This window comes from Cryptomeria japonica, chromosome 3, assembly GCF_030272615.1.
Source record: "Cryptomeria japonica chromosome 3, Sugi_1.0, whole genome shotgun sequence".
In the NCBI taxonomy this organism is placed as follows: Eukaryota; Viridiplantae; Streptophyta; class Pinopsida; order Cupressales; family Cupressaceae; genus Cryptomeria; species Cryptomeria japonica.
Window position 1 is genome coordinate 272,704,701 of NC_081407.1, and position 144,179 is coordinate 272,848,879.

General features: G+C 36.8%; 2 protein-coding genes across 2 annotated transcripts; one reads left to right on the forward strand and one right to left on the reverse strand.

The window, feature by feature from the left end:
* The first annotated feature begins 4,445 nt into the window (after positions 1 to 4,445).
* On the forward strand, positions 4,446 to 5,834 carry LOC131874087 (uncharacterized). Its single transcript, XM_059217324.1, has 2 exons — positions 4,446 to 5,075; positions 5,157 to 5,834. The coding sequence occupies exons 1-2, from the start codon at positions 4,446 to 4,448 to the stop codon at positions 5,832 to 5,834; spliced, it is 1,308 nt and encodes a 435-aa protein (XP_059073307.1).
* Positions 5,835 to 22,082: 16,248 nt separating this feature from the next.
* LOC131063892 (uncharacterized) lies at positions 22,083 to 111,561 on the reverse strand. The gene is made up of 18 exons (XM_057997842.2): positions 109,026 to 111,561; positions 108,553 to 108,864; positions 108,125 to 108,379; positions 107,568 to 107,936; positions 106,730 to 107,363; positions 106,374 to 106,438; positions 106,189 to 106,290; positions 105,892 to 106,034; positions 72,465 to 72,520; positions 52,085 to 52,809; positions 51,772 to 51,971; positions 51,189 to 51,498; positions 43,756 to 44,046; positions 43,403 to 43,512; positions 42,762 to 43,086; positions 23,113 to 23,520; positions 22,726 to 22,957; positions 22,083 to 22,643 (listed from the first exon to the last, which is right to left on the reverse strand). The coding sequence occupies exons 1-18, from the start codon at positions 110,793 to 110,795 to the stop codon at positions 22,618 to 22,620; spliced, it is 6,333 nt and encodes a 2,110-aa protein (XP_057853825.2). The 5' UTR covers positions 110,796 to 111,561; the 3' UTR covers positions 22,083 to 22,617.
* Between the last annotated feature and the right edge of the window lie 32,618 nt (positions 111,562 to 144,179).

Consider the following 144,179-nt stretch of genomic DNA (forward strand, 5'->3'; position numbering starts at 1 on the left):
GGTTCAAATCCCCGATGGGCTGCTATGCTCGCAGGCTTGATACTTTCGTTGGGCTAGTGTGCTCACGGATTTGAATAAAAATAGTGTTTGGCACCTTAAAAAGTGCCCATTATTGATCAAAAAAAAAGAGGAGAAATAATTTTACCAAAATAACTCCCTCTCTCTGGGAGTAGCCTTTAGACACTAGCCTAGCCTTGTACCACTCTAACTGACTATTTGCTTGTTTTAAAATACCGACTTGCAACCAATGAGATTTCTTCCTTTGGAAAAACTAACAAGATCTCAAATATCACAACTCTTCAAAGTCACCATTTCCTCATGCATGACCTACATCCAAGATTCATTGTCCTCTAGAGAGAGCCTCCTTGAGAGATATAGGTTTATTATAAGTACTTAAAAAAGCAAATATATAAAATAAAATATGGTGGGTTATACCTATTGACTAAATTTCGTTATTTTGTGAACCTTCTCAAGGTAAGACTAATGGTCTCTACATGCTCTTCTATATGCACATATTGCACATCATATAAACTCTTTGAACCCTCTTCTTCTCCATCATTTGATCCATCTGATTATTCTTCCACATGTGCATCTTCCTACTCTTCTATTTTTATCTTGAAGTGCACTATTTTAGTCTTTTTTCTCTTTTGGTTGTTCTTCACCTAAATGAGCTTTAGACTCCCTAAAAATCATATCTCTAAAATAAATCATCTTTTGGGATAGAGGATTCCAAAGCTTATAAGCTTTTACACTCTCACTATAACCCACAAAAAATGCATTTCTAGTCTTTTGGACTCAATTTAGATCATTTTTCTTAAGACACGTGAACATAGTAAAAAATAATAAATTATCACATGGCCTTCACATGGTTGTCTAATCCACAACCAAACATATTTGATCAATTACCCTTTGATGGTTTTGACAACTAACATGCACGACATGCAAACCTAGGTGTCCCACTTAAAATAACATGCAAATGACATATATCAACAAGTACAAACATGCACTTCCAACTATACCCCTCCCAAAGTAGACATTAAAAAAGAGTGTCCTCACAAGATGCTTTATAACCACCACCAATGAATAGATCCACCTCTATGAATGCAATTACAATTTTCTATAGGTAAATAAATATTAAATGTTTTTTGTCTCGCATGTCCCTGGGGCTTCAAGTACAAATTCCAAAGATCATGGAGACACATGAAAATGGTGTAGGATTGTGAAGTTAATGTCACCTTATCCTAGCATGAACCCAATACCACATTAGGTGAATCTATTGATTAGACAATCTTTATCATCAAAGCCTTAACATTGGGTTGGCATCATACTATATTTGTCTCTCTTTGCTAAATCACAATATCAGCTTCACTTTGAACCCTATTACCTACAATTAAATATTCATCACGCAATTTCACAAATCAAAGATTGGTCCAGAGTTAATAAAAAATATAACCAAGGAGTTAAATTTAATGTATAACACCAATAATAGTTATCTTATTAATGGTAGTAATTAACAATATAACACACACATTGATGAGGCTAGGATGTGTTATTTCTTTTACCCTTAATTTGCCACTATTTGTCATTCCTATGGTATCCATGTCATTCCTGTCACCATTTGGTAAGGAAGGAAAGAGGGAATTCAATAAATATGAAAGAAAAGTCAAAAACAAAATTATGAGCGAAAACCGTGGTTATTTACTGACTCAATTTTTTAATTGCCATAACAGGGGATCTATAGGTGGACAGGTACTTGGAAGAAAGGATTGTTTGGCGCATGGATCATGTGAATGAGAGAACGACATGAAAGTGATCTATTTTTGACAGATAGTTTCGGTATAATCTTGAAATGGCATAGACTTGTTGAAGTTGTTATATTGTTTTGATTCGATGGCCTGTGGCCCTAGATCAGTTGATGGCTATCATTTTGTTTTGTATAAAACAAGTTTCATGATTACAATCTCGTAATCAGTTAGAGACAATATTAGTAAGAAGTGTTATATAAATATGTATGGGATTGTTCAAAAGGATAACCAGATAATATATGAAAAACATTGTTGTTCCAATTATTATTCTCTAATTGTGAATGCATGGTTTGAAGTAACAAGCGTTGATAATTTCAGCACTTGGTGACCGATAAGGCAGGGCCCCTTGCTCGCGTTATCAGGTGACTTCGTTATAAGTGTGAAGTGAGTAATTTTATGTTTTGTTCATGTGATTTGTGTTTATTGTTTATAATAATAATTGTGTGATTCTGTAAACAACTTAGTTTAGATTCAACGTAATATTGTTTGAAGGAATTGTGAGTTTGCAGAATATTTAATAATCCACACAACAGGACATCTTTTTGTTTGATTTGTAATTCACAAGTCTAATCGGAAATTGTAGGATAAGGAAAATATCTCAGTTCAGAAATCAAGTTATATCCATCCACACTTATGTTTGATCTGATTGAATGAGTTGTGATTTAGAATTCTGATACTCGGACAAATACACATTTAAATCAACAGGTTGTGACTCATAATTATGGTATTCTTACATACTTTCCACTTCCTGTCACTACTGTGACAGGAAGCAAAACCATTTTATTTTCACTCCTAGATTGCTAAGCAAAACACAGTTGAATGTTCTAAGTTGGTGTTTAAGTAAGGAGACTTGATTGAAAGTGTGTGACTTAAGTTTAAATATTTTAAGTGTGAGATTTAATTTGTTAGTGATTGAGCCTTAGATTTGTTCTTGGAATAAGCGTGTAAATTAGAAATGCATTCATAATCACTTAACATACTATCTTCATCCCTTGAGCAAATAGCCGCTATACCTCTCATCAGTTTACGAATCCCGGATTGACACTTTTAGGTGTAACTGAGGGTGTTTGCATCAAATTAGTCCTAAGTTAATCCAAAGAATCAAACCACAGTTTTACCCTACATTTTTGGCGTCGTTGCCGGGGAGAGGTATTAAAGGCGTGAAGTCGTAGTAAGTTAAGATAGGAACAGTGCGCCTTAGTGAAAGCTTGAACAATTGTCGACCTTGCTTGAGCTAGTACCTTAGGTTTGCATTGTAGTAATTCATCTAGGTGCATGAATAGAGCTAGAGATAGTAAAGGTAGATTTGTTAAGAAGCAAGAGTCAACTTCAGAAAAATCAAAAAGGAAGTCCAAAATTTTGAGTCCTCAAACATCTTTCAAAGGGAAACAAATACAAAAAGAGAACTTGCAACAGGAAATACAACCGAAAGGGGAAGTCAAAGACAATAAAGAAGTTGATGGTCCATTGAAAGACACGTCTAGTGAACCAGATCTAGAAAAATGCACCATTGAGTCTACTCTTGTAGAGGCTCCAGTGGAGCAATCTCTAGAGTCCCTAGAGGAAGCATATCAAAGGGTTGCCAAACAGTTCAACGAGTCCTACGACTTAAGAGAAGGTTCATCTTTGGTAAATAACAAGCCAACTATAGTTGTTTATACTCCTTGGGCAATAGACATCATGGGTGATGCTAATAATAATGGGGAAAACTTGGGTGGACACTTGAGAGGTCAAAACCAAGGTAATAATAATGAAAGGGCATTAGTAAACAATGAACCTATTGCTTTCAAGTTCCCCATTGAACACCTGGATAAGGACACCCCCATGAAAAACATTCCTCATTCTGCATTACCTATTTTCCATGGTTTATCTATTGAAGATCCTGATATATTTTTGTTTGAATTTGAAGTCCTCTGTAACAGCTATGATTACATGCATGATGCTCAAAAGCTTAAACTATTTCCAGCTACACTCAAGGATGCAACATTGCGATGGTTTATGAGCCTGCGAAACATCCGAACTTGGGATGAGATGAAACAGTTGTTTATGGACAAATATCAAGATTACTGCAAAACCAAAGACATGTGGGATGAAGTCTTTCGCATGAACCAAAAGGAGGATGAATCCATGGAAGATTACCTGGAATGTTTCATATTCAGTCTTCAATGATCAAGACAGCCAGGACTCACTCCTGACACTACTAAAATGTTATTTCTTAGAGGAATAAGGGATGAGACTATGGATGCTTTAAATTTAATGGGTAAAGGAAATATTTCAAAATTGAGTTTTGATGATATTATTGAAATTTGCAGGAATTACTCCAGGTCTCAACGTCCCCTAAGGAGTCACTCTAGTAGGTTGCCTACTTCAGGAGGAGTATCAGGTATTTCAAAATGCGAAATAGGTAATCTACTTGAGGATCTTAAAACCGATTTATTAAATCATATGGGAAAACAGATAGACACTTTGTATACCCGCAAGAAATAGGAAGAAGTAGAAAAAGCTTTAGCAGTATATTGTCCTACATGTCGTAAAAAGCACGGTCCTAAGGATTGTCCATATAATAGAACAAATATTTCATCCCTAGAGGAGGCAAGTAAGAATTCTACCTTAAGACCTTTTCCAGAAGGACTAGCTAGTATGGAATATGCTGAGGAACCTGTATATTTTATGGCCCCACGACGTCCTTTTCCGCCAAGAGCAATGCAGCCAGGTTTCCCTAATGAGTATTTTCCTAGTCCAAGGCAAACCTTCCCCAATTCAAATACATGGTATGGGGGCTGGCAACAACCTTCATCCTATCCTCAGTGGTCCCAAAATTACCAATTCGGAACACAACTGTGGCAACAGGCATGGAGGCCAAATGTGCCACAACCTCCATCATACCCACAATCGTATCCCCAACCTTATCTACCCCAAACTCAATTTCCACCTCCACCTTTAATAAATCCTTATCAACAACCACAACAATTCCTTCCACCTATTCCATCATCCTCCTCTAATCCAATACCTAACCCACCACAACCACCAAAGCCAACATCAATGCCCACTCAACCAAATCCCAATCCTAATAATAAGCCATCCCAACCCGTGTATAATAATGAGGTGGCAAGTTATCCCACTTATTCGGTTAATACAGTAGAACTGGAAGGAGTACAATTGAGGTCGGGAAAAGCCCTCCAAGGTCCCACAATCATAGAAATAAATGAAGAACCTAAAGCAGAGTCTGAAAAAGAACCTCTATTTCCTGACCGGTTGCTTTCTAAACCTGTACAAAAGTAACCTACGCAAACTGAATTCGATCTCATTAATGAACTCCGCAATGTTAACATTAAGATTCCTTTGTTACAGGCTATCAAGGATATTCTGGTGTATAATAAAACAGTTCGAGAGTTATGTACACGAAGGCAAAAGAAGAAAGAAGATCCAAAAACTATTCAAGTTATTGGGCAATTGGCGGATCTTATGCTTGGCAATTTGACAATTCCCAAATATGCAGATCTCGGAAGCCCAGTCATCCAGGTAAGAATTGGTAAGATTACTATACCTAATACACTTGTGGATTTGGGTGCTGCAATTAATGTGATGACTAATGAGACCAAAACAAAATTATCTCTTGAAGGACTTAGGCCCACACCTACAGTTCTCCAAATGGCTGATCGTTCACTGGTCAAGCCTGAAGGGGTTATTGAAGATGTGGTCCTTTCTATTGATTCATGGGATTTTCCAACTGACTTTATGATCTTGCAGCCGAAAGTTAAGCTGGGGGGATATCCCTTAATCTTAGGAGGACCTTGGCTAGCTGCTGCTAATGCTTTTATCAACTGTCGGTCATGTAATATGGTTATCTCTAATGGAGAACAAACTAAGCAAATAACACTATATCCACCTGCTCAACCCCTGTTAGAAACAGAAGATCCTATTTGGGTTGATAGTGACTTGGAAGATTCCTTACCGGTCCTAACTATTGAACAAGCATATGATTTTGAAGAACCCACAGAGGATAACCTTCTTGTTAATTTTCTTTAGAATAGGTACGGGTCGAATGACATTTTAGACAACTTGGTTTTTCCCTCGCATATAACTACTAGTTGTCCCTTTGGAAGTTTTCCTCTAGTAGGTAGTTCTTGGTCCATTCAATACTTTTTCATATTACATCAATTGTTACCTCACTAGTGTTTGTACAGTCCATTACTATCTTTAGAAAGTCATGGTTCATCACAAGTGTTAGCTCTGGATTCCCCTATACAGTCACAACCTATGGAGATTTTACCAGGTCGTACCCTTAATATTAATCCACAGTTAAGTCCATAACAGATTAAGGACCTTATTACCATGCTTAGGGACAATAAAGCCGCATTTGCTTGGGAGTACTAAGATATGCGTGGTATCCATCCCGACACTTGCACACATCACATCTACATTGAGGAAGAGATTCATCCTATCAGACAACCACAACGAAGACTTAACCCTGTGTTGCGGGACATACTCAAGGAGGAGCTACAGAAATTGTTAAATGTTGGTTTCATCTATCCTATTTCGGATAGCAGGTGGGTATCTCCTCTAGTAGTGGTACTAAATAAAAATGGTAAGTGGCGTATTTGTGTCGATTACAGAGCTTTAAATAAAGCAACTAAAAAGGACCATTTTCCATTACCATTTATTGATCAAGTTTTGGACACTCTTGTAGGGAAACAATTCTTCTCATTCTTGGATGGATTTAGTGGATATAATTAGATCCGCATAGCACCTGAAGACCAGGATAAGACAACCTTCACTTGTCCCTGGGGGACATTTGCCTACAATGTGTTGCCATTTGGATTATGTAATGCCCCAGCTACCTTTCAGCGGGTTGTGCTAAGTATTTTTTCTGACCTTGTGAATGATTGTGTAGAAGTTTATATGGATGACTTTACAGTTCATGGCAATACTTATGAAGAGGCAAAAGCAAACTTAGAGAAAGTGCTTAAAAGATGTATAGATACTAATCTATCTTTAAGTCATGAAAAGTGTCACATTCTTATGACTGAGGGCATTGTGTTAGGACATTTCATTTCTTCTAAAGGTATTCAACCTGATCCTGAAAAGATCCAGACAATTCAAGACCTACCTACACCATCCAGTCCAAAAGATGTTAGGAGCTTTCTTGGCCATGCTGGGTATTACCGACGATTTATTCAAAATTTTAGCAAGATTGCCTCTCCTTTGTTTGCTCTTTTAGCTAAAGATGTTGTCTTTTCTTGGACGCCTGAGTGTCAGGAGGCTTTCGAGACTATTAAAACCAAGCTTGTGACCACCCCAGTCCTTAGAGGTCCAAATTGGGAATTGCCATTCCACATCCATACCGATGCCTCTGACTCTTCTATGGGCGCAGTGCTTGGACAAAAAGAAGACAATCTCTTTTATTCTATTTACTACATCAGCAAGAATTTCACCAGTGCAGAGGTAAATTATACGGTAACTGAAAAGGAATGTTTAGCTGTTGTTTATGCTATTAATAAATTTCATCATTATATTACTGGATATAAAGTGTTTGTTCATACAGATCATTCGACAATTCGCTTTCTAATGAATAAACCAGTAGTCACTGGCAGAGTCATTAGGTGGTTGCTTTTATTACAAGAATTTGATGTCACTATACTTGATAAGCCTGGTTGAGAAAATGTGGTTGCAGATTTCCTATCCAAGTTGCAGCTACCAGACAATGAGCCCACTCCAGTTGATGACACCTTTCCAGATGAACACCTCTTTGCGATCTCCGCACAAAGCCCCTGGTTTTCTGATATTGCCAACTACTTGGTCACATGCAAGTTCCCTCCTCACTTTTCTCCTTGTGAACGTCGAAATTTGGTGGGTCTTAGTAGACAGTATACTTGGACCACTTTTCTCCTCGTGAACGTCGAAATTTGGTGGGTCTTAGTAGACAGTATACTTGGATTAATGGTTTACTATTCCGTATTGGCATAGACAACATCATGCGACGTTGTGTACCTGAGGAGGATGTCTTTGATATACTTCGAGCTTGCCATACTAAACCATGTGGAGGACACTTTGCTACTCAAAGGACTGCTCAGAAGATTCTCACTACTAGATATTATTGGCCTACGATCCATAAGGATTGTAAGCGATATGTTCATCATTGCGATCAATGCCAACGGTTGGGTCGTCCTACACGCTCCAATGAGATGCCGCTACACCCTCAACTATCCATAGAACCCTTCGAGAAGTGGGGTCTTGATTTTGTGGGTCCTATCAATCCACCTTCAAGGAACAAGGAATACATTCTCGTTTGCACCAATTATGTCACCAAGTGGGTTGAAGTTGTCGCCCTGCAACATGCATGAGATACCAAGGTGGTTGATTTCCTATACTCGGAGATCTTCACTAGGTTCGGTGTGCCTCGGGAGATAACCACAGACCAAGGACCACAGTTTACTTCAGAACTGATTGCTGCTCTAGTCAAAGAATATGAGATCCATCACCGAAAGTCCACTCCTTACCATCCCCAAGCTAATGGACAAGTTGAAGTCACCAGCAAAGAGCTAGAGAACATTCTTACCAAGACGGTTGCTCTTCATAAGCGTGATTGGGCTATGCGGCTTCCTGAAGCTGTATGGGCCTACCGCACGACGTGGAAGACCACTACTAGTCTGACCCCTTACGAACTTGTTTATGGTAAGAAGGCAGTTCTTCCGATCGAGTTTGAAATTAAGACTCTACGAACTGTGTCGCAACTCGGCCTAAGTCTCTCTAATGCTCAGAAGGACCGCATTGCCCAACTACACTCTTTAGATGAGCTCTGTCAGGATGCGCTCTTTCACACAGAGGTCATCCAGAATCAGCGGGCTCTGTGGCGTGATCGACATATTCGCCAACGATCCTTTCAACCTGGGGGTTGGGCGCACTTGTATGACTCCCAATTTCAGGATTTCAAAGGCAAGTTTCATACAAGATGGTTGGGACCTTACGAAGTTGAGCATGTATATGATAACGGTGCTATTCAACTCTGCACTGTGGATTTTGAACGGCGCAAGCTCCTCGTTAATGGTCACCGCTTGAAGCTGTATCGAAAACCTCTTTCAAAGGAAGCTTTCGTTCTTGATGTGGCTAAGGAACTCACCATGGTTCCCTTTGGCCTCCTTCAAAATTGAATATGGAAAAAAAAAAAAAAAAAAAGAGCAATAAAAGATCCAATAGTGAAAACCTATGGGCGCTATTGGCCGGTTGCCAGCTGAAAACCGGTTTCCCAGAGGCTATCCACCGCTAAATAATCTTAGGCTATCCACCGCGATAGACTGAAAATCGGGTCTCTGGCGGTTTATTGTCAAAGAACAAAAGAAAAATATTAAAAAAATAAAAATAAAATAAAATAAAGGAAAAAAAAAAGAAAATAAATAAAAATAAAAAAGAGAAAAAATAAAATAAAATAATAATAATAATAAAATAATCCCACTAAATCAAACAATAAAAAATCCCATCACCACATGGCAAACACAGCAACCCTGTCTGCTCAGACTTGGACTCCTACGCCTTCCTGTCATTTTTCGGCCAAGAACGTCCTCTCTTCTTCCTCTCATTTTTCTGGCAGGAAGTCCTTCTTGCCCTATCCACGTCCGTGTCACGCTGGCCTAGTGTCTTCCTTGGGCACGTTTCCCATCCTCCACATGCTAGGTCGTGCCTCTCTTTATTTCGCCTATGGATGCAATCTTTCTTTATGATTTGTGGCTACTTGCTCTCATGTGACGTTCGATCTGCTGGCTCCACTTCAGCTTCTGGTCACATCCTCCGTACTTGGCGCTCCTTGCCATCTCCTGTCATCAATGGCCTCGGTATTTGGTAATGGTTTTGTTTTGTTTTTCTTTCGTTTATTTATTTAATTTCCTATTTTATTTTCCTCTACCCTATGGTGACATGCCCCGTGGACGGGTCTACTGCTTAGCTAGGGGGACGCTGTGTTGTCTATGTGTCTCGATCGTCATAATCTCTCCGTCATCCCTTAAAAGCCTTTCCTTGTCATCATTGCCTTGTTCGTTCCTCATGATTGTAACTTTCCGTCACTATTTCTCACACAGTGGTTTTGGTAAAGTTTTGAAAAAACTCTGTTACAGCCCCGTCACCATTTTCCTACATAGTTAGCGGTTTGGGCGAAGGCGGTTTCCACAGGACTCTATGTTACAATCATGGCAGGAGAACGGCGTCCTCGGTATGAGCCTTCGACGATGGATGAATTAAGGGACCCAAAAAATGCAGAGGCGTATAAGGTCTTTAAGCAAGCTAGATGGGATGTGTATTTTAAACGGCTACGGGGTTATGATGAACACACTGCTCAGGAATTCGCAGAAAATTTTTCCAAAGGTCAAGCCGTTGTCCGTGGGTTAACTATTTCTATCACAGTGGATTCTATAGCCGAAGTTTAAGGGTTACCCATCAGTGGTGAAAATTATTTTCCTGAAATCTTAAAGAAAGTAGTGGCTCTTAAGCCGCTTCGAAAAAGGTTTTTAGACAAAGGGGAATTCGTTGTCATTGTCTCAGGCCAGGGCACTAAATTGCTTTCGCTTCCATCTCATTGGAAACATGTGGCCAGATTCATCATCCAATATATCACATGCTAAGGCAAGTATGTTTATGTGTATGCCCACCATTTCCGCTTACTGTTACATTTGCGGAGAAGAATGCTTGTTAATGTTCCCTATTTTCTTTACTCATCTCTGCAACCTATGAGTCAAAATGTTCAAGAAGGTCGTGGTCATGCCCTAGCACATCATGGGCTCATCAGGTTACTAGTTATTAGGGAATTGCAAAAACTCTCTCTCCCTGGTAATTGGGACTCCTTTGTTAGTTATGATTCAGACCAGGAACCTTCTAATAGGGAAAATTTTGTTGAAGAACAGAGGGGTGATAGCTCTGTGAATGAAGAAGAAAGTAGTCCCGTGAGTAAGGAGGAATATAGTCCTGTTGAGGAAGAACATACTTCCGAGAATGAGGAAGAACAAGTAGAGCCAGAACAAAACCCTAGTGTTTCCCCTAGTGTTTCAAAATGAAGGGTCTCTGAAAAACGTGCCAAGCATTCTTCTGAAAAACGGGCTAAGAAATACTCTGAGACTATTAGTACACCAAGCCCCTATCAAACTCGTAGCTTAGCTGCTAAGGCTAAGGCGGCTTCTGAAAAATCCTCTGGCTTTGGTCACAAGAGGAAGCTGACCTTGGAGAATCAAGATGATCCCTCCAGTCCTCACGGTGACATGAATGAAGCTCTGCAATCAGAGCTTGAAAATCGGCTCCAGAATCTGGCTCATATAGCCTCCACTCACGAGGATTTGCAGGTTTAGTCAGAAGTAATTAAGAAACAGGGTAAGATGCAACGAGAATTGAGACATAGCAATCGACGGCGGAAAAAGGAGAAACAATCTAAACAGTTTGAACCCCTTAGTCCTGCTCTGGTAGATACCCAAGAAGGAGAAATTCCTCCTGATGGTGGTGAAGACATATTTAGTGAAAATTTGTTTGAAGAAAATGTGATCAATGAACCCATGGGGGAAGAAACAATTCTCGGAGATGCTGGAATTAATACATCCACAGAAGGGTGTACTGAAATACTTATGGAAAATCCAATAAATAATGATAATCCTTTACTAGTTAAACCCTTGTCCATAAGCAAGGACCAAGGAAATTCAAGTGATACCGGAGGACAAGAAGGGTTAACTGAAGAACAAGAAGAAAATGTTCACCAAATCATACAGAGTGTACAGAAAGATCCCAGTCATGAGAACTTTGATCACCAAGATCTGGAGGATTCAACTAATGTTACTCTCATGACCTATGTTGACAAGCATACAAATAAAGAGGGACTGTTGATAAAACAGGGAGAAGAGATTTGGGCATTGAGGGATTCTATTGCTCAGCTAAAAACAGAGAATCAGTCACTTCAGAAACAGCTACAGGATGCACAAGCTTTTGTTAAATTACAGGCAGAAGAGTTGAGTAAACTCAAGGCAGAGGCAAAACAGACAGTTGCTACTTCAGAACCTTGTCTGACGGTCAAAGAACATGAAAATCTTGTAAAGGAACTGAAAAAACATTGGGTTCAGGAGGTTACTAGCAATCTACAAAAACTACTTCCTTCATCTGGTTTGTATTTATATTCTTTCTTTTGCATGAGGACATGCAAAACCCTCAGCTGGGGGGAATGATGAGGCTAGGATGTGTTATTTCTTTTGCCCTTAATTTGCCACTATTTGTCATTCCTATGGTATCCATGTCATTCCTGTCACCATTTGGTAAGTAAGGAAAGAGGGAATTCAATAAATATGAAAGAAAAGTCAAAACCAAAATTATGAGCGAAAACCGTGGTTATTACTGACTCAATTGTTTAATTGCCATAACAGGGGATCTATAGGTGGACAGGTACTTGGAAGAAAGGATTGCTTGGCGCATGGATCATGTGAATGAGAGAACGACATGAAAGTGGTCTATTTTTGACAGATAGTTTCAGTATAATCTTGAAATGGCATAGACTTGTTGAAGTTGTTATATTATTTTGATTTGGTGGCCTGCAACCCTAGATTAGTTGATGGCTATCATTTTGTTTTGTATAAAACAAGTTTCATGGTTACAATCCCGTAATCAGTTAGAGACAATATTAGAAGCAGTGTTATATAAATATGTATGGGATTGTTCAAAAGGATAACCAGATAATATATGAAAAACATTGTTGTTCCAATTATTATTCTCTGATTGTGAATGCATGGTTTGAAGTAACAAGCGTTGATAATTTCAGCACTTGGTGATTGAGAAGGCAGGGCCCCCTTGCTCGCGTTATCAGGTGACTTCGTTATAAGTGTGAAGTGAGTAATTTTATGTTTTGTTCGCGTGATTTGTGTTTATTGTTTATAATAATAATTGTGTGATTCTATAAACAGCTTAGTTTAGATTCAATGTAATATTGTTTGAAGGAATTGTGAGTTTGCAGAATATTTAATAATCCACATAGCAGGACATCTTTTTGTTTGATTTGTAATTCACAAGTCTAATCGGAAATTGTAGGATAAGGAAAATATCTCAGTTCAGAAATCAAGTTATATCCATCCGAACTTATGTTTGATCTGATTGAATGAGTTGTGATTTAGAATTCTGATACTCAGACAAATACACATTTAAATCAATAGGTTGTGACTCATAATTCTGGTATTCTTACATACTGTTCCACTTCCTATCACTACCGTGACAGGAAGCAAAACCATCTTATTTTCACTCCTAGATTGCTAAGCAAAACACAGTTGAATGTTCTAAGTTGGTGTTTATAAGGTAGGTGTTTAAGTAAAGAGACTTGATTGAAAGTGTGTGACTTAAGTTTAAATATTTTAAGTGTGAGATTTAATTTGTTAGTGAATGAGCCTTAGATTTGTTCTTGGAATAAGCGTGTAAATTAGAAATGCATTCATAATCACTTAACATACTATCTTCATCCCTTGAGCAAATAGCCGCTATACCTCTCATCAGTTTACGAATCCCGGATTGACACTTTTAGGTGTAACTAAGGGTGTTTGCATCAAATTAGTCCTAAGTTAATCCAAAGAATCATACCATAGTTTTACCCTACACACGTGTGTGCACACACACACAAATCCAATAACAAATTACGAATACAAGTTCCCACCCCTAGTCCAAATTACAATAGGGTTTGGGGGTCTTAGAAAAAAGAAGAGGGTTTCACACAGGAATGTGATAAGTGGGCTCATACACAAGTCTCAATGACATCCAAAACTGAAATTGAGATAAATACTTAGATTCAACAAAAAAAATGGATATTTAATAAATAATAATATTTTGGCAAAGCCACTTGAAGCTTTTCAAGAACTCGAATGATGATTCTTGTAACAAAAATACCCCATTTCTCATTGTCCTCCAATGGGCTCAATAAATTTATGGTAAGACATAAGTTATATTAACAGATTTATGCACTTGGGCTTTGCCAATAGCTTAAATCTACATTATACAAGCCCTTAAAGGATTACACTCAATGATACCTAATTCTATGTTAAAAACATAAATTATCTTATTTAAATGGTTAAGGAATTCCAAGAGATGTTTATTGTTCTGTGATTAGTGGAAAACTAGGGAGCATTTAATTTTGAATTTTTGAGGTCGTCTTTTTAAGGAGGTCTGGGAGGAGTAAAACCTTGGGCCTACAAACAATTTTTTTTTTTTTTACTTTTAGAAGATATCTCCCAAGCCTTTGAACATTGATATTCTTTTTAATTTTGTATGACACTGACAAAACAAAATCTTTAAATGAGCTACTTTAGTATTCGGACATATTTTCAAAATTTGTGTTGATGACATTCATCAAACTAAAAAACCGAGGTAACAGAAGCAATTGATAAGAACAATGATTTTTTCAACTATAGTAACTCCTACAAAGATAATAAAAATGAAAAAATTCATGATTACAATATCTATAACCTATGTTATTCAATGATAGAGTACTTGAGTTATTCAAAAGTTGCTAGTTTAGCTCTAGACAAAAACATTTAGCTATAAACGAACAATATTTGGTATATCGATACTTAAGGTTGTCTCTCCAATGGACAAAAAGAGATAATAAAATAAAAAAATTAACTAGTTTCAGATTTCATTTTCTTGTCATCTTACATGTAATGCAAATTTTTAATTCTTTTTTTCCCAAAAAACGGTAAAAAATTCTAAAACAAAAAGAGACTTACAAAGCATGAAGGGCCAACAACCTAGCAAAGTTACATAGTTTTATCCACAATAACTAATTGTTCCAACATGTGAGATAAATCACTAGGTAAATGTTGCCTATCTACAATATCCAAGCCCTCTCTTCAATCTGACGCCCATTTGGCTAGACAATCCACAACTCTATTCCACTCTCTAGGAATATGAGAAAAGGAAACATATTCAAAAGAAGTACTCAAGCTTAGAATTTGTCGTATAACCAGAGCTAAGCGCCAACTAACATCATCAAATCTCCATCCAATCAACAATTCACTAACACTTGTGAATCAGATTCAAAAATAATCCTTCTCAGACTAAGAAGACAACCTCTCTCCAGACCACTCAAAAGGGAAAGATCCTCCATATAATTATTCATATGAAATCTTTTATAAATGGAAATGCAAAATTGAATGGCCCTAGAACTATCACGACCAATACCCCAATACCAGCATGACTGGGAAACCCCCTAGAAGAACCATCAATATTTATATTCAAAATGCCTTGAGGTGGAGGAAACTATCAATCCAATCGATCAATCTTCCTCAAAGAGTGTCTACATCTATTCTCATTAACTTGCTTATAGCCCACACCAAAAGAAGTATCAGCCCCATGGATAGCAAAGTTGAACCTCCCAAAAATCCCCACCTCACTAGAATCCACAACAACAGAAAGGTCACACTTTGTAGAAATAGTCCCCTGAAGAGTATGAACAATTTTTCACCACAATTGTTGAACAACCAATTTAGCATCTTGGAAGATTCATCTATGTCTTCTAACCAAATATGCCAAATAATGAAAGTAAGCTCGGGAGCCCAGACAACCTAGAGAAAAGGGATCGTAACTGAAGCGTCAATCTCAAAACTTAGCCAATGATGAGGCATGCCAACAAGCCTAATTTAAACTCCCCACCCGATATGCCAAATCTCCCTTGAGAAAGAGCACTAAAAGAAAAGAAAAAATGGAACACACTCTTCACTACTGCAACACAACATACAAATAGAAGGGCCTTGGAAACCTCTCTTGCATAGATTATCCCAAGTAAGACATCTATTTTGAACCACCAACCAAATGAAAAAATATTGCATTTGAGCCAAGAAAATTTGTTCCACGCCTATTTCCACCATGGAACCCCGATGCTCCCAAATAGCTACCCATCAAGCTCCAAGTACCCCAAAGCCACAAAATACCTACCAGTCGAATTTGAACCCCAAACCAAGATATCCTACCCTGGAAGAGAATTGCACTCCCTACTAACAAGAATCTGAGCTAACTCATGCTAGCCCCTTCAATTCCTCCCAGTGGGCATTCATGAGGAGCTTTCCATTTGCAAACAACAACTGCCTTATAATAAACCACCTTGCTCCAACCGGCTACAAGAAAACTGTCATAAAGAGGTGGTAAATGCGAATACATTGAAGGGTTGGAGGGTGACCATCCTAAGAATCAAGATAAAAAAGTGCTTCTGAGCCCTTATTAGAGATCCAAAAAACCCCAGTCTAATTAACCTTGCCCCTATCTTCAAAGTATGCCAAATCATAGATCCCTCAAAATTTGACAACCCCTCCTAAATTTTTTTGAGTAAGAATCCTAGCCCAAACCCTATCTCGACTGGTACACCAACGTCAATATAATTTGGTTGTGATAACTTGCACATTCATAGCTGCAAAATAAAGACCAAGCCTCTTCCTTCTTCAATCAACACACATACTCTCACTTAACTAAGCTCCACTTAGAAGCACGCAAATTCCCACTCCAAAGGAATTGACGTGAAAGACCATCAAATTCCTTAATGAAATACAAAGGAGCCACCTAAGCAAAACACTTGTAAATAGGGAAAGCCAAGATCACTAACTGTAGAAGAGTCCCCCTGCCAACCATAGAAAGCCATCAACGAATCTAGTGATCAACTCTCCTACGTAGCTTATCCAACAGCTCTAGCTAGTATTCCCTAAGTTGTTGGCCAACAACCAAAGGAATGCTTGGATACACTAAAGGAAGGGATTCAATTTGGAATCTCAAAACATGAGCAATCCGTTGTTGAATAGGCTCGGGAATGTTAAAGAAATAGATAGAAGATTTGTGCTCATTGACTCTCTGTCTTGAACCAGCTAAATAAATATCCAAGGTTTGTCTAAAAGTCTCTGCTTCATTTATTCGAGCAACCGCCATTAAAACATAATTGTCCACAAATTGCAAATGTGAATGAGTTGGCAGCCCATTACTCCAATTTCACCCTTGAATCAAACCTTGGGATACCTGAGACTTAATGAATCTACTCAAGTCATCTGTCATAATAATAAACAAATAAGGAGATAAAGGATCCCTTTGGTGAAGGACCCTAGAAGCCTCAAATAACTCAGAAGGCTCGCTATTGATAATGACAAAGGAAGAAGAAGAAAAAGTAACATAGCTTATTGTCCAACTTACCCGATCATTCCTAAAGCCAAACGCTAGAAGAATTTTATGCAAAAATTGTCACTTAACTCTATCATGGCCTTTAGCCATGTCAAGCTTAATGAACATGGATTTTTCCTTAGACCCTGTCATATAATGAATAACATCAGTAGCAACCACCACCCCATCCAAAATTTCTCTCCCAACAACAAATCCTCGTTGCTCATCTAAAATCAAAAAGAGAAAGCCTCTACTTGAGTTTCTCAACAATCAATTTGGTAATAATCTTATAGACCACATTACAAAGAGCAGTGTTCCTAAAGTTATCCAAATGATCAACCCCTTCCTTTTTCAGAACAAGAACAAGAAAAGTGGAGTTCAAGGCACAAAGCATTTCCTGGACTACCTCCAAAAGATCAAATTTAATAATATCCCAAAACTCCTGCAAAAAAACTCCACCAGGAATTCATCAGGACCAAGAGCTTCCCTTTATTCATCCCGAAAATGATGGCTTCCAATTTTGAAAGAGTGATTGGTTGAATGAAAGCATCATTCATCACATTGGTAACTAGAGATGGAATACAATCCAAAATCAAAGTCTCCTCAGTTGCAGCAGAAGGCGAATCTTCAGTAAACAAAGTAGAATAGAAGTGTTTAACTTCCCAAGACATCTCCTGCAGAGATGTCAGATGAATTCTTGTCAAGTTTACCAAAGAAGAAATTAAGAGAAAAAAAAACCATGCCTACGCGCTTTAACCAAATTGTGTAAGAAAGTTGTGTTTCAATCACCATAATGGAGCCACTCATTCCACGCCTCTTACTTCCAAAAAAATTCCTTGCAAAGCTCCCACTCCTCCAATTCCTTCACAACCAAAGACTCAACTCTTATTAAATCCTTAGTTAAACCATTATCCCAGATTTGGCAAGTGATATCATCTATGCAGGCTTGAATTATCCTCTTATTGCCATGAAGGTTACCAAAGCACTGCCTATTCCACCTTTTAAGCTTATATTTCACAAACTGTAATTTCTTAACAAAAGAATGCATTGTTGTACTATAGGCAAGACCACCCTACCACCACCATCAATCCATTAGATTCTAGAGCAAGGAATCCCGAAGCCACATGAGGTTAAACTTAAATGAAGGGTTGCGAGGAGCAATAAAAGAGGTTGCCAAAAAATTAATTGGCATGTGATTTGAACCTCTCCAGTCAAGAATATCAGAATTGGTGGTCCAGCTATCCCCCACTCGAAAACATGAAACAAGAAATCTACCCAACTGCTCAAAAATAGCATAATTCCCACATTGATGATTTTTCCAAGTGTAAAAACCACTAGACGATTTCACATCAATTAAACAGAGCACCTCCATTTGCTCCTGAAGAAGTCGAGAAGAGGGATCCAACCTAGCAAGCATGCCCCTTTTTTCCTGCAAATTTAACACTGTATTAAAGTCACCAACTTAAATCCAAGAAAAGGGGCTAGAAACCGAACATACCTTACATGATTCCAAAGGAGAGATTTGCCATGAAGATCAGTTGGAGCATAAAAATTAGTGATCAAAATAGTTTTGCCAGAATCCAAGCGAATGGCTATCAAAGAAATAGAGGAATGACTAGAAATCCACCCTAGTGGAACACCCTTTCTAAGATCCGAAAAACAAGTCAACCCCACAAAAGAACCACTACCCCCAATACATTGACACTGACCAAGCCACCAAATACTAGGGGCATATAGCAACATACCATCCACTGATAACTTAGTCTCCTAAATACAAACAAGATATGGAGAATGAGCCACAACCAAATCATGAATAGCCTTCTGTCGAGGGATTCTATTCAACCCCCCTAAATTCCAAGATAGAATAATCATTGTTGAGATTGAAAGAAATGAGAGTCAATGGGTTGCACAGACCCAAATTCCACCATCTCTCCAATTGATTTGACTTTCTTCTCGTCCCTCTTCCGGCCAACCTTAGCAACTTTCTCAGGAATAACCTTTTTGAGGGAGTGTTGTTGCACCCCTAGAGCCTAAGAAGAATTTTTGCATTTACCTAAATTCAACACCTCCTTAGCTAGATCAACCAAAACAATATCCTCATTCATATCTAAGGAATCACTCTGCATCGATGTATTAGGACCCATAGAAGACAACTTAGGATCAGACATCCCATCAAAAGGTAACTTGTCATGAGTAGGCTCTTGCTCTTGCAAAACAGCCACTTGCATGTCGGAAGCCCCAGAATGCAAATCAATTGGACTCACCTCCTTGAAAGACAGAGCCTCCAATATCTCAAAGCGGTTGAGGCCCTCCTCAATCAACTTGTCCTTAGAAGTTCTTTTATGATCTCTCCCCTTACGCTGAGGCTTAACCAATGTAAAATTGTCCTTGTCCACAACTTTGTCAAACATAGGGACTTTTTATTTATCCTCATAACAAATGCAATGAAAAGGAAGAGTTCCATAGTCCAACTGTTGAATCAAGAACCGAGGCAAATTTTGGGCGAATCTAGCAAGGGATTATTCAAATTAATTTCCATACAAATTTGAGTATAGGTAATCGCCCTTCTATCCAATAATAGTTGAGTGGTACCAACCGGCTTCCCAAGCATAAACAATCAATTGCAAGATATCACTCTGCCAAAACTCTAATGGAAGTCGAGGAAGACGCACCCAAACAGGGAGAAGCTCCTCAACCGAGTTGAAACCCACATGTCAAGCTTTGATGAACAAACCCACTTGAGTGTAAAAATATGGACCACCTTCAAAAACCCTATTCCTATTAGCTAGACATGAAAAATCAACCACAAAATAATTATTGACAACCAACATTATCTCCATATCACCTTCAACTTGCCAAGTTTGACGGATCCAAGATTCTAGCATCATCAAAGAAATGTGAATTTCCATGAATTAGAGCGTGATTATTGAAATAAGAAACATCCTCCTAGACTGATTTGCGCGAGATGACCAAAACCGAACAATCTTGGCTCCACGCCAAACAACCATAACTTTCTTAACTTTTGTAGCACCACCCACATAGAATGACACTGGTCGTTGTGCATGCACACCCGTGGAAGAATCATCCTGCTCCATAGCCTCCAAAATCACCATACTTGAAGAAGCTTGATGCCCCCCCATGAAAACCCAAAGCCAGATCCCAAAAACCCAACCAACTCTGCCCACAGAACCCACTCCAATCTCCAACTCCGCAATAACATAGCACTTACACGTCTAATCGTAGAAGAACTCATGTCACAAACCGACACACACACTCCCACATAGAAAAGTCAACCAAATACCCAAAATTATAACAAAATTTGCACCTGAAATTCAATCGCCACCACCTGGCAACGACAGAAAGAACCCCACACATGACCCGCAATCGCAGCAGTAAAAAGCAAAAAAAGAACGCTGGTAGGGAAGGTCCTACACAGCGCGGTAGCAAAAAAGCACCGCTTCAATCATTTGATTCTCCATTCCAACAACTTTTCGTCTTCTTCTACATTCATAAGATGATTTAGCTTTGAGCTTTTCCTCTCATTGCTTTGTAGGTTGCTCCAACCACCGATTAGAAGCACTCCTATTTACTACATTTCCCAAATAATTAGTGTCGTCTACTTTATCGATGTGTGGGATGTCGCCTCATCTTCTAAATGTGTGTTAGGAAGATTATATCAATAACGACTTTCAATCCAGGCTCTACAGGTTTGAAACAGTAGATCACTCCAATATTTGAGTTATTTCAATGTTAACTAATCTCCGTAAGATCATACTATTTAATGAAACATATTTAAAATGGTTATGTACATGAAGCTTATAAAATGGTTCATTTTCTGCGAGAAAGATCTTCATCTGAGCCTCACATCCCATGGACTAAACTAGACAGAAATTTGCATATAAATCACAATAATTTTTCTTGGATTAAGAGTAAAAGGTGGGTTTTTGAAAGGGGTTCAAACTCTTCTAAATTTCTATATTAATCACACATTAAAAACAACTTAGTGTTTAACTGAAAACTAGACTTTTGTCATGTGTAAGGAAAAAAAATTCTGAACAAATTTACTCACATAAAAAGTACAATCATTTATTTAAGTTTTGTGGAAAAGTGAATTTCATGTTAGTCTGTCATGATATTTAATGAAGCAATTTTTCAAACAAGTCAATATAAGTGAATCCAGACATTACAGATTTAATTGCTACTATGAGAGTCACTCAGATCTTAGCCTTCAAATTCCAACAACACACTTAATCCAAATTTACACTAACCTCCAAAATCACACTCAAATTCTACACACACACTACATTTTCATCATTTACATTACTATTTTTCATTATACCTTTGACAATTCAACTCCTAACACAATCTAAACTACCAGCACACCATTAGGAACTGAAAACAATGTATCCCTTGTAATAGATTTGAGCTGATCTCAGCAGTCAAAAGCAAATCAAATTAAAAAACCTTGTGCAATGCAATGTCTACAAAATATAGATTATTGGACACACATAAATTATGAAGGCCCCAAATCTAGTCCACTCGGGAAGAAACTATACTTGATTTATAGTGCACCCTCTCAAGGCCCTAACTGTTGGTCCAAAGTTTGTTGTTGCACCAAAAGATCAACCTATTCATGCCCAATACAAACAACAGAGATAAACAAACCACAGGAGGCGGTTAAGTCATGTCACAAATCCCCGAGAGCAGCATGGAACAACCAAGAGGACAAGGCACCAACCTTCCAACACTAAAGTTATCTTGATGCACTCTTCTCGGTAGATCTAGCTGATAAAAAAGATGTACACTAGATGTTATGATTGCATCCTGAAATGACTATATATTGATATCTGCATCGATTCACATTTTAGAAACAGACATCATAACCCCATCAAACACCTTTGCAATGTTATGAGTAAAAGAAAAAATTAGTAAACACATCGATTGTGAAGCACTTAAATTTACAATGCACCCTCTTGGGGCCCTCATATTATCTCAAAGCACTCTTATAAATAAATCCAGCTGATAAGACAGATGCACATTGGATGTCTATTTGCATTCCAAAAATGACATACTTTGATATCTATATCGATTCATTTTTTAGATACAACCATTCATCATACTTCTTGGAGGCATCAAAATCAATAGTGGACCACTTTGTAAACATAATGAAGGTGTATTCATATTTCACTTCAGGTATGTACAGAATGTTTAGCACGTGTTTGTCATGCTTATTCCCAACAAACTCAATTTTTTCACCTCAAAAAGAGACAAGCCTGTCTAGCCAAGAAAAAGGAAACCTGAGACCTGATGCCTTTTCAAAGAACACACCTCTCTTAGGCCAAGAAAACTTAAAACCACATGGAGCTAATTTGGTCCTCACTTTGAGTTATTGAAACTAGGTTATAAGAATTTCAAAGGTAGAAATGAACATGATATCTACTCATAGAAATACACATTGCCTCTGCTAATGTATCAATGGAAAATGGTTTACAAGGGCTTTATGCTCAAGCGCCTGCCCACAACATCCATTGATGCCCGAAAAACTAAATTGCCTTGAGAATTTGTAGATAGAAAGAATAAAAAGTGTTTTAGTTTTGTGCAACAGGTTATGTCCATGTACAGTTCTCTGCAACTTAGCTCCAACTGCATTGAGTTATCCATTAACATTAAAGTATGCATGTTAATGCTTCCTGTTTTTATCATTACCTGCAAAAGAAAAACACTTTTAACAGATAATTATCTTGATTTGCAAAAGAAACACATAAATGTTGACGTTTACCATACTTACCAAAAATGCTTGATTTCAAAGGAAATTGGAATGGTGAAGAACTTTTTGTTCTTTGTGCTCTTATAAGGTGTACATTCTTCAGTTTTTCATTGCTGGCCTCCTCTTTGCTAGCTGGGCTGGTGCTGTGAGCCTTGCGATCATGATACACTAAAGGTGGTGCTAACCTCAAATTGGGTAGCAGACCTAAATCAAGTGAATTTTGGCCTTTTTGTAGATTGTTCAACAGCTCAAACTGCAAAAGCTAAGAAACAAATTAGGATCTCCTTCAGAGGATAATTGAAGAATTCATCTAAATAAAAAATTAACACTTGAATAAGAAAATTTATATTAATAGTACATATCAGGGTACACACAAAAATATATAGCCAAGGGATAAGAAATATTTACCCGTGATTGGGGATGAAGCCCATAGGGCCTTTCTGTCAGTGCATTTTCATATAAAGATTTGGAACTAGAAGCTTGGCCTTGTACACCGTTACTAGCTTCTTCTATAATTTCTTTCTGTGCTTCAATCATCTTCTTTCTAACTGAAGACGATCTTTTCTTTGGCAAACAAATAGGACATCCTCCCATAGAATCCTTTGTAATTGCTACTGAATCCTGAGTTTCACATTGGAAATGGGCCACATGACCACAATGAAAAATATAAATGCTTGAGCCAAAAGACTCTCTATCCAATGTCCGACCACAAATACAGCAGCAGGAGCTTGCCGGTGCATATGCATGTGATGCACCCTTCCTGAGCATATGTATATTATAGTATGCATCATCTTCTAATAGATTTTTTGCAGTGTCCTGTTGATGGATAAACAAATTATGCCCAAGTAAAAGTTTCTTACTCCATCAGCATAACAAATGGAATAATATTTAATCAGAACTTATGTTTAAAAGGTTTAACTACTAGTTTATTACAATTAAAGAAGACAGGTTACTATGCAAAAATAACTAGAGAAGGCCTTGATAATCTACTAGTATTAGACCACAGAGAGCAGTGTAACCCAAAAAGGATGGTTTTAGCTGTAAATGGGGATGCAATATGGCATACCTCCACAGAAACTTGATCAAAATGATCACAAGAGCCACATTTAGAGCAATTATTGAAAATTCTTTCAGTTTTTCTGACATTCAAGTGGAGCTGGGAAGGATGCTTATTTACAAGCAATTGCATTAAGATTGTGTTTAGTTTCAAATGGCACTTGGAATGTGACAGAGTTTATGGGCATTTCCCTTGTCCAAAGAACAAATGACCAACATTATGGATTTAGCAGGAAAGTCTTACCAGCAGAGAGGTACTTTCAGGGAGGACCTTATGGGATAAAAAGCAAAGCGACAAGAACAATTGGGAAACATTGATGTATGGCAAAGAATCAGATGGAGTTTCGCAATTAATATTCCTTAGAAGTTCCTTTATAAGTTCTCAATGTAGGTTACTAGAGCTGTTGAGAGATTAAAAATGGACTGCTGCAAAGTCCTGTCATGCAGCTAATATCTTACATCTTACTGAGAAAATCGAGACCAAGTGTCATCTTTTCCTTTTGACAGTAAAAAGTGGGGAAACATCACCTGCCAAAGCATTTAGAAGACTAAATCTGTTTTATAACAGAATGCTAATCAACAGAGCATGACAGTCAAGGCAAGATTGAGAAAGAACAGATTCTATGAGCAAACATATTAGGCCCATTGCGACACGGAGGTCGAACATAATGAACACCCCGCTTCATATGGCAGCCTATGCAGTGAATCCTATATGGTATGCACAAAGGGATGGAAGGGTGCCTCCATGTGATGATGATGAGGTTTTAGATGGGTCCACGCAAGCCATTGATAAGATATATAGAAGAGGAGGCTTCCATACTTCGTGCACAATTCCTTGAATTCACAAATCTTCGTGATCCTAAATTGAGTAAACCATAGGCAAGGTTAGACATAGCTATATTAACCCAAAGAGAATCTATTGGATGGTGGACATGGCATGGGAGGGATACATCACAATTGAAGTTGCTTGCCACTCGCCTACTTTCATAGGTTGCTAGTTCCTCTACTGCAAAGATGAATTGGTCCACATATGGCTTTATCCACTCTATCAAGTGGAATAGACTTACCTCTAGACGAGCGAAGAAGCTAGTGGTGGTGCATAGTGCTCTTCGACTTCAAGATCGTCAAACTCCAGAGTATCGACAAACTCCAACTTGACCATGAGATGTTGATCCTGAAGATGTGGCCCAAGTTCATGAGAAGGAGGCACCAGAGGGATTGGTTGGGATTCCGTTGGATGAGATGGACGTAGACCATGACAGTGGGAGAGACTCAGAGGACTCTGATTTTGATGCAATGTTAGGAGATGTAGATTAGGCGCAGCATTGTACTTTTAATTTTGTATTTTGATTTCCATATCATAATTGACAATGAAGCTATATGGCAGCAGTGTAGCCTTTGGGCATTTTGTATGTTATTTCTTTAATATCTATTATCATGTGCATATTGACAATGTGAATGAATTGAAATTATAAATTATGAATGCATATTGAGTATTGACAATGTTGTATGTTCAAAATTTACACTCTAAAATGTTTTCATAGTATCATACACATGCTATATCCATGTTTTCATTTGAATATAACATATATATGCATGCTTTATCCATGTTTTCATATGAACATTTAAAATTTTCCTATGTATTTTAAATTTTTCGTATATTTTATATAGCCGTCCCCAAATTTGGCAAAAATATTCACCGTCCCCTTCTCGGAAACTCCGGGTAACGTAGTTGTAGATAAGTCTGCCTCTACGAGCAAGTCTCATGAAGAAATAAATTTAGTTCTTATGTGCATAGATATTTCGAATTTTGAACCAGAAACAATGAAGCAAGCTCTTATGTCACCACCTTAGGAATTTGATGATCTTCCACCAAGGAAGAAGGCTATTGAATGCAAATGGGTTTTCAAGACCAAATAGAAGGCCGGTTGGCTGGGTGATTAAAACTTGAAGATATATACAGCGATGTATGAAATAATATATAGCTCTGCACATATAGCTTGAAGACCCATTTAATAATGCAATGAAAATCAACCAGAACATTCACACAAAATCTGTTTTACTAGTTTTCCCTTAGGATGTCGTGTCCCCCATTTATAACAGAAATAATTAATATAAATTTTGCCATATAATATGTAAAAATGAAAAAATCATATTAAAATTATTATATTACATTGTTATTTAAAATGATATCTTGTTATCAATTTACATCTAGGTTACCGGGTTCGCCTTTGGGCCCCCCTAGTACGGGTCCGGGTTCGCCTTTGGGCCCCCCTAGTACGGGTCCGGTTTGACCTGGGTTCGACCAGGGTTCGAAAAACCCAGAGTGGGGTCGAACCCAGTCGAACCCGGGCGGACCCAGTCGAACCCAGGCGGCTGGGCGGCCCGTAAAGTCAAAAAACAATGCAAATTTAATTTTTTTTTCAATTCCGCCTTGTAAAAAGTGAAAGTTATAACCTAAAATTCACTTCTAAAACATTTTATTGACTCATTTCACCTCATTTGTGTTGCAAACAAAAGTTTTATGAGAGCAGGTTGAAGAAAGGGTGAACAAAATTATGTTTGTTTTGTTGTTTATATGATGCTATGTGAAATGCAAATTTTAATTCATGCTTATAGGCTTCACAAATATCAAAATATATATATATATATATATATATAAAATTTACATGTTTTTGTACTAACGAACCCAAACAAACCCAAACCCCTTTTCAAAATTTTGCCGTACCGACGTACCGGGTTCTCCGAACCCGAACCCGTGCCCGAACCCGAACCGGTAACTTAGATTTACATGTTGAATTTATATTTACAATGTACATTAATTTACATTTTATACATTGAATGATGTCTTTATATTAACAATATATATTATATACATTATATTTTATACCTTAACAATGCTGAACGATGCCATTGTTAAAGCATTTATTAGCCGATTTTCCTAGAGACCCGATAACCTTTATTAAGCGGTGGGTTGAAGAAGGGTAGCGACTCTTCATAGAAGAAGCACTACCAAACCATCGTGGCTTTCCACCACATTGGGAGGTAGGATAGATACCCCCTGTGCAAATGGGAATAAGGAGAATACACGGGGGGAACAAGAAAGTCAGATCTGCCAGCAAGGATAGAGAAATATACAGAAACTGCCAGCAAGGATAATAAAAAGAGAAGGAGGCCTGTGACAGGTACATATAGGAATTCTAATTTAATAATGTAATATAATAGCTGGTATTATATATATAAAATTTTATATGGTCTTAATTAAATTAATGGAATAATTAATATTAAGTTCAGAAACAAATAATGTATAATTATTAATATAGCATTAAAATGATTATACATGACAACACTATTAGACATAAGACACACACACACACACACACACACACACATATATATGTTAACGAATTCAGAAGGAATAAGGCAATCAAATTCAGTTTGTATAAATTGCTATAATACTGTACCAGGCTAATAATATAAGATGCAGCAATAACAATTAATGAATAATTCTGATTTAAAGTGATACTAACAGAGAGAACTGTTAACAATCTGATATAAGCCACTAAGGCAATATAATATAATGGAAGTATGATAACTATGTCAAGTACAAACTGATTATCATAAATTAGTTGAACTGAATAACAAATACAACTTCATTGGAATATCACAGAAGGTTAATTGTAAATGAGGGACTCTCTCTTAAGTATGCCACTCCATAGTGGATGCCTAACACCTGCCACATGGAGCCAAGAGGGGTGAAGCATCTGTTCTTGGGCTTAAGGGAGAAGGTGCTTGTGATGAGGGGGAACGGCGATAGAACACCTCACTGGGTACACCACTCCATGATGGATGCCTAACACCTGCCATATGGAGCCAAGGGGGATATGGTATTCTGCCCTTGGGCCTAGGAGGGATGGTTTCTTGGACACCCTATCCAACTAATGGACTAAAGGAATTGATTAGTAACTGACTTACAAACTGACTTTATATAATAATCTGATTATATCCCAAAATTATAATTCTAACAGTCATTAATATAGCAGATTTGATATCATTTAATATAATTCATATTTCAGTTTTAAGTATTATAACAAATTGCCAAAAATTGTAGGGTTGTTAGGTTATTCGTTGAGGAGTGTTATTCACACATTTTTCAAACTTGTGTTGTCCACTCCCTCAACCTAATGCTACAAAAAAGTAGCACCAGAATTGATTGGATCAAACAAGTGTATGTTGAGGCCAAAGTGATCCAAATGTTTGTCACCAACCTCCATATGCCACAAGGCATATTTAGAACATTCTCGAAATTGGAGCTGCTGAAAGTTAAATAATAAATAAATTTCACTTTTATAAACTTTTGAATTTTATTTTAATTAAAATTTCTATAAATTTAATATTTTGATTTTGATTTTCAAACAAGCTGCTAAGACCTGTTTTGCCTCCAACACAATTGTGTTGAGACGACTAGTAAAGGTTCGTGAGGTACTTTCTAACATGGTCATTAACCCAAATTGGTCCCATATGGAGGCAATCTAGCACTACAAGGGCAGCAAAGGTTAAGCAAATGATCCTACATGACATTTGCTAGGATGATGTTGAGTATTGCCAGAAATATTCTTGTCATTGATGTCAAAGTAGAAAAAGACTTTAATCGTTGTCAAAGAAAGAATTCATTAAGACCCAATGAAGACTGACCCTTATCTAGAATAGAGCTGGAATCATTAGAAAGATTCACTTTATGCAGGTCGACAATGATATAATTATCAATATATCTATTGCATTTCAATTTTACTGGAGACAGACCCCCTCATACTGTAGCGCCACTTTGCTAAATAATGTTAATTTGTGGCGCCTCTATTAAAAAGGCTGGCCCTCCCTTTGTAGAGATGCCCCCCTCCATGAAGTCACCTCTCTCCATGTAATGGCATTAAGGTATATAATTGGAATATGATTTGTGAATGGGACGAAATGCGAAAATGTAATATCATTCAGCACAGCAGATTTATTAGCAGATCTAATAAAGGCAACAGAATTTGTGAGGAGCAGAAATGAAACAATCAGTCTAATTAAAGGCAGATTTCTGCGTATATAGCAGCAGATTTATGGATGTATTGAAAATGTTATAATCATATTTCTGAAGGGGAGTATATGCACAATTGAGAAGGAAGTATATGAAAATGGTTGTATCAAATTTGTGAAGACGTATCATCTACAAGATCTTTATGAAGACAAATAAAAAAAGCATCATTCATTGAAGAGGCAATATTTAAGAAGACAAAAACTGGGTTCATTTGGAAGTTAGTGCTTCCTAAAGAAGAGACCGTTATCTCTTGCTGAGTTGGTGCTTAGTTGTGGGGATTGGGGTCTCTAGTGAGTTGGTGCCTGAAAAACGTTTAGTGGGGCTCGGTGTCTCCAGTAGGTTGATGCCTACAAAGTTTGTAAGAGACATTTTACATAAGCATACTGCCATGGTTTTCTTCCAAATGGGTTTCCATGAAGATCTTGTGTTCTTCTTGTGTTCTTTATTGTTACTGTTGTATAATTGATGTTATTGTAATTATTAATTTGGAAAAGTAAAAGAAGTATCTTATACTGATTCACCCTCCCCCCTCTCAATATAAGTGTGTGCTCATCAAGTATCTTCTCAATTTTATGGATCCCATATTAAGTATGATCCGTATATGGACATGGATAGGCCTTGTTTAGGTAAGGTATATGATGGCATCGACTCAATAATTGAGAAGATGAAAGTCATCATAAATGCAAAAGAGCAAGATCCTAAAGAAAAATTCTTCGAAGAACTACACAAAATCATTGTAGAGAGATGGAACAAAGCGACCACTCCGTGGCATCTTCTTGCCTTTGCATCGAATCCCAAATATTATAGTTCTCAGCTCCTTTCTATGACATCAAGAGTCGCCCCATATATAGATCCTCAAGTCGCTCAAGGGTACAAGGCAGCACTTCGCAAACTCTTCATGATCATGACATGCAAGATACAATGAAGGCTCTATTCATAGGTGTTGCATTCTCCCACAACTGTGATCTTGATGTTCTTTGAAACAAGCATATGGTTGATGCTCATAGTTGGTGGTACTTCCATGGTGAAACATACATGCACCTACAACCTCTTGCAATCAAAATTTTATCGCAAATAAGTTTAATAAAAAAATCTTTTAAGATTTATTTATATTTGATTTTATAATTTAAATTTTAGAATCTTGTAACTCTTAATTCTCTAATTTTGTCTTTATAGGTTGCTAGTTCATCTGCATTTGCGAAGAATCGGGGCACATATTCTTCCATCTACTCAATAAAGAACAATAGACTACACTCAAAACAAGCAACGAACTTGGTGTATGTGCATTCAAACTTGCAGCTCCTTACAAACAAACGAAGTGACTACCAAAGAGGAGAGACAAGGAAATGGGATATCAATCCAGAGCGTATTAACTTGGATGCTTCTACTACCCACTTTGTTGGACTTGATGTTGACGATGACGATGAGCCAACTAGCGAGCATGAAAGTGCTAGTGTCAATGTTAGTGGTACTGGTAGTGGTAGTGTCAGTGGCACTATTTGTGGTTCTTCTAAGTTACAATTACATACATCATCTAATATGGATGGTGATGATAATATTTTTGACAGCCCATATGATATTTGATCAATGATGGTTGATTGTTGACACAACATTATATTTTTAACTTTAATATATATCATAACATTCAAGTTTGACTAATATTTGACTATTAATATGGTGATGTATTTTTAAGTTAATTATTGCTACAAATATGCATATATTTCTGATTTTTATATGTTTTTGTATGAACAAACCCAAAATGAACCCAACCCCAATAAATGTTTTGACCAAACCTGCAAACCAACCCCTCAAACCCAAACAGATAACATAGCACAAAATACATAGATCTGAAAGGTCCACATAAAATAAACAGCTCTAAACATATGGACTGGCTGCAACAAAGCATTTCATTCAAATGATTACATAAATCTGCAGCTACAAGTATTTGCTGCTAATTGGGGCAGCAATGAGTACAAAGATATTATGAAAATTACCAAGGCTGAAATACTCAAATGCTGTTGTAGACCTCTCGGTTGAAATACTAATGCAACATCTCTATGAAGTTGCCCTCAAAAAGCCAAAGGGTTTTTGTCCTTTGATTTCCAAATCCAAGGGTTTTCATCTTTGGGTTCAATAGCTGAACACGTGTTTGAATTGGGTTTGGGGATTGTTGATGTGATGATAAAGGATGATCCAAATTGATGAAATTTTGTTGGGGCCAAAGTGTAAGTCATTTGAGAGTTCCCTACCATTTTAAAAATTCAACTATGCGCCTGTCAATGGCACCCTTTGGACAACCTTGAAGAGTGGTGAATTCCTTTGTTCAAACAATGAGGTTCCATGAAGTGCATGCTACTCTAATATTATCATAGTTCAATTTCCATTTTGCAACTCTAATATAATCACAAGTTTCAAAATTTGAACCTATATATGTTTTTTCCTTCAATTCAAAGAGCGGGTTAACCCAATAGACAATTCTCTCTATTTACATTTCAAAAAGTGGGTTATATGAAAACCTCGTGGAAAATTTGAAAAGTATTCCTATTATCAAATTGGAAATCAGCTTCCGATTTAGACCATTCATTTGGCCTAATTCTAAACAATTGTCTTCTAAAACCTTCATTTTTTATCCCAGATAGTGTTAGCATTCCCAAATTGCTTACTGTCCGTTATTGACCTAACAATTCCGCATACTCAAAGCCAACAATAGTAACTACTGAAACCTTTATATTTAGCTTGTGTCTCTAATTTGTTTACTACTGCGTTTGTCAAAACAGAGTTTGTTAAAATATCCTCAACAACTTCATTTTTTTGACACAAAAAATTTGGATAAGGGCTAATTAAAATGTCCTCGTCCTCAATACACTTCTGAAAATCAATCAGTGACTCACCATGTGGAAGTTTGAAAGATATTGCACGATTCAGTGCATCTTCCTTCAACTTGACCTCTTCTCGTTCAAGAAGTGGAACACTTTTTGTCTTCCCTTCAATTAATATTTTGGTGATGCATGATACCATTAGAAACGAATAAAATATCTTCTCCTACCAATGACTCTTTATCTGCAACTTGCTTAGTACATTCAAAACTTCTATAGGGGTCACTGAAAGGTGATTGATGCCATCGAGAAACTCAAACACATTAAATGTGATTGATGTCATCAAAAATAATGTGTCTGAGTTTCTTGATGGCATCAATCACATCTCAGTGACCCCTATGAAAGTTTTGTTATGCCCCCATTGACCACCATTGACTGCAAACTCTCCGATCATTATGGAATCCAAGTCAAGGACTATTTAAATGTATTGATATTATGCAATTACCAATCTTGTGTCATTTGAAGTTCTCTCATCATAAACAAAATCAATGTTTGTATTTGATTCATTATTCAAATAGAACAAACATGAAATCAGGTTTATATATGCTTAGCTAGATATTGATGACTTAAAGATGAAAGAAATGTTATATCAATAGATCAACAAATTAATGCACCATAAAGAAAAAACAGAGAGACTGGTCCTACATGTTGCATGTGAATCTGGTCCACTTGCAAGTGCCCCAAAGTCAATCCAACAAATCAAGTTTTACTATAAAGGGGGACTTCAAATGTGAGGGGTGACTAAACCATGAGAAAAGTAAAGATAGAGATTGTCAGTTCCTTTGTTAGAGATCTTAGATTGAAGGTCATGTTTCATTTAACCTGGAACCCGCCCATGTTCTTTCTATTGAAACCTTGAACCTAATTAATGTCATTTCTACTAGATAAGTATAATTTTTCTTAATCTTCACATTTGCATATATGCATGACCATTCTTATTAAAATATAATAACTGAAAAGACTTTATAATGGCTGAATGACCATAGCTTATTCTAAAGATTTCTAATAAGGATGTCTGCATGTTGTTGCAACAAAGTCACATTCCATATGATCTCTTTTTTTGGAGTCTTTATTGTCAACAACTTGCTTATGTTACTTTTCTAGTATAAAAGTCTTCTGGATAATTTTTAACTAGTATGTATTCATACTATTAATTTTTAAAATAAAATTAATGCCGCTGTGGTATGTTTTGTGCAATGTAATCAGCAATATGAATATAAACAAAAAAAAATCTATTTTCTACAATTCAAGAGTTAAATTCTCTATTTTAATTTACTTTCTATATCTCAATGTTATGGAAATACCCTTAAATTTTAAAACAAGTAGTTTTTGTCTCTTTTTCTATTATTTTTTACGTTTTTTTTTAAATCCGATTTTTTCCCCATTTTTTCCAATTTTTTTAATAAGTCTTATACTTTTGGTTTGTCAATTTTTTCCCCAAATGATTTTTGCTGCTATGATATATTAAAAATTAATATATTTATATTTAATAATGCTTTCTAAGCATCCAAGGGGTTGAGCTTAATTGGTTAAAACACTGGGTTCTCACTATGGAGACCCAAGTTCAATTCCCAATAGGGACATCTGAAGTGGAATTCTAAGCTGTGACTCTTGGCCTTCCATAGGATGGGGAGGGTCTTGGGGTCAATCTAATCAAACATAATAATAATAATAATTCAAAGATATGTAATGGGGATGGGGCCCCCTACTGTGTCCCCACTAGTTCATAGCTCCAGTCAAAAAGCTATTCAGGCTTTGGCCAATTACCGATCAAAAAAAAAACGCTTTCTAAGCATACAAGTTTTAATTTTATATTAATTAATTTTTTAAATTACAATTTAATTATATAATTTAATAATAAATAAACAATATCCTAATAAAATATATAGTAGTTCAAATTTTAAAACTATTTTATAATATTAATTATTAACTATAACGTTATAATTATAATATATAGTAACTAGTTTAATAATAAAAAAATAAAATATTTTATAATAGTTTAAATTTCAAAATTATTATATAGCATTAATTAGTAACTATAACACACATCGGTTTTTCCCACAGGCTTTACTCTAATCTGTTCTTACACTAACAGCAATTATATCGATTCTCTTGGAACTATTGAGTCACCAATCATATCAACCATGAAATCCAGTGAGCAACACCATAATCTGTCCATGGATTGCTCCTCCCACTCCTTCTCACATCAAAGTACCTATTATTTTTATTTTGGGGTTGCTTATTCTGTTTCGCATCATAGTTTTCGATTCAAGACTGTCCTTAGGGTTCTGAGACTATCATTTAGGGTTTCAGATGCTTCATCTACCGTTGAAATCAATCAATAAATGCGATGTTGACCCTAGAATCGCTTGAATATGCCATTGAATGATTCCACACAATTATGACCATCAAAAATCAAACCCTGCCCATTTCCACAATAAATCACAACTGAATCTGATTCTGGGCCATACCATACCCAAAAACACAGGATTTTCCTGCCAATTCGGTAACTTAGCTTTAGTTTCAAGTCCTAGCACATAGAATACAAACTTGCACAATTGATTATTAATAAGAATTCCTGATTTTTAACTTGTTGATTTAATAATCTATCAAAATTAAATTTATTAAATTGTTTTGTATACTCGAAAATCTGCCCAAACTTATATCAGGTATTATTTTTTGTAGCATTGTCAATTTTCTTCAAGTCTACAGTAGTTTAATGCCTATGGTAAATAAATTTCTTAGTCTGTCTGAGTCCGGGGTTTTCATCCACAAATTCAGCAAGGAAAATGAAAGGGTTTTCGTCCTTCAATTTCTGCCATGAAGGGTTTTGTCCTCCAGTTAAATGAAATGCTGATCCATGCTCCAAATGAGTAATTACCAAATAATAAAAGATGTATCCTTCATATGACGATCCCTCTTCTCCTTGTTTGGTGTCTCTTATATATCTTTGCCCTTCAATAGTCATGATTCTTCACATGCCCCTTAACCTTTAATAAAATTAATCTTTAATTTTATATTTTATAATTATATTATAATTTATGTTAATTTAATGTATATTTTAATTTATTATTATTACAATCCCATTTCAAAAGGGAGCATTACAATCTGTTTTGTTTGGAATTGACTGTCATAAGTGTTTGCAGTGTCCTATAATATGTTACCCGGGGACGTTTCGGGGATGCGGGGACGTCCCCACCCTGACTCCACCCCCCTCCCCGTCTCCAAAATTGCAAAAATTCAGGGAAATGTCCCGGAAACTTGGGGATGGCAGTGATTCTCAAAGGGGACATCCCCCCATCCCCAATATGGTTGGGGACGTCTATGGCCATCCCCTTTTTCCCAGCACATTTTTTAAAAAAAGACTCAAATGCTCTACAAAAACATTTTTTAATGTTATTATAGGTCTGTAAAATTGGATTTTCACTAATATGAAGGGTAAACATGTCTAAATCACTTCCAAAAGCACTTAGAAATAATTAGCAGCAGCCTGGTAATAAATTTCACAAACACTCAAAACTCGGTAGTGTGTAAAAAAGTGGTTGCAGGTCTGCAATATTGGACTTTTCACTGATATGAAAGGTAGATAGGTCTGAATCATAGCTAAAAGCACTCAGAAATATGAATAACAGCTTGGTAATGAATTTCACAAACACCTAAATCTTGGTAGTGCATAAAGAAGCAGTTGTAGGTCATAATAGTAATGGAATAATATTAAAATATCCTCCAACCAGAAAGAAACAATGAACTACATGCAAACAAGTGCTGGCATATTGACAGTGAATTTTCAATTATGAATGTATATTGAGTATTGGCGATGAATTCTGAATTATGAATGCATATTGGGTATTGACAATGAATTCTTAACAAAAATGTGGTATGTTAAGGTTCTATAATGTACATATCCATGCTTTATCCATGTTTTCATATGAATATAATACGTATATACTATATATGCATGCTTTATCTATTTTTTATATTTTAAATTTTTCCTATATTTTATATGGTTGTCCCCTTTGACGTCCCCCGTCATCCCCAAAATTGGCAAAAAAAATTGCCGTCCAGGAAACTCGGAGTAACATAGATTAATTATCTTGCTGGGCCACTCCTTTAAGGCCAACTTCTGTTGCTTTGTGCTATTGGTAATGACTCTTGGTGATGGACATAATGGTCTGAATTTTTACTGCATAAAATTACAATTTGCTGGTCTAATTGATTCACAAATAATTTTCTATTTTTCTTGCAAATTCTGAATAAAGTAATCAGGAATTGGGGCAATTTGCCACCAATAGTTGTAATCAAAGGAATTCTCTTCTCTTAATCTTCTGCATCCATTTCTTCATTTTGGACTAGATCTTGTGCTTGATCAGGTGATTGCTTTAGTTTTCTTTCCTCTCTCCTTTCATTCCTGGTCTCCATTACACTAGGAATCATTAACTTTTTGCACCCAATACCACTATAATGACCCTAACTAAAAATTTCATATAAACTACTTAGATTTGGAATAATACGATGAAAATCAACAAAAACATTCAACAAACTACTTAAATCTGAAATGCCTAGATGAAATAAACAACTTTGCACATGTAAGTTGGCTGGGACAGGCTATTTCATTCAAATGATTATTTAGATCCATTGCTTCAAATAATTGTCGATAATCAAGACTACAATGAGTACGAACATATTTTGATAATGACCAAGATGTTGAAATGCCCAGGAACTATTGTAGATCTCTCAGTTGAAGTGTTGTTGCAACCTTTGTATGAAGCTGCTCTCTAGAAAACAAACAGTTCTTGTTATCTTATCTCCAAATCCAAAGGGTTTTCATCATTAGATCCAATAGCTCAACACAAGTGCTTAAACTAGGGTTGGGGTTTGTTGATGTGATGATAAAGGATGATCCAAATTGATGAAATTGCATGTCTTAAATAGAAGTTGAGGGCCTAGCATGGGCCCAAATGTGTTAAGAGCAATTTCAAACTTTCCAACATTTTACATTCATATTTGGGCCCATTAATTGCATCCTTAGTTGGTCCTAAAGAATGATAAATTCCTCTATTCAAACAATAGGGTTCCATGAAAGTGCACGTGAGAAGGTCAATGTTTGATTAAATGCTTGCTAACAAAATGAACCAAAAAATACTCCGAAGGCCTAACATTGAGGGTTCAAGAAGTGGTATTCTAGCGTGTTAGGATGTAATATGACAAGGGTCTAGGAATTCACATGCCAATAGGAGCAATATAGCAATGAATAGGGGTTTGAGGGGTGAGATACCCTACCAAGACTTCTCTAGAGGGCTTAGTGAATAGGGAGACATAACTCTAAAGGCCCATGGGAAAGAAGGGGGCAAGTTATGGGGGCACAGGGCATTGAGGAAAGGGATGCCAATATGGGAAAGTCCAAAATCCCACCGAAGTAGGAAACTGACTTAGATGCCCTCATACTTAAGATTAACAACATTACATGTACTTTATCCCATTGACCTATTTTATTCATTGTCGAACACTAACAACAATTTCATTTTACTTTTGCCTAGTATAATAAGCTATGTTGCAGAATACGTGTATCCTGGCCTTCAAACCCACACCAAGTTCGCCCCAGGGTACACCCAAGATATGCCCTGAATGCACCGTGTTTCATGTGCGTATGTGGGTGCATACCCACGAGGGACCCAAGGCATCCAAGGCACACCTCGGGCATAGCCAAGGCATATCCATAGGGAATCCACAAGTCCTAGGGCCAAAATGCACCCAAACTAAAATTAAAAAACACTTTTTAATGTTCTTTTTAATTGAAACCCTAAAACACCCCTAGAAGCATCATTTCACCCTAGACAAGGAACATTTTGCTCTCTTCACTCTCTCTTTCCTCATTTTGGCATTTTGAAAGATGGTTTTTTTTTAAGGTGATCAATCAAGGAGTGCCAAAGGAGGAAAGATAGCTTGCACAAAGGAGATTTAATCATCTAAGGTAAGCGTTTTACCTAAGTTATCGGTTCGGGTTCGAGATCGGGTTCAGAGACACGAACCCGATTCATGGGTTCGAGAAAAAAAAAAATTGCCTTTTGGGTTTGTCTGTACATGTGTATATATATATATTATATATACATATTATATGCAAAAATTTAAAGAAATATACAAAATTACAAATCTAAATACATTTAATAGTATGCTACTTCATCATTGATCAATGCCAAATGCCAATTAGCAAGGGCGGATTAGGGTTTTTGGCCCCAAAAAGGCAAAAAAAAATTAGTTTTTAATATAAAAAAGTTGCTTTTTGGTTACTTGACTGGCCCAGCCCATGGGTTCGCCTAGGTTCGGCCAGGGTTCACCATTTTGATTGTGGGTTCGTCCTGGGTTCACGAAAGGCGAACCCAGGACAAACCCACAATCAAAATGGTGAACCCAACGCGGACCCGAACCCAGTTCGCATTTGGGCCTCAAAACAGGTGAACCCGGTAACTCAGCATTTTACCCTATGATGTAGTCTTCTAACAATTTGTTGGATTTTTTCAAGTTTATTTTCTAATTTTTTTTAGATAAAAAGAAACAAGTTTCACTATTTGTTATAATGTGTTATGAACTTTCATTAGTTTGTACATATTGTAGGTTTGGGTTTATTTTTATTTTTTTCTAATTTAAAATTGTATAATTTCTTCTAATAGCAAAATCAAATTGCAAGAATGGCCACTAGTTCAACTTTGGTGAGTGTAGAGATGCAAACAAAAATATAAAATTGATAAAGCATCTCCTTCATGAAGACATATTGCAATGCATCTTCCAGGAGGTGGAGGATACCTTTGGAATTGTAATGTGTAAAACCAACTTTAAGAACTTGTATTATCGAGTGAGACTTCACTTTTGTGGCCCTACTGGGAAAGGGATTAGAGTATGTGAAGGGCTAGATAAGAAGGGGTTGTCTTCTGAAAAAATTGTGGCATTCATTAGAGAACAAGAAGAAGCTGATGTTAAGGGTCAAAGAGCAAAACTAAGATCTCATCCTCCAACAAAGAAAAATTCAATGACTTTGCCTACAGATTCTCAACCAGCTATGGCCTCCCAACATCCTTTCTTGGAGACACCCTCTATCCAAGTAGAAGATCCCAATCCTTCCCGCAAAAGAGGCCCATTAGACAAGGCATTTAAAAAGAAAGCAAGAGACATTGCAGAGGAAAAAATTGCACGTTACTTTTATGCCAATGGTCGTCCTTTCAACTTTGTGAGATCATCATATTGGCGGGAAATGGTGGCAGCAATCAATAGTGCACCCTCTGGTTTTACAAGTCCTAGGCATGAAAAGGTGTGCACCACCTTATTGGCAAGAGAAAAGAATTTTGTAAAGACATCACTCAAACCCATTAGGGATTCTTGGATTGAAATGGTTGTTTCTATTGTTCTAATGGATGCAAAGATTGTAAAAATCATCCATTAATAAATTTTATTGCAGTGTCCTCCACAGGGACAATGTTTTTGAAGGTAGTTGATTGTGAGAGGTAAATCAAAGATGCAAAATTCATTTCTAAAATCCTCATTGAGTCCATAGAGATGGTGAGTCGTAAAAATATTGTCCAAATCATTACAGACAATGCAAAAAAATGCAGGGTTGTAGGTGCTTTGGTTGAGCAAAGATTTGACCACATTTTTTAGACACCATGCACCGTACATTCCCTTAACTTGGTGATGCAAGCAATTGGCGCGCAAATAGAGTGGGTGAAAGATATATACCAAGAGGGTAAGGAGATCCAAATGTTTGTGAAAAAACATCATATGTCACAAGGCATTCAAGACCACCTCAAGGTTGGAATTGTTGAAGGTAAATAGGTCAAGACATTGATCTTGGATGATGGTTGGTGGGCTTGTGTGGGATGTCTTGAATTTCACCGAGCCTATCATGAGTATGATCAGGTTTGTTGATAGTTATACACCATGTTTGGGGGGAATCTATGATGGCATTAACTCCGTGATAGAAAAAATAAAGGGCATAATATCACAAAAAGAGAATAATCCCAAAGAAACATTTTCAAAAGGGTAGAAAAAATCACTCGCCATCTCTAAAATAAGATGAACACACCATTGCACCTCCTTGCATATGCATTATCTCCCAAATACTATAACACTACAATACTTTCTTTGCTAGGGAGAACTCCATATAGAGATAGTGAAATTGCTAATGGGTACAAATGGGCATTCACTAGACTCTTCTCAGAGTCGAAAGTGGTGGAACATGTTAGGAAAGAGTTTGCCTTGTTCATCTCAAGATGAGATCATAGTCCTTGTGCTATTAACAACCAACACATTGTAAATGCTTGTACATGGTGGCACCTCCATGGTCAAAATTATTTGTTCCTCCAACCTCTTGGAATCAAGATTCTATCACAAGTATTTTTTTTTTTTTACATTTGTATTGTAGACCTTAGTACTTAACATTCTTTAATTTATTTTGCATTTTTTATTTTTAAGTTGTGTTGGTTTTCTCCAATTTCAACAAGTTGCAATTTCTCCTTCCATTGAGCGGCATTGGAGTACATACTACTATATCCACTTAATGAAGCGTAATTGGTTGGCTGCAAAAAAAGTAGTAGACTTGGTTTATGTTCATTCCAATTTGCGTCTTCTATCACATAAGTAACAACACTACAAGGATGGGCCAATGAAGCATTGAGATGTAACCCCTATGTGTACCAACTTGGATGCATCTATTCAAGAGCTTGCTAGGTTCACTATGGATGATGATGATGAGACACTTAAACATGATGCACCTAGTGAGAGTGGCACTATATTTACTTGTGGTTCAAATGACATTGAACTTGATGCAAACGATGATCTTGATCTAGATCTTTTTGATGATTGATGAAGATTGAAGAAAATTATTATTTTTTATTGTCAATTCTGTAATTGTAATGACTTTCATTTGAATCATGACCATAGATATATATGACCGTACCTATACTAGCAACTTATGTAATAAGTAATATGTGTGTGTGTATGCTAAGTCACCACATTCGAATTTGAATTCAAGTTCGGCAACCATAAAATTCGGATGAAGTTCGGCAAGGGCAAAAAATTCAAAAAAAAAAATTGGCATTAAATTCGCCTTGTATAAAAAAAAATTAAATATAAGCAATAAATTGAAAATGAGTAATAAAATAATGCTAGTGTATTATATATTTAAATATACTAAAAAAATTAAACATAAAAGAAAATAAATAATAAATAACATTTAAAAATTTGATTTTAAATATTGTTAATATATAAAACATATTAAATAATAAATATATTATAATAATAAGTTTAGTTTAAATATTTTAAAATATTAAGTTTTAACATATTGAATAATAAACAAAATTAAATAACAAATCAAAAACATAAAGTATAAATAATTTTAATTAAATATGAAAAAGCAAAAAGAATAAAATAAGAACAAAATGTAAAAAATTAGTAACCCTCATCGTGAAAAGCCCTTAAAAATCGACTTGGTCGTAAAATGGATGCATACAAGTTTTGTGGGCACTGCATAATCCACACAACTAATCTCCCGGGACCAAATTTAATGCCGAATTATTCTGCTATTCTATGCACAAAGTAAAGTTTAAACCATTCGGAATTATCTATCTGCTAATCTCTCAGGTAGCAGAAGGAAACCACGACTAGCGGAGTTTTCTCTTCCTTCAACAGAGCTTTCTTGTAGTCCGAACATTTTTTTAAAAATATTTTGTTAGAACAAATTTTTGCCCTTTTTACCGTACCGAATTTATGACAAATTTGAACGAACTTTTATTAATGTTTTGAAATCTGCCGAATTTCAAACTTCATGCCTGAGATTCAGTGAATGCAGTGATAGTGTATATGTATATGTATATGTATATGTATGTATACACACACACACATACCCAAACATACCATACCCAAGGGAAATAAAATGTCATACCGGCATATGTGTATCCTCTAACCATACATGTTCCAACACCTGTACTGGCAAATTAGATTATGAAAAATATTAATTTCACCCTTTCAAAAATTCACTTTCCATTCTATGTGCACAAAGACGAAATGTGGTTGTGGAGTGTTGGAAATAAAGGATGAGTTGTAACCAAGAGAGTGGCTCCCAAACACATTGTTGAATGTTGCTAGCCACCTTCCCCCATGTGACTGAGTTTTGCTAAATTCTCCCTCTCTGTGCTTCCCCCATACTAGACCAACTTAGTTCTGGTACTGGTACTGATAGCTCCCTAGTAATTCCCATATATATTGCATTTTCTAGGTCCAATATGGAATCATGATTTTTGTGTTCTAGGAAATATACAACAAAAATCCAACAAAAATCCTCTTCAACTTTAAAAATGTATAGAGACAAAAAAATCTCTCAGTGCTGTTTCACTATTTTTTACTTTATGTTATGCTTTAAAGTTTTAGACTGATATAATGGTCAAATTTGTGTGCATTCATTATTTCTATGTGTGTATATATCAAATACAACCTGCACTCAGGCTCCCCAAAAAATCAGTGGATCTCGTACCTATACCCAGGTAACCCAGGTTCCACTATGGTCAATGCACTGCCAATCCACTTGATTATGGAATGGCTTCCTTATCGATGGGTTAAGGTCTAAAGGAGCAGCCAAAAACAAAAGGCTCACTTTTGAAAAGATTCAACGCAACTAGCTTTCAAAGGAAATGGACCTTACACAAAATTATGAGGTCTCTGACAAAACTTCTTGGATAACTAGAGGAATCTCCCATCATGAAACAGGAATGGCTACTAGTGTTTTGTGAAGTTGCAGCAAGTAATTGATTTTTTAAAACAAGTTCATGATTCCAAGTTGATTGTCAATAATTTCATCAAATTGTCAGAAGACAAGGACCTTCATATTAGGATGTCAGTTGATTGTACTTTGATTTTTTGGGGAGCCTGAGTATTGCTAAATTCTAATATAAAGGTCCTTATCTTCTGACTATTTCATGCTATCTACTGGTTAGACCATTATAATATAGTGCAACAATGACATAAGGAAGTTCTTTGAGGAAAAGATTTCAGTTCAATACCAGAATTGTCCGTTCATATCCGTATGTTCCTAACAGTCCCAGAATGGTTGCCTTGAAGTCCCCAAATTCTTGGTTTCCATTATCTGATAGAAGCTTGCTCATGATAACTGGCAAGGGCACATAACCCATCATCCCTTCAATAATTTCTCCTATGAAATGTGCAAATACCCTTCGCAAGTGGTATGCAGAATCACCCACATTTATGACCTTCCATCTCAGTGAGACTTTTAAATTAAGATCCTCTTTATGAGATTTTTTGTAATTTTCTTTTTCATCTTTGAAATACTTTTCATGGTAGTACAAATCCCGTGAAGGTTCACTAAACCTGCATATAAGTTACAAGTCCAAATGGCAAAAGTGAGTTAAAATCAAAGTAGCATATTTCCTAGTAAATAAGAAGTAGCTGACCACAGATATATTTATAGCCTTTGATCAATCAGCACAATAAATTTCAAGATTGTAAATACGTACTATTCAAGATTATAAATATGTACCATTCAAGATTCACAAAAAGTTGATTAAATACTAAATAGAGAACCATTCAAGACACAAAAATTATAGACCTCTTCTGTAAAAATGAAAGGAAAAAAAAGTATGGAAATGCTAATTTTGAATTATGAGTATATGGTAAACCAGCTTACGTATCAAGAAGACGGAACCAGAGAGACTCCGATTCTTGAGGATCTAGCCTCAAAGTGTTACGTTGACAAAGACCAACCGCTGAAAACAGAATTGCATGGACTGCACCAACCTGCATTGATAAAAATGCTAGCAATCTTTATTGTATGGTAAATAATTAGATCTATATGTACATAGGTTGAGGGTAATAGGTATTATTTCTTTATGTCCTGTCAGTTAAATTATCCTATTTTCTACCTTTGCAGACAAACAATATGCATTAATTTCTTGTCCTTTGTCTATGGTCAGAAAATTCATTTTATAGCCTTGGCTAAGAGATACTTGTTTGAATCGTCAAATCATGTTTGTTCCAAACCTCTGGCATCATCATCACGAGCACATTGAGCTGCTTATCCTCAGAAGAAATACTAGACACAGACTTTTTGTATATGCTTGCCACTGCACTATCCATTTCTCGTATTCTCTCAGTTACATCAGAGATTGTGAGCGATAGAGCACTACCAACATCTCCCACACGTTCCAGTAAGAATGCAGCTGCATCTGTAACTCCATAGTCTTGGCACAATCTCAAGCAGTGCTCCAGCCTGTAATTTTCAAAACTCTCTAGGAACTTCAGAACTGACTTTGGCTCAAATTGGCACAGCAACTGCAGGAAAGAGGAAAAAACTTAGTTTCTCTCTGATTCAAATTTTATTAATAAGTAAAAATGGCAAAAATCATTTTGAAAAGAAGACAATATAAGAAATTTCATTTCCTTGACACTTGAAAGTCAGTGAATTGAAAGAGCAGGGGGCAATTTCTGCTTGAGATAGATAACCATAGCTGCATAGTTTTCATCAAAATTGAAGTGTGCTCCAAATACATAAACATCCACTCTAATGAGAATGGTCTACATCTAGCAGTGCAGTAGATGTTTGCATTTGATTTCAACTAATATTGGTAAAGTGTGTATCCTTATATTTTTAATCAACAGGAGATCAAGTATCAAAAAGATCTACTGTTTGCCACCAAAAGCATGCAAGAAGTTGTCTGTGGGTGTTGACTTTGCATTCTAAGTCTCCTGAAGGAAAATTCAGCCAACAAGGACCAAGGCTCAGTGATCTCATCTTCAATGATTCCTCATCTTCCTTCGATGCAGATAAGGAATGCATGAATAGGATATAGTAAGAGGCAAAAATGCACAAAAGAACTGAAATTCCTGATTAAATAGACCAATTAACAAAAGCTTGAAATGAAGATCCTGTGTAACCAACAGCTATGCTGAGTAGATCCAAGTGAATTTTTCCCCATTCAAGTGAGTTTAAATACCTGATCTTGTCATGTATGAAACTATTATAGAGTTGTTTTCAACTCTCAAGTTAATGGTGACTACACATTGCCCAAACACTGCTCTAGGAGAAGTGTCCAAACTTGAATGGAAGGCATTCAAACTCTCAGATCAAACTATGGAAAACAATGGCTGCAGCAACAAACAGCCATGCAATCTTCGTCTTGAATCTTTGGCATGAGATAATAAGAGCAGCAAAATCTTATGTCACTAGTAACTAATCTCATGGTTTTAAATAATACCCCATAGCAGAAACCTTAAGGACATGAATCAATTATATTCTTAAGTAAAATTCCAAAATTAATTTATGAAAAAAAATTAAGTTTGTTAAATTTCAAAATTTTATAAATAAATTTGGTGAACTTTGTGACTTAGGCTATAAAGATGATAATTTTAACAATGTAAATCAAACTAACATGATTTTACTCTTTAGTTTTTTCCTAATTACTAATCTCTTACATATGGTTGTTTCTGATCATCACCAGTTTACCCTCAACAATGTTTCCCAGCAATGTTGTGGTTGGTTGTTCCCCACAAGATCATTATTTGTAAGTCCAAAGGAGCTTGTGATATCAATACTCTTATTTCCTTTATTCCTCTTATGCTATCCCAATTCAACCTAGACATGAGAACAAAGAACCTTTAACAATTTTAGGGCATGTGGCCACTGGAGGATTTCCAGTAACTAAGTGTTTGCCTTGAACAAATATTGTGTGAGGTGAAAAATAATGATGACAAACTATTGCAAAACCACAAAGATCCAACCACAAACAATCATATTTCTATAATAAAACATTCACCATACACCAATGAAGAAACCTAAGAACATGCAAATTAACAAATTGAAACAATAATACCAATCACATGCAAAATAGGGTTTGATCTACATTGTCTCCTATCTCCATTGATCTTATTTGATATATTTGCTCTCAGATTTTGTATTGTGCACGAGAGCTCAACAAAAAACGGATTGTAGTTGTAAAATCGTTTGAAGACTTGATAGACGCATTAGCTAGTTGATTAATTAGAAGCATTAGGTTGATAAATGCATTAAGATCAGAAGGATAAAAGAATCCTCTTATATAGAAGACACTTTAGAAAATAGGGAATAAGATTAAGAGGTGAAAAGAAATAAATGGTCGTCTAGGATTAAAGAGTAGGTAAAGAAAATGATAAAATGATAAGAGGGTAGTTAGGAAAAATAATTAAAAAATGAAGGGGATCAGTAGCAAAAAATCAAGAGAGAAATGACATGTGCCATAGAGTGAAAAAGCTAATGAATTATGTTGATTTTCCCAGGTTTTATTGGATGTATTTTAATGTATATATCTGATTCAATCTGATACTTGCATTCTTGGAATTCTATGTGTTCTCAAATTGAATAACATTATACTATATATATTCCTTTGGAGAGGCATGTCCTTGAACGGACATGTCTCTCCTTTAATTATAATAATTTAATCAATATTATAATGTTTCATCAATCAATTATTAATTTAGAATAATATAATAGATTAATATTGAATATTAAATTTTATATGATTAATAATAATATAATAATATAACATAATAATATATTATTATTAATCAACATATATTATATGTATTCTAAATGATCATTTGACTGAAGCTACAAACATTAACACTCCCTCTTAGCTAGGGAAGATAAAATCAATGCAAATGCATTAAGTCTAGATTAATTATGGAATAGAGAAAATATTATCTCACTATGATATCAGGAAGTATGGTATAAACAAGAATATCAAGGCACATGATATTCACCATAACTCAAAAATATCATCTCATGATATTGGGAGTATTTGCATGCATCAACCATATGATGCTCATCACAGGGGACCATAGTCTCAAGGTGTGAATTTGCCTCCGTCGGCGATTCTATTCACAAGATCTTGCGCGGATTGCCTCTGTCGGCAATTCTATCCATAAGCTCTTGTGTGGATTGCCTTAGTTGGTGATTCTATCCATGAGCTCTCACGTGAATTGCCTCAGTCGGCGATTCTATCCACAAGCTCTTACGTGGATTGCCTCAGTCGGCGATTCTATCCATGAGCTCTCACGTGGATTGCCTCAGTCGGCAATTCTATCCACAAGCTCTTATGTGGATTGTGTCAGTCGGCGATTCTATCCATGAGCTCTCACGTGGATTGCCTCAATCGGCAATTCTATCCACAAGCTCTGATCAGTTTGCCTCTGCAGATGCGAAGACCAAGCAATTATATCTTCTACGTTCATCACATGTATCGTATGTAATTTTATTCAACAAGGGTGGAGGATATATATCATTTGTCTTCATTAGATCGTGGCTCCACACAGGGGGTCGCGATCCTATGTGGAACCATGTGGTTCCACATAGGGTCGTGACCCCTGTGTGGAGCCACGATCCTTCTACACCGGCGGGATTACTTAAACCAAACATAACAATAACAAACTAGTATGTTAGTTTAATACTAAATTAAATCGCAAGTATAAAATCAAATTTTCTGGGCGCTAAAACAGATTACAATTTTAGAGTTACGACTGAGACTAAATTTAACATTCCCTCTTAGTCTTAGGAGTATAGACCTAAAACTTAATTTAGCTCAACACTAATCTCATGATAATTACATCACCTAGGTGTGAAGAATCAACCTGTGATTCTAAGGATATACTCACTTTGATATCCCTGTTTTAAGTATTAGCCTGTGATACTAAGGATATACTCACTTTGATATCCCTATTATAAGTATCAGCCTATGATACTAAGGATATACTCACTTTGATATCCTTGTTATAGTATGTGCACTGACATTAATCCACTTACATAATGTCTACTATAACTTATCATATTGTCTACTATAACTTATCATATTACTGATATTCAAATTGTCTAATTTTCAGTTTATATGATCTTCCAAACATTTATAAGATCGTCACCTTACAATGTTAAAATACAAGTGTTCATTAACTAAAGAATCGTCATCCTTTAGGAATGAACACAGGGAAAGGTTACATAATTCATATACTCAAGTATATGACCAAGAAGTTTACATAATTTTAGACATCAATTACATTTTAACCATACCAAGATACCTCCTGAAGTGATCAATTTTCACTCTTACTAGGGGTTTGGTGAGAATGTCAGCTGTCTGATCTCCTGTATTGACATATTCCAGTCTTAATACCTTTCTCTCTATCATGTCTCTTACATAGTGATATGGGATCTCAATGTGCTTGGATCTATCATGGAAAGCTGGATTCACTGAAAGTTTAATGCAGCTCTGATTGTCACAATGAATGATAGTAGGCTTCAGACTTTCACCAAACAGTCCTACTATCAATTTCCTCAACCATACGGCTTCCTTAGCTGCCACGGATGCAGCTATATATTCAGCTTTTGTGGAGCTCTGAGCTACAGATGATTGTTTTCTGCAGATCCAAGATACCATAGCTGATCCCAAGCTGAAATAGCATCCAACAATGCTCTTCCTATCTATCACGCTTCCAGCCCAATTTGAATCAGAGTATCCATGTAGGTTCAATGCAGTGTGTTCATAATGCAGTCCATAGTCCAAGGTACCTTGAAGATATCTCAATATATGCTTTACTACAACCAAATGTATTTCTTTGGGTTCAACCATGTGTTGGCTAAGTGCATTTACTGCATAACATATATCAGGTTTGGTATTGACTAGGTACGTTAATGATCCAATAATCTGTCTGTATAAGGTTGGATCTGCAAATTTGGAATCTGCTATAGCTTCTTTTAGTTTATGTAGGTTTGTTTCCATAGGAGATGACATTGGCTTACAATTCATCATTCCAAATCTCTTCAGAATGTCAATGGTGTATTTACCTTGATTTAGATAAATACCATATGGTTTTTGCCATACTTCTAATCCAAGGAAATAATGGAGTAGACCTAAATCCTTCATCTCAAACTCTGAAGCTAGTTCTTGTTTGCATTTTGCAATGAGATGATCTTCGCCTGTAATTAATAAGTCATCTACATATAATATGAGTATCAACATTTCACCTTTGATTATTTTGAAATACAGATTTGGATCAGCAATGTTCTTAGAGAAACCTATCTCTAATAAGTAACTGTCAATTCTTTCGTACCATGCTCTGGGAGCTTGTTTTAATCCATACAGTGCTTTCTCTAACTTGCATACATGTGTTTTAGCATTATTTACCTCATAAGTGTTTCACCTTCAATAGTGAAAATCCCTCTCAATCACTATGATCGAAATTGTCACAAGTTGACTGAACCATCTTCTCCCTCTGAAGCTCAAGTTCTTGTATCAACCTCTTGTCCTCTTTTGAAATGTCAGACTCCCTCTGCATCTGGTCTCAATCATCAATTCGTTTATAAGCATCAATTTATTTCTCCCTTTAATTCAATTTTACTGTGCTTTCGTCCTTAAGTTTAAAACATTTCCTTTCATAAGGTGAGCCCATATAAGAAATATCACGCATGAATCATCTCTCATCATAATTCCCTTTGAATGATGTAGAACATTTTCATAATTTTGATCAACACTTTCATTATGATCTACCACACACAGTCGTTAATAACTTTTGCAATTTACCACATTTATCCAATCTCTTCGGTGAGATGTTAGAAAAGCTAATTACAAACATTTCCTCCAAGTTATAGCGAGATCCAACGGTTAAAACAAAAGTTATGACATTTTTCCCAAAACTGCTAACCCTAGGTAGGGTTTCAAGTGACCTGCACCAAAGTCGTCATATCTTGCACAAAACTGAATCAAATTTGATGAGATAAACATATTTGAAAACTAGAAACACAGATCTTTCCATCCATATATTATAGTCCTCATTTTGAGGCCAACCAAGGGCCATACAATGGCATATTTCAGACTGAAAATTCTAAAAAAACTGAATTCTCCAACCCTCTCCAACCTCCAAATTAAACTTCACAGGCCTGAGCTCTGATACCATGTTGATTTTCCCAAGTTTTATTGGATGTATTTTAATGTAAATATCTGATTCAATCTGATACTTGCATTCTTGGAATTCTATGTGTTCTCAAATTGAATAACATTATACTATATATATTCCTTTGGAGAGGCCTGTCCTTGAACGGACATGTCTCTCCTTTAATTATAATAATTTAATCAATATTATAATGTTTCATCAATCAATTATTAATTTAGAATAATATAATAGATTAATATTGAATATTAAATTTTATATGATTAATAATAATATAATAATATAACATAATAATATATTATTATTAATCAACATATATTATATGTATTCTAAATGATCATTCGACTGAAACTACAAACATTAACAAATTAATTAAATAAATAAAGATTTATTTAATTAATAGAGGAAGTGGGACCAATTAAATAAATAAAATATTTATTTAATTTAGTGAAAAGATAATTTAAATAAATAAAAAATATATTTAATTAATAGAAGACTTAGGATAAAATAATTAAATAAAAATATTTATTTAATTAAGCTAGGACAATTTTAGGTGTCTACAAATATGACTAATTTTGAGTCATGGAAGGTCTTTTTCAAATAAAGAAAGCTTCCTATAGGGGTCAATGAAATCCAGTTTCTTTCACTTTCAATGAGAAAGGAATTTTTTTACCAGCTTCTTACGAAAATGACAAAATTAAAGTTATCAAACAATATCACTGGGTTTAAATCAACAATTACCCGATGGTAAGAGTTGGGACCCTGCAATTTTGGAACTAGATTAACACCAAGATAAATGACACAAGATGTGTATAATACTATAATGTGACAATCACACATGAAACATAACAAAAAATAACAAGGATAGTGTGATTACATTTGTACATGAAGCTTCCAGAGTCTCACACATCACAATGGTGCATTCGAAGGATATTTCTTAATAGCATCCGAGGACTTATATTTCCTGCTCCATCCTAGTAACAGTTTGTTACAACTAAATCTAGGCTTATGGCTAGCCTCAAATGAATCATGCTATGTACCATACATATAGAATTTTAGAAAAACGAAACTTGCAAATCATAGGACTTTTCTTAGTCACCAATAATAGGCTAAATACAGTAATACAAGATCAGATGAGAATATGATTAGGCTCAAATCCATACATCAAGATGCTAACACAAATGTTTTGCGTACAGATTTGAAGATTTCCATAGACTAATGGAAAGAACAAAGGAATGAGATATATGGTGTAACATAACAATAAGTAGATTTGCAGGCTATGTAGTTTTCAGAATCCTGTAGAACATAGCACAAAAGTGAGAAGAAAAAAATAGTACAAGATTGTTGCTTTCTATGAGAAGATGAATAACACTTGGATAATTAATAATAGATAGAAACACTTACTGGCAGACTCAAAAAACAGAAAGAAATGATTTTAAACACGTTACTTACACTTGCTAAGAAAATGTTAAGGAAACTATCAAGAAATATATAATTGCACGCACCTCAAGATAAAGCTCTGCCATCTCATCAGTTACTTCAATGCCATGACGCTGGACATATTCTGGTAATTTAGAAATTCTGTCCAGATAATCTTTAAGTTCCTTGGACTGATCCAATCCTTTCAACCCAAAAAGAGAGATATTCAAATTGTTATCTAGTGGTGCTGAAGGGTACTTTGGTACACCGTGTGAATGAACATCGATCATGGTCTTTAAATATAAAAAAAGTAAATTTGGATGCGGACTGAGTTCAGATATTATCTCTTGACTTTCCTTGTAATAATGTTCCAATACCAAGAGAAAGGTTGCTTCTCTGCAATAAGCACAGTATCCATAGGTCATGCTCCAATTCATTTTAGGAAAGAGAACTTCTGGCAGGCAACTAATTTAAGTTTATCTTGAAGCTGATTAGCATGTACAAAGATAATGCCAAAATTCAATATTCTTCACTTCTATCATAATTATATTCAATTGCATATACATTTGATGGCAACCTTTAAAATGATACAAAACTTGTTTTAATTGTTTATAACTTTATATTATATAGGGGAAGGAACTTGTTTTAGTTGTTTATATTATATAATACCTGCTTAGTTGAATAAGTTTTGGGATACGTCTTTGCACTGCAGAGCGGAAATCTGTAAAGGTCAAGCTATCAACATCTGCCAACTGTCTCAACATATTGCTGATAAAAGCAAATGCATATATTGGTTCACCGACATCTTTTATATAGCTATCCAATGCTGGAATATACTGCCCCTTTAGCATGTATATAAGGCTTGATACCTGTAACAATATTTTTATTTAAAATAATTTTGTAATGATCAGCTGAATAATTAAGAAAACAGGAATGATTTTTTTAAATATAAGATGTACAAACCAGCTCCTAAAAAGCATACCTGATAGAACCGAGCATTCTGAGCAAGTTCCAAAGCATATTCAGAGTCCCACTCTGACTCTGGGACACCTTTTAAAAGTGCAAACATTAGTTTTTCTCTCCGCCTTGAGATATCTTGATTGGAATCATCTAAAGTATCTCCCATGGAAAACTCATTTTTAGAAGCCAAGTATTCAATGATGCGAGTCAGCATGACCCTTGACACAGTGGCATGTCTGCATGCAACATAGCATGCAATGAACTCCAGTAAACTACCAATATCTTTTCTTGAGGGCCAGGCCTTTTCATGTACTTTACTGCCAAGTATTTCTTCATTAAGAAGCTTCAAAGTTCCAGAAAAGCTCATTTCAAGAATCTCTGTCAATGCATCAATCAACGTTTGAACTAGAGGAAATTCATAATCAGAAGCTTTCATTTCATTTGATGGAATCTCGTGCAATGCAGGCTTTAATTTCTGATTATCAGGTTTAACTCCATACAAATTCAATGAAGAAAGATCAGTCTCTCTCATTTTCAAGTGCTCATCTTCGAGAAAGGCACAATTCAAGACTTCAAGAGTAGCTTCAGTATCCAACCACAAGAGATAACAAAGGTTTGGATATGATCGACTTGAAAACTCGGAGTTTATTTTAAATTGTGATCGCCCAGTGCTTGTTCTTTCCAAAAGAAACTGCATTAAGTCAGTTCTCAATGATGGTAGACGATCAGGAGGAAGGTTACCATGCCCTGCACAAAATAGTATCATCGTAACTTAACAGGGGTTTATCAGTGATTATTCAGAATTTTGTAACTAAATATTCTCATAAGTACATAAGCAATCCTGTGTGCAGTTATCAAAATGGTGGTCCAAGCTGGTAAGAGCCATTCTGCAAGTAAAATGTTTCTCCTATGCATAAGAATTCAAAATTACTGCTGATAGGTAAAATTTCAACAGAAAGAGATTCAAACATTTCCATTTCATGCCTAACTGTATATGATTGAGTAGGGTGTGCAAGAATCAGTCTGAAGTTGTGAGATGTGCTAGATGAAACAGCAGCCAAAAAAAGTTATTAAATAAGATAAAAGATCAGATGAGGGATTTGAAGCATATATATGGAAATAATTATATAGAAGCATGGCTTCCACTAAAAAGTTTCACCACTTCAAGGAGGTTGCTCTCCTATATCCGAACACATCCTTAGAAAAGGGATTCATCTAAGTGCAATCAATGAAATCAATATGGTTTTGCCTTTTTAAAACTATATTAATTATGCAATTTTACTTTTATTTGCCTTTCTAAATATTGAAAAAAATAGTTTGCAAAATATTTGCTTTCTTTTTTAAAATAAGAACTTATATTTGCCTCGTTACTTGGGAAGAACACTTTTTTTCCCAAATATGTACTAAAAAATAGTTTGCAAAATATTTGCTTTCTCATTAGGGTTTGAAATCCTTCCAGCTATTGGGATATATGATTTTCCTTCACTCATTCCTGTTTCTTCCCATGGCAACATTTAGCATGGACTGAGTGGCAGGTGAAATTTATGGCAGCATTTAAACTTCCTATGGCAGCAAATTCAAATTGACATTGTGGTTAACATATTGGCAGCACTGGACCAACATTTGAAAAATTATTGTGTCGCTTTGTTTGCCCATGGCCTGTGCATTTTACTACAGTATATCTTGTTTCCCTTGTCCAATACCAGACTACAACAGATATCAGGAGATCATCATCCCAATTCATAGCCAAGGATTTTTCTAGGAACCTGCTTCCTCTCTTCACATCTCACATTCCTTAAGGGAACCCCTTTTTCAAACTGTTGAAAAGGACACTGAATAAACAGTGTAGATTGCTGGAACATTATAGTTCATACATCAATATTGACCGCCATTGTTGATGTCATTTCAAAAGGAAAGATCATATCATTTGCTTTCATACATGGAGCACAATGAACAACTTTTTATTAGCCATCATCACAGAATATATACAACGAAAAAGCCAAACAAGATACCTGACCACACAATGACCAGCAACTGTGTAGCCATTTCTAAGGTTATATTATTATTATTTACATAGTTGTATGATGTAATATTGTATGATTAATTTCTATCAGGTTGTACCCATTAAAGTGGCTGTCTATCATAATTTCGAATTCAAGGATGTTAGTTAAAATATTTGTCTTTTGGAAATAATAATTAAAATGACTCTTTTACCCAGAAGTAAAGGCAGATTGTGACTAACAGTTGGAGAAATCACTATTAAGTTAGTGATTTTCCACTGAATTTAGAGGTACAGCTCCCTCATTTGATGTAATTTAACTTTTTGGGGGTATGCCTTTAACCAGAAAGCAGAAAATGTAAAAACTAACACCCGCTCATAGCCATGATAGGAGTGAGATTATGAATTCAGAAAAAAAGGGAAATGGAGATAAACGACACAAAGATCATCCACTCAGCACCCACAAACAACAATAATCAGGAGAGTATAAACATGGATTCCATCCAAATATGTATATGCAGATCAAAACTCACATATTTTAAAGCACAGATATACCCACAACCAGATATAATGAAGGATAAATCAAAGACAATTGCACATTCAAACAGGAAAAATTACAATTGCAAAGAGAACAATTAAACACACAGATTTAAATTGCCCGTTTATTCCTTTAATCAAAACTAGAACTCACAAACTCCAGTCCCTCCATACAAAAGATTGTGTCGAGAAAGAAAATCCCTGCATTCCTCCCTTTTCTAGAACTAAATTAAAATGCCCTCCTTCTGACCAACTCTCGCTCTTGCATCACAGTACAATGGGGATCAGAAATCCAGACCCTGCACCTGCTATCTGATTACATATTTATAAACAAATTCCCAATGGGGCCTTTCAGTTTCCTTTTGTAACTGACTCTTTATTCAGGAGGTTTATATAATTTTACAAATTAAAATCAACTTTTAAAGAACCCCCGCACACTTATCTTTTAGCTTCCAAAGTTAATTTGAAAACTATGACTATAATCTTATAAGCAAAAATATGTTCTAAGCTGAAATTGGCAGGCACAAGATTGTCACTACTTCACATGCTAAGTCTTGTCCTGCATGTGATAAAGACATTATTTTTTGTTCATCAACAATCTTGCTCATCTTAGTGACCATTGTCGTATGCTCTGAAACATTTCCATGTATCTTCCGATACTCAGGATCACTATCAACAAATCTGGCCATATCTTTTAAGATCTGAATATCCTGATTATTCTTTTCTTTCTGTTGGATTTTGTCAGTTGTTTGTTTAATGATCACCACATGTCTGCCTTAAACAAGCCATCTTGTTCTGATGATAATACAACCTCTTACTGATTCTTGGAAACTTTAGGGACATTTCTTAAATCCATTTTACTGTCTTTAATCCCCAAAATTTTCTGTACCATTAACTGATAGGTCCACTGATCCAATAAAGGGATCATATGATCATCTCGTCCATCAAGCACCAAAGCAGGGGAGCAATTTCTGAATATCTGAAATCAAAGAGGTCACTTCCCTCTATCAAATCAACTTACTTCATTACAGAATATTGCAGCAGCCATCATCTTCACACTCTTGTAGTAATAATCTCATCTACAATACCAAAGAAGCTGTGCTGAGACAGGTGTGAAACAATAGCATAAAGACTAGCTCCAACTTCAGCAAATCTATCTTCGAGTTTCAAAACCTCTTTCAACCCATCCAATATGTATGGCTCCATTAGCTTCCAAAGACACATAGCATCCTTACCTTGACATCTTATTTAAAAGGGCTTTCTGCACCTCTTTACGACACAGTTTATTGACTTTGCTTTTTGACCAGCATTGTCATAGCCTTTTAACATTATCTTATACATCTTTCTTTTGACACCCGTTGCACTATCCTTTGTGATTTGATTGGGTTCTTCAACTTCTATTGACATAACATTCATTTCATATTGCGTGACTGTTGCATCAGCTGATGGTGATTTCTTGGATGAATAGGACAGCCATCATGACATTCTGAAATTTCCCACTCTCTGCAAGATGTTGGGCTTTTTTGATTGCACAGGCAAGGAGAGCATCATGAAGGCCTTCCCCTATTTTTCAACTGCAACTCTGGACATGCCATTTTCTGGTAGCACTCAGATTTCCAAGACCAACCTTTCAGTCATACTTACAGACTACATCACTACTAGAAAATCATGTTTGTTGGCCATGACCAAAAGTTTCACACTGCTCAATTCCGGATCACTGATCAATCTGTCTAATTCCTGCTTTGCCTTTTTCAGCCGCTCTTTGTCACAACTATCTATCAAAAATATAATCACTTGAGCATTCACCATGAACTGCTTTGACAATGCATAATCTTCTTTTGATCAACCACAACTACTTTTGTTAACTTGGCTGAAAATCCATGCCTGCAGTAGTAACATCAATGTAACATTACATCTTCTGTTATCAGCATGGGGAATATCTCACCTTAGACCACTCCATACAGCTTACTTATCAAATATATATTTTTATGTATATTTCCTGTTAATCTATACATATCACTGTCATATTGCATTTTCAGAGCATTTTGAACAATTATTCTGTAGTCGTGTAAAACAAGACAAGCTGTACAATTTACTTCAGCCTACAGTATTAGTTTTGAAACTTATGAAGAGTATCAAAAGTCATTCTGAAGCACCCTTCTCACTATCGCCAACTAATAGAGAACTTTTCCCATTTACACATCTCCATATTGGGCACAATCGATAAATTGATTGACCTGTCTTGAGCACTTGATTGTTTAAGTAGACACAGTGAGTTGGATAGAAGCCTTGCAATAAATTTGTCTGAGTAGATACTTGGCCGTTAGCATAGCCAGATGGATTGCAGCACTTCATGCATGGTTGTAGGGGTACCAACCTAAATCATTATCTTGTCACTGCCATCTAACTTCAAATGTTGAATTATGAATCTGAATCATAATTGTCTGCAAACACTCCTGTGAAAAGAAGTTTTCACATTGCATTGTACTGCTTCAGCTTGTAATGATTCCACCACGTCAATAGCATTTGTGCAAAGGTTTCTAAAGCCTTTTCAACAAATCCATTTTGTGTATACGACAGTCATGAGATAGTTTATTAACTCTGTTTGTGATTTCACCTTGTACAGGTTTCTTCACTTAAATTTGGAGCCCGTGCTATGTTAATGGAGTAGGCCGATTTTGAAGCAAATTAGTCATCAGTATCTTTTACAGAAAATTGCAGCGTATAATGTCTTTCCAATGCCTTGCACAGGGATTGATACCCTTGGGCTTTGGATATTTTATGTACAGCAGAAATGGAAAGTTAACTTTGATCGGAGTCCATATCGATTTCAGAACCTTTAGCAAATGTTCATGACTTTTTCAACTTTAATACTTCAGCTTTTTCCCTGGTTTTTATAACTGCATTGGACTCCAAACACAGTTCTGAAACCAGGTAAAGATGTCAATGGCTCAATCCCCTTTTATTCCTTTTGCTTCAAAAGGCAGTTATCAGGTATTCACATTAGTTTTAAAACTTTACAATAGTGTTGACAACCGTGGAACTTGCCCTTCATTAATGTAACGATTAAAGATTTTTCAGGTCCAGATGGGGTTGTGACAACCCCGTTGGGCTCCAATAGGAATTGCACAACCTCATTATAAAACACTACCGCAATGAAGATTATAAAAGCTTTTCTTTTGCATCATCACTTAGATCTATGTCTACCAATAGCACTTCACCCTTATAGTATGTGGGGCCCCCTAACAATTGCTTTCTTTTGTTTTTAAAGGTTGTCAAAGAAATATAGAGGTTTTAAAACTTCAGGCTTCGAATTGAGTTTTGAAACTCAAAACAAAATGCCGAAAACCTCAATATGTTGACCACAGTAATGGACAAGTTATTTTACCTCCTTCCTGAGCTTTCGATGGATGTCCATATAATCGGCCTTACTAGTCAACTTGCCATAACTTGAAACGATGGGAACACAGTACACAGGAACACAGTACACATTTGACATCTCTTGTAATTGTCTTGAATCCACATGTTCTTCTCTCTCTTTGCAATGAAGATAAAGGAACCGAATATTATAATATTGAAGCTGATGCAGCAAATAGAAACCTCCGAGTGCCCATGCTATTGATGATTTTATTTGTACAATTTTCAAAACTATGGTGTAAGCCATTGGTTTTGAATTCACCCTAAGATGCAGTTGGGGGTCTAATTTGAAAAAGTTAAGAAAATTTATATCAGATATGCAAGCTAGTATAGGGATTGGGATGATAACCCACAAGATTTTACAAGCTCAAAAATCCAAATTTGGGCATACTGAAAGTAGTAAAACCAAGGACAAAGATACACAAGAGGACGAGTGGAGAGTAGAATAAATGATTTCATGCAGTTCATCCAAATAGACCAGTTTCAAAGAGTGTAACCATTTAAGTGGCTGCATGTGATTATTTCCAATGCAAGAGCAATGATGCACAAAAAGATGAATGTAAAGGAATCCAATTAGTACTCAAGCTCTGAAGAAAAAGCTCCCCTAAGAGAGAGGGAATGTTGTGTTCCAAAACATAGACAATTTAGTCACAATATTCTATAATATATATTCTAAATGAGCTTCATTAGAGAGTTCAATTTTTGTCATGTGTTCCATTATATATGTAAGTGGACGTATTTGGTTGATTTCTATTAGAGGGTAGGTGACTTTTGTGAGAAGCTACTAGAAGTTCATTGAGCCTAGTCAATGTAGTTATGTAGGTAGTTTGTACAAGAAAGGATTTACTAGTTGTATATAAGAGCTTACACTGGTTAGAATTACAGAACAAAAAACCTATATCTAGTGCAAGGATAATCACATTAACCCTATTCAACAAGAATGAAAATAATGGAATAAACAGACCTTCCATGAATGAGAGACAAAATGCAACAAGCTTACAAAACAAGAACAGTTCATGACTACTCACATTATCGCCCACTCCTAATAACCTAAGTAAGCTAACTAAAGTATAATAAAAACACATAACATCTAAATGAAAAGAAAATAAACACATACACTAACAGCCACCTTTAAGCACATCTTAGGTGGATGAAAGATGGGTATAAGAAAATACATAACATCTAAATGAAAAGAAAATAAACACATACACTAACAGCCACCTTTAAGCACATCTTAAGTGGGTGAAAGATGGGGCCTAGCCTATGTTCCATGAGGATGTAACCTCATCCCTCAAACCCACATATCTCAATTCCCAACAACATTTCAAGGATGGCAAGACAACAAGGCACGTCCCTTGGCCATCCCCTAGAAATTTTCAAAATCGGAAACCTATTAGAAATGGCAGTAAATCACAAGACACGTGTAGAGGACCATCTCTTAGGCACTCAAACATTTGACATGTTCATCAAAAATCTTGAGGCTAGCTAGACATCGCCATTGTGAAAATGACTATTACCAATGCTTTAAAAAAATGACACCTACTGAAAAGTAATTGGTTTTAAAAGAGTTGAGGGGGTCCCAAAAACCCACCCATGCCACTTAGTCAACTTAAATCAATTCAAAATCACATTGTATGTACAAAATATTGCAAGTGCTACTACTGTTGGGGAGAGTCTAAGGGTTGGGGATATGCTCCCTTTGAATAGAGTATAGACTCTACAAACTAATTCTGGTAGTTATTATAAACTAGTTCCAACCTCTAGGTTCATGCATTTATGGTGCAATCACGGATGGATGGCATAGAAATAGGAAATCCAACTATATAGCCAAGAGCTAACACAATAGGATATATCATGAACAAGAAAGAGATTCTTACTGATTCAAATAATAGAATGAATACAGAGTATTTATTTGTCTCTCATATGCAAGTTGTGTTACTGGGTTTGTGCATAGAGGACAGCGCACCCGGACTGAGTTCGCCCGGGTGTGCCCCAAGGGCCCCAAGTTCATTGTGGGTCCACACACACGGACCCACAACAAACCCAAGACCCCTAAGCACACCTGGGTGAACCCAACCCCAAAATCCACCTAGTCACTTAAAAAGTGACAAAAACAACTAAAAGAAACACTTTTTTCTCTCTTTTTCTCTAAAAAAAAGTTCACTTCCAACGCACAAACTTGTGTTTCCCCACGCCCCTTCTATCGTTGGGTTTTTCTCACATCGAACACCTTGTACAGCTTATCATTGCTACCCCTCAAACCCATTAGCGTCTCCACTCCCAAACCCACACTAGTTAGTGGGATCTCTTGTCATATTAGAAATTTGATTACAATGAGGGGGTTTGGGAGTGGAGACTAGAATAAAGAACTTAGACAACTAAAATTATCACTATTAAATGCCAATTGATAAAGATATATATTAAATATTTAATTATCAATTGGCATTTCATATTTTTCTTTATCACTACCATTTTCATTTGAATCGTGAACCTAGACATATATGATACGTTGATATATATTAAATGGCATATGACATAATATGATAATAGTAAAATTCTAAACTATCAATTGGCATTTGGCATTGATCAATGATGAAGTATCATATACTATTATTTAGTTTTATAATTCTGTATATTTCTTTAAATTTTTTATATGAACCCAAACCCACATACCCAAGGGCAAAAAAAATTTACCCGTACCCACAAACCAGGTTCCCGTACCAAAGCCCATGCCCAAACCCAAACTAGTAACTTAGCATGCAAGTTACAATTTGGCTCACAAGTTGCCAAAGGCATTACAAACTTACATGCAAATAAATGAACCAAACTAAAACTCAACTCCTAAATCTATCCTCATGCTCTATTTGCCAACTCACTTCTAATTCTCTACTAGCTTCTTCTAATGAAATTTAGATGTGCTTAAATATCCAATTCCAAACTTTATGGATGATCCACGTTGGCTACAAAGTATCCCAACAGCTGATGCTCTGTGAAACATGTAGATCAACCTAATTCCCATGGTGAAGCTATAAGAATTAATGAAATGCATTCCAGTCCCAATTGAGGGTTGCTTTGGTCCCATTCATCCTTATGATATGAGGAGCTTGATGCTACAAGGCACAAAGAAGCTCCGCACAATTCGCCTAGTGAACTCTATACTATTTTCTCTAAATAAAATTATCTGTTCACGATATCTTTTTAGGAACCAATTCCAATACCCTAAATCCTTAATATGTTATGCGACTATTGATGGGATATCTTGTTCTCAATTGGGGGCCAAATTGATGCAAAGTGGTGAATTGTGGTAAGATTTGTTGGGATGCTCCTACATCAATTCACCTCAGAGCCACTTCTATCAATTATTCAACAATGTCAAACATTGGCATATTGTTTCAAACAGTTCGATTAGGTATTTTGATTTATAAATTTTAAATTATTGATTATATTAATTTTACAAATGCATGTTCATTAGATAGTCCTGTTGTGACGTTTTCACACATCGCCCCATTGCAATGGAGACCCCCTTCTTTTTAGGCCCTTTCTGTCTTTTGGCTTTGTTTTTTGGGTCTTTTTTCGCAGCAGTCTTGTCAGTCTCTCTGCTTTGCAGCTGTTCGAGGGTCATATTGATTAAATCTGCTTTTCGTTTGAGCAAGTTTGGTGAAGTCTAGGGCCTGTTTTGTCTTTTTCGGGTTTTTGCCTTTTGTCCTAGATTTTAGGGGTTCCTATTAGGGTTTTGGGAAAACTGAACATACGACTGGAATCAGGACCCTTCAAGGGACCTCCCAATAAAATTTGAGCCAAAACGGAGCAACTTTCTATTTTTAGAAAGTCCCTATTTTTTAGGGATTTTTCCGAGTCCCGGAATGTCGTCATTTTGCCAAAAATCAAACTTACTATTTTTAGTAATTTCTATTTTTAGTTTCTATTTATAGTAAGTCATTCCTGCACCCTGTCTAGGGATCTAACGCTGACACTTGGAAGGTTTCTATTTTTGGAAAGTCAGTACTAGCAAGGTCAGTCAGACAAGGCGACAAGGATCAAACGTTCGCAGACATTTCTAATTCCGGAAAGTCAGACAACAGACAAAGAAAGCCAAAAATGGGTCAAGTGCTGGGAATCCATGCCTACAATGGAAAGGTCAGGAAAACACTTCAAAATCATAGGAGGTCAAAATATTCTAAGTCTGGGAGATTAAATGATGGAAAAACCCATGAATCCATGGCATAATGGAAATTCCGCCCAAATGTGGAGTCAGGCACCAAAGTGGGATTCCCATGGACAAAAGGAAAATCCGTGAATCCATGGCCAAAGCAAAAATCCGCCCAAATATGGAGTCAGGCGCCAAAATGGGATTCCCATGGGCAGAAGGAAAATCCGTGAATCCTTGGCCAGAGCAAAATTTTGCCCAAGTCTGCAGTCAGGCGCCAAAATGAAGAAGGCAAGGACAGAGGGAAAAATCCATGAATCCTTGGCATTAGCAAAATTGCGCCCAAGTCTGCAGTCAGGCACCAAAATGAAGAAGGCAAGGACAGAGGGAAAAATCCATGAATCCCTGGCATTAGCAAAATTCCGCCCAAGTATGCAGTCAGGCGCCAAAATGAAGAAGCCAAGGACAGAAGAAAAATCCATGAATCCTTGGCATGGTGAAAATTTTGCCCAAGCTAAAAATTGAAATTTTGCCTAAGGCATGGAATCCAAGGAGTCAAGGAGGAATAAAAAGCAAAATTCCCCTCGAGCGAATTTTCGAATTTGCTATTTTTAGACACCAAATCTAGACCAATTGTGGAAAATTTTATAGATTCGGAATCGGGATGAAATTCCCCATCCAATGAACCTGGCTGCTAAATTTTAGGAGGATCCCTAAAAAATAGGGATGTTGAAAAGAAGACATGGACAATTCACAAAACAATGAATTCCTTCCTCAGGAGGAATTTCTGCCCCAACCTTGTGGAGGGCGCCAGAATGAAGAGTGCATGGAGAAACAGGCAAATTGCAAGAGTCCTTGACCAAGGCATTTTAGCACCCAAGTGATAGAAGGAGCGCCAGATAGAGGGATGCAAGGAATCCATGGAATTGAAAGAATTCCCCACCAAGTGTAAAATGCCGCCTAAGAACACAGGAGTGCGCTAAAATGATCTTCTCATGGACAGTGCACAAAGAGATGAATTCCTTCATCGGGGAAGAATTGCACCCAAGGAGAAGAAATTCTAGGAAAGGTGAAAAATTGACTAAGTGTTTGAAATTCCTTCCTTCAGGACAGAATTTCAAGAAAGGTAAAAAATTGACTAAGTGTTTGAAATTTCTTCCTTCGAGACATAGTTCTTGGAAATCATGAAAATTGGCTAAGGTATGAAGAATTTCCTTCCTCAAGGTAAGGAACAAATTTCTTTCTAAAGAAGAATTCCTCCACAACAAGAAATCACATACAAGGATGAATTGAAGATAAAATTTCCAAGGCAAGGAAGGAATCAGGGATGAACTAAACAAGAAATTTCCCCCGGGAAAAGTTTTTTAAAAATCCATTCCCGAGCATCAAATCACATCCAAATTTCAAAACTTTTTACAGATTTGGATTCGTAGGAGAATTTTCTCTCTCCTGGACCGTGGAACCCTAATTTGGAAATTTTCCTAAAAAATAGGAAATGCGCAGAATTGATGAAAAACCTTCTCTAAGCAAGGAAAGTTGAAAAGACTTCAGGAAAATTCTTCCTGAATCGAATTTTCTCTCTCCAACAATTCCAAATGTGCTGGAGCGGATATACGATGGCAGGATCCACTTGCATGGCAAGGATCTATTAAACACGTGGCAGTAGAGTGGCACATTCATTACCGGAATATTTGACCAAATGGCGACCCGGTCATTGCATGTTGAATTTATGGCAGATTCCTTTTGCATGCAGCCGCCGCAGGTGGAAATGATGGATCATTTATGACATAATGGGATGATTTTTGCATGGATGAATATTCAACGCATGTTGGGCGAATTTGAAGGAGGTGGTGCATATAATGAGCAATGGGTGCCATTTTCGGCAGGATTGTAATTAATTGTATATGGGCATGATGGGTTATTAATTGGAGATTCCCACCTTGTTGCATCTTGAGTGGAGAATCTTTTAGGTAAAACCCTAATTAGGGTTTTGCATGTAATCATGGCCTGAGGCCTATATAAAGGGGTGACCCCCCTCATTTGTAAAGGTAGGGAGCTTTGTATGAAATTGTTGCGATAAGTTTTTTGAGAAAATAATAGTGAAACATTGTTCTCTGATGGTGTCCACTTGAATTATTTTTTCAAAGCTTGCATGGTTTCACCTTCCTCACTTAGAGTAGAAGTAGTATAGTGCTTTGATTTCAATGGAGAATGTAATGGTGTTTGATGAATTTCCATGGTTCATACTTTTTGCATCTTGCTGATTGTAAGTTGCAATGTAAAGTTAGCCTGAGCCACTAAACTTGTACTAAGTTCGGTTGTGGATAGTCGTTTGGATTGCGCCGTTTTGAGTATTCAAATGCACTTTCTCAATATGAAAATTCTTCAACATCCTCGGAAGATTGCACCGGTTCTTGCGGAGTTGTAGTTGATCTTGACGAAGCAGAGCTTGGTTTATTTGGAATTTGTCCACCAAAGCACTATTCATTGTTATCACTGCCCTTAGGAGTAGATTTAGATCCTTCTAAACCCTTTCCCTTTTACTTTCAGTTCATTTTAGTCCGTTCGAAGCAACAGCATCGCATAATTGCCATATCCGATGATGGAGTTCTAGCCACAACAAAGAAGTGAAAGAACGATGCAAACGTAAGGCCCCTTGGATTACCAGCAATCACATCAGCCAACTGAGTCACGTCCGTAGCATAAAGGAACCTTGGAGTCGATTGTTTGAACTTCTTGCAATCTTAGCATGCAATCGTACTTTGATCAAGAGAGAGTGAAGTGACCGTTAGGCAACTTTATTCTGTGTTCGATGCTGTCATAAAAAACACGTCAACAAGTCCCAACTTCAACTCCATGCCACTTCATGCTTCAAACACCTTATGTAATTATTACGGTTTGCCTACTCCAATCTAATAAACATAAATATTGTATGTGTATATGAATATACATGTCTAATACTATATATGTGTATGTGTGTTTGCCTTATTGATACACATACATGCACAACCACATACATATATATACAATGATACAATTAGTAGAGCAGGCAAACTTTAATGGTGTTGAGTTTTTAGCTCAGTTTGGAACTTCTGCACAGGTTCAGTGTGAATCTGGAAGTAGTTAGAGTTATTTCTATTTTGTAATTCACTTAAGTGATAAAATGAAAATCTTTTATTTTTTTAATTAAGTCTATAAAGTGTGGATAAACACTAATTATTTGGACTATCTTCCAAGTCATCTCCTACATGAGATAAGAATGCTATCCTTGGAAGATTCGATAATTTAATTTAATAGTATAAAGATAGATGCACGATAGAACTTTCATAGCTCAATAAAGTGTAAAATTTCTGTGCAGCTGTTAGTTTGACAGTTGTGGAGGTTTCCTGGTAAGCTTTTGAAGCGATGCAAAGCATATTTCAAGTTGTAAATTGTTTGCATACTTGTGTTCACTTCAGCAGTTTTGATGTCATGAACCTGATAAGGTCATAAGGAACATCATAACAAAATGCACTATCATATATGTGTATGTGTGTTTGCCTTATTGATACACATACATGCACAACCACATACATATATATACAATGATACAATTAGTAGAGCAGGCAAACTTTAATGGTGTTGAGTTTTTAGCTCAGTTTGGAACTTCTGCACAGGTTCAGTGTGAATCTGGAAGTAGTTAAAGTTATTTCTATTTTGTAATTCACTTAAGTGATAAAATGAAAATCTTTTATTTTTTTAATTAAGTCTATAAAGTGTGGATAAACACTAATTATTTGGACTATCTTCCAAGTCATCTCCTACATGAGATAAGAATGCTAACCTTGGAAGATTCGATAATTTAATTTAATAGTATAAAGATAGATGCACGATAGAACTTTCATAGCTCAATAAAGTGTAAAATTTCTGTGCAGCTGTTAGTTTGACAGTTGTGGAGGTTTCCTGGTAAGCTTTTGAAGCGATGCAAAGCATATTTCAAGTTGTAAATTGTTTGCATACTTGTGTTCACTTCAGCAGTTTTGATGTCATGAACCTGATAAGGTCATAAGGAACATCATAACAAAATGCACTATCATATCTGAAATAAATAAATAAACTTCGAAAATTGTCTTAATTTTAAGACTTCACAATTTTCTATAGCCCATATCAAGACAAGACGAACACCAATAGTTGGAGCCTGTGTTAATAGAAACAGCAATGTCAATTACAAATAAGAATATATGATCGACCACAGTAACAAAGATCATTGGAAGCAATCCAAGACAAAATACGCATCAAATCGCTATTTACAAGGAGATCGATCATATTAAGCCACGCTGTAATAGAAAAAAGGTGTGTTTAATATAAAAGTGTGATTGTATGAAGGACACCCTTAAGTGTGTAATGAATGATTACTAAATGAATAACCAGCGATTGGTGAGATCAAAAAGGGAACAAATAATTAATTAACAAAGAGACATAACTCCTCATAAGAATCACCTCTCCTCAAGGGAGCAAAGAGATATAAATGTGAGAGGACTGCAATACAAGAAAGGGAAAGATCATCAGAATATCAATCAAAAAATCATAACAATCAGCATCAGGAAAGTAGCCCCAAGGAATACAAGACATCAGTAGATCAGATATTATACAGTCAGATCAAATATCAAAAGAATAAATTAGAAAACAAACAAGAGGTAAGCAATCTCACTATTAACAAATTAGACAGCATTGCCATACTAATCAGCATCTCAGTGTGGAGCATAATGCAGGGCATTCCAAATGACTGAATTGATTTCTATCTTACATTGGTAGAAAGTAGAATACTAAATCGATAAAACATTGTTATTGTGTATGTTTCTGTATATTGTTACTCTTACTATAATTGGCTTCTGCATAATAAAAAATGCTTAAGTATATAAGTGTGCTTGATTGTCTGATCTAAGCATCTATGCATTTAATGATATGATTACAATGATCCATCATGTAAGGTAAGGAAGGAAAGAATCTGCAATTAGGGAGAACAGCTCAGGGCACCCAGCTAACAGTGGCCAGTAGGGAGAACAGCTAGTAGGGCACCCTATTGCACTATGAAAGGGAGAGAACGGCAAACGGCACCCTATTGCAATTTCTCTTCCAACCCCTGCGTAGAGGGACTGTTAATAAATAATGTATATATATAGTGGTCTGAAATCCCTATTGTGAAAGAATGCGTGAGGAGTAAGAGATGGTTGCCAAGAGGGCTCATAAGGAGGTTGTCCTAGTAGGACAATTGTAGCCTAGGACAAAGAAGGCACTTACAAAGTCAAGTAACCCCCTTACAACCTCCCCCTGATCCTGCAAGAGGGCATGTGTCTCCAGGAAGATGAGACATGAATGGGAAAAGCAGGTACAAGCCAGCAAGCAAGCGAGAGGGTTGTGGTAGACATTCCCTTGGGCTTGTTGTAGAAATGGCTTCGGACGGACCCATCATGTCTCTTCCTCCAAATTCTAATGTGCCTAACCCTAACAATTAAGTATATGTATGCATATTTGCTATGTTGTCATGTATTGCAGAATTCAAATCCCAAGATCGCATAATTAAAGAAATGTTTATTTTGTAAAGACATAACCCTAACCCTAATTTGTTGCAATTGTGATTTTAGGGCAAATTAGGAAAGGAACATTACATTGGATTTCAATTACTTGTGTGATTAATTCAATGGTGTGTAAAATTCAATGTTTTCAAATAATTAGGCCACTAATCATCGTGAGTAAAATTTCAGTATGGTATCAGTTCCTTACGACAAGAAAGGAAACACATGATTTTGTTGTTCGAATGTCCACAAGTCTTTTGCAAAATCACAGATTTTTTTAATAATAAAAATGACACAACCAAGGCCAGTAAAAATCATGGGCAATTTTTTTTGTAAAATTTGTGGTCAGCTACAAGTGTAACATCATGGCCAAGAAACTTTGAAAATTGCATCTTATTTTGGATGAAAATAACGACCAAAATTTGAAGGAACCATAGACCTTATTCTATAATTTGGCAAAGATTTTCTTTGCATGAAAATCGCAGTAATATTTCTCCAAGAATTGCAACTATCAACCAAGGTTTGTCCTCGATGACTTTGTTACTACTTTTTTTTAATATCATTTTCTGCAGAGTTATAGCGATGACTAGGACATAATCCCACAAGTAGGGCTTATCAGCTTACTACAAGATCAAAAATGGTGTCTGGGGCACAAACTGGTGACTAGGGTTCATTTCCAACAGCTAGGATTTTAACTGTAGCTAGGACATAGTACAAATGAGGCACCCAGGGTTTACAGTGCATAAATCTAGGGTCTGAGGCAGCTATGGTTTACTGGAAGGGCAAACTAAGGTTTACAGACATAATTGAGGGTTTTGACAAAGGTAATTACTAATTTTTTTTTAAAAAGCAGTTAGTTTATTATTTTCAGATTTAAGAGTTTGTTTTTATAGGAAAAAGATTTTAATGGCATCACCTAGTCTCTGTTTCGTGGATAAGTTGGATGGTGTGTTAAATTCTTACCTTGGAAAGTCAGCGTGACCTTCTTAGTTGAAGAAAATGACCTTTGGGATATCGTAAAGGATCAAGTGGCCCTGCCTACAGATCTAAAAGATTTGGTAGTTCATAAAAGAAAGAAATTAGAGTCAAGCATATGATCCGGGATGCAGTGAAGAATCATTTAATTCCTCACTTGTTAGAGAAGAAAACAGACAAGGAGATGCCTGTCACCCCCATTAGTCTTTTCATGAGTGAAACTCTAACAAGAAAATGACATTGAGAAACAAACTAAAATCCATTGAGATGTCTAATATGGATATTTTTACCAGTTACCTAATGAAGGTCACTCACTTTTGTGACCAGGTTGCAGCATTCAAGGAAAAGTTGGAAGATGCAAGGCTACTGAACTTGCTTTGAATGGGTTCTCATCTTCATGGCATGCTTTTGTTTAGGGCATTTGTGCCAAGGAAAAGCTTCCTTCCTTTGAGAGACTATAGGATGATTCTATGTAGGAGAAAACTCAAATAGAGTCAAAAGCCAAGAAAAAGGTGGTATGAGAATTTAGCTTTCTTTGGAAAAGCAAGGGAAATAGAGGATGATGAAAGATCTTCCCAATCAGGGAAGAAGAACTTGAGTCATATCAAATGCTTCAACTTCGAAAACCAACAACAATAATCATCATAATTCTCTGATCTTTAATAAAAAACATTCAAATTACATTATGTTTATATCTAAACATCAATTTGCAGTAAAATTATCCATACATGCATTATTAAACACATATTTAACGTAAGAGTTAAAAGTGACTGAGATCCAAAATTTGGGGTGTGACATTTTGGAACCATTTTGTTGACATTCCATCATATGAAGTCTATGATACTCTTTCCTTCTCTATTTGTGCATTGGATCATTTGTGTCCAATTACCACATACGAACCCATGTATGTGTGCATTGGATGTTGTCATGATTCTCAATTGTATGCATTTATAGGTCTTGTGATTGCATTGTGTATGAACTAGTCTTGTGTATACCCGTTCTGTTTCACGTGGGTGTTGTACAACTACCCAATCCTTGTATAAAGGGGTGGGCCTCAAGGTCCCACATGGTCGAGTGGTAGACCTCACGATAGGACTAGTCTGATTCTTGGAGATGCCTGGCAAAGCGTGCATGGTTGTCTTGGTTTTTGTGATTTTTGTAGATCTTCAATATTCATTGTTGAAAAAATTTATATTTGATAACATTTGTAACTCTATAATAAGTTGTCGTCTTCGGACATGAAGTGTCGCAGTTTAAACACTTCGTTGGTGAAGCGGCCACCAAGGTTCAAATCCCTGCTGGGCAATTGTGCTCGCAAGGCCTTGTGCCTTTGTTGGGCCATTGTGCTCGCAAGGCCTCACCGGTTCATAGCTCCGGGTAAAAAGCATTCACCGGTCACGTTAAAAAGTTTACCAAGCATAGTTTTAAATAAATTAAAAAAAAAAACAAAAAAAACTCCATAATAAGTTGTCTAAATGTTGTGGACTATCTTTATATTTAGTTGTAATCCATCCATGTTTGGGATGAGACTCATCACATTGTAATATGTATATGTCATCTTTTGAGTTGGTCTAGCATCTTGTTAGTGAGGACCTATGTTGATGTCATAAGTCCTAATGCTTTGTATGAGCCCAGTTTGCATTGAAAGTTGAAATGAGACTTGTTGCTTATGTTACTCTTTATATAGGATGATGCAATTAAGCTAAAATCACTAGTATACTGTTATTAGAATAATATCTTTCTCTTTGTGTTATTAATGGTCATTTAAGTTGTTTCTAATTTTGCCTCTAATTAATGATTGTTTCTTTTAGAAACATCATCTTTGTAACTCTATTTAAAGGAGCTTTGTCTCCTTGATTAATTGAACAACATCGATTCTTTGAAATCCATATGCTTTTGCATCTGTATTATGGTATCAAAGCAGAAAAAAAAAATTTGTTTTTTCTAAAAAATTTCGAATGAAATTTTTCATCACTGAAAAAACAAATCTAGGGCCTGTGATTTTTTCAGAATTCGAAATTCAAATTTTTTTTTCTGCCCTCTCCTGCAACCCGTCTCTCCTGCATTTCGCGCGACCATGTGACACGATTTTTTCCCGCCTACAAATTTTTTTCAGCCATTTTTTGACGGAAATCTACATTTTCAACAAGGATTTTCACCCTTCAGATCAAGTCGAAATTTTTTTCTGATTGCAAATACTTGGTGGGTTTTTTGAGAGTTCAAGTGGGTTGTTTTCATAATTTTGTAGGTGCATCGTTTTCCATGCCTTGTGCTAGCGGATTTCAATTTTGATTTAAGATTCTTTCTGGGTTTTTTGCAAGGATTTCTGGGTTGTCTTCGGATTTTTTTGGGTCAGCCGTAGTTTTTTCTCGAAATCTGTGCCAGTCGTACTTCATCTGTTTTTTGAAGTCTGTACTTGTATCTGCTCTATTTTCTGCATTAGAATTTGTGCCTGGACTTGTCTCAATGCATTGAACCTCGTACCTCAGGTTTTGTGCACTTAGCATCTTCTCGGTACCTCATTTTTCGTGCCTCGAAAAGTGTGAAGATGGCTTATGGGCATCGATGTTTGTTTCGGTTTTTAATATTTTTTTACCTGAAAAAAATTCTGATGGGTTTTAATATTTTTTTCCCTTGAAAAAGTCTCTGGGTTTTTAAATATTTTGTCCCTGTAAAAAAAAATCATGGGAGGGTTTATGATTTTTTCCTCAAAAATTGTACTTTGTTTCAGTCTGTTTTTAGTCGCACCTGGAGTTGTTGTGCGAACATCTGCACTAGTCTCTTGTTTGCAGTCTCTTTTCGGGCATCTTGCTCATCTGCAATAGTTTGGAGGGTTTGCCGATTTTTTCCTCAAACTCGTGACAACTGTTTTTGGTGTGTCTCTAGTTACAGGGAGGAACGGTTCTCCAACATCAAGTTGGACGGTTGGTGTTGTTTTGGGTATCTCCAGAAGTTCTGCAGTTTCTGGGAGGGTTGGTCGCAGACTCATCTCAAGTGGCAGAATTAACGGCAAGCTCTTGTCTTCTGTTGCAACGTGTTCTAAGAAGAAGGGGGCAACCTTCTCTGTTATTTCTCTTGGTAGTTAGAACGATGACCATTAAGGGAGGGTATTAGAATAATATCTTTCTCTTTGTGTTATTAATGGTCATTTAAGTTGTTTTTAATTTCGCCTCTAGTTAATGATTGTTTCTTTTAGAAACATCATCATTGTAACTCTATTTAAAGGAGCTTTGTCTCCTTGATTAATTGAACAACATCGATTCTTTGAAATCCATATGCTTTTGCATCTGTATTATGATTTTTTTCATCCATATTAAATTGAATTCAATAGCAAAATTACATCTGCTAAAAGGCCTTATGTCTCAATCATAAACTGGAAAGTATATTTTTCCAAAACACAGCTAGAAAATTCTTATATGAACTGAACCAATTAGTTTCTACATTTGATGCAGGTTGTAATACGAGGAATAAAGCAAATAAGCAAAAGAAAGATGAGTTCCAGGTAAGTTTATTTGCAATGATAATAGCAGTTATTTCTATAGCCAGGGTATGCAAACTACATTTGTCTGATGTAATGAACACCTTATGATTATTCCCATGTCAAAAGTACTGATGTTTGGCATATGTTAGGAGCTTAGAAGTTCTATCAGCAGCTAAACGGGCAGATAATTCTAAGTAAAATCTTCACTCAAGATAAGATAAGCACCACCAAATATCCCATAACTGAGTTACAATTGGGTGTGAAACATATAACATCATATACTTAACATACCAGGAGGGAATGCCAAGCCCAAGAAGCAATACTTTAGATAAACCAGCATTTTGTACCTGTGCAGACAAAAATAAGATAAATTAATACAGGCTGCTTTCAAAGACTACAAAGGAGGAAACAATCAAGATAGTCTGGACTTCAGCAATCAAACAGAACTTGGAATATGATGCAAGACCCATTCCTCGAGGGAGATTTATTCCAAAATAACTATATGTTTGTGAAATGACCCCAAAAACTGCACAACCAACATACCACTAAATTGCTAATGCAAGCACAGCAAAGTAGCCTGACACTCAAACCTAATTAAAATCTTGGTGTACAACTTTCAAGTATTATTTATTCAAATGTATCAAAAGCCCTTCCATAAAAAATGCTTTCATTACTGTCGTATAAATGATGTCTACCGTTCAGTTCACAGTCAGCTTTGGGTGTAGCTAAAAATATTCTATTCCAGTCCTAGGCACCACTTTCCAGCAGTCCAAGAAGAATTTCCCATATTTGGAGTGCCACTTTTCAGCTATATTTAGAATTTTTGATTCAGTATTGGTCGCTGTTTATATAGACTATTTTAAGGTTTATTATACTTATAAATGTATCTGTCTTTGAAAACAGATAGTCGGTATTATTTTTGGAAAACTTATCACTGATTTTAACTCCTCTTTTTTAATTTAACAGGTACTTTAAAGGGTATGATCTGCTAGTTTAATATGCATAAACCAGTTTGTAAGTGTTGCATACTAAATGCATGATAGGTGTTACACAAAGTTGCATGGACATGAATACAGATATGACCATTATTGAAGACCCCCAATATGGATACGGCTGGATATATTTAACACAATTTCCTAAGTTATCAGAGGAGATTTTCATTACTTCAAAAGCAATATAGACACATAACTGCTACATACATAATTATTAGTTGATTAACAATTTACAATACGCAAAAAATAGTAGAGTTGCATTGGAAGCTAACCCAAATAAATGGATGACTGAAAAAGAAAAGCATTTCATTTTTTTTCCTCATTTGGTGTCAGTTTTGTTTATACCAAAAAAAAAAAATATATATATATATATATATATCTTGAATGATTGAAGCTTTTTTAAACAAGTTTAGGAAGATTTAGGCCAAATTTTATAAAGATCAAATCACACAGCATCCGGCAGGATTGGAAAATCAAGGTTTTTTGGGCAATGTGGGTGTATCAGACATGGATACGAGGATACGCACACCGAGTGTGGGGGAGAGGTGTATCCGGCTACTTAGGTGTTACAATTATAAGTTTGTTTTATCTGTTATTTTTAAGTTATAAGACTCTATGAACAATTGCCTCACTGTTTTGTAACAAGTCAATACATATTTATTTCACGGTGATTCTATTTTCTGCCAAGCTCTAACTGCAGGTCAATTGTTTTGGTAATTTCTGTTCAGTTTTAAGTCTCCTGTAATCTATTTTGCTGAATATTAACTTCTGTAAGTAGTATTTTTCTGCTGCTACAATTTCTTTAAATTATTTTCAGTTGGCTGAAAGAACAGTGAGGTAGATTCAAAATCTTCATCTGATATCGGTGGGATGAACTGCCGATGAACCGCCTTTAATGCCGCGTCCTATCCCCACCAACATCTCGGATACCACAGACCCACCGATGTACTACACTGCATCGAATGACAAAACTGGGTATGAAGAGCTGTAATGACCCCAGTTAAATGCTAAGCCAGCAAGGTCTCTTATTTGCATTTCTATAAAATAAATTAATAAAACATTAAATAACTTATTAATAAATAAAATTATTAAATAATACAATAACGCCCTTCCTTTTGGGCCAACCCTTGTTTGTAATGATTCTTCTTTGCTAGGCCAACTCGTTCCAAGCTTTTGTAAGGCGGTTAATTCTTGGCCGACTTAGATAGGCATAGGTATTAATAGGGGTTTGATGTTTAGAAGAGATCATAACGATTTAGAATTAAAGCTGCCTGTTGGCACGACATTTCTGTTGTTTGTAACTAGGTAAATATGGGTTCGGATTGCCTTAAGGCAACATCCGAACCCATTTAGGACTGGGCCCTATCCTAAAGGGTAACGTGCCCCCAAGATTGAACCCAGCCCTATACTTGCACGCCACAATAAATAAATTGGCGCCAAAAGAAGGAGGCCAACTTGGATATTAATAAAGGCTAAGGACTCATATAAATAAACTCATCTTGCAAATACAATTCAATCATTCATGCATTCAGTGAATTAGCTCTGCAAGTAAAAGGTGCAAATTTACACAAGGATTGTGCGAACTTGTCGAGGATTGTGCGAACTTGTCCAAGAGGACATAGGCCGTTTTGGTGCAGACTTGAAGAGCTTAGAAGTGCAGATCTGTCATACAAAAGGGATCAGATCTGAAAAGGAAGCTAAGTATTGTATTTGTGCTATTAAGGGAGAATATATAATCTGACCTGTGGGTCTTTAATGCTGGTTTTTTCCTCCTTGGAGGTTTTCCCAGGGTATTTGTGTTTGTCTCTTGTTTACTTCCTTCATTTCTGAGTTTACTGAATTATGGTTTACTAAAATGTTACAAATCTGATAAACAAACTAGGGCATAATTAAAAGACATAAATCTGATTACTGATCTAGGGCACAAAATTACATGGTATCAGAGCTAAGGTGTCACTAACTTCAGATTTTAGTAAATCATTTGTTGCATATAGCTGCTATTTGTTTTCAGATTAAAATATCAGGTTTGAGGGCTGAAGATAGACTTGATGGAGCCCTTGATTTTGCTGCTTGGAAAGTCCGTATTCTATTGATCCTTGAAGAGAATGATCTGCTGAAATTCGTAGAAGAAGAAAGGCTGTCCCCTCCAGAAGATGCTGAAGAGCTGAAGCAGTTCAAGAAAGACTCCCTCAAGGCTAGGAAGATCATAATTATATCCGTCAAGAATCATCTTGTCACTGTCATATCAAAATTTGCGTCTGCCAGGGAAATGATCAAACACTTGGAAGGGATGTATGAAGTCAACAACCTCAGCAAGGCTCTTGCTCTAAGACAGCAGCTTCTTCACATGAAAATGAAAGAAGAAGACTCAATCATAGCCTACTTCATGAAGATCAATGAACTAAACGACAAGCTAAGTACTCTTGATTGCCAAATCTCGGATAAAGATCTTGTTATGATTGCATTAAATGGTCTACCTGATGAATGGGAACCTTTCATTCGTAGCATTGGTGGAAGAGCCGATCGTCCCAACTTTGAGCGTCTTCAATCTGATTGCATCGAAGAGGAATCTTGAATTGAGGTAAGAGGAAAACTCAAGAACTCTCACAAAGATAATCATGTTCTCTTAGCTAAATCTAGGAAAGGTGGACATTGGAAGAAAGAAAAGAGAAGCAAAGATTTTAGATCCTCCTCCTATGATCCAAGGAAGAAGTCAAGAGATTCCTCTCACATTCGTTGCTTCAGATGTGATAAGTATGGTCACTATGCCAGAGATTGTCAGAATGATCCAAAGGAAAGGGAAGTCAATTTAAATGAAGTTGTCGAACAAAGTGAGGATTATCTTCTTATCTCTGCTCTATCCAGCAATGTTCCTACGAACAGTAATACGTGGATACTTGACAATGGTGCCTCCAGACACATCTCATGTTTTCATGAGCATCTTTCAGATCTGATTGAAAAGGACACCAACCTTCATGTGGTAATCGGTGATGATGCTCGATACTCGGTAAAAGGTAAAAGGTTCTGGTACTACCTCTTTAAAACTAGATTTTGGTATTTCCTTACAACTCTGTGATATTCTCTTTGTACCTGGTATTAAAAGAAATCTTATTTCCATTTCTGCCTTAGAAGATAAGGGTTTGCAAATAGCATTTTCTGAAGGGAAAGTACTCGCTTGGTCTAAGAAATCTAATTTCAAAACTGCTTGTGTTATTGGAAATAGATGTGATAGTTTATATAAGCTTGCAGCTAATCCAATTCAAGCTCTCATCCATGAGGCCCCTGAATCATGCGAGCTATGGCATAGAAGACTTGGACATCTACACTTTCAAGCTCTTCCCACTCTCGGTAACATGGTTAAAGGTATGCCTAAACTTAGTTTATCTCATGATGATGCTTGTAAAGGTTGTGCAATGGGTAAGAATGTAAAGAATTCTTTTCATAAAAGCGATAATAGGGATAAAGAAAAGTTAGAACTTATTCATTCAGATTTATGTGGTCCTATGTCTGTAGCATCTCCTAGCGGTTTCCTGTATTATGTTATCTTCATAGATGATTTCTCTAGGAAAACATGGATCTACTTTCTTAAATCTAAAGAGTCTGAAGAAGTCCTAAACAGATTTAAAGAATTCAAAGCCTTAGTTGAAAACACTATAGGAAATCGAATTAAATGTTTAAGGTCTGACAATGGAGGTGAATACACCTCAAGTAGTTTCTATGACTTTTGTATTAAGGCAAGAATTAAGAGGGAGTTATGTGTTCCCTACAATCCTCAGCAAAATGGAGTTGCTGAAAGAAAGAACAGGACCATTGTTGAAGCTGCAAGAGCCATGATCCATGATCAAGACCTGCAACCTTTTCTATGGGCGGAAGCATCCAAAACAGCAATTTATATTCAGAATAGATGTCCTCACCGTGCCCTAAAGGATGTAACTCCTGAAGAAGCCTTTACAGGAATCAAACCTCACATCAACCACCTAAGGATATTCGGGAGCCCAATGTATGTTCATGTGCCTAAAGAAAAACGAACCAAGTTGGATCCATCTGGAAAGAAAGGCATCTTAGTGGGATACAGCGAATCTTTCAAAGCCTTCGGGATCTACATTTCAGGTCAAAGGTATGTTGAGGTAAGTAGAGATGTAACTTTTGAAGAAGATATTGCTTTCAAAAGATCTAAAGGTTCATTATCTAACAATAATGATATGGTGATTGAAAATCAAGATTCAATAGTTGATGCTAACCCTGAAATACAGGAGGAGTCTACTGACCTTCCGGATCAGGAAGTTCAGAATGACCCAACAGAACCCATGCACTCTACCAATATACCTCAGGATATTGTGGTCTGCAAGAAGAGACCACTTTGGGTTAGAAACACGATTCAAGATGTTGAAGGATTTGTTTCTCCCAGAGGAACCTTTAGAGATAGCAAGAGATTCCAAAATCACGCCAACTACATTTCTGTGATGTGTAATATCATTGAGTCTGAACCTCACAATGTCGAAGAAGCTATGTCCCATCATGCTTGGAAATTAGCCATGGATGAAGAGTATGGGTCTATCATCAAGAATGATGTCTGGGACATTGTACCCAGACCCAAAGGTAAGTCTGTTGTTTCCTCTAAATGGTTGTTTAAAATTAAGCATAATGCTGATGGTAGTATTGAAAAATACAAAGCTAGGTTTGTAGCTCGTGGTTTTTCTCAAAAGGAAGGAATAGATTATGAAGAAACTTTTGCTCATGTTGCTAGATATACTTCTATTAGATCTATAATAGCTATTGCTGCAGCCAAAGGTTGGGAACTGCATCAAATGGACATTAAGACAGCCTTCCTCAATGGTGTTATTGAGGAGGAAGTCTATATTGAGCAACCAGAAGGTTATGTAATCCATAAAAGAGATTCTCACGTTTGCAGATTGAAGAAAGCCTTATATGGGCTCAAACAGGCTCCTCGGGCTTGGTATGAAAGAATTGATAAGTACTTACTAAGCTTAGGATTTCGTAAGAATGATGCTGATGCTAACATTTACTTAAAGGTTTATAATGATGATATGCTTATTTTGGTTTTGTATGTGGATGATTTATTTCTCACTGGTGAAAATAAATTAATCATAAGATGTAAGAAAGAATTAGCCTCAGAATTTGAAATGAAGGATTTAGGACTAATGCATTACTTCCTAGGGTTAGAAGTATGGCAAAAATCCAATGAAATTTTTCTAAATCAAGGAAAATATACTATTGATATTCTGAAAAGATTTAGAATGATGGATTGTAAACCCATGCATACTCCTATGGAATCTAACTTAAAGAAGTTAAGTGTTTCTGCAGCTAACTCTGATTTTGCAGATCCATCTGAGTACAAGCAGCTGATTGGATCATTAATGTATCTAGTCAATACAAGGCCAGATATCTGTTATGCTGTGAATGCCCTCAGTCAGTTCATGAGCTTGCCTAAACTTGTTCACCAGGTGGCTGCCAAGCACATCCTAAGATACCTACGTGGCACTATTGGTTATAGGCTGAAGTATTCGCTTAACACTTCAATCTTCTTGGAAGGCTATTCAGATTCAGATTGGGCAGGAAGTGTCAAGGACAGGAAAAGTACTTCGGGTATATGCTTCAACTTGGGTTAAACAGTGATCTCTTGGGCATGTAGAAAGCAATCTTCCGTAGCATTGAGCACTGCAGAAGCTGAGTACATTGCAGCATCTGTTGCATCCAAAGAAGTAGTGTGGCTTCGCAAACTCCTCGTTGGATTATTTGGTCAAACTAGTGGTCCTACCACCATTCATTGTGATAATCAAAGATGTATAAAGATGTCAGTAAATCTTGTATTCCATGACCGGTCCAAACATGTGGAAACGCACTATCACTTCATTCGGGATATGGTGCAAAGAGGCGCCATTCAACTAAAATACATTAGCACGGATGAACAGGTTGCGGACATCCTTACCAAACCCTCATCCAGAGTGAAGTTCGAATACTTCAGAGAGACACTTGGTATTGTGGAAAACGGAACCCTGATTGAGAGGGAGCTCCAATCTCAGTGACTCTATCTGCAGCACTTTGATCATTCTTTGCTTGTGTGCAAGAATGAATTGTGTCCAATCTATGCTTGTGTGCTAGATAGAAAATTGTAATTATGTAAAGACCCACTTGTGTATTACACTTTCTATGCTTGTGTGCTAGAACCATCCTATGCTTGTGTGCTAGGTGGAAGATGTAATTCTATGCTTGTGTGCTAGATCCATTCTATGCTTGTGTGCTAGATGGAACTCTAAAGGTTCAGATTATGTATTCTCTTCTTCCCTAGTTAAGAGGGAGTGTTGTTTATAACTAGGTAAATATGGATTCAGATTGCCTTAAGGCAGCATCCGAACCCATTTAGGACTGGGTCCTATCCTAAAGGATAACGTGCCCCCAAGATTGAGCCCAGCCCTATACTTGCACGTCACACTAAATACTCCACGCAACAATAAATAAATTGGCGCCAAAAGAAGGAGGCCGACTTGGATATTAATAAAGGCTAAGGACTCATTAAATAAAGTCATCTTGCAAATACAATTCAATCATTCATGCATTCAGTGAATTAGCTCTGCAAGTAAAAGGTGCGAATTTACACAAGGATTGTGCGAACTTGTCTAGGATTGTGCGAACTTGTCCAAGAGGACATAGGCCGTTTTGGTGCAGACTTGAAGAGCTTAGAAGTGCAGATCTGTCATACAAAAGGGATCAGATCTGAAAAGGAAGCTAAGTATTGTTTTTGTGCTATTAAGGGAGAATATATAATCTGACCTGTGGGTCTTTAATGCTGGATTTTTCCTCCTTGGAGGTTTTCCCAGGGTATTTGTATTTGTCTCTTGTTTACTTCCTGAGTTTACTGAATTATGGTTTACTAAAATGTTACAAATCTGATAAACAAACTAGGGCATAATTAAAAGACAGAAATCTGATTACTGATCTAGGGCACAAAATTACAATTTCACTGGGCCAACAATCTCAGGGAATGAATCTTAGGTGGGACGAAAGTGAAACCCTCACCAACATATTCGCATTGTTCATTGCCTTCTGCCTTGGGTGCTGGAAATGAGAGTGAGTTCCAGGTCTGCGTGGAGAGTTTCAGAACTGACACCAGCTGTGAGGGGGGAATCACTCAATATGCCGTAGCATGTGTTGACCTGTTGCGTGTCTCAGATGGCAGCAAGCCTAAAGACATCAAAGTCTTTGGCTAGCTTAATATTGGGCTCCACTTGTTGTGCAGACAGTCTCAATCAGGTCACATAAGAGGGAGAAGTAAGATCAGCATATGCTCAGCAAAGGAACCATACAGGTGACCTATTTCCTATATATATTTATAAGTTCCAGTTTGTATGTTTTCAGATATGTTCATTGTAAGAAAGAGCTTTGTGTAAAAGCATGGTTTCATGAATGTGATAAATCTTATTATATTCTAAGGTCGAATAAATCTGAAGCTATTGTTCACTGATCTGATAATCTGAGAGTTAGTTTATTGTTGTGATGTACCAATATTTCTTCTGAGTTTATCACAGTCTGTAAATCAGTTTATGGTTTAGATCTGCAAGTTTTTCAGTCAGTTTATTTCAAGAGCCAGCTGATTAGACCATTATTCCAATCAATGATAGACAAGCTAAGAAAGATAACTCACAAGCTTTGTTTCATATTCAAACAGCTCTAGATGAGAGCCTATTTTCAAGAACTACATGTGCAAAGAAAACAAATGATGCCTGGATGACTATACAAAAAGCTTACCAAGGTAGTTAACAAGTAAAGCTGATTGAGTTACACACTTCGAAAAGAGAATTTGAGAAATTCAGGATGCAAGAAGCCAAAAGTGTTAGTGATTACTGCATAAGGGTAAAGAATTTAGCCAATAAGATGGCTACTCTAGGACAAACCACTGATAAAGTTTTGAAAAAGGTGTTAGTGCCCCTTAACACCAAGATAGAACCATGTTGCCATCATTGTTTAAAATTAAAAATTAAAAATTAAATTCTGTTTTATATTCCACGATATCAGGTGATCTGTTTTTGGGTCTACAGACGGCTTACAGTATATGGGACTCCCCATATTCTCAGTATGCCAAAGGCACCTAATTGTGCTTCAAATGCAAGATGTACATACTGTACCCCTGCAAGATTTGAACTTGTGACCTCTATTTCAAGAGTACAGGTTGCTTGATTAGGCAAACTCGGGTGTAACAAAGATTTGACAATTCTTGACTTTGATCAATTTACTAATTCTCTTATGTCCCATGAAAAAAGTCTAAGAGACACATTTGAAAAAAGACAGAGAAAGTTTTTGCCTCAAAATTGAAATCAAAAAAGAATGAAAGTGCCAACACTAGTAGCACAAGTAACCAAGGACAAGGAAGTCTATCGATAAAGATGCCAATAGAACAAATGAGCTACTCTCAAAGTACCAACACTGATGACACTAAATTGGGGTCAAAGAAGCAATCTTCTCAAAAGAACGAAGAGCTAAGTACAAATATCTGTCACAATCATAAGTGGAATCTCCCATGGATCACAGTCTATGCATGTAGAAAGTAAGCCAAATGATAGTCTCAAGACATACTGATCGTGTAGCAAACTCAACTTGGGCAATGCTATGAGGAACAGGTTGCTTGCACCTAATAATCCATTGTAGCATGAGAGTCTAGACCCTCTAAATAGAAGCCCAATCAATGGAACTGTAATGTCCCTTACTAGGAGGCTGCCAATTCCTGTAACTTAATAATAGTTCTGATCTGATCTGATCGATGATCATGTCACTGGATGCTTTTGACTCCTTTCCTTTATATCTCTTGATATGAGGGAGAGTTCACACCTCTTCATCATGTATGCCCTTTGGCAAGAGACACACCCTTTCACCATTAGCACCCTTTGAAAGAGTGTAACTCTTCATTACTTCTGCCCTTTGAAAGGGACACAACCTTTCACAATCAGATCTAATCAAATTTCACTTCTGATTCCCAAATTACCCCTTCTCAAAATGAGGTTCTCTTCTTCCTTTATATCCCATGTTTAAGGGAGTCACAACTTTTCCTTCAATGTCTTTTGACCATTCATTAACTTAACTGAATTTTAATTATGTTATTATATATTATAATTTAATTTATTTTTTATTCTTTTCTATTTTGATATTATTATTATTATTATTATTATTTATTATAAAATTCTATTCCAAAGTGGGGACATTACAGTCTGCCCCACTCAAGATTGCTTGTCCTCAAGCAATGATCATGGAATGTTCAAAATGATTACCAATATGAAATGGCTTTCGAAACACTCATAAAATAAAAATTTAAAATGCTGCTACTTTTTTTGTAATTTCTAGTTCTTGCACTAAGTCACCATGGAGCAAGATGTGTACCTGATTGAGATCCCGCAATAGGTTAGGAAACCATTGAAATGTATATAAACCATAATATAAATCTTTTAAAAAGGATATTAAACATAAATTCTCTATACCTAGGATCAAGAACATTAACTTAACCATAGTTATATCTAATTCCTTATTGGAACTCAACCACATGAGAGTGGGAGTAAGGAGGAACAATAAGGTGTCCAAGAGATCCTCTATCCTAGGCCCAAGAGCGGAGTGAAAACCAAGCCCTCTTGGCCTCATGGGACCACCGGTCAAACTACCATGAGGTGGTCTACCTAGTGAGGTATCCTATCACCGTTCTCCATCATCACTTCCATCTGTATCCTTCTCTTGTGATTGAAATTCCCTCAATAATCAACCATGATGGAGTTTGGAAAGATACAATAAGGTGTCTTGAACATCCTTCCCCTCTAAGTCCAAGAGCGGTGGACTCTGTCTACACCCCCTTGGCCTCATGGGACCATCGGTCAACTACCATGAGGTGGGTTACTGTTGATGTGTCTTTTGTACACGACCAAACACAGAATAAAATACCTAAAGGTACCTTATCCTCTCTTGAACAAAGTTTCCCGACTGCTGAAGATCTCGCCGAAGGATCAGTCAGAGTAACTCCAAGGTTCTAATATGTAGGTTCTCTACGTGTGATAAGCTCTTTGCGGTACGATATGACTTTGCTGGAATCACAAGGGGACTTACTTTTGACGACCTGAACGTCTGATTTGCTTTCGATATTACTGGAACGTGGAATTTCACCGGCCCATGATTTTGAAAAAAGGAAAAAAGGATAAGGGTTGGAACAGGATCTATTTCTAACGCTAAGAACGTAAGAGCAATGAATGACCTTTGATGAAATTCTAACTAAGTCTTGCTTTGACATCCTAGGATCATCTCCACAAGATTAGTGCGATCTTCTGAGGAAAGCTTTATGATGTTTAGATCACCGCTACAAGCATGGACACCGTCAGGTTGATGCATATCAATGAAGAAGCGATAATTGAAGTTAAGCTTAAGCTGAATGATTCCAGTTGACTACGCAAGGCAAGTCTGCAATCAACAAACCGCTAGTAGTATGGATATACGAATTTCACCGTTGGTCATACAAATTTCTTCCATTCACCTAATAACATGAAATCAAATTTGAGAAGTATAGAGACCATGCAAATTGTTGAATCGACCCATAGAATTCACCATTTCTTCAATGAAGTTTACAAGTCTTTTGCAACAATATCTTGGCAACAATCTTTGCCTTCTTTTTCTACTCTACTCTAACTATTTCCTACTCTCTGACTATTCACTATTAGCTAACTATTAACTATTAACTATTACAAATGAGGAGCCAGGGCTTTATATAGGGAGCCCTTTACAAACAGACGGCTCTGATTGACTTAGAACCAATGGCTAGGATTACAAGATAAAAACCCTAATTAGGGTTTGTTACAACAAACTTCCTCTAGCCAATGAGAAAATTACATTCCAAGAGCGAGGACCAATAGGAAGCCGGGGTAGGTGCCTCGAAGTTTGTGTCGTCCCTGATGAGTCAAGTACATTGAATCTGGACACGCTGAGGTGGACCAATCCGACCAGAGGAATGATGACTGGGATGCCACCTTGCTTAATGCTTGTGACTTGGTTGATCCTCCTTTGTCTTTGATATGATGAATGATGTTCTTCCTTTGCTTGACCAGGCTTCCTTATTGTCAAGTCTTCCTTCTCCAGTAGCATATCTCGCCCTAAAGTGTTGGCAAAGCCTTTCTTTGTCATCTTGTGGTAGAATGAGGTCTTGAGGCTAACTTGAACTCCTTGAACACCCCTAGTCTTCCAACGCTTCAAAGCACCTTGAGTCCTCCCTTTGTGCATGTGGAACGTCCTTGATGATGATGGACTAGAAGAGGTCGTCCTTGCCCTGGTCTTCTTCCATCTGCAAAACCAGCCAAAAGGTGATTAAGGACACATAATGAATTCATTCTAACATAGCATTTCCTACCTTAGATCATCAACAAAAAGACATTAAAATGAAGTTTGCTCAAGATTCTCCCCAGGGACAAGCCCTATAAAAATTTCGCTTTGGACCCTTTGGAAGGGTCAACGAATTTTGACAAAGTTGCTCAATCAGACCTCATTTTCAACATTACTTCACCAAGATCAAGTCATTCACCTCCAAAATTGCCAAGGAATAGGTTTTGCTCAAGGACCTAGGCAAAATATTAGACCACTTAGGAATTTCGCTCTAGACCCTTTGGAAGGGTCAGGAGCGAATTTCTTGTTTAGGCTCAAGTTCTATCACTTCTCCACTCCAAAATATCTTCTAAGGCAAGCATACACTAGTCTTCTCTCCACCAAGGCCTGGGAATCCATCTCTTGACCTTCATCATGAGCAAATTAGGTGAAATTGAGAATTTCACTCTGGACCCTTTGGAAGGGTCAGGAGCGAAATTCTTGACTTGCTTGTTTTCCTTCACCTAAGTCTACTCTTTTCACTTTTCATACCTGGACTTCCATTTTTGAATCCCACTCTCAACATGACAAAACTTGCTTGACCCTAAAAATGGCTAGAAAGGAGAATTTCGCTAAGAATCATGGCCAAGGACAGGACCTATTTAGGATTTTGCCCTGGACCCTTTGGAAGGGTCAGGAAAAAATCCTTGTCCTAGCTCAAAATCTTGGCCATTGGTGGCCACAATCCATTCCAAGGCATGCCTAGGGGTCCTTCCAAGCTCAATCTACCTTGATCCACACTTAGCTTGACACAAAAATGGAAGAAAAAGAGGTATTTGGAGAATTTCGATCTGGACCCTTTGGAAGGGTCAGGAGCGAAATTCTAGTTTTGAGCACATTTCTTCATTTTTTCAACCCCAATCCACCTCAAAAGGCAAGGACACATCAACTCACTTCCATCCACGCCATAAAAACCAAGGATTTGACCTTCTCCAAGGGAAAAATAGGTGTTTGCAAGAATTTCGCTCTGGACCCTTTGGAAGGGTCAGGAGCGAAATTCATCCTTTAGGCAAATTCTTTATATTTTAATGCCTTCAATCACCTCCCAAGGCAAGAACATACCAATTCACCTTCCCACATGCCTTAGAAACCAACACTTGGCCAAAACTAGTAAGAAAATAAGAGTTATGGGGATTTTCGCTCTGGACCCTTTGGAAGGGTCAGGAGCGAAATCCTCGTTCTTGGTTGATTTTCCACTTCATTCACCTAATTCTCCCTCAAACTTGATCAATTTCAAACTCCTTTCACCATAATCAAGGCAATCCACCATCAAACTAGCTCAAGACAAGGTCAACCTAGGGCTTAAGGCAAAAAAGAAGGTCAAATGGAGGATTTCGCTCTGGACCCTTTGGAAGGGTTAGGAGCAAAATTCTCCTTCCAGGTTGATTTCCATCATTTCATCGCCTCAAACCTCCTCTCCAAGGTAAATATGCATCCAAGTCTTCCAAACCATGCCTTAGAAGTTCCAAACTTGGTCAAGTTAATGAGCAAAATAGAGGAAATATGAATTTCGCTCTGGACCCTTTGGAAGGGTCAGGAGTGAAATCCATGTCTTAGGTCAAAATCTTCATTCCTTAATGCTTTCAATCACTTCCTGAGGCAAGAACATATCAATCTACCCCCACTATGTCCAAGGAACAAGGATGTTAGCCCAAACAAGGGAGAAAATAGTGTCTAGGGAGAATTTCGCTCTGGACCCTTTGGAAGGGTCAGGAGCGAAATTCACATTTAGGCTCAAATCTTGTTTCTCACATTTCTTCATCCAAACAAGTGTTTTGCCCTCAATAATGCTTGGGAATGAGTTAGTTCTAAGTTTGGGTCAAAGTAGAATGTCTTATGGAGAATTTCACTCTAGACCCTTTGGAAGGGTTAGGAGCGAAATTGAAATTCGCTTTGGACCCTTTGGAAGGGTCAGGAGCGAAATTTGACATTTTGGTCTCTCCGTCAGGATTCATATATGGAATATAACATTTAAGTATATATCTTTCTTCTTTCTTATACTTTAAGTTATATTCCATATATACTGTCAGGATGTTTGAGAGTGGTTTCGGACCTAAAGGAGTTATAATGCAAAATCTAGTTTTTGGAGGATTTTTCAATTTTCCAGACTTAGTCAAATTTCAAGATCAGGATGACATTCCAGACTTAGCCAAATTTCAAGACATTTGAAGATCAGGATGACATTCCAGACTTCATCACTCACCAATTTGACCTAACTCAGATCTTCAAAGATGATATTCACTCACCAAGCTTCATTGACCTCCTCAAACTCAAACAAGACACAATTAGCAACGAGAGCAAAACTTTGTCCTAAGGAAGACTTTCAAAGATGACCCTAACCCAGAGAATCCACTGACTCACCTTTAGCTAAAACAGAACCTGCTCTCTTAGTGATCCCTCTAGCAACACTCAGCATGCAAAGGCTAATAGACAAAACCCTAAAAGACCTAGAAACAAAACACCAGAAAGCAAAAAAAGTAGGGGTCCCCATTTGCAATGGGGTGATGTGTGAATACGTCACAACAGTTACCTAGAGGAGGACCTCATCACCGTTCTCCCTTCTTGTACTTCCTTATATTACTACCACGGCAGTTTGCTCAACATATGCGTCATAGGGTATTCTTCATACAAATGATAATATGAATTACATATACATTTCATAATTTTGTAATTTTAAGACAAGTTTTCTCTCATCCTTGTCTCGCATCACTTCTTAAATGGTTTGCACAATATCACAGATATCACTTAATCTTAAGAACTTATGATTAGAAGCATGACACACATCGATGACCTCAAATACAATGTTCCTAAATAAAAATGTCTAGAGTAATCATAGACACTCATGGAGCAAACAAAAACATCAAATATGAATCAAACACGGAGCATACACTTGAAAACACGAAGCATACACATGGATATCTACAAACACGGATCATACATGTGACTACACATATTGTTAGATCATTTTTCCTTAACTAGAATGATTTGTTGATTTTCATCTTTAGATTCTTTACCCTGCAGGATGGCAAGATCATTGCTCCGATACCATTGTAATGTCCCTTACTAGGAGGCTGCCAATTCCTGTAACTTAATAATAGTTCTGATCCGATCTGATCGATGATCATGTCACTGGATGCTTTTGACTCCTTTCCTTTATATCTCTCGATGTGAGGGAGAGGTCAAACCTCTTCATCATGTATGCCCTTTGGCAAGAGAGACACCCTTTCACCATTAGCACCCTTTGAAAGAGTGCAACTCTTCATTACTTCTGCCCTTTGAAAGCGACACAACCTTTCACAATCAGATCTGCACTTCTTATTTAAATCAGATTTGCACTTTTGATTCCCAAATTACCCCTTCTCAAAATGAGGTTCTCTTCTCCCTTTTATATCCCATGTTTGAGGGAGTCACAACTTTTCCTTCCATGTCTTTTGACCACTCATTAACTTAATTATATTTTAATTATATTATTATTTATTTTTATTTTTATTTTATTTTTTATTCTTTTCTATTTTAATATAACTATTATTATTTATTATAAAATTCTATTCCAAAGTGGGGACATTACAGGAACCTAGGCATCAAGTTGATGAAATTTACAAAGGCAAGGAAAGGCATATGTGTGTGTGTGTGTGCGTCCTGGCGAGTCCTGGCGAGTCTATATATGTGTGTGTGTGTGTGTGTGTATGTATATGTGTGTGTGTGTGTGTATTTACATGTATATATGTGTATATATATATATATACATGTATATATGTGTATATATATATATACATGTATATATGTGTATATATATATATATACACTTATTATTTATAAATTTATTCATAAGTTTTAATTATTAAATAATATATAAAATAACATTAAAAATATATAATACATGATATAATAAATATTATGGGGGTACTCTAGCAGTTGGTAGTATGGAGGCCGCGTTTAGTCTTAGGTCAAGAAAAAGGCAAATATCATTCATGGGGGAAATAACTGAACTGCAAATGGAGAATATCTTGAAATTTGATGATCCAATGTTTTATTAGATGATCAAAATGCTACTCGGGTAGGGATTTATGAAGGCGGAGCACAAGTACCACTCCAATGTGGACATATTGTCCATGGTGCTTGCCCAATGTTTGGAGCTGGGAACGAAGGAAGAAGCTTGGTGGGTTATGGAATCTTGTGTGCAAACGGAATGGTGTCTAGGTCTTGGTGCCTTCATAACTATGGCGAGGCCAGGTGAGGATTTTATAGCAAGAGGAGGCAGATGGGTATAGGTCGTTGAATACACAGCTCCACTTCGGCCATTCATGATTTGGTGCTCTACAGAAAACAAAGGCAACTAGCAAGAAGAGGGGGCAATCGGATTCGATTCATCAAAGAGTATATCTAGGACCAGGAAAAGGACAAGCGAGCCAAGGAGGAAGGAGGCCCAAAACAGAAATGCAAGAAGATCAAATTTTCACAAGAGGATTACTGGGTTTCGCAGCCAAATAAGGATTAAGTGGCTAGTTGATTAGGTTTTGAATGATTGTTTATTTTTTATATCTAAGTAGTATTGTAATGTTTATATGGTATTTGCAATGACTTTATTAGTCCTAATTTAGTGATGGATATTTGAGGGGTGACTAACTAATATTGAAAGCAATTATGCATATATGGTATATCGGTAGATGATATAGGTTTTGATGGTGCTTAAGTGAATTAACTTTTTTGGATAATTAATATAATATATATCAACTTACTAATCAAAAAATATATAATAAATATTATATATATTAAAATATAAAAAATATTCGGCCTGTTAATGGGACTACTCGAGTTAATCTAGGAATGGAGGAGAGAAAAGTGGAATGGTCTAGAACACCAAAAGGGTGGGTCAAAATCAATTTTGATGGTACGTTGAATGGCAACCCTAGCCCTTCGGGTGTTGGGTGGGTGGTGTGGGATTGGAAGGGTAACATTTTGGCATTTGGAGCTAACAAATTATCTGATGGTACAAATAACAAAACTGAAGTTCAAGCAGCCATTAAAGCTATCGAAGCAAGGAAAAAACTGGGTTTTTCAAGAATTCAACTTGAAGAGGATTCATTAATCATTATTAATGCCATTAAAAAAGGGCAATTAAATGCATGGCATTTGAATAAATTTGTAGTGATTGCCAAACAATTCCTCTTTTGAAGATTTTCAAATCTCACATGTAGTACGATTTGGGAATGCGGTGGTAGATGCCCTATCCAAATGGGCAACCTCATTTAATGCGGAGGGTGGCGAGTATGTTTTTGAATATTATCGAGATCTTGCTCTCGATGTGTGGCAGTAATCGTACGTCGTCGTTTTAGGGGTGCAATAAATTCGCAATAAAGATGGAAGGTGGTGGGAGGTGATTTCAAAGGGACCAAATGTTAAATGGAAATGAATGCGTATAAAATTTTTGAGGGTGACAACTAAAACTGTGAGCACAGAATGGAGGCAACCTTCTCGCTATATACATCAAGACAACAACTTGCATTTCTAGGGAGGATCTCTACAAAGCGACTCAAATCAATTTTCAAATTTGAGGATCAAGATTTATTGAAAGCCCTTAGAGACTCTTCTGGGAAAGGTGTTCATGCAAACACAACACAGGTATCACACGAATGCGAACATTGTGTCCATGGTGGTGGCATGGAGTATAGAGATAGGGAGGAAAGAGGGCATTGAGAGGGTGATGAAGGCATGCATGGGGGAGGATTGGTTCTATGGTCTTTAACCCGTGTTTGTGAGGGTTATTCCAAGTATAAGCTTTGACCTCAAAGATGAGGAGGCAATGGAAGAAGAGGGAATTTGTCCATCGATGCCATTCATCAGATGACAAATTGGCAAGGATAAAGATTTGAGGCGGGCAGAATCGGTGGTTGGGCGGAAATTAATGGTGGAGTTTCTTTGTGCAAAAGAATTAGAGGTGGTTGGCAAGCAAAGGCGAGGAAAGCAAGTGGCGTGTTCATTGAGTGGGGAAGTTGAGTAGTGGCCAGCGGGAGGTAATTTTTCCCTGGAAGACCACTAGATGAATGGCCCCATGGGGGACAATGGGGTTTGAATATTTTGGTTTTAAGGGATGTCAAATTTTGAGTAAATTTTGTAAATTGTTCAATTTTATATCAATTTAGAATCATTTTGAGCGTTGTTTGTAAGGGCAATGTATATGGTCTTTTTTGTATGTAATTAGCGATGGTGTATGTCTGATAGTGGGTATCGGGGTTAGGGTTTCATGGCAGATGGTAACTCAAGGAGGGTACTGGTCTTTTTTGATAACGGACCAGTCAATTTTGATGGCAATGTAAAATTTTGTAAACTTTTTTGATTTCAAATATTAATAAAAGATCAATATTACTAACAAAAAAATATATATGTATAATAAATATTATATATATAAATATAATATATTTTAGACACAATAAGGGTACTCTCAACTTGGGCAGATCTATATGGTGGAATATTCTGCATAATGGGAAGCAACTGGCTTGCCTTCAAGGGTGTGCTGCCTTGAAATGGCACAACTTGGGCCTTGTTACTTTTGAACACATCTTGAAAGACGGTTCTCTGATTTCTTGGGATGCTCTTAGTTCGGCTTTCAACCTCCCCATCTCCCAAGCCAGAACCTACAATGTCATCAAGACTACACTGGACCCCATCCTCTCCTCATCTTCCCCTCCTTCGCTCTCCCCTATTTCTTCCCTTTGTTGGGTTGACAGCTCTCCCCTCCCTCTAATGAAAGCCAAACTTGTCTAATCTTCCCTTGCTGATTCCGAAGATATCCTAACTCATCTCAATAATGTTTGGAACCTCACCTGGGATTCTAAAAAGTGGCATTCTGCTCTCATGAGATTCTGGTCTGCTCCGCCTGAAACAAAAAAGAAGTTCTTTGCCTAGAAACTTCTGCTTCGCAAGCTCCCTCTTAAAGACAATAATGGCAACCCCCTATTGTGTAAATTGTGTCGTCTCCCTGAATTTGTGCTACATATCTTTTTTGAGTGTCATTTCGCCAAAGAGGTGTGGAAATTGTTTGGTCTTTCAATGGATACTAAATGTCTTACCATTGATGAGGTGGTCCTTGGTTATATTAAAGGTGGCAAGAAATGTGCTAATATCTTTTGGTCTGTTCTCTCCTTGGAAATTCTTTGGATCATTTGGAAAACTAGGAATGATGATGTGTTTATTGGTAAGGGTAGATACCTCACTGAGTCTCTTAGGAGACTCATTCTTTACCTTGTTGCTATGCAGGTCACAATGGTTCTCCACCTTGATGAGGGCAAATTTGACAGATGGTTGAACGATGGTGCAACATGTCTTCATCAGGGAGCTATCTCATGGGTTTACCTGGGACCGAATGGGAAGTAATAAGACACACTTTGAGCAGGCATTAATGAAATTTATGCAGGAGATGGAGGCAAGACAGCAGAGAGAGGACTTCACTCAGATGGAACTGGAAGGACTGCCTACCCACCCTTTTAGAGACTAGTTCATCGAGGGACATGTACAGGTGTGGTGCGAGGGTGAATTGGGATGGACTGTGTGGCTCCCCCCTCTGGGAGATAATACTAATCCCAACTCCTCCTTCCTTTTTAGCTAGTTGATAACCTGTTCCTTTTATGATATACTGCTAATATGGGACCCCCAATGCTGTATTTTTGTAAACTTTGGGATATATTCTGTATTATTTCCTATGCTTCATCCGTAACCTGTATGTAATGGACATATGATATGGGTTGTGGGTTTTCCAGCCATGGTTTTTTGATACTGTGAGTCCTATCTGATAGATGGTTGTGGGTTTTCTAGCCAGGACTTTTGAATATTGTAATGTTGTTCTATGATACTTAATACAAAACATAGCTATGAAATTTTATTTATAAATATTTATATTAATATTATTAAATTTCCACAATCCATGCTAATAAATCTGGTAACTTCTGGATTTGATTGTGTTGCCTTTTTTTATCATCAACATTTCGGATCACACTCTGTGATCCATCATCAGGATGTAAAGAATTGCCAGGATATGAAAGATAGCAAATTGCAGACTTAGAAGGGTCAAAGGGTTAAGTCTGCAATTTGCTATCTTTCATATCCTAGCAATTCTTTACATCCTAATGATGGATCACAAAGTGTCATCCGAAACGTTGATGATAAAAAAAGACAACACAATCAAATCCAGAAGTTATCAAATTTATATTTATATTACTAAAATAATAACTAATACATATAAGCATATTGTACTTAATTAAGTAAATAAATAAAACATAATATAAATAGGTAATATAAAACATGATATAATAAATAATATTAAAAACATAATAGACAATAACATATTAAAAATAATAAATGTGAGGACCTTGCAGTTGGAGTCATTGGTATTGAAGCGAAACAAGAGGACGTGAGAGAAAGAGACAGTGGAGCAAATGGATTCAAACAATGCCCACTCCCTTTGCTCTGTGGTCTACCTACAAAACTAAACTAGAGATGAGAGATAAACGGATGGAAGAAACGCAAGATACACATAAGGGAAAAACATAGATAAACAAAGGAAAAAAAAGCCAAACAAGCCTTAAATAAAGTTTTGTTAAATATATTTTAATTAAATGAATATTCGACGAATTTCAACAATTTTTTTGCACAATTTTGAAGTTCACCGAATTTCAAACTTCATAGCCAAAATTCGGTGAACCCTATGACATGGACCAGATTTGCATGGGAAGACCATTAGGGCAAAAAAGCCGCACTCAAAAATAGAGAGCTCAATTGTATTGCCAAAAACAAAGGGTTACAATACAATGCACATAGCCAATGCTCTACAAGAGTAAATAAAACAACTAAGAATTCTCGAGCGATTTTGGTAGCGTAACAATGTCTTAGAAAATATCCAACTTGTCATACAGAATACACTAAAGCCCTCACATGAAATGCTAAATTTGGCTAAGACATGAATATTTCCTTTGATGGCCTAGTAGAGAAAGCAAGGCATAGACAGCACTTCCTTTGCCCTCCTAAGCTTTCGACCTGCCTCTCCCAACACTGCCCGTGGGTGCTCAAGCTCAATCACTCCCATTTCCATCTCACTCCTTCATCCCATTGGCCCCACCATCTTCGCTTCCTTCCACTTCCACTTCCCAACTCCATTTCCTTTCACCATTCCTCCCTTCCTTTCATTTCCTACCTTTCTTACCCTTCACCTATCCTCACCACTCCATTTACTCTCATCCCCTCCTACCTTCCATCTTCCCCCCACTTCCTACATTTCTTCTACCTCCCATTTCCTACATCCTCTAGCCCACCTTCCTTGCTACACTTTCTTAACCCAATCCTATCCTAGCCTACACCCTACACCCCCCTACTTGCCACGATACCCTTTATCCCTTATAACTCCCTATCTCCCAACACCTCCTTTATCACCTTCCCTTAGCACTTAGCCTACCCTCGCAACTCTTATCCTACCCCCACATTCCTTCCATCCTACCCCCGTGGCTTTTCCTTACCACATCTCCTCATCCTTTCATGCCACGGCATCCCCTCAAACTCTTTCCCTTCCACTGCATTTCCTTTACTCCCTTCCCACTAACATGGCATGCTTGGGCCCCACCAAAATTTGGAATGGAGTGAAAGTTTTTAAAGGGCATTACAATGCCACATCATAGAGGCCAGCCTTTCCTTTGACTGTTCAAGAAAAGTAACTTAAGACTTGCACTTTCAGCTGGACCTCAAAACACCAGCTATTTCCTTTGATGCTTCCAAAGCACTATGAATCATTTCCTTTGCTCCCTTGAAAGAGCGACTTAAGAGATGGAAGACTTCCTTTGACCATCCAAATGTACGCATTAAGGATTTGTTTATTTCCTTTGCTATCCCAAATGTGCGCATTAAGGATTTGTTTATTTCCTTTGCCATGTTGAATGTGTGCCTTAGGCCTTGAGGCTTAGTCATTGCTATGTCAAATCAGCACCTTAAGGAATTGCACTCAGCCTTTGCCTCCTTAGATCCATGCCTTAAGGAAATATGTTTGAATGGGACCCACGATTTAAAGAAAGAAAAACGTTCGATTTAAATGTGAATTTAGATAAAACCAAGTCGGCCTCTAAGTCTTATTGCAAAACATTTAATGAGCTCGGCCTTGTGATGAGTTACCACACCCATTCGATGGCCTATAAAGGGAAGTTTGATCATTTTATTTGATCAAACTAAACTGATTTTTCATTGAAGGCAGCGATCCTTTGTTTCATACAGTGAATTCATCCTTAAGCAAGGCAATCTTAATCAAAGACAAAGCAAAGTCATTAGAGTGATCTGAATTGATCATCTTTCACAATGTGTCTTCAAGGACAGCGATTTTAATTCTGATCAAACAGTGCCAAGGTCATCATGGCAAATAGCATCAAGTGTTTATACTTTGGCATGTGTTGGAGGAGCCAACAACATACCATCAATCGTTGTGGGAGTACCAATACAAGACTTAGAATTTTGAGTGCATACAATTTTAAGTGTCATGGAGCCTTAGAAGAAGTAGATTGCAAGGAAGAGCAATGTCTCACTAATCTACCCCCTCTACACATGAATCAACAATGTCTTAAGGGTGCCTAATGCCTCCAACATCTTAGGCTCAGGATTTGTTTTGCAGTCGACTAAGCTTCAAAATTGTAGTTTTACCATCCACTAAAGCAGAGTACAAACCAAATTGCAATACAATGTAAGTTGTGCAGATGATGGTTACACCAAGTTTTGAGTGATCTTCAACTTCCTCGAATTACACTGACTCCACTTTTCTATAACAATCAAGGATCCTAAAGCTAATGAAGAACCCAATTTATCACATTCTCAATAAGCTCATTCAGGTTCATCACTACATTAGGCAATTAATTGACATTGATAGCATTTCTCTCCAACACCATGAATCTCAAGAAAGGACTCTTAGTTCTAATCTCATTGCTCAATTCTGGAACAAAATTAGAGTTGTTTCTAATTTAGTAATTAAGTGGGGATATTAGATATGATATAATGATAGATTATACTTTGTATTTGGGCATTTATTGCTTATCTTAATTGTGTTATAATGCCGCATTAGTTATGTCCAAAAGGTATTTTATACAATGTAAGTTAGAACCACCAATGTAACTTCCCTGTACAATAACAAATGCAAGCATACACACATTGCAGTGTGTGCCATACAATAGTCTGAAACTTGGTAAATTCATTCTTCTAGATACAAAGATCTTCACAAAATGCATGCACGAATTGCATAATGAGGTAAAAGAAAGATTGTGGCATAGTACTTAAAATATAATAAGCCCAAGAGAGCAAGGAGGGAATAGGCATTTGTTGAAACCAAATCAGTGTTAGCACATATGAGGAAGGAAAGGTTACAAAGAGAAACTTACATGTTAAAGTACAAGAAAGAGTGTCTTTGCATGATTTTGAGATACTTTTTCAAGCAATTCCTACAAGGTAAAAGTTCCCCAAAGGGTTATATATTTCACCCATTTTCATTGTCTCAAATTTGCATTCCTATCAACAAAATAGGAAGTTGAAACTGATAAGGAACAACTCACAAATTGGAGGATTTAATTCCTAAAAGGAAACAAGAAAAGGTTAAAACAGATTGGAAGAGCCATTATTATAAGAAATTTTCACTCCATTGGAAAGAAAGGGGGGATCTAAAGAAGATTCATGGATTTCAGAAGTAATGCTTGGCTGAACTGCTCAGCCATGCATATCCTTTTGCCCATACAATATGTGAGAATCGTGCTTGCAATCAAATTTCTGGTGTAATTTGATAAAGGACCGTCTATTTACTACCATGTAATCCTACATTTTAGGTGTCACAACTATATGGGTTGATCTGTTCCCCTTCCCTTCACATTTTACAATTTTCTTTTTGCTCGACAATTCTTATACAGAAGGCAGATTTCAATAGATTTTAAGGGCCTTTCCCACCCCTCAAGAGAAAATTAGCACATTTTTGCAGCTAATGCATGTTTATGCAGCTCAATTAACATTTCTACCAGGGGTCAACAGAGACAAAAGATCCCTCTACCATCTCCAGCTCTTGGTCCCCAACATGGGGGTGTTGAATGCCCTATCATTTCCAAGATGTGATGTCCCCATTTTTCGCATTATTGTTCCATGAGCTTTTGGCTAGTTTCCAAGTTTTTCTGTAAGCTTTTGGCGTTGCTAGGGAGAACTCCAAACTTCTTAGAGGATGTAGGTTCAATATTTCTTGGTCTTTGTTGGTGGCTTTGAGCTTAGATTGTGTTCTGGACTGCACTGATGCTTTTAGAAGCATTTTCGAACTCCCAAGGTGTTCTCCAAACTTCTTGGAGAGTGCCTATTTTTAGTAAGTCTTTGGGTCAGCACCAATCTTCATCCCACTGCCTCAGTTTTTTCCTGGCATGTTCAGATTTAGTTTCTGATGCCTCAGCAATGCTTTCCGCAACTCGGACAGGAGTATTTAAAACATATTAATATTGTATTATTTTACTTTAGTGCAATATTTTTATAGTTATGTTATGTTCGCCTAAAGTGGACAGCAACATGCACTAAAGTTCTAACGTTAAAGTTGTATTATTTCACTTTAGTGTTATATTTTTATAGTTATGGTATGCTCCCCTAAAGTGGACAGCTATGAGAAGGGGGCTAACTCATGAGACATTTTAATATTTTGAAAAGTATTATTTTAAATTTCAAATTGGATTATTTTTCCTCCAAAGTTCTAAAAGGAGGTCTAAGACTCCCATGTGGTATGCTGAAGTTTTCAAGTTGTATTATTTCACTTTAGTGTTATATTTTTATAGTTATGGTATGCTCCCCTAAAGTGGACAGCTATGAGAAGGGGGCTAACTCATGAGACATTTTAATATTTTGAAAAGTATTATTTTAAATTTCAAATTGGATTATTTTTCCTCCAAAGTTCTAAAAGGAGGTCTAAGACTCCCATGTGGTATGCTGAAGTTTACATGTAACAAAATGTTGCTGGATTGAAACTGCAAGTTCTTTCCAGGATCGATTGAGGATGGAAAACCTCATTTGGTTACTTGTTTTTGATCCAAAAGACAATCCCTAGCTTGTTGGAGTGATTCTACACAGAAGTCACCATTGGTTTCACTGTTACTTCACATTGTTTGTAGATTCAAGGTTTCAGAAAATTAAGATTCAAAGTTTTTTTATTGCAGATTTGGGGTTTGTTTTTCTCAGAGGTTTTGGAGTATTTTCATTGTATTTCCAGACTTGTGTTGGCCGTACAGATTGGAAGACTAACCCATGCCCTAGCTTTACATACAATGCATATTTGTTAAAAAAGGGGGTTGAAAGGGCTCAAAATTTATGGTGATTACTTTTGAGGTCTTTCTCAACCCTTGCCAACCACATTGGAAGTGAAATTGACTTGCTAGCAAGCAGGCACAAATTCCTAGAGAGGCCGTACCATTGCACCACGCCATACAAGCTACCAGGAGCTGGGTGTGAGACATTTCCAGCCTGGGCACTTAACTTTTGAGGTTGTTTCAGGGCTGTAAGGGGGTGTACTGACCTAGGATGGTTATTTATGGCAGTTTGGAGTTGTTCTTGTTGGTTTTTGATGCCCAAAATTAGTGCTGTACAGTCCCAGGTGTGACTGAAGTTTACAACAGACCTATGTTTATGCCTTTCCTGGCGATTGGGGTTGTTGGATGTTGCTAGGTTTAAGTGGTGCAACATCAATCTCCTGTTATAACTATCCTGTAGAAGCCTATTTTCAGTGTATTCTGACCTGTTCCAGACTATTTCCACTCAACATATGAGTCTAGGAGTTGATTAAAGAAGTTTGGAGTGGATTTGGATGCCGTTGAGGACCATTGTGAGGCCATACAACACCCTTTACCTGCTGCAACAGGGAAATTTAGACCTGTACCATGTCTGTTAATTATATCTAGTTTGATGCTTTGTGATTTCAGTGAGTTTGGTGTGTGTGGGAGTTGTATTTCTTGGTGTTGTCCTGGCAGGGTTTGACTTTGGTGAACTTGAATTGGAAACTAGCTGGAGGAATATACTTGCTGCCCTGCCTGTTACAGAGTGTCCACTGTCCATTTGCAGACCTGCAACACTCAACTTCACCATATATTTCAAGGTATTTTCTGCTGTACTCAGTTTGGAAGCTACGTATGCTAAATTGGTGTTGATTCAATGATGCTTGTGCCATTGTATTGCCCAGATCTGTAATCAACATTGTTGAATAACTTAATCAGCAGTTTATTGTCACCATTTTCATTTATTGGCTTGTCTATGTTGATGTCTCATATTAGCAAAGTCATATGCACTTTGAATATATATATCAGAACTTTATGTCAGCAAAGTACCACTATTTGCATGCTAGCATTGGATCTTCATTGGGTGAACATTGAAAAAAAAAATTAGGATGATTATTACACAAGATAGCCAAGGGGACTTCCCAGCATCCCTCAACTATCCAAAGGACATCACGGCACCCACAACAGCTCAAAAAATGTTAAGTCAAAAAGAATTTTAAAACATTCTATCTTTGGCATCAATGTTGCTATACCAAAGCAAGAACGTCAAGAAGATGCCATAGCTGCTTAAAAGCAAGGAGAAAATTATTTTACATGAAACAACTAATGAAATTGGAGGACCTGTTGAACGGAAAGCAAACTTGTGAGATCATCTTACTGGTTATCAAAGGTTTTTTTTTGAATGCCAGCTAAAAGTCTTATTCTAAATGAAGGTTGAGTTAACATTTAACTACTTAAGCATGAGAAGCTGTCCAAAAGTGTCAAGAAGAGATCCTTATCCTATGTTTTACAGAGAAAATACATTAAACTGCTCCAACATATTTTTTGTTTAAAAATGTCTTCAATGTGTCTACAATACTAGACAAACTTAGAACAAGTGATTTAAATTCACTGGCACTGAATCTGTTTCAGACTGGCCTTGTCTGGGCTCATGTTTATATTTTTAGCAAATATATTAAAATGTTTGTGTTTTAAGTTTTAGCCTCTTTAGTTAATCTATGTTACATGCTTGGTATTTTTAATTTATTTGTATTTTAAGAAATCAAGTATTAATTTTTATATATTATTCTAACCACCATCGCCAAACTCTGGAAAAAAAAAATCGCCATCCTTGGAACTTGTCCCCCATCTTTGAAACCAGGAAAAACATTGGTTTACAAAATCTTCAATTCTTGCCCTGGAAATTGTGCAGGTATCCTGATGACCTACAGGTTGTGGTCTTCAAAATACATGCCATTGATTCAAGCCCAAGTATCCCTCAAGTGAGTTCACAACTTATCTCCACAAAGTTGCACGGTTCCTAGCATCCATCCTTAGATTTGCAACTTGCTTATATACAAGGCAGTAACCTGCAAACTGTGCAAGAAGTACAATTTTCATCTTGTGTCACACAAAATCCTCATCCCAATAATGTTGACTGAGTAATTGTCAGTCATAATCAACCTTTTACAAGCTTGTAACACACTCAAATCTGGAGCTTTGGTAATAAAAGTGCCTCTTAAGTCATTGGATCCTTTAGATCAATGACTTGGTAGAGTGAAATGATAATTAATGGTTTAAGATGCCAAAAAGTGAAGAACAAAACAGATAAGATTCAAGAATGATGTGCCACTGGGTTTGCAGCAGCTTTCACAATGTTTCTGAACTGATCTTGTAAATGTGTCTCTGGCATGCTGAGTTAGCGATCCGAACTCCATTACACCATCATGTATGTGTTCTTGGTAATGGATACTTGCAAATAGAGGAACATGGACAAGGAGGGGCAGTCTAATACAAAAAGGAGAGCTAGTTAGAGAGATTGATCTGGGGAGAGGAAAAATAAGCCAGAAGAGCATAGGAAGTTCAGGGATCAAATTAGATAATTCAGTTTGAACTGAATAGAAATGTGGAGCATTTTTTGTTGATAAACATGTCTTGTATTTTTTTCTGAGACAAACAAATTGAAGCTTGTTTGCGTGTTTTATTGTGTGTCTTGTTTTTTTTTTGTAAGGCAAACAAATTAAGGCTTGTCTGTGTGTTTTATTGTGCCTTCCATTGAATTTACTGGTATTGGTTGTGTGGTTAATAACTGTTTGTTTGACCCATGACTACATCATCATTTTCAAAATGGGTCACAGATATATTGCAATTGAAATAGAAAACAAGAGCATATCCCTTACACATGCTGCAAGAAAGATTTTCTATATTGCTGCAAACTGTAATTAAATATTCAATATTCCAATATCAGATAAACAGAATTATGAATAGGGAAATATAATACTAATAATAGTATAAGGCGACTCAAGCTTAATCATTGATAAGCCTTGTATTTATATAAGGTTCAAAAGTTTTCTTATCTTCATTAACAGATAAGCAGAATCATAAATAGGGGGAAAATAGTCCAAGGTACCTCAAGCATAATCATCAATAAACCTTGTATTTATATAAGGTCAAAGAGTTTTTAAGATCTTTGACAAATGACCCGTTCATGGGTTCTCAAGGGTTCATCCTTTGTGTGGGGTGCATAGGCAAAAGGAGGAAGTGTGGTCTAATCCGGAGCAGGGGTGGTTAAAATAAGTTTTGATGGGCCATCTAGAGGCAACCCAGGTATCTCAGGGGCGGGATGTGTTGCTCGTGATGAGGAAGGGATAATTCTTTTAAAGGGAGCGCGGAGGCTACAGGACGGGACTAATAATGAAGCAGAGGTGCAGGCCGCCTTATTAGCAGTCGAATTGGCCGCTAACATGAATGTCCCGAAGGTGCATTTGGAAGGAGATTTCAAGGTAGTGGTGGACACAATTATGAAAGGTGTATCCCTGAGTTGGAAATTTAATAGATTCATAGCACTGATCTGTTCAAAATTAAATAACATCCAAGATTTTCGCATATCTCATATTAGAAGGGGTGGGAATGTGATAGCGGATGTGTTATCAAACGTGGCCTGCACTTTGGACAAGTGTGTGACGAGGTGGTGTGGAAGAGATGACGCCATAATACAATGGCAGGCTTAAATGATCTGTACCGGCTTATACTTATGAGCAAAGATGAAGTGTGTGAGAAGGAGGTTTATTTCTTTGCCCGAGACATTAGGCTGGCTCAGTTGATATCGGCAATTAATGCCAAATTTCTCTGCAGTGGTGGCAGAGGCTGGGACGAACTCATTAATAGAAGTAATGGGAATGAGTGTCTATTCAATGCATCTGGTGGGAGTTTTTTGTGGTCCGCGAAAGTAGATTATTGACAGAGTGAGGCTGGTTTTGTGTTTGGCAAGTGCAATGGAGGCCAACTTCACGCTGAAAGCCACCAAATTGTTGATAGCATTCTTGGGGCCGGTTTCAGAGAGACACTTGAAGAGCATGTTCTGCTCGAAGGAACCATTGTTTCTGAAGAGTGTGCAGTTGGTTTGGGGGGAAGATGTGAAGGTAATTGGCCACAAATATCGGACAAGGGTGGATACTTACTCCCTTATTATGGCGTGGGGGCTCGAATTGGACTCTTCAAGTGCGGAAGTTCGCAGGGTAATGCAGACAATTGTGCCACTAGAATATCTGAACAATTTGGAGTCACTGCTGGAGTGGGCGGTACCAGGACGGGGGTTTGATGTCCCTGATCATATTCTGGAGCACCACCAAGATCTATGGGATAGATATATTCCTTTCCTAAGACGGCAGGAAGCGGTGAAGGCCAGGTTTAGAGAGACAGTGAGAAGGGGGTGGGAGGCACTAAAAATGTACATGCAGATTATGGAACTGGAAGATATTATAAGGCAGGCCCGTGAGGGAGCAGGGGATGTGGAAGCGAGTGGGAGAAGGCTACGCCCAAGAACCAGACGCATGCCTGTGGAGATGGCGAAGGTTAACGCGCCTCTGGCAATTCTACCGGGTAGTGCTGGTTAATTTGTTTTTGGTTGCTCGCCTCTGTTCAATTGAGGCTTTTATTTCTGCTCATTAGACTTAAACTTTTAATTTAGATCCCGTATATGTATTGATTGTATGATAAGCGGGTGGATACAGTAGGAATTTTGGGTGGGTCTGCAATTCTGTGTTCGGGTAGTGGTTTGTTTGAAACAGTGGTATGGTGGGAAGGTGGTTGGGTGTTTTTTGACCTAAGATGTTTCCTTTTGAAGATGTACTACTTTATTTTATATTAATAAATTAAACATTATCGATCAAAAAAAAAAGATCTCTGACAAACAGAAATAACCTCATCTAAAGATGCAAAAAACCTAAACCACAAACAAAAATAATATTTGAGTTGATTTGAAAAATCTGTTGATCAGACCAAAGAAATTCAAGAGAGAATGTCACTAGAGAACAGTTAAAAAGCATGGTCTTTAATCTTGGTATGACGGAAAGCATCTTAAACATAGATTGCAAAATTATTGATCTTCATAAGATAAGAACCTTCAGTTTTGACAGCAAGAGTCTTATAAATAAATAGACAATGAGTTAAAAATTGTTTTCTGATCCTTGCAAGACCATTGCAAAGTAAAGAAGCTTTAAATTGACACGTAGCATAGTTACAAGGCTCACTGGAAACTCACCAAACACAGTGAGTCCCCAGGCAAGCAGCATGAAATGAGTCCCAGGGTCTCAGACTTAGGTCCAGCCAAGTCTGCTCAGACTCAGCTGTCCAAACAAAAGCAGAAAAGTTGGCAAAAACAGAAAGAGTTAAACTTAAAACCTTCAAAAGGAACTACATCACTTCTAAATGCTATTCATTTCATTTGAAAGGACAAACAAGGAGAAAACAAGTGCTTTTGAAGCTAAAATACAATCTATTAAAGTAAAGACCAGCAAACATAGTTAGGCCTAATTACTGCGCTGGCTTCGATACTCACATTTTTCGAAGGGTTTGGAGTCTGAACTCCTGAAGTTTTGGATTAAAGCAATAGAATTATGAAGAGTGGCATGCAACACAAAGGCCCGCGTGGCCTCAAAAGCCTTAATTTGCACTTAGTGCTGAGGCTCCAGCCCTTCACCCTACCCTATATTGCGATAGGGAGTGCAAAAGGGGCACTAACCCCAGACCCTGCTAGGGGTTGCTGCCACCACACCCTACCTTCAGTTTTAAAAGGCAAAATGTAAAATCATTTTGAGCCATGCCAGAATAAAAAGCAATTTTTTTAATTTTCTCGAGTATTTCTGACTTCTCAAGTAATTGTATTTACATTTATGCTTTCAATTTGCCAAGTCAATCACAATCAAAAGTAATGCTACTCTGATGTAGCAGCATTGCAAACTTGTCTTAACTCCATGTTGTGATATTTATTTTTATGTTGTGATATTTTTAATGTTGTAAATATCACAATCCACAAGTTTTATATACCTCAAACACTTGAGAATATTTATATATTTAAAAATGTTGTTTCCTTCAACTCAAATCTGCTTTTGTACTCATCTAGTTGATGTATACTTGTGTATCTGATCAAAGTAGCTTCTAATTGATAAGCTCAGTAAGTCTTTAAAGTTGATTTATTGGAGGGTGAATAATAAAAGCTTTAAATCCTAAAATCTCTATGCTTCATGGTTTTTCAATTTGCAGAGTGTGAGTGATAAGTCCAAGTCAGAGTTAAAAATCTGTTGAGTCTGAGTCTTGTAACCATGCCTCATAGTGAATTAGGATATATTTTACAATGTTCTCTGTAAGATTCCCAATGTATCTGAGCCAATTTTCAAACTTTCCCTTCTCGGAATTTTGTCAAACAGTTGGCTTGCATACTTGAATATAGAATTTTGAAGTTGCAAAAAAAAATGTTGTTCATCTTTTTTTTTCACTTGTCTCATACAAACTGTATGTGATAAGACTCCAAGAATGTACAGCAGTAGCTAGACTAGGAACCGAATGTAAAGTAGTAGCAGCCATATTGAAGACTCCCACAATTCTTACCAGAATCATCAATCTTTCCCAGACATAGTAAAATATACAACAGTACCCAACAAAAGTAATGCCTGAGTATTTACCACGAACAAGATGTATGTGAAATCAACACTCAGGAGCAACCTACGATAATATATGTGCCACCTTTATTGATACGTGAAGTATTAAAATCACCCCAGCTTTGTATTTCCCGGTCTCCTCAATCCATTCACACCTTAGGAAAGTTTATTATGACCATACATACAGCAGACGCCTTCAATAAATAATTATCTTGACTTAACACCATAACCGGCAATAATAGAAGCGCCGACTTTCTTATCTATAATTTTTTCTTCATTTTATCAATCATGGAATATGTGGGAGTAAAGAGCATTCATACATTAAAACTCGTCTTCATAATCTGAATGATCAGTCAAACTTCTGGCAGAGTAATGAATATTAGTTGGTGTTGTGAAAAGAAGAAATAAGAGTAGTGGCTAGGTTTGGCATTCAAATGCCAAAAGTTAACGACTTGTGCTTGGAACAGAGCAATGCAATTTCAATGATTGCATCGGCTAATATTCCACGCACCACCCGCACGAGATAATAAACAATAACAATATTCCCATTGGCAAATGGAAAAATAGTCCACATAAAATATTGACAGCATAAAATATTTCAAATAAAATGATCCCAGTTGAACTTCACGAATACAACTGTATAAACTGCAATTTTGCAATTTCATAATCATAAGTACCTGAAGCCATTGGATGTTTCTGGTTTAATATTATTCTTCTGTCAACTTGTAATATATGCTAGCTCTGGATTAAACTGATATTCTCTACTTTCTGACTTCTGTAAACTCCATTATAGGCCCAATTGAAGAATCTGGATGATTCTTCCTCCTCCACATAGGGTAGGTCTCTCACTGCTGAAAATGGTTTCCCCAGGAAATCATCCCAAGAATACAATATTTGAGAAAACTCTCAAATAAATTAAGAGAAATTATTAAACTAATCATACCTTTCACCAATTCCAAATCTCTTTTATAATGATTGTTTTCAGTTTCTTTCCCGTACCACTGTTATGATTTAATTAACTTTCTAAAGTCTATTTAAATAATTATTTAATATTTATCATTTGATAGAAATATTAAATAATTAAATTTAATTCTTTTTCCTAGACTTTTAGAAATTTATTAATTTTTCAAACCTGTCCAAACATGGACATACATTACATTCTCTACAAGTTTCTAGGGTTTACTTTTTCCTTTCTTTTCAGATCTTATAAGATCTGGTAAATTCAATTTTAATGCATACTAGAAGACAACGAGAGAAATTGCATGTCTACCACAATAGCAAATATGAGATGGATGTCCTGCATACGCCTAACAAAACACAAAGGCAGATATCCAATAAGTTACTAACAATTAGTTGGTCGCAATTTCGTGAACAGCTGGAAACACACCCAAAAGCTTGTGCATGAGGTCTTTTCTGGTCCTGAGCAACTGCCAACAATTCCTCCAAGGGTGCCTTGAAATCATCCAAACCCCTATTGAATAGGTATATCAATGCACTATAAAGTCCATGCTCTCTACATAACCTTGCCACCTGCAAGAATTGAATGCGACAATGATTCTTGGCTATAGTATACATCGATCCACCTAAATCTTTGAACTAAACCAAGTGCCTATGACTTCATTGAAACAAAAGCATACAAACATAAAATTCTAATGTGATAGTAGGCACTTCACAAATTTCAGACCTGATTGAAATCCAAAGAAGCAATGTCCATGTGCAGAACACATTGTTCAATTCGCTGCAGCCATCCTTTTCTGCTATAGTGTTCCACTAGTGCTTGCATTACCTGTGATATTCAAACAGAGAATAATGCTAAAATTGTGTATAATAGTATAATTTAGCTGTTCATGTATAATGCCTTTTGAATACCTCAGGAGGTAGACCACCAAGCATATCCTTTAATATATATGGCTCCAACAGTTCTAAAAATGTACCTGAGATATCATAGCATGGAAAAATGAGAATGACAAAAGAAAGCCATGAGACTTTCTTAAATAAAAATTGTGTGCCTTCAGCCTATTTAGTTATATTGCCTTCAAATGCAACAATAGGACAGATACTAGAATACATATTTATTAAATTAATAATACAGTATAGCTATTATGATCAGTCTTTGTGAGCCACAAGATGAGTCTCACAGTTATAAATAAATTATAAACTCCCAGAACATAACCAACACAGCTGACTCCAGCAAAATATATGTGAACTGATGATAAAAATCTTACCTCCATGTTGAACTCCTACAAATTTGGAAAAAACACTGTTGAACAGCACATCAGTCTGCTTTATGTGCACACAAAACTCTATAGCCACACCTCCTACTCGTGCAAACTGTTCTTTAATTTGTACATGTACAGTGTCCTTTTGGCTTTTGCCTTCACTATCTGATTCCGTTTTTCCATGTTGGTTGCTAAAGGCCAATGAGATATAAGAGAAAGCTTCATCTACATAAGCAGAGAGCAGCTGCAGAAGAAAGGGCATTATAGCCTCCCGCATGGCATCCAGTGTCTTTGGAAGGCCAATGACACCTTGTGCATTGCCATCATAAAGCTCCATTGCCAAATGGAGGGCACCCATCCAATCACCCGCATCTTGGAGAGCCTGAATTCGTTCCTTCCAAGGTAACAAACGAGATCGGAAAAGCTGTGAAGGTCCCAATAAATATATGGCTGCTCCTCTGACAGCCATAGAGTTGTGATAAGACTTCTCAGGATTTCCAAATGAATTAACAAAGTATGTGTGATATATAAGAGCAGATTCTAGACCACCATCCTCAATGGGTAACCTAGATCGGTCCAGTTCCATTCCTTCTTTTGTAAACAAACACAACTGACCTTTTGAAGTGAGAATAACTAATATCTGGAAGAAATTTCAAGAAAGTGTGAACAGCTATCAAGATGCAACATCCAGAAATTTACAAGATGCAAATACTAGAAAAACAGACCGACAAAAGTTGAAACCATAAGCAAAAACATCCACTGTAGAATTTGATAGTTGTTTGGAACTTCCTTTTTCTGTAAGAATATTAAAGTTCTGGAAAAAATACGAAACCTTCCGGCTTACCTGCTCATCCAACCATGATACTCCTAGTGCTGCACTATCAAGATTCCACTCTCTCCGCACCTGTAGCTCTGACTTCACTAACTGAGCCACTTGGACCTTTCTATCCCATGCAATTGCAAGCAAAGATGCCTTATTATTCAAGTCTTCAGTGTCATGGGAAACCTTTATTAATCCACCTTCTTGCAATGATGTCAACCCAGAACTCTCTGAATCTGTATTTCCATTGTTCGAACTGTTACTATTGCTTTTATGGCTTGAGGATCCATAACTGGGAATACGCCTCCATGCTGTGTAAGGCATGGCACCCTCACGGATGCCATCAGGTCTTGGGAGCTTTGCATAGACCTCCAAAGAGGGAGTCAAGCGTACCTGCAAAAAATGCATTTCACTTTGACATAAAGAAAAATAATATAGAAGTATAAATAAATCATGTACAGTAAAAAGCTGCATATGCAATGAAGTATTAGACCAAAATGAAAGCAACTTATAAACTCAAAATGAGCACTGATATCACTTCATGGAAAAATACAATTGGGGCATTCCTCCAAAATTCATACCACCAGAGCTGTCTGCTGTGTGACAAATATAACTACACCTCCAGTTTCTTCTGATAAAGTACCGTCACTGAAAAGTTTCTTTCCTGTCTCTCCCCCTACAACTCCCCCAACAACACCTCCCATCATGCTACCTAGACTATTAGAAGACATTGAAGGGCCACCTTGACCAGCATTTGAAGTAGCATTTTGAGATTCATCGACCAGAAGTGCAGACATGGACAAGACTGTTCCAGTGCGTTGACCATCAAAAAGGCACTACAACCAAATCAACTTCTGAGATATTGATTAGATCAACTAAAGATTTGAAAAATGAAAACCACTTTCTGAGAATGCTAGAACAACCAAAACAAAAGATTTAAAGCTCATTTTGGATTGATTCATCTAGATCTGAATGTTCTCAAGCCATATTTACAAAGGATTCGTCCTACCTGTGTTGTAACAGAAAACCGTCGCAATAAAGGAAAAACAACAAAAGTATGCAGAAGAACAACTCCTTTAGAATCACCACTGATAGCTTTATATTGCCGTGCATTTTGCGGATCTTGTCCTAGGGATAATGTGTGTACAATTGGTGAAGAGTGCTCCCCTGAAATAACTTTGGCTGCTGTTTGCCTCTGCAAATCCCAAAGAGTGAGACAACCATTGCCATAGCCTACTAGGAGGAGGTCTCCTTGCTGATTAAAACACATTGAGGTGACAGCTGCCTGAGATTTTTCAATTGGAGAACTTAAACTAAACGCCTGAAAAAGTAGAAGATTGCATCAGAATCTTACAAGAATCCAGTTCAAAAATGCTCCAAAATCCATATTACAATGTCGCGATAAAAGTCCCAAAGGATATTGCTTATGAAAAAAAAAATTAGATTTAATGCAAAACAACAGTTAAATTTATTGCTACAGACCTTGGTATCAATAACGTCAGGACTTTGGGCGGAATACTTGCTAGGATTTACAAAAACAGACCCCTTGGACATACCCAAAGCAATATAATTAATATGAACAGCTACAGCCTGTGGAGAACCATGATCGCGCTTGAACATTTGCGAGGCAAGAACCTGTGAAAGAGAGTTTGTTGAGTCAATCTGTAGATGACCTATTGCTGGAGGTCCTCTTCGAATACCCTCAAGTCTCATAGGTTGAGCTGCAGCTCCCACTTGCCAATGCAATCCTGAAGATGCATCTCTTTTCTCGAGTTCTTCTGCCAAATCCAATGGCTTAAGAGAAGTACTGGCCTTTTTTCCCACCTTTCTTGCAGAACGGTTAGACTCTACCTTGCCTGCCTTCTCCTCGACAATGTCATCAGCAACCTTTAACTTTATATTTTCTGTGCATATCTCAGCCACCATTGTCTGTTTTTCATCAATACTTATCTCTGTTGAATCTGGAAAAAACTTACCAGTGTTTCTTCTTTCTTGAAAATCAGCATGCATCGCACTATGATCATCGTCCATGGCAATTGTGCTGGATTTGGTGCTTTTAGTTTCTATAGAAGTATCAACATCAGTGTCTACCAATGTTGAACTTTGCTCATTCTCATGTGACATAATGCCACCTTTATCATTCCATAGAACCTGTGATTTGTTGTCAGGCACCCCTCCTCCTTTTCCTTCTCCTTCTGCTCCTGCTCCTTCTCCTTCTCCTTCTCCTTCTCCGGTCCCTGTTTCGCGTTGTTCTATACTTGTATCTTCAACATTTTCATCTATAACTTCTTCTCCCTGATTTTGTATTGTATGACGTTGCTTTTGAACCATAAATTCCTCATCCTCTGACCTTGGCTGGAATTTTCCCTCTTTTTGATCGAGAACAGCAATCACTTCATCCATTTCTTCGTCGGATTTAACAAGCTGTAATTGATTAGTACTTGAACTCTCATCCAATTGAAAAACTCTTTCCGAAATCTCCCCTTCAGAACCAGTAGTATACTCCTTTTCTAATTCATCTTCTACTTCTTCCGTTTTTTGGCTAGTATTAGATAATTCAAAAGTGTCAAGGCTCTTTAGAGAGAGAGAATTGGCCATCTTATTCTTTAACACGGCAGCATGGGGGCTGGGAACAGCTCGAGATGCTTTGGCAGCTGCAGCAAGCGCCTCACCTGGCCTAGGGCTAGGCCTTACACTGCCAAGCATGGGAGTTAATGAAGGGGATCGAGCTAAAAGCAAAGAAGATGGCATAGAAGCAGCAAATGGAAGAGACCTGCCGGAAAAATCCGAAAACGTCGACTTCTTCATGTTCATGTTCAGTTTCAACTCCGTCTGTTTCCCAGACGGAGATTGCCCTTGATCAGAAATTTTTGTTTGCTGGTCCTTGTTCTCTAGGAGCTTGCCATACTCATAGTCCGAATTTAAGTTAGAGTCATTAGAAGTACCTGATTCATGTCCAATTTTATCTCTGCCTGCGGAAGAACAAACTTCAGCGCCCTCTGTTTTCTCCACGTCTTTTTCTGCCCGGCCTGTGTTATTTTCATCGGTTTTCTGCATAAAATTAGGGTTTCTAAACAAATAAGAGCTAGGGTTTGAAGCATTCTCAGAGGCATCTGAAGAAGACTCGTCATCAGAGTCCTTCAAGATTTCTTCGAGGCTGCGATCGAGTGCAGGAAGGTCATTGTCATCATCGTCGCTGCTTTGCAATTCCAGAAAGGAATCCAGATCGAATTCGTTGGACAGTGAAGCCATCCAAGATTATTGAATGATTTCTTCTTCTTCTGTTTTCCTTTCCGTCTGAAATTTCCCCATCCGATTCCAGAAATCACCTACATACCAATACACCCACCGATCAATGTAATATTTATTTGTGCTGGCTGTTGGAGAGTGGTTTGCCTGCTCCCTGGCTGCTGTTGAAGAGAGAGTAGTTGACTGCGATACTAAGCTATTGAAAGGGCGGGGGTTAATCCGTAAAGAGAGGAGCAACTGGTTTAAATACCGATCTGTTTACAGGCGTACCACAACTAGGGTACCCAAGGGAGGGGCGGGGACACAGAAGAACCCCACGGGAGGGAGGTGGGCACAAAATTGGAGGGTGGGAGGAGTAGAATTTGGCCCGGTAGAGAGTATTTGTAGTGACAAATTCTCTTTTCCCAGTATCACCAGAGCCGGTTGGTGGTTCATGGAGCTTTCACAGGTTACCAGACGGATACAATGAACACCTTTGAGCATCAGCTAGATCTTACTCCCCTTCCCAGAGAGACAAATAATAGACGTTTTACAGTATTTCCCACGTACAACCTTTGTTTTCTCTCTTATCTTTTCGGGCCACTCTGATAATACATGTAGAAACGAGTTTAAACGCGGCGGATTTGGTGGAGTTTTTATAAGGGTAACACAAACAAATCAATCGCAAATTTGAAAGATGGAGTGAAACTGTCGAATCTACGGAAACAAATCTTGCGGGGAAGCGTACCAGTTACAGCTAACTTTGGGCATTTGCATTCTAAATTTTTTTTGGTTTGTCTTTTGGCTTTTAGATAGTATCCATATATGTCGTGGGATATATGTAAGGGTCAAAAAAAATATATATATATTTCAAAGTGTCGCTTAATGTTTGTTGAAAGATGTTCTAATAATTACCCAATATCTATTCAAAGATGTTCCAATAATTACGCACTTAAAATTATCAATATTTATGTACAAATGTCGAGAAGTTGTGCATTGTGGGTACCAATAAAGGTGCACAAAAGGGCCAATTATAATCCAAAAATGCTAAAAAATGAGCGGCTATTGATACATGTGAATTTTATTAATGGGTTTTTAGTTATTTGTTTTTTGTTTTTGTTTTTTAGTAATTTGGGGGTTGGGTGTGCTAGGAATGAAAGGTTATTGGAACATGAACGGTAATTGGTGCTCTTCCCCTGGCAAGTAAAAGCGAGACTTAGTTTTGGACAAATGTAAAACAGTTTTGAGGGGTCTTAAAGGATAGAGTAGATCGAAAAAGATTCAATAAGTAAAAGAAAAAATACGTTGGTCATAAGCAAAGGTTAAAAGTGCAATCAAACAAGGAAGTATCACAAGGTTCTAGGTTGAAATTTATTTAGGTAGCATATGGGAAGAGGAGAGAAGAAATAGAAATTTGTGGTCTCGTGTTCACTCCTCTCACTTAGTTATTAAATCTTTATATGCAAGAAGTATTGAGTGTCAAAATTCATTTAGAGGGTATGGAGGCTATGGAGTCAAAGAGGAACACCAAGCTTATCGAATTAAATTAGTCTTTGGTGGAAGACAATTAAATATTAGGGGAATAGGTAGCAATATTATAAAAAGCGCTAAAAGCAGGGAAGCATGAGTGGCACAATATTAAATTAGCTTGGCAAAACATGAAAGATTTAGGAAAAACACACAAATTAAAACATAAGCATGCCAACAAGCAAACATTCAAGGCCATGGGATAAATGAAAGTCACAGAGAATGCATTTGAAACGAGATCAAGACATGGACACGAGTGGATGGAGGATCAACGAGTATAGAAGCATAAGTGTGTACAAGTTTCACTAGAGCACAAGAAAGAGAGAACAAAGAAAAGTATAAAAAAAGGTAAAATGTTATCATCAACGGAGTAAGAGATTGTGAAAAAAGAAAAGAAAAAGTACTTTCAATCTCACAAGTGACTTCTTAAGAGACAACTTGTAATGACAAGGGCAAATATGTCAAGCAAGTAAGCTTGGTAATTTTTTTGAAGAAATTGATAAAACTATTAAAGTGGTCATGGTAAATAAGGAAGACAAGCATCAACTCTTAAGCAAAATGAGGCTTTTGAGGGGTTCTCACTTTATTATAAATGATTATTTAATAATAAAACGGCAATAGGAGAGAAGAGCAGAAATGGCTAAAATAAGGGTAGCTAGTAATGATGGCAAAAGGGCAATGGCTATAAATTGGTAAATTTATTATCGTCAACCTAAGGTCTTAGTGTGAGTGAATGCAAGAAGAAGGTAGCAAAGAGAGAGTAGATGATTACAGGGCAAGTAGGAATGTAGCATAGTTGAGGATAAAAGGGCATGCAAACTCGACTTTGAGTCTCCTAGACCAAAATAAATAGCAAGTAGGGACCCCCAAGTACATATAACTTTAGTATATTGGAATTATAGAGGCTGTCTCTAGAAGAGGAGCCCTAGGTTAGGGCCTACTATGGAAGAAATAAATAATTTGTCACACTAAGACTTATGAGCAAGAAGGGGGCAAGACCCATTTGCTCGAAGGATACTCAAAGTTTGTAGTTTAGAAAAAGTCGTGGGTAATGGCAAAGGTTATAGTGGAATAATGGTGTGAATGAAAGAGGTAGAAGGGTGCATAATTTAGTTGGAAAGAGAAGACACAATTGAATAGTACATTGAAGTAAAAATATCATAAAATGAGAGTCTCATAATAATTGTAGCATGTTAATAAGAAAATTATATTACCTTTAAGGAATCTTTAGTGAAACTAGTTGAGTAGGAGAAACTTAATTCATAAGACCTCAAAAATTATTATTTAACCAATTTAAGTCACAGGATGCTTGATACACATCATTGAAAAAAATTGGGATGAAAGGGAAGAAGCCTGTTATTTTTTGTGGGCTTTATGAAGGCATTTGACACAATCCTCGAAGATAAGATATTGTGCAAGTGTTGCAACTATGAGTTTGTGTTGTAATTGATGTCAAATTTGTTGTCATTAATGATAACTTGGTCTAAGAGGTTGATCAATTGTGTTCCGGGTTAATGCAATATCAGAGGATTGGTTTTGTGTTCATGCAGATGATGATAGTTGATGTAAATGGTTTATTTGATTATATTATGGCTTTTATGGAGCTTTGGAAATGATTCCAGTGGTATGCATTGGAATATGGCTTAGTGTGACTATTTTGGTGAATAATTTGTCAAACTATGTTCAAAATTTTGGTCAACATTGTGACACATTGCTTCATCATTTCTCGTGGTTGTAGCGTCGTAAATTGTCATTGGTCCAATTTACACCTCATGTTTGTGCTCCCACTTTAGTGTGTCCCATCCTCATCCCCTCTCTCGGTTTGTTCAAGCCCGATCATCCAACTTTATGTCATGTACACCCTCTCATGGGTCCCACTATGATATGCCCACCCCCTTGACTGCTTATCCTGGTCCCTTTTATAGAAGAACCAGGGTGTGGAATGCCCTGGTCTCTCTTAAAGGGACCCCAATTTGAAATGGGGCAAGTGTTATATCTCCCCGCCAGAATTTGATCCCTGGGGCTACACATGACCGTTGGAGGTCAGCCTAATCGATAAATCACCTAGGGAACCCTAAATAAAGACATTCCATCAATTCATTTTGGATCCATCCTCTATCCTTGACATCCATGTATCCGTGAAGCATTCATTATCAAGCATCTTTAGATTTTCAAGGCTACGTATTCATCATCAAACATTATGGATCAAAGTTACATCAATGTGCGTGCAAGGTGTGCGTGTGGTTAGGGTTTTTCATATTCATGTGTTTGTCATCCCATTACAATGTGAACAAGTAAGCTTTTGACACTAAAAAATTCAAGGGACCAAGGCAAATTTGTGCTACCTATGTTGAACCCAAGGTAGGACTGAGAGGGGGGGTGAATCGGTCCAAAATAAAAATTAAATGCAAAACATAAACAATTAATCAACAACACTCATCCAACACATGAACACCAAGATTTATACATGGAAAACCCAAACGGGGAAAAACCACAATGAGCACCTACCCACAAAATATATCCATTACTACTATGGACTTGTACACCAAGGCCAACAGCTCATGGGGGAAATTACAAAGAGGACTTGCAAAACCTAAAGCTAACTACATTCAGGGCAAGATACAAAAATGATATGAAAAGAAGGTTCTCCTGATCATGAAGTTGTCCTTGAACTCTATATCCTACGACCAACATCAACACGCACAACTCTAATCTCAACTACCAACACTCTGACTCAAATCTTTGTAACAATCTTAGCACAACTTGCATATTATTTACACACAAATCTTCTTCTACTCTTTACCAAACCTCATTGATCATCCTCACATCTATATTCACTGCACTTTCCTTCCCTTGCCTCTACACAACTCAATCATACACATCCTTATATACAAGATAAATCATTAAAGCTTAAACCAAGTCAACCTTGAACCAAACTAAACTTTCCAAACCAAAAATATACATTGATCCACTCCAAGAGAAAGAGGGGACCAAAACACAACTTCCAAAGATCAATTCACTTATTTGCAATTACCAGAACATAACTAACAACATATCCACACACTTCACATCCATATAAGCAATTAGCAGTTCTCAACATACTCTCTAATGCACATAACTCAAATTTGGATCTCTACATGCTATGGTGGTACCCATAACATATCAAACATGCTTCCAAAAATCATATTCAGACCAAAGGATAGGTCTTGCATAGAATCTCACAACTAGCAACGAGCAATGCCACAACACCCAGAGAACGCAAGGATGTTTCCGAACCATAGAACCATCGACATATCCATGATATTGGATTTATATCTAAAGAAGATAACAACAACGCTCAACATCAACAACAAATTCTTGACCCAAACACTTCTGAAACAACCAATAGAACAACTGCAACATCAACAACACAGCAAGATAACTTTGCACCATAGACATTCCAGACCAATCCGGAACAACAAGTTTGACATCAATGAAAACCGCAACAACACATCAATACATACTTCCAACAACCTGGTCCTGAAAAATTAGGCCAAACTCCAAAGAATAGGTTTTAAAAATCTCATTTTGCTCAAATCCAAGTTGGTGGCTCTGTGGGACATTGTAGCTCATTGTTTTTGTCAAAACACTTCAATGATCTCTCATTTTACCTTAATTTCATAATCATTACAATTCAACTTAGAAATAGAATCAATCAACCCCACACCCCAATTGAATCCAATTAAAAATCTCATAGCCCTTTCCAACAAGGATTGAGCCTAGATCTATTGGATTCTATCCTCTTTCAATGTATGTGTGTTAATTGGGCTATTTAGTGGTTTTATTATCTTAAAACCTAATTCTCAATTTCCACATCATTACATTTTAGTAAGCCCGACTTCCGATTTATGATCTTAGATATGATTTCTAGGTATTTAAAAAATTATTTTGCTCTCATATATTATAATTACATAAATTTAGTGGTTAATTTCATAAAAACTGTAATTTATTTTGTTAATTTTGGCTTGTGGGTTGCATAATTTTTCACTTATATTTTGAGATATGGTTTTAAAGCACTTGTGATGGAAATCACTAAATCTGATTTGTTTGTTATTTCACATATGTTTACAGTGATTTTTAGTTACCTTTATCATAATGTGTTGGATAATGGCTTCTTAAATTTCACTTTTCTTCTTTTCATTCATAACACTTTTTCATATTGCATTCTAAAATGTTTCCTACTGCAAATCATATCTCAAAGATTTTATCCATGTTATATGTTGTTTTATGATGACCTTTTTAAGTACATGCATTACATGTGCAAATCACACAGAGGCTTTTGTAGATAATGATAACCCTGAAAACGCAATCAACAAAGCTAACACTTGTACCTCTCCTAGGATATCTGATGTGAACGAGGCAAAAGTAAATACTCCTATCAATGATCTCTAAAATGGAGAGAAAGCATTGAAGAGCAACATGACACCATCCTCTTCTCATAAGCATACTTTGGCGCAAGGGGCGCAAGATCAAAATATTGCTCTACCAATCCCTTTAGATCTTCTTTATTCTCCTAGAGCTTATCTTAGTCATCAAAATATTTGTATGGAAGATGACGTTATGCATTTTATTTATTACCTATCTATATATTATTAAGAAAATATTAAGCCTTAGATGATGAAGATCTTCCCCCTCAACTTATCAAAGAGGATATGGATGTTGGTGATAGAAAGAAAAAAATCCCCACAAAAGATATTCCTTCTTCATCTAATTCTCCCTCTGGTCCTTCCACATGCGCTCGCACTACAAGTTTTAAATAAATTCATAATAATGGTCCTTCTTTTGCACAATTAAAAAGCTCTTATAGGAGTGGTTATAACATAATCTCAAAACAAGGTTATACAAGACAATGACTTGGAAAATATGAACAAGGAATCAAAGTCCCTATAAACCCTCCTTCTCGACCTAGAACCAAAGGTCTAGGACATCCTCATCATTCACCTATGGATTATCTCCTTAGGACTTAGAACTTTAAGGAGTATTTTACAAAATGTAGAACTTAATTGTCTATACAAAGGTGCTTCTTCTTCTTCAAATAATCCTTCTTCCTCAAATCATCATGACCATCATGCCACTGATAGTCCTAAATCTCAAAAAGGAATACAAGGACTCATTGACCATCGTGTATAATCTCTCCTTAGAGGTTGTGTGATTCTTCTCATTGTCCCTACACTTGGGGGCATTGATCTTTCCTATCCTTCCCAGGGATCAACTTTTCTTTTTGTTGAGTGTTGTTTGCTTACAATTTGATGGCATTCCTTTATGTGAAGTTGTTTGTTTGCTCGAGGATTCTCTCTTATGCAAGAGGTGTGTATCCTTGAATATAACCTCTTTTTCACTTGGTCATGTATATCTATTCTAAACAAACCCTTCACTTTGGGCCAAAAGTGTGTCATCCTTCATCAAGAATCCCTTTTGCTTAGCAATAACGAGAAGACATGCATTCTTGTTCTCCTTCCTTTCTTTTTTTCTGACGATGTTATTTTTGTTCAAGAACTCCTCTTGAAGGTAGATGTCTTTTGAGAAAAGATCTCTTCTCCTCCAAGGATTCCCTTTACACTTGTTGCAAGATATCTCTTTTTCAACTATCTTGTCCTTGCTTGTAAGAGTATTGCCTCTTTAGCTTGGATTTATGAACATTGTTGCCTAAAAGGACATCTTTTTGGTGTTGAAGGTGTGTATCCTTTTTTTTAGCTTCCTTAATACATCAACATACCTGACTATGTTGACATCTTAAGGGGGTGCATAACATATCGCCCTCTTTGTACTATATTTTACTATATTTTTGCATGTCTTGCATAGGGTGTTCATTCTTAAAACTAGACAAAATAAAGTCTTACACAAGATGATTCATGCCCAAAACCAGACACGGCAAATTTATATATGTCATATGAGGTACACATTCTCAAAACCAAACAAAACAAAGTCTTATACGGGATTTTCTCAAAACTAGGCATATTTTTGTCTTACACGAGGTGTTCAATCTCAAAACTGGACAAAACAAAGTCTTACACAAGATGCTTCATGCTCAAAACCAAACACTTTTGCATTTTCATTTCATGTATTACATAGGTTGTTGCATGCTTGAAACCAAACAAAAAAAAGTCTTATACGAGGTGCTAAACTCCTGAAACTAGACAGTTACATATGAAGTAGTATGAGTGGAACTAGCAAAACACAACTAGACTATTCTGACTATCCTCCTTAATATGACCTAGCAAATCACAACTAGCATGTGGTTTCCATGTTCTCTCTTTCTCTTCTTCTCATGGATTACCTAGCGAAACACAATTGGCCCATGACATCCATGTTTTCCTCTTTCTTCTCCCCATGAGCTCATAGCTTTTCTATTTGCAGTTCATGCTTTGATGCATTCTCTTTCTCTTTTTATGTGATTTCTCGTGTCCTTGTGATGGCATTTGAAGAATGATATTAGTGGTTGAGACATTTTGATTATCGAGGTCTCTTCAGCTAGTTGCCTTGAGGTCTTGTTTTGGTTTTTAGCATTAGTGTTGTGTCTTTTGCCTTTTGTCTTTGTTTGCCTTTGGTATTCATCTTGTTTTGTGTGTCCTTGCATAAGATTGTGTGAATTACGATCCTAAGATTGGGGGCCTAGTTCCTCGAAATTAGTGATGTTGTATCTCCTTGCACGATTGCACTCCTTGCACGATTGCACTCCTAACTGCTCCTCTCTCTCACTCATCATGCTACTTTACTGTGAGTATTTTCACAGGCTTATACTTTCATTTTAAAGTGGGGGCTAAGTGTAGCATCATAAATTGTCACCAGTGCAATTTACAACTCATGTTTGTGCTCCCACTTTAGTATGTCCCATCCTCATCCCCTCTTTAGGTTTGTTCAAGTCTGGTTATCCAACTCTGATGTCATGTACACCCTCTTGTGGGTCCCGCTATGAGATACCCATCCCCTTGATTGCTTATTCTAGTCCCCTTTATAGAAGGACCAGGGTGCCCCAAAATGCCCTAGTCCCTCTCAAAGGGACCCCAATTTGAAATGGGGTATGTGTTATATCTCTCTGTTAGAATTTGACCTCGAGACTACACATGATCGTTGGAGGTCAGCCTAATCGGTAAATTACCTAGGGAACCCTATATAAAGACATTATATCAAATTCATTTTGGATCCATCATCTATGCCTAGCATTCATGCATCCGTGAAGCATTCATGCATCCGTGAAGCATTCATTATCAAGCATCTTCAAAGTTTCAAGGTTGCATATTCATCATCAACCATTTTGGAGAAAAGTTACATCAATGTTCATGCAAGCATGTGTGTGTGATTAGGGTTTTTCATGTTCAAGTGTTTCTCATGTCATTAGTTTAACATTTGTGATTACATTCAAAGAGCATTGCATCATCATCATCAATTACAAATCAGAGGTATATCTCCTTAACATTTATTTCAGTATTTGCATTGTTTTATTCATGCTTAATTCCAAAACTAGGGATTTTGCCCCTATCCATAACATATTTCCCTTTCTTTATGTTTCTAGGAAATGGGTGTGGAGCTGTACTCGGAAAATCCAACAAAGTCAATAGTGATGAACAAGTCAGATGTTGACGGTGAAAAATTTAGGGGACCGGGGCAGATTTGTGCTACTTGGTCCCAAAAAATTAGGTCGAACTTTAAAGGATAGGTCTTAAACAACTCATTTTTCTCAGATCTAGGTTGGTGTCTCTGTGGGACATTTGTAGCTCACTGTTTTTGTCAGATCACTCCAATAATCCCTCATTTTACCTTAATGTCATAATCATTACAATTCAACATAGAAAGAGGATCAAACAACACCGCGCCCAAATTGAATTCAATAAAAAATATCAGAGCCCTTTCCATCAAGGATTGAGCCTAGATCTATTGGATTCAATCCTCTTTCAGTGTATTTGTGTTAATTAGGCTATTTACTTATTTTATTATCTTAAACCCTAATTCTTTATCTTTACATCATTACAACAGTTGTAGTATGGTGTCAGTGGATGAAAATGCTTGATATATCTCAGTTTGTATGTTCTCATTTGATCTACAATTGAAGTTATGATGGTCTAAGTATTAGCTTGTATAGTGAAAGTGTGATAGTTTGCAAGAATGTGTTGCATTCCTCTGCCTTCTATTTATTTGGTGGTGCAGTTCAATGATTTAGCTATGTTGGTGTCATGAGATGCTATGTTATGCATCCCCAAGATATTTGGTGGTCCACATCATGTTATGAGTAATTTTGATTAGTGTGCTTTAATGGTTTTATCATTTGGAGCCAACCTATGTAGTTTTGGTTCATGCGGTAGCATGAAAAGTTGTAGGCATTGATCTCAAATGAATAGGAAGGTATTCCAACGTGGTTTTATACTTCACACATTTCATTTCTCCTTTCACATTACTTTGGATAGTGTTTTTGGGCCAACTAATTTATATCTTACATGTTATATTTAATTAGGTTTGTAGCATCCTAAATTGTACTTGCCTACAATTTTGTCCTCAATTAGGCCTCACTTTGGAATTCATTCTCTAAGCATAACCAAAGCAATGATTATGCCTAAACACCAACTATCAAACATAACTTTTCAACAAAATAAATTGACTCCCCTTGATCCTGGAGCCCTAATTTCCAGGACCATGGCGTTGGGTGCCATGGCCATCTCAAAAAGGGCCCATCTTGGGGCCTCATAACGATCACCTAATTTGGGTGAGGACCTAGATACCATGTCATCTTGTGTTGGAAATTCAATTTGTTTTTTGACCAGCAAGTATAAAAGGAGGTCTACCCCTCTGATTTTGAACTTACTCCGAAAAATTCAAAATCTCAATTACACTAGCAAATTCAAGTGAACAAGTAATCAATCTTCTATCAAGCATTGGAGCATAGGTGGAGTCAAGATTCAAGCATTGGAGATGACATTCATGTTTTATTTTTTATCGATACTATCTAAATGAAATTTTAATTCCTTGTGAAGACAAAAAAGAACTTCATTAAAGGTATATCATTAGGTTTCCATTCATATTCGGTCTTTCCCTCAAAAGGAAAGTATTACTACAGTACTTCATTAACATTTTCAATTCAATTTCATGGTTAATTTCAAAACTCGGGCTTGCCAAGCAAACCCCTATTCTTAACAATTTCCCCTTTTTCTTTGTGTGCAAGAATAGGTACAGAGTTGTGTTCAAGAGGATCTACAAGATTCGCAAAGATGAACAGGTTCACTTTTTGACCAAGAAATTCGGAGGACCAGAGTAACCACCACCACAGTCCTAACAAATAAAGCCGAACTTCTAGGAATAGATCCAAACCATAATCCTCTATTCATATCCAAGTTGGTGGCTTTGTACGATGATTGTAGCTTACTGTTTCTATAAAATTGCTTCAATAATTCACTATTTCACCCTAATTTTTAAATAGGTCAAATTCAATTCAATCTTCGGGAAAGAAGAGCCCCATTTAGGAGGCCTGGAATTTGATTAGAATCTCAATCTCTCAAGATCAGTTCTATCAATTTCCTATCTTTCCCTAATGTAATGGTAAATTATGATAAAATAGTGGTTTTATTACATTTTATGGTGAAACCCTAATTTTCACCATTACAAGGTCAACCTAATTGATGGTTTTTTATTGTGAATTTTATATAAAGATGAAATCTATTTGGAGTATGCTATATGGTGTATGAGAGAGATGTGAAGTAGTGTATGGTGTATATGTTGGCATTTGCATGAAGATTGCATTGATGAACTTTTATGTTGTCATTGATGTCAATTATAACCAGTAATGATGTTGTAATAATGTTGTTTTGTAACCAGTAGGAAGAGCTAGTGAAGGGAATTGCAACTAGTATGTGAGCTTGTATAGTGAAAGTGTGATAGTTTGCAAGAATGTGTTGCATTCTTCTGCCTTCTATTTATTTGGTGGTGCAGTTCAATGATTTAGCTATGTTGGTGTCATGAGATGCTATGTTATGCATCCCCAAGATTTTTGGTGGTCCACATCATGTTTTGAGTAATTTTGGTTGGTGTGCTTTAATGGTTTTATCATTTGGAGCCAACCTATGTAGTTTTGGTTCATGTGGTAGCATGAAAAATTGCAGGCATTGATATCAAAAGAATAGGAAGGTATTCCAACATGGTTTTATACTTTACACGTTTCATTTCTCCTTTCATATTACTTTGGAGAGTGTTTTTGGGCCAACTAATTTATATCCTACATGTTATATTTAATTAGGTTTGTAGCATCCTAAATTGTGCTTGCCTACAATTTTGTCCTCACTTAGGCCTCACTTTGGCATTCATCCTCTAAGGCATAACTAAATAACTGATTATGCCCAGACACCAACTATCAAACATAACTTTCCAACAAAAAAAATCGATTCCCCTTGATCCTGGAACCCTGATTTCCAGGACCATGGCGTTGGGTGCCATGGCCATCTCAAAAAGGGCCCATCTTGGGGCCTCATAATGATCACCTAATTTGGGCGAGGACCTAGATACCATGTCATCTTGTGTTGGAAATTCAATTTGTTTTTTGACCAGCAAGTATAAAAGGAGGTCTACCCCTCTGATTTTGAACCTACTCCGAAAAATTCAAGATCTCAATTACACTAGCAAATTCAAATGAACAAGTAATCAAAATTCTATCAAGCATTGGAGCAGAGGTGAAGTCAAGATTAAAGCATTGGAGATGACATTCATGTTCTATTTTTTATCAATACTGTCTACATGAAATTTTAATTCCTTGTGAAGACCAAAAAAAATTTCATTAAAGGTATATCATTAGGTTTTCATTCGTATTCAATCTTTCTCTCAAAAGAAAAGTACTTTATTACAGTACTTCATTAAAATTTTCAATTCAATTTCATGGTTAATTCCAAAACCGGGGTTTGCTAGGCAAACCCCTATTCTTAACAATTTCCCCTTTTTCTTTGTGTGCAAGAATAGGTACAGAGTTGTGTTCAAGAAGATCTACAGGATTCGCAAAGATGAATAGGTTCACTTTTTGACCAAGAAATTCAGAGGACCAGGGTGACCACCACCATGGTCCTAACAAATAAAGTCGAACTTCTAGGAATAGATCCAAACCATAATCCTCTATTCATATCCAAGTTGGTGGCTTCGTACGATGATTGTAGCTTACTGTTTCTATAAAATTGCTTCAATAATTCACTATTTCACCCTAATCTTTAAATAAGTCAAATTTAATTTAATCTTCGGGAAAGAAGAGCCCCATTTAGGAGGCCTAGAATTTGATTAGAATCTCAATCTCTCAAGATCAATTCTATCAATTTCCTATCTTTCCCTAATGTAATGGTAAATTAAGAAAAAATAGTGGTTTTATTATATTTTATGGTGAAACCCTAATTTTCACCTGTATATGGTGAAAATGGATTAACAAGAAGATTGAAAGACTAAATGGATTCAACCACAAAACCCTAGCCTAACAACAACAAAGATCCACCATAACATATGAAGATTACCTAAGACAATGCAAATCAAATGAAATCACAAAGATTATACCATCACATGTCCAATAGGGTTTGAATCTCCATTCTTCCTATCTCCATTGATCTTGTTTGATATAGCTGCTCTCAGATTTTATATGCACAAGAGCTCAACAAAGAACGGAAATGTGGTTGCAAGTAGGCTTGATTGCATATGCAAGTTCGAAAGCGTAGTTGGGGCTGAATGCATAGTGAGTGTAATCAATTGATTAGGATGCATAGATTGATTAGGGTTGATAATGAAGGAAGTATCATCTTATATAGAAGACACTATATGAAATAGAGGGATAAGATTTGAGAGGTGTAAAAGAGGTCGGCTATGATTAGAGGGTAGGTAAAAGAATTAATAAAATAATGAGAGGGTAGGTAGTGTATGAATTAAGAGATGAATGACATGTGTCATGGGTAGAAAAGGTTAATGAATTAATTAAATAAATAAAGATTTATTTAATTAATAGAAGAAGTGGGATCAATTAAATAAATAAGATATTTATTTAATTTAAGAAAATGATAATTTAAATAAATAAATGTATTTATTTAAATGAGAAATAAGGTTAGAAGAGGATAAATGAATTAATTAAATAAATAAAGATTTATTTAATTAATAGAAGAATTAGGCTAAAATAATTAAATAAATAAAGATATTTATTTAATTAGACATGACAATTTTAGGTGTCTACATTTTGCCCCTCTTTGAGACAATGCAGCTTGTTGCGTTGTTTCAAAGAAAATAATATGAACTGATACAAAGTTGCCCCAAGATGGGAATGATATGCCCCCTCAAGAGATTGGATGAAAATGTCTGAAAAGATCGCAAACAATCTCTCGATAAGAAAGAAAGGCTACAATGGACTGATCGGATAGGATAGAGTGACAGAGTCACAAGATAAAGAAGACTGACTCGGGAGACGAGGGCTAGGGCTAGGGCTAGGGTAGTCTATAAGATAGACCACGAGGGGAAAACATCCTCATTGTCATCCACACATCCAAGAGATCAGAGTGTAGAGAGAGAATAGAGCAGCAGTAGTCAGCAGTGATGGCATTGGTGCATAGATCCGATCGTGTTTGCCGATTTTAGAGGCCAGCAGAGGCAGGAGAGCCGGTAAGTACCACAAAACCTCCTTGTACTTTGTTGCAATAATTGTTGTCATAAATGCATGTCAGGTAGTGCAATAAATGCGCTTTTAGGAATGTCAAGCGATGTCAAAAAACGTCGAGGCGCGATTGTGTCAAAAATGTGCATTTATGTCTTCTAGGGAAAATCGGTAGTTCTGTGATGAACATACGCTGTCGATTGGATAAGCTGCTGAGAGGATACACTTAAGAAGGTCCTCTAGGGAAGACTAGGATAGATCGAGGCACTTTGTGATGAACAGGGAGTACCAAGACATAGTACTTTGTGATGAACATGGAGTACTAATATGAGCAGCACTTTGTGATGAACGGGGAGTGTTAAACATGAGCAACACTTTGTGATGAACAGGGAGTGCAAAACACGTAGTACTTTGTGATGAACAGGGAGTACCACTAGAATAGAAGCAACACTTTGTGATGAACAGTGAGTGTCACTAGGATAGAAGCAACACTTTGTGATGAATAGTGAGTGTCACTAGGATAGAAGCAACACTTTGTGATGAACAGTGAGTGTCACTAGGATAGAAGCAACACTTTGTGATGAACAGTGAGTGTCACTAGGACTGACATGATTGATTTTCTTGACTGTAGGAGTACCTACCTATGCTGGAGTCACGGGAGATATTTCCATCGACTCAGAGGTTATGACTAGAGCTGACATTTGAGGACAGAGCCGCGATTGAGGTTATGGGTTTGAGATTTATTTTGTATGTGCCTGAGTTTCGGGCGAACATGGGATTGCTGACTACACTTGCTGAGAGGTGGCACTCTGAGACATGCACATTTCATTTGCCAATGGGTGAGATGACAGTCACCTTGGAGGATGTGTACAGGATACTGAGGATACCGATCGATGGGGAGTTGGTTCCTTACGAACGAGACAGAGACAAGGATGCACTAAGATGAGTATTTCGGGATCTAGGGTTGGAGATGAGGGCGAGACACGTGGCATGGGACACAATGACATGGACAGGATTGACACTAACGGCGGTGCTGGCAGGAGTGATCAGTGGGTTCCTATGTCCGAATAGGGCGACACGAGGGTTGGCAGTGTAGCCATATGTATTTTGACATCATTGTATCATGACACTTATGGTTTTGATATATATATGACATGATTCATCTTTGCAGCAGCTATATGCATGTGTACCTATGTGATGCTTATGTTTCTATGCATGATGCATGATTTCTATGTTATGCTTATTATATGGATGCAAATATATACATGATGAAATGTAATATTTTTGTTCTTTTATGTTTTTAATATGTTATGCATATGCAAATGTGAATGTATGAAATGCAAATAATTATTTACATGATAAAAATGTAAAATGTGCTAATATGTGTTGTGTGTAGGATGTGATGCAATTGTGATATCTATATGTATGTATGAAATGCTTAATATGTGGTAATGCAGGTGCAACTACATGAAATGCAGATATTTTTGGTGTGTCATTATACTCAGTCATGTGATAATGGGCTACATGGACTCGGGAAGGATGATGGAAGTCAATCCAGAAAGGGGGATGGAAGATAGAAGATATGAAAGTGAAAAGAGCTTCTTGTGCGTTATCATCATTGAGCTTTATTATGGCAAGTAGGTTATGGCAATCAAGGCATATGTTCGACCCAGAAAGTCATTGTACCTGTTTGCATGGAGATAAGACAATTGCAAACAAGGAATGCCCCAGTTCATACTAGACTCTTAGTGTCCTCATATCCTTGGACAAGTCATAGCATTACTAAGAGACAATCCACAGACAGCAAATAAAAATAGGTGACGATACCCCATCCTCGCCTTTCTAGTCAAAGACATCCTGGAGATAAAAATCTCTAGTCATAGACATCCTGGAAAAGCTAAAAGATATGTCACCAAAAAGATAAAATCAAAAGAAAACCAAGACTCGACATCAACATCCACTGTAGTCCTCAAGTTTAGTGTCTCTTGTCACTTGTATAAGTCTTATTTGATTGTGGTCACAATGTTTACTTTCACAAAAAGGATAGATAGCACTGAACCATATGTTGTCTGAGTCTGCTGAAAGATTTGATTTGTTGAAGCCCATTGTTGCTATTGTATCTAATCTGAAACTGACTGAATCCATGAAACTGATACTTTATTGCAGAGAAGATGGAACTTTATTGCAAATTGGCGATGTAAATGTTGTTTTATTGCGGATTGTACACGTATAGACTGAAGAAAACTGGAAGAAACTATACTCCTCGAAACATGTGATGCTCTTAGTTCCACACCCATCACTGGACGTAGGATCTGCCTTAGCCACAGATAGGAGCTAATTTATCATGAATGGAAAGGGATGAAAAGGAATGTTTATTATGGATGGCGAACCAATCTTAGGTAGATCAATAACAAACCATGATGGGAATGTGTAAAGTTTATTATGAATGGATAGGTTGCGAGTGTGTGCAAAGTGAAAGGATGAAAGTGAATCCTGAAGGAGGGAGGAGCAATGTCTCTACACATGGCACTGGTGACCCAGTTTTCACCATGGTACTTGCCCAAGGCGCCACCGAAGTGGTTTTCACCGTTGGACGAAATGTTTTTCTATTTTTTCAAAAAAAAAATTGTGTCACAAGGTGCCTGTTTGTCAGGTTCTCACCAGGTAACGATTTTTTTTTTTTTTATGATTTTTTTTTTTGTCTTTTTGAATTTTTTGAATTTTTTTTTTGTTTGAATTTTTTTTTTTTTGAATTAGGATATTCAGAAGAGCTATGTGTAAAATTTGCGAAGGTGCATGTTGTTGATATGATTCTCCAAAGGTCCACCCTCTGTGGTTGAGAGCTAATATGCACCAGATCCATATGCTGCTGTGATGATGTAAGGACCAAGCCAATTTGGTTCGAACTTGCCCTTCCTCTCTCTGTCTTGCTGATTTTTAGGATTTTTCTTAAGAATCAGGTCACCCACCTCAAATGTGTGAGGCTTGACTTTATGATTGTAACTGCATTGTTCCTTGACTGAACGTTGTGTAGCTTGAGTGACTATCTTCCTTGATAAAGGAACTGAGATAGAATTACTAGCGTGTGGACTACATAGGCCCGTATGCATGTCACCTGAAGAAGTTTGGGCATCCCTAATAACAAAGTCCCTTGAGGAAGCTCCATTAAAGGTCCATGATGTATCGCTAGAAGGGAATAGATCTATGGAACAAGTGGATGAGTGATGAAGGCTTATGATTGCGAAAAGAAGTGAAAGTAGGATAGCATGATGGAGACTTAGGATCAACAAGTATGCTTTTTGACTTAAAATTGTATTACTTTTTCCCCTAGTTATTTGGGTATTAGGGGATATCATCTCTTTCTCTTTTTCTTTCATAGGATTTTTATCCTTGAACTTGATTTGTGCAGAGTCCAATAGCTTTTGATTTTGATTTGAGCTAAAGGACTTTTCTTTATTTTTGACTTTTAGATTTTTCTTTTCAAAGCTTGATTTTTGATCCCCAATGAGTAAGGGCTTTTGTGATTCTTGTTGATCCAAGTCTGGAAGTGGAGTGGAAATGGAATGAGCAGATAATATGATAAAGTTATGTGAGTTCTTAAGAGGGTTGGCGATATGCTCAATAGATTCTTCGTTGGAACCACTCTTAGGACTATTGCTATCAAGAGTTGCTTGCACCACTAGAGGAGATTCACATTCAAACTTAGTAGCCACAACACTAGGTGGTTCACACCCAATTCCTTGGCATTACAAATTGTTTGTAGGTTGTTCCTGTTGACTGAATACCGTAGGAGATAGTGGGAGTTGATCAACATGAAAGATATACTCACCACATCCCATGTCTTTAAACTTGAAATTTTCTTTGATCTCTGATTGTTTGGATGTAGAAGCTTTTAAGGATTCTGGATCAACATATGCTGATGAAGAAATAGCTTCTCTATTAACTGGAATTGTTATTTCTGATCTAGGTCATAGATTGTTGCAATATATGAATGGATTTGGATCAGCTTTGATGGTCACTTCAACTCCATTGTGTGGAAACTTGATACATCGATGATATGTAGATGGTATTGCGCTCATCTCATGAATCCATGGACGTCCTAGCAATATGTTGTATGTGAGATCTAGATCAAGGACATGACAAACCACATCCTTTGTAACTGGCCCAACTTTGAGAGGTAAGGTGACTGTGCCTTTGGATGAACGCTCTTCATCATCATATGCCTTGATGGTAATTTTGTTTGTAGAATTCACAGCTTTATCAGAATACTTCAATGTGTAGAGGTGCATTATGTGGCTGACTTACGAAGGCGTCATCAGCTTCTGTGAATGTAAGGGAGTGTGGAATGGAAAGTTATCCCACCATGGCTTGAAACTAGTCCACGTTCAGATCAGTAGGAACAAAAGTGTCTCTCAAGATTTTGTCAAGAATGGCTTTATGTGTGGGGGATATGCGTAGGAGCTCAAGGATGGAGATGAGCGCGGGTGTCTTCCCTAACTGTTCTACAAGGTCATACTCAGGCTTGGTTGATGAGGAAGTGGTGTTTTTGGCTGGAGCACCTTGCAAAGTGAATTTACCTCGACGGGTTGTAACATGACATTCAGAGGTAGGTTCGGAAGAAGATCCAATTCCTTTCAGAACGATCTTGGGTCTCTAGGTAGAATTCTTAGGGGTTTTGTCATTGATGATAATAGTAGAGACATAATTATCCATTGAAATGTGATTGATAGTTGAATCATAGTTATAGGATGCTCTTGTATAGTTGGTTTGGTCATCTGTGGCTCTAGACTTTCCCTTGTCATGTTTTGGGAATGGTTCCTTAAACATCTCATGTTCTTGGTTGGACGAGTGTCCTTCAATCTCAATGTCACCTCTATCAATGAGATCTTGTATGATGTTCTTCAATCGATGGCAATTTCCTGTTTTATGTCCCTTGCTTTTATGAAATTCACAATACTCATCATCATTCCACCAATTTGGTTTGACCTTTGGCTCATATGGAGGTAGATCTGGAATTATTATTATCTTGTTTGCCACTAGCTTTTTGAAAATGGACTCAAGTGGTTCTCCCAATGGAGTGTACTTCCTTCGCGATTTGGAAGTTGTTTGAGTATTCACTTGATTGTTTGTAGAGCTTGATCTAGAAAAAATGATTTTGGGTCGTACTGTATTGGCATCCACAACACCATCATTGACTGTGTTCTTGTTTTTGTTCCAAAATCTTGGCTTATCTTTTCCTTTAAAGTCATCTTTATTTTCCTTGATTATCTTAATGACTCCTTGTTCAATTAGGACCTTCTCTGTCGCTAAGCCTTTTTCAATGACATCCTTGAAGGTGGAAAAACGAGCTTTTCTTAAGTCATAACCAATGTCTTTGTTAACATTTTGGGTGAACATCTCTACCATTTGTTTTTGTGGAATTTCACAAGAGCATCTACTAGCTAGATTTCTCCATCTTTGTAAAAATGATGCAAAAGACTCTCCCTCTTTTTGCTTGGTGTTGCACAAGGTAGCGACTGATATGTCTGTCTCTATGTTGTATGAGAAATGTTGGATAAATGCCTCTGCTAAGTCACCCCATGACTTAATTCCAGGTGGAAGTTGGGAGAACCATTCCATAGCTTGATCACCTAAGCTCTGTGGGAATAATCTCATCAAATATGTCTCTTCTAAAGCTACCTCAATGCAAGCTGTGAAAAACTATCTTATATGTGCCTTAGGATCCCCTTTTTCTCTATACTTATCAAACTTAGGTGTCACAAAGTGTGTAGGAAATGGAGGCATTGGAATGCTCTTGTCAAATGGATAAGGACATATGTCTCTCATTGTGTATGTTGGCTTTGGTGTATTTATGTCCTCCATTTTCTTTTGTAAGTCCTTGATTTGTTGTTCCAAATTATTCTTAGGTGGAGACCGACTTCTTGGACCATACCCCATGCCTGAAGCACCGAGTGGAGGAGGAGCATGTTGCATATATGGATGATATTGATCATACACATGTTCATATGGAGGAGGTCTATAATGATGTTGTGTATATGGACCACTTGGTATAGAGTCATGATGAGGAATGGAATATCTGTTTTGTCCATGTATACCATACTCTACAGGCATGTCATGAGTTTGTTCTAATGTGTTGCCCCCAAATTTGACGCGGGGTTTTCTTGTGTCCAAATTTTGAGCATGCCTTTGGATATCCAATTGCTTTGGTGGTTGGTCCTTAGAATTGGAATGTGATTGAGCATATTTTTCTGCATAAGACTTCCATAACGGTCTACGAAGGTGAGTATCATATACTTGACCATGTGTGTATGGGACCTCGGGTTTTTGAAACAAAGATGATGGTGATTCAGGCACCATATGTGGTCCTCTATTGCCTCCACTATTAGGCCTCCTTTGATCCATGTTGGAGTGAGTTTGTTGCAAAGGTCGATTTTCCATTATTTGAGACATGTCAAAATCATGAGGTATCTTGGCTCCACTTTGTGCCATCACTTGTAAGAAATATTGTCTATCCTTCCTCATTATTTCCTCAACCAATCTATTGAAATGGGGATTCATAATGGTGTCTTCCACTTCTGCTGAATGTACAGAAAAGTTGTCCATATTGTCATTGTGTGTATCATTGTTGTTTGTAGTGTCCATGTGCTCAACATTTGGAATGTTTCTATAGGCATCCATGTTAGGTAATGTAGTATGATCAGAATTGAAAAAGATATCATTGTCATACTCATAGGAACTCATGTTTGCGGACTTTTGAGCCTCTTTAGTTTCTCTCCTAGATTTTTGGGAATGGGTTTCAACCATGAACTAGGTATTGACCAAGATGTGTGAGACTAGATGAAAATGGAAAGAGTATGGAAGACCAAGAGTTGGATGGAATGTAAATGAATTTGAGGTTTACTTGCAATGTCCAAAGTGTAAGACCAAGTATGTATGTAGTAGAGTGGGTGTGACTTCCAAAGAGATGATAGTTTCTCTTGATGAGGTAAGTTGACCTTGACTCTAAGTAAGACCAAATGAGACCCAAAGGTGATAGACCTTGATGAGGGACCACTTAGCAAAATGTTGTTGCATGTAGTGTGTTGACAAAGTATGATGAGGACAAGCAAGTGACCTTTTGACTCGGGTTTAGACAAATGTGTATGTAATGTAAGGTGTAAAGCAATGATGGACTTTGTGAGACCCAAAGATAGGTTGAATGCTAGATGAAAACCTGAAGAGATAGCTTAGGAAGCTCTTGTTTGTTGGACTGTAAATTTTTCCAATTTGTGAAGTTGTTTGTTGTGACCAAATCTGAATGTTTGACTGTTTTTCGTGACAAGAGGACACAATGTTGATGAGGACTCAATGTTTGCAAGTGTTTAGACTCAAAAATGACTCAAAGAAAAGTGTGTTGTTTGATGTAAAAAAAATTTTGCATACACTTGAAGACACAAAAGACACAATGTTTTGTTGTTTGATCTTGAATGTTTGATTGTTCAAAATAAGACAAGCACAATTCTTATGGTTGGCCAGGACAATAGTTGTTGATCCCACATGGAGTTTCCCCCGAGGCTACGCTATTCAGAGCAGATACTTAGATGCTTGACCCCACTGGCTCCACCCTCGACACTCCTCGGGGCAGCCAAGCATCAGTCCCCACAAAAACTCCCTGTGGCGAACTTTGTATCTCTACTAAGAACCGTATGTGTGTGGGCCGCTACCAGAGGTCCGACCTGCTGCCCCAACAACTAGAAGGATTTTGGCTTCTAAAACAAAAAGGTGCTAGTAAGGGCATCCGCTCCTGTGGCCATACATGCGGCACTTTCAGCTTTGTAAATACGGAAACCTCCCAGCCGGTAGGGGTTACGCCCTACAACTGATCAAATAAATTTGATCAAATGGGTTTATGGGGAGACATAGTGTCGGTATGAACTAATCAACACACGTCATCCATAATTTTCACCATGAATACAGTTGTTTATAGTGGTTCGGAAGAAGTGGGTTTTCATCGCTACCACTTGGGTCGTTCTCTCCTCACTAATAGTCCTAATGACCATATCGGGAGACAGGCCCTCTAAAGATGAAACAAAAAGAGCCTATTGCTCAAGACACAAAAGACAATGGTTCAATTTTAGTGCACCAATTGAAGTGTTTGCTAGTCTATGAGAACAAGGCACACAATAAAGATCAAAAACCCTTGCCAAGGTCCTGCAACAAAGATTTGTTAGTAGTTTGGATTGTTTGAAATAATCACCCCTTTCTGCAAGCACACAAGTTAGGTAAATTTTAGATCCAAAAGACTTTGTGAAATAGGAGCCTTTAACAATGCATTTTGTTGACCAATTCAAAGATCTGATTCATCATAAAAAAAGACCACCTATAAAATTTCAAGAGATTTTCAGAAATGTAAGAAAATCCAAAAAATTTGCTAATTTGCTCTAAAAATTATTTTTTTATGAAAAATCATAAAAAAATCATATAAACTGTAAAATCGATCTAAAAAATCTAAAATTTTTACTGGAGAGTCCTAATGGTCTTCCAAACCTGCATAAATTTTTTTTTATAACAAATCCAAGCAGTTTGTGAGATATGAGTAAAATAATGCAAAACCCTAATTTTCAAAGATCCAATTTTTGAGGAATGATTTTGCATCAAATTTAAAATAAAAAAGAACAGATCCTATGTATAATTATAATAGATTTCCAAAAATGTAAGAAAATCCGAAAAATTCTCTCATTTGCTCTCAAAATTAATTTTTAATGAAAAATCATAAAAAATTCATAGAAAATGAAAATGTGCTCCAAAAATTCTGAATTTTGGATTGAGAGCTCCTGATACTTTTCCTGACCTGCAAAAAACATTTGATGCCAAAATTTGAAGCCGTTTGTGAGATCTGATCAAAATAAGGAAAAACCCTAATTTTTAAAGATCCAATTTTTAGGGAAATATTTTGCATCAAAATTAAAATAAAAAAGAACAGATCCTGTGTATAATTATGATAGATTTCCAAAAATGTAAGAAAATCTGAAAAATTCTCTCATTTGCTCTCAAAATTAGTTTTTTTATGAAAAATCATAAAAAATTCATAGAAAATGAAAATGTGCTCCAAAAATTCTGAATTTTGGATTGAGAGCTCCTGATACTTTCTTTAACCTGCAAAAAAAATTTGGTACAAAATTTCCAAACCGTTTGTGAGATATGATCAAATCTCTCCAAGATCTTGATTTTGTGTCCAAAACCCTAGTTGCACAAGGTTATTCTCTAAATTGTTTTACAAAACAGCAATATAGGGTTAGAAAAATCTGCAAAAAACATAGATCTAACAAAAATCCATGTCCCACAGGGCGTGCCAAAATGTATATGGTGGCGATGGATTAACAACAAGATTGAAAGACTAAATGGATTCAACCACAAAACCCTAGCCTAACAACAACAAAGATCCACCATAACATATGAAGATTACCTAAGACAATGCAAATCAAATGAAATCACAAAGATTATACCATCACATGTCCAATAGGATTTGAATCTCCATTCTTCCTATCTCCATTGATCTTGTTTGATATAGTTGCTCTCAGATTTTATATGCACAAGAGCTCAACAAAGAATGAAAATGTGGTTGCAAGTAGGCTTGATTGCATATGCAAGTTCGAAAGCGTAGTCGGGGCTGAATGCACAGTGAGTGTAATCAATTGATTAGGATGCATAGATTGATTAGGGTTGATAATGAAGGAAGTATCCTCTTATATAGAAGACACTATATGAAATAGAGGGATAAGATTGAGAGGTGTAAAAGAGGTCGACTATGATTAGAGGGTAGGTAAAAGAAATAATAAAATAATGAGAGGGTAGGTAGTGTATGAATTAAGAGATGAATGACATGTGTCATGGGTAGAAAAGGTTAATGAATTAATTAAATAAATAAAGATTTATTTAATTAATAAAAGAAGTGGGATCAATTAAATAAATAAGATATTTATTTAATTTAAGAAAATGATAATTTAAATAAATAAAGGTATTTATTTAAATGAGAAATAAGGCTAGAAGAGGATAAATGAATTAATTAAATAAATAAAGATTTATTTAATTAATAGAAGAATTAGACTAAAATAATTAAATAAATAAAGATATTTATTTAATTAGACATGACAATTTTAGGTGTCTACATCACCATTACAAGGTCAACTTAATTGGTGTTTTTTTATTGTGATTTTTATATAAAGATGAAATCTATTTGGAGGATGCTATATGGTGTATGAGAGAGATGTGAAGTAGTGTATGGTGTATCTCTTGGCATTTGCATGAAGATTGCATTGATGAACTTTTATGTTATCATTGATGTCAATTATAACCGGTAATGATGTTGTAATAATGTTGTTTTATAACCGGTAGGAAGAGCTAGTGAAAGGAATTGCAACTGGTATATGAGCTTGTGAAGGGAACTGATATTACTAGAAAAGAAGTGATATCAACTGGTAAACCCTACTTGTTGATATGCTAAACCCTAATCAATGGAGCTTGGTGAATCTGTTGTATTGGTTTATGATCAAATGATGAACGGTAATGATTATGTCACATATGCATGTTGTATGAGAAGAGTTTCAAATGGTTTTTGGTGCGTAGAGATAACAGTTTTATCTTAGGAATGAGCAAGTTCATTGCATGTAATGGAATCCATGTGATGAGTTACAGTGTTCGATGAAGCAGTGATAAAGGAGCGGTCGAGGTTATCTTGAATGATGTGCAGTGATTGTTATGTAATCCAATGGTCATACTTTAACCGATTTGTTTGTAATGTCTATGAGATAATTAGGTTTGTAATGTGTTGTCGACCTATTGTTTTAATTATAAGGTCGATGAGTTGCTTTGTTGTAATGTTGGCAATTTTGGTTGAATGTAAGAGTGATTAGTTGTTGAACCACATGATGTATCTGCAGTATGTGTAAAGGCAGATAGGAGCATGAAAAGGATCTGAACAAGCAAGTGTAGTACTATTCAAACAGATCAACAAACCCTTGTTGTTCTCTAATAATTACAACAGTCAAATCCCTTAATCGGGTAAGCTCTAACAAGCTTAGTGTTATCTAAATCCTCTAACCAGGTGGTCCATTAGCTTGGATTTCAAATCCTCTACCAAGTTTACTCCTAACAATGTATTGCTTCTAATAGGGCATTATAGTCAATCCCTTAACTAGGTGGTCCCTAACAAGATTTGTTTATTGTAAAGCTTTAATAGGCTTGGATCCTAACAAGGCAAACTTCAGAAGAGTTCAGAATACTTGTGGGTATTCATCCCCATCGTGGTTTTTCCCATTTGGGTTTCCATGTCAAAATCATTTTGTCAAGTGGTGAATGTTTTTGTGGTTATGTTTAATATGGCTAATTTTCTTAACTATTAAATCCACTTAGATATGATATGATGATCGACAACAATCTGAAATGAGCTTTTACTTTTGTTAGTAAAGTATTTGAATGATTTGCTTAAATGGTTTGTGAGTTTCAGAGTTGATTTATTGTTATTCTATTATGACAGTCAACCGGTTTACTTGACGGTGATATTGCAATTTGTCGGTTCTAAGTTTGATTTGAGAGGTTGTTTTTGTTTGGTAAACAGTTTATGTCAGTTTTTCTATCTACTGATTCACCCCCCCTACACTCAGTAGTTGACACAGATCCTTATTGATTCATCATACCATCAATTGGTATTAGAGCATTTCAGGTCCTCTAAAGTCTAAGCCTAACAACTTGAGGTAAAGATCTTGAAGAACATGATGAAGAAAGAAGGTCCCAAGTTTAATAGAGAAAACTATAGAAAATGGACTGTGATAGAATGAAAATCTATATCAAGAGTCTAGGAAGTCAATACTGGGAACATGTTGGTACTCAATATGTTGCACCTAGTGGGACTATGTCTAATGATCTATAGAAAGAGCAACGAGAAAACAATCAAGCATTGGAAGCCATTATCAATTATTTGTCTAATTCAGAGTATCTTGATGTTCACGGTCTGGAGACTGCTTATGAGGTGTGGAAGAAACTTGAGGAAATCTATAGCGGTGATGAGCATGTGAAGATTGCCAAAGAAGAGAGTCTGAGAGGTGAATTTGATGACATGTGGATGGCTAAAGGTGAAAATATTCAACAATATGGTCAGAGGATCAAAGAGATAGTTGGTGAGATCAAGAGTGTTGGTGGTAAAGTGGAAGATGCCACAGTGATTAGTAAGGTGTTGAGTGTTGGCTTGATGATGAATGTAACAAATTCATCACTTGTTGTCATCGATGAAACACTCTCACACACACATATGATTACATTGACTACCAGTGTAACTTCAATTGTTTACACTGTTAACCGGTATGTTAGAGGTTTATCTCTAACTAGTACTTTGTGTCAATCGGTATGTGCATAAGAGATAACCTATGGTTATACTAAGTTGACATCAAGATGAAGATCCAGATGGAGATCAAGCGAAGGTTCATGGACAACCGTTCATATGTTTTATTCAAACCGGTATTGATTGTTCCAACCGATATTTGGTTATTTTTGTGATGAGTTACCTGCACCGACTACTTGGCGGTAATTTTTGTGATGAGTTATGATCACATGTCTAGATACACTGCACCTAGGAAATTGTGTTTTGATTTCCTTGGACCGACATAAGATTTGAATGTCTATTTAAAGACATCTTAGTAAATCATTTAAATGAGACATTATGTTATTGATGGTATGCATCAAGAGTGAAAGTTTTTGAGCAATAAGTGTTAAGATGAAGAGTGTGTTGAAGAGTAGTTTTGAATGTACTTAGAAGGATCTGATCAAGCAAGTATTGTGCTACTCAGAATAGATGAAACCATTCTTGTTGTTTTATAACCATTACAACAGAATCAAATCCCTTAACCGGGTAAGCTCTAACAAGCTTCAATGTACAAATCCTCTAACTAGGTGATCCATTAGTTTGGATTCTTAAATCCTCCAGCGACGTTACTCCTAACAAGGTACTACCTTTAACAGGGTACAAGCTTCTAATCAAGCTTTGGGATCTCTAACAAGATTCGCTCCTAATAGAGCACTTTGTAGACCTTAACTGGTCAGTTATCTATTATTGTAGATAGTTAACTTGTGAGTTCCATCTCACCGTGGTTTTTACCTATTTGGGTTTTCCACGTATAAACACTTGAGTTATGGTGGATGCTTTACTTTTTGTGAATGTTGTTATATCATTTTGGATTGCATGCATTGTGTTTAAAAGCTTTCTTAAGTTCATCTACCGGTTAGTGTTTGAAGTAGTGTTTTATTTGGTGTCACTGATTCACCCCCCCCTCTCAATGCTTTTCAAGTCCATCATTGAGAACCCTTCTACCGGTCTATGCTATCCGAGTTGCAGCCATTCAGGAGCTAAAATCTATTGACAAAACTAAGGTAACCCTTGACTCCATCATTGGTAAGCTTATTGCATTTGAATTAAATGGTTATGATGGTAGTGTTTAGAAATCCGATCTGCATTTAGAGCTTCAGTTTTTAACCCTCCTATGAGGAAAAACAAAGATGTTAGTAACAATTATGAATCTAGATCCAGCAGAGAAGTTGATGATGAAGACAAATTGATTGAGCTTCAAGCATTGTTGGCCAAGCGGTTGTCTAGAGGTACCGGTAAGTATAGAGGCAAATTACCTTTGAAATGTTTTGCATATAACAAGATTGGACATATTGCAACTAATTGTCCTAACGGTGACAATGAGCATAAGCTTGAGAAGTACAAGAAGTACAAAGGAAAAGGCAAAATAGATTGTCTCATTGCAGTTGATGGTGGCATCACTGATGAGGAATCTGAGGGAGATGCTAATGAGGACATTGTCTTTGTTGCCATTAAAGAGAAAACATCCGATCAGAAGGGATTAGTTTCTCACATGGATAATTCTGAAGATTGGATCATAGATAGTGGTTGTTCACACCACATGACTAGTGACCAGAGCAAATTTCCTACTTTGAAGGAATTTGATGGAGGAGTTGTGAGATTTGGTAATGACTCACCCTGCATGGCAAAAGGAAAGGGAACTATTTCTCTTAATGGAAAGAGTAGTGCAGATGATGTCTTCTGGGTTGAAGGATTAAAGTACAATCTTTTGAATGTAGCTCAACTCAATGACAAAGGTTATCCATTGGAATTTAAGAATGGAATGTGCAAAATCTATGGGAACAAAGGTGAACTAATTGCAGCCGGAAAAGAGACAAAAGGTAACCTGTTTCACCTGAATCCTAAAGTCAGCAACTGTTTAATTGCTAAAGTAGATGATAGCTGGCTTTGGCATCGAAGATTTTGTCATAGAATTTTTGATAACATTGTTAAGGTCAGTAAGTCCCAGTCGGTAAGAGGTTTGCCTCAGTTGGACAAATCAGTGATTGCTCTATGTAAGGAATGTCAATTGGGAAAGATGACATCCTCAACTTTTAAGAGCAAATCCTTTTCAGCAGAACATATGTTAGATTTGGTTTATACAAATCTTTGTGGACCCATAAGGACTAAAAGTATTTAAGGTGACAGATATTTTATGATCTTCACTGATGATTGCTCAAGAATGATGTGGGTCACATTCTTGAAGGACAAAATGGAAGCCTTTAGTAAGTTCAAAGCATTTAGGGCCTTAGATGAAAAGGAAAGTGGTAAGAAGATAAAGTGTCTAAGGACTGATCAAGGTGGTGAATTTACTTCAGAGGAATTCACTAGATATTGTGAAGATAATGAAATAAAGAGGCATCTTTCTGCACCGAGGACACCACAACAAAATGGTATTGCAAAGAGAAACAACTGATCATTTGTTGAAGCTACTAGAACAATGCTTATACAAGGAGGTGTAGCGAAAACTTTCTGGAGAGAAGTTGTCAGCACAATTGTCTACACTATGAACAGGATATTGGTAAAAAGAGGTAAGGATAAAACTCCTTATGGATACTGGTATGGTAGATCACCTAATGTCGGTTATTTTAATATTTTCAGCAATAAATGTTTTATCAAGAGAAGTGACTATGTAAGTAAGTTTGAGGCTAAAATTGATGAAGGCATGTTTCTTGGTTACTCCACCAAGAGTAAGGCCTACAAATGTTACAACAATCGAGCACAAAAAATCATTGAAAGTGTTGATGTCAGAGTGGATGAGTGTCCTGAAGTCTCAGGAGAAACCAGTAAGGAGAAAAAGGATGAAGAACCTTGCATTCTAATTTTGGATCGAGAACCGGTGAAGCCAGAAGCTGATGTAGTGAATGTTGTTGTACCAGTTCAACCAGAACAACTAGATTTAGGAGAAGATGATGATAATGAAGAAGAAGAACCTGAAGATAATGATCATGTCATTCCATTGTATGTGAGACTCAATCATAATCCTGACCAGATTATTGGAGATAAAGATGCTGGAGTGTTAACCAGAAGAAGAATCAGAGAGAATTCTTGCATGATCTCCACTATTGACCCTAGAACTGCTAAGGAAGCATTTGGAGATGATCACTGGATTAAAGCTATGGAGGAGGACCTTGACCAGATTGACAAGAACAACACATGGACCTTAGTACCCAGACCAGTGAATAAAAATGTGATAGGTACTAAATGGATATTTAGGAATAAACTGAATGAAGATGGAGTAGTGATTTGAAACAAAGCTAGATTGGTATGCAAAGGTTATGCACAGGAAGAAGGAGAAGACTATGGTGAGACATTTGCACCAGTTGCTAGATTGGAAGGTGTTAGGACTCTACTTGCATTTGCAGCATATAAGGGATTCAAAGTATATTAGATGGATGTAAAGTCAGCATTTCTAAATGGAATACTGGAAGAATAAATATACATTGAGCAGCCAGATGGTTATGTTTTGACTGATGCAAAAGATATGGTGTGTAAACTGCACAAGGCACTATATGGTTTGAAGAAAGCATCGAGAGCATGCTATGAAAGGCTACATTCACACCCGATGAAGATAGGTTTTTAGAGAACCAGTGAAGACAACAATATATATCTCAAATCTGAAGGAGATAAGATACTGGTTAGTGAAGTGTTTGTGGATGATATCATATTTGGAGGCAATGATGACATGAGTGATGACTTTGCAAATGAGATGAAAAGTTAATTTGAAATATCTCTAGTAGGAGAGATAAAAAAATTCATAGGTTTGCAAATTCAGCAGATGAAGAGTGGTATTTTTATCACACAGTATAAATATGTGAAAGAGGTATTGAAGACATTTGGAATGAGTGACTATAAACCAGTTGGGAAACCAATGGTTACAGGTTGTAAACTTTCTAAGGAAGATGAAGCCACATTTGTTGATAAAAAGGAGTACAAGTCAATGATAGGGAAATTGCATTATGTTGTTCGTAGCAGACCAGATATTGCTCATGCAGTTGGTCTAGTTGCTAGATTTCATAAGAATCCAAAGGAGACACACTTGATAGAAACCAAGAGGATATTCAAATATTTTAAAGGTACTACTGACTATGGATTATGGTATCCATATGCAGGTAAATTTGATTTGAAGGATTATACAGATTCAGACTGGGTAGGTAATGTTGATGTTAGGAAGAGCACAACCGATGGAGCATTCTTTCTTCGAGGAAGACTTGTTTCATGGAGCAACAAGAAGAAGAGTTGTACATCACAGTCCACTGTTGAAGCTGAGTATGTTGCAGCGTATATAAATTGTACCCAGGCAATCTGGATGAAACATATTTTGGAAGGATTTGAGTTGAAGATTACAGAACTGGTAAAGATTTTATGTGAAAACACCAGTGCAATAAATATCTCAAAGAACTCGGTGTTGCATGCATGAACCAAGCATATTGAGCTGAAATATCATTTCTTGAGAGAAAAAGTGCAGATTGAAGATGTGTTATTGGAGCATGTATCTACTAAGGAGTAGCTAGCAGATATCTTTGCTAAACCTCTGCCTAAGACTACTTTTGAGCATCTTAGAGGTTAGCTATGGGTTGTGCCCCTACATGAGGTCAATTGAGCATGATGTGGAATACATCAGTCTCAGAGCTAGTTGGAGAATCTTGAAGCAAGATTGGTGTAGAGTGGAGTTATTCCATAGGGGGAGCGTCAAGTTGCAGGTTGATGTTGTAGAACAGTGAATTATGACACTGCATGTTTTACTTTCACTTTGACATTGTTGTCAAAGGGGGAGAAAAACTATATGATTATGGGGAGAAGAATTGTATGATTGACAGAGAGAACATCTATAGCCAGTTACCAGCTGAAGACATGGAGACTTAGTTGAAGGAGAGTACGTGATAAAATGTAAACCAAGATTCCTATTCACAATCATAGCAATCAAGGGAATTGATACTTGTATTGCCATCAATGCCAAAGGGGGAGATTGTTGGCATTTGCATGAAGATTGCATTAATGAACTTTTATGTTGTCATTGATGTCAATTATAATTGGTAATGATGTTGTAATAATGTTGTTTTGTAACCAGTAGGAAGAGCCAGTGAAGGGAATTGCAATCAGTATGTAAGCTTGTGAAGGAAACCAGTATTACTAGAAAAGAAGTGAGATCAACTGGTAAACCCTACCTTTTGATATGCTAAACCCTAGCCGATGGAGCTTGGTGAATCGGTTGTATTGGTTTATGATCAAATGATGAACGATAATGATTATGCCATGTATGCATGTTGTATGAGAAGAGTTTCAAATGGTTTTTGGTGCGTAGAGATAACGGTTTTATCTTGGGAATGATCTTGTTCATTGCATGTAATGGAAATCGTGTGATGAGTTACAGTGTTCGATGAAGTGGTGATCAAGGAGCAGTCGAGGTTGTCTTGAATGATGTGCAGTGGTTGTTATGTAATCCAATGGTCATACTTGAACTGATTTGTTTGTAATGTCTATGAGATAATTAGGTTTGTGATGTGTTACCGACCTATTGTTTTGCTTATAAGGTCGATGAGTTGCTTTGTTGTAATGTTGACAATTTTGGTTGAATGTAAGAGTGATTGGTTTCCAAACCAGATGATGTATCTACAGTATGTATAAAGGTAGATAGGAGCATGAAAAGGATCTGAACAAGCAAGTGTAGTGCTATTCAAACAGATCAACAAACCCCCATTGTTCTCTAACAATTACAACTCTTAAATCCCTTAACCGGGTAAGCTCTAACTAGCTTAGTGTTATCTAAATCCTCTAACCAGGTGGTCCATTAGCTTGGATTTCAAATCCTCTACTGAGGTTACTCCTAACAGAGTATTGCTTCTAATAGGGCATTATAGTCAATCCCTTAACTAGGTGGTCCCTAACATGATTTGTTCTTAACAAGACTTATTGTAAAGCTTTAACAGGTTTGGCTCCTAACAGGGTGAACTTCAGAAGAGTTTAGAATACTTGTGGGTATTCATCGCCACCATGGTTTTTCCCATTTGGGTTTCCACGTCAAAATCATTGTGTCAAGTGGTGAATGTTTTTGTGGTTATGTTTAATATGGTTAATTAGCTTAACTGCTAAATCCACTTAGATATGATATGATGATCGACAACAATCTGAAATGAGCTTTTACTTTTGTTAGTAAAGTATTTGAATGATTTGGTTAAATGGTTTGTGAGTTTCAGAGTTGATTTACTATTATTTTGGTATGATAGTCGACCGGTTTACTTGACAGTGATATTGCAATTTGTCAGTTCTGAGTTTGACTTGAGAGGTTGTTTTTGTTTTGTGAAAAGTTTATGTTAGTTTTTCTATCTACTGATTCACCCCCCCTCTTAGTAGTTGATTGGATCCTTATTGATTTATCATACCATCAGTATCTTGTAAGTGTGAAGGTTCACTAGTGTACTTAAGTAATGATGAAGTTAGTTTCATATGTGTAACAACATTGAACTATAATCAACATATAAGAGGATGCATTTCTTTGTAATTCAATCATTTTGATTCATTATATTCAGATTTTTTGTATCTTAACCCAAAGAAGTGATCTTTAATGTTTGCAAGTCCCTTGTATCTTTCCCTAAGGTTTGACACCTTAGTATTACAAATCTGAGCAATGAGCTTCCTTGACCTTGAGCCTAAAACTTTGTAACTTGTTTTCATGTAGTGGGATGATTCTCATAATGGTTTTTTCCCTCATTGGGTTCTCCATGTAAAAATCTTGGTGTTCATGTGTGATTGCTCATGTTTTTAGTTATTTACTTCTTCACATGTGGTAATTGGAATGAATGGCTAAATTGGTTAAGTTTTAATATGTGTTGATTCACCACCCCTCTTAACATCCAAAAGTGTTCAATAATTTGTA

Excerpts from the sequence above, each read along its gene's own strand:
- LOC131063892 (XM_057997842.2), bottom strand. The coding sequence starts at position 110,795 with ATGGCTTCACTGTCCAACGAATTCGATCTGGATTCCTTTCTGGAATTG. Across the intron at positions 72,521-105,891 it reads CCTCATGCACAAGCTTTTGG|GTACAAAATGCTGGTTTATC; the intron begins GTGTGTTTCCAG and ends TTGTCTGCACAG. Across the intron at positions 22,644-22,725 it reads TTTGAAATCAAGCATTTTTG|GTAATGATAAAAACAGGAAG; the intron begins GTAAGTATGGTA and ends TTTCTTTTGCAG.
- LOC131874087 (XM_059217324.1), top strand. The coding sequence starts at position 4,446 with ATGGAATATGCTGAGGAACCTGTATATTTTATGGCCCCACGACGTCCT. Across the intron at positions 5,076-5,156 it reads ACCGGTTGCTTTCTAAACCT|GCTATCAAGGATATTCTGGT; the intron begins GTACAAAAGTAA and ends CCTTTGTTACAG.